This window comes from Cricetulus griseus, chromosome 3, assembly GCF_003668045.3.
Source record: "Cricetulus griseus strain 17A/GY chromosome 3, alternate assembly CriGri-PICRH-1.0, whole genome shotgun sequence".
NCBI classification, from domain to species: domain Eukaryota; kingdom Metazoa; phylum Chordata; class Mammalia; order Rodentia; family Cricetidae; genus Cricetulus; species Cricetulus griseus.
In genome coordinates this window covers 262,892,319-263,036,497 of record NC_048596.1, presented here as the reverse complement: position 1 = coordinate 263,036,497, position 144,179 = coordinate 262,892,319, and the positions used below count along the sequence as shown (strand labels likewise).

General features: G+C 46.0%; 1 protein-coding gene, 1 long non-coding RNA gene and 1 pseudogene across 8 annotated transcripts; all 3 read left to right on the top strand.

Moving 5' to 3' along the window:
• Nucleotides 1–39,234: 39,234 nt before the first annotated feature.
• On the top strand, nt 39,235–139,573 carry Gfod1 (glucose-fructose oxidoreductase domain containing 1). 7 transcript variants are annotated; one of them, XM_027410437.2, is made up of 3 exons: nt 62,346–64,012; nt 76,903–77,078; nt 133,525–139,573. In XM_027410437.2, exon 3 carries the CDS (start codon nt 133,581–133,583, stop codon nt 134,442–134,444), a length of 864 nt encoding a protein of 287 aa, XP_027266238.1. In that variant the 5' UTR covers nt 62,346–64,012; nt 76,903–77,078; nt 133,525–133,580; the 3' UTR covers nt 134,445–139,573. The 7 variants fall into 7 exon arrangements, with proteins under 7 accessions (XP_027266237.1, XP_027266239.1, XP_027266240.1 ...); XM_035442935.1 differs by lacking the exon at nt 62,346–64,012 and adding an exon at nt 64,064–64,301; XM_027410436.2 differs by lacking the exons at nt 62,346–64,012; nt 76,903–77,078 and adding an exon at nt 39,235–39,520.
• LOC118238614 lies at nt 77,085–86,986 on the top strand (annotated as a pseudogene).
• Nucleotides 92,447–96,544, top strand: LOC118238615. Its single transcript, XR_004769392.1, has 2 exons — nt 92,447–93,441; nt 95,407–96,544. It is a non-coding gene; the product is annotated as an uncharacterized LOC118238615 (long non-coding RNA).
• Nucleotides 139,574–144,179: the final 4,606 nt, after the last annotated feature.

Here is a 144,179-nt window from a genome sequence, read left to right as displayed (position 1 = left end):
TCTGTGTCTGATTTATTTCCCTTTATATAATGCTTACCAGGCTCCTCCATGTTGTTCCACTTGGCAAGGTTTCCTTCTTTTTATGGCTGAGTAACATTATGCTGGACATGTGAGCACACACACACATTCATCTGTCCACAGATATCTAAGCTGTCTCTCCATCTTAGCTACTGTCTAAAATTGCAGTGAACTTAGGAGTGAAGGCATGTCTTGGAGACCCCGATTTCATGTCTTTGGACTTAGATTCCTATGATTTATGATGGCTTAATATTCTTTACAGGGCCCACTACAAGGATTCACTTAAAATGTGTCTTCATTGAGCCGGGCGTTGGTGGCGCATGCCTTTAATCCTAGCACTCGGGAGGCAGAGGCAGGCGGATCTCTGTGAGTTCGAGGCCAGCCTGGTCTCCAGAGCGAGTGCCAGGATAGGCTCCAAAGCTACACAGAGAAACCCTGTCTCGAAAAACCAAAAAAAAAAAAAATATTCTTTATAGCAGTGCAAAGATGATAAACATTTGTAGAAACTGTACTTGTACTTTAGGGTTGGGCTCTTTTCCTGGGCTGATAATACAGGCAGTTCAGATCCCAGCCATCTCTCATCCTCAGAGCTACCTGATACTGTATACTTTATTGTGCCATGCTTCTACAAGTTAGGATGTCTAGAAGGTTCGATGGATTAAGTGCATTTCACCCTAGGACCCTGTCATCTTGCCTTGAGTTTTTAGGGCCGTATGTACAGTGTAAATCAAAGTGCAACTACGTACCCCAGAGTAGCATTGCTGAGTGATCTGATGGGGGAGGTGATGAATGAACTCTCCTTTGTCTTTGGAGGCTTGGCCAGAAGCCCTGAAGGCACTTGCCCCAAGAAGAGGAACACTGTGAATTCTCTGGGAAAAGAAATACAGGAAATATTGACAGTCTCTTTAGTATGCAATATATGGAAATCAGTTGCATTTAAAGCAGGCGCTGAAGCATAGACACTGTACTGAAGAAACAGTCAGTACTTAATGGTGGCTTTAGTCACACCACTGCCAGGGAGGGGTCAGGCCCAGAACCCTCTTGGTTATTTCTCCACTCTTCCGGTTTCCTGACACTTTGCTTGCAATGATGTGGTCCCAAAGATGTCTGTGGTGGCTTTCCTGGGTTACTCACTGCCTGTTGGCTTCCTGCAGCTTCCTACTGATGGATGCTTCTGTAGGGGACCAACGGGTCAAAGAGCAGTCCCCTGTCCTAGGAAGCTGTCCCACTGCAGTTCCAGCAATCGCTGGTCTCGAGTAGTAACCTTTTGTCCTTTGCCCTGCTGTGGTCTGGTCTGGAATGTACCCTAGAGGCCCATGTGTAGAAGAGGTGGTCTTCAGCGTGGTGCTACCGGGAGGCAATGGGGCCTTCAGAAGGTGGGGCCCAGTGCGAGGTTTTAGTCTACAGCTTTCCCCAGTTGCCATGTGGTGAGCACTTAGGCTCCACCACTTACTTCCCGGTGTGGCATCCTGGTTCACTGCAAGCCCTGAAGCAAAGGCTACCAACCACTGCCTGAAGTCACTGGAACCATGGACTAGACAGCCTTCCCTCCTCATAATGTGATTGTCACAGTGCTGAAGAACTGGCTACCACATCCCTTCAGACGCAGAGGTGGTAGCCATACCCAGTCCCTGCCCACGCTTCTGTATGTAACTGTGCCCTTATCTTTTCTGCAGTGAAATACTTTGAAATATTCCATCTGTTTCCTGTCAGGCTCTGGCCACCATTGTCGCTACCATCCTTTTCATTTAGGCTTACAGTAACCTGGGAGGTCTGTCTACAGATTTAATTGCTAAAACCTTCAGTTTCGGGCTTAGGTCTACATTTTTGAATAAAGAGCCTCTGACAAGGTCCGTGTGTATGTGTGTGTGTGTGTGTGTGTGTGTGTGTGTGTGCGCGCGCGCGCGTGCGTGCGTGCGTGTGTATGTGTGTGTGTGTGTGATCGCGTGCTCGGGCAAACCAGAGGATAATCTTAGGATTCATTCCGTTAGGCTGTCGGGCCAGAAGGCTCCAGAGAGCTTTCTATTTCTGCTCCCTGCTACTGAGGTCACAAGGGTGCAGCCCCATACTTGGCTTTTTTATATGGGTTCTGGGGACTGAGCTCAGACTCTCAGCTTGCCCAGAAGGTACTTCTCTAACTGAGCCATCTCCCTGACCGTCCCTCCCCGCTTTGCTCCTTTTGCATGGTTTATTTTGAACATCCTCTTACTACTTCACGCTGTAGAGCAGGCAGGCCTTGATCTTCGGATCCTCCTGCCTCAGCCTCCTGAGTAGCAGGGATTACAGACCTGTGCTCCTGGGCCCAGTTGCTAACTGTTGAGTTAGCACTTTCCACTTTTTCTCTCGGCATTCACATCTATTTATTTATTACTTTCTTTCCTGGCTGAGCTCATGATTGTAATACAATTTGAAGAGGAAATTTTTTTTTAAGATTTTATTTATTTATTATGTATACAACATGCTGCTTCCATGTATATCTGCACACCAGAAGAGGGCACCAGATCTCATAATGGATGGTTGTGAGCCACCATGTGGTTGCTGGGAACTGAACTCAGGACCTCTGGAAGAGCAGTTAGTGCTCTTAACCTCTGAGCCACAAAATTTAAGTAGCAGTCATGTAGTGTCACTGTGTGACCTCAGGCAACTGTTTAATCTCTTCAAGCCTCAGTTTTTCTCATCCCAAAAATGGACACAATAGTTACCTCATCTGATAGGGTTTACATGAAGGCTAACTAAATTTAACATGTGAGGCAGGGGCACGGTCATGATAGAAAGTGTTCAATTATGACAGCTATTATTTTACCAGAGACAGGATTATACTTGGTATTAAATGACAGGGTTTGCATTCCAGCTTTGGCACTGAGTAGTTGGTTGACCTTAGGGCTATTGCATAAGCTCTTTCAAGTTTAAGTTTCTACATTCATAGGGTGGGGTTAACACCACTTGGCTCAATTATCAGTTGTCAGATATGTGATAACCTGTGGGATGTTTGTAGGCACGAAAGCGCTGTACGAATGTAAGGTAGCCTGCCCACACACTGGCCACAGATCCCTTCTTGCCATAAGTGGGTGTTTTCTCAGGTTCCTCCTTGGCCAACCCAAAGAGGAGAAGACTAAAACGGGGTGGTGGTTATGGGTTATGAAGGAATGGAGGGGATGGCAGGTAGGGTATGCTCTGGCAGCTCTCTGAAGGTCCCTTGTTCCTTAGAAGCCTGAAGCTGGCACTCCCTGGCTTTGTCTGCGACAAGGACCAGGAATGGCAGGCCCAGAGCAGACCTTGAATGTTTGGTGGTGAGGAGGAAAATAGCACAGCCCAGCAGGGTTGGATAGAGAGTTAGAGAGTTTGCAGCAGCTGTTCTGGTTAACCGACACTACCAGATTAGCAGTTCATGGGTAGCTTAGCCTAATTGGAACCCGGGATCCTGGGGGAGTCTAATGCCCTGCCCCATGTGAAAGGTATTTACATTTCCTCCTAAATGGGACTCTTTTTTACAAGATGCTGGGTGGAGAGGACAGGCTCCATGTCCCCAGGTGACCCTTTGCCCATAGGCATTGCTGGTACAGAGGGACTAGGTCATCCTCAGGAAGTTTTCTGGAAGATTCTGCTGCCTCAGCTCCTCTGCTATCTTGCTGACTTCCTAGTATGTGGCCTGAGATCGTGGGACTCCTGTCTGTCCTCCTGAGGTCCCAGTGGCCTGACACAATACTGTGTCTGGCAAGGGACCAAAGGCACTTATGAGGCTCTGCCAGCTCTGTCTCCTCAGGACCATTATGCCAGTATTTCAGTGACCTAAATACATATTTGCTTCCTCTTGGGTCCTTCCTCCCCTATTGGATTTTTCTGTGTGTGTGCATCTCCTCTTGCCGTGGGGTGACAGGAGGAGTCTATGGCCCTGTTTAGGTATTTTTAGAAGGTAGCTGACTGATGTGTTCCCCATTTCCCACAATCTTCTTCTCTTCTCTTTTCTCTTTCTGTCTCTCTTAAAATTTTCTTTTTGAGATAGAGCCATTCTCTGTAGCCCATTTTTTTTTCCTTTCCAAATGTATTTTTTCTTTGTTCTGTCTTCCTTTTTAAGATTTTTATATTTATTTGTTTGTTTTTGGTTTTTCAAGACAGAATTTCTCTGTGTGGCTCTGGCTGTCCCAGAACTCGATTTGTACACCAGACTGGTCTTGAACTCAGAGATCTACCTGCCTCTGCTTCCTGAGTGCTGGGATTAGAAGTGTGCACCACTACACTAGGTTTATTTTTATTTCTAATTGTGTGTATATGTGTGTGCCTATTTATTGTATATGAGTGCAGCGTTCTTGGGAGTCAGAAGAGAGCATTGGATTCTCCTGGAGCTGAAATTACAGATGTTTGTGAGCTGCCTGACATGGATGCTGGGAACCAGACCCAGATCCTCTGCAAAAATGGTACTTTTGTGCTCTTAACCACAGAGTGAATTCTCCAGCTCCTCTCTCCCTTTCTTTTCCTTCCTTCCTTCCTTCCTTCCTTCCTTCCTTCCTTCCTTCCTTCCTTCCTTCACTCCTTCCTTCCTTCCTTCCTTCTTTTTGAGACAGGATCTTACTCTGACTCACTCCTAGGTGTGTTCTCTCTCTCTCTCTCTCTCTCTCTCTCTCTCTCTCTCTCTCTCTCTCTCATACACACACACACACACACACTTTTAGTCCAGACTAATGTGTAACTCAAAACAATCTCTTCGCTTCAATCTCCCAAGGTCTGATATTACCGGCATGGATTTCATTTTTCATTTGATGAAGATGTCACGAGTACTGTGTGTGTGTGACTTGGCTTTTCATGCAGACCCAGTTAGGAAATCACACCAGTTGTCAGGAAGCACACCAGTGGTTGGGTGGGACATAGCTCTTGGCTTATGGCACATATTCCAGAAAAGAGTGGTCAGGTATGGATAAGAAGACTGAAATGTTAAAACTAGGTGAGTGTCCCCCAAACTGCCCACCCACCCCTATTTCCCCTTTCACTTAGAAACCATATGTCCCATCCCATCTTTGAAGCCCACTTGTGACTACACCTCACCAAGGACTTCTTAACCAGCTGGAAGGTGATGAAGAACAAAGTAACACATTTTTGACAGTGGAAAACAAAGAATCTGAGTTTTGTGTAAAGAGGTTGGCAGCTGGGGCTCCAGCATACCTGTGTGCCAGACTGTGGGTGCCTTCCTCTGTGTGACCTTGGAAATCTGAGCTCACCCCTACAGTGGCAAGCAGGGAAGGATGGATGCCCACAGGGGAATTTTGCAGGACATAGACTTTAAGAAGGACCTTGGCTTTAGCACAGACACTTAGTGTTTGCAGGGCTCAGGGCAAATGGCTAGACAACTTAGAACTCAGCTAGACAACCTAGTTTGGATTTTTCTGTCCAAACTAGGACAGTGTTGCCTGTTTTGAATGTCTGCTTTAAAGGCTGGATCTGGGGTCTGGAAAGATGATGTCTCAGCAGTTAAGAGTACTGACGGCTCTTGCAGAGGGCCTGGAGTCAATTCCCAGCATCCACATGGTGGCTCACAGAAATCCATAACTCCCAGGCCCTCATGTGGTGCACATCCATAAACATAAAAATAAATCTAAAGACTGGATATATTGGATGGACGGGATCTAAGATTTAAGATAATATCAAATACTAACATTCTTTTTCTTCAGATGGAGTCTCACTGTGTATCTCAGACTGGCCTGGAACTTGTTATATAGCACAGGCTAGCCCCAAACTTTGGACCCCTTCCTGCCTCTGCCTCCCAAATGCTGGTATTATAGGCTTGTGTCCCTACAACTGGCTCTTAACTTTCCAATTCTACAAAATAGTCATTATTACCACCAAAAATCCAGGGCAGCTTAGTGCTCTCGAGCAAGCATTGGATACATCAGGCTACCCTGAGCACAAAACTAAACTGAAAACCCACTATTAAAGACAACTCAGGGCTAAGGATGTAGCTCACCACTAAGTCTATGCCGGGTCCTGACTCCAACATAGTACCTCGAAAATTAAATAAAACAAAAACAAACTAACGAAAAACAAAGTAGAGGCTCAAAAGCTGCCTCACTACTTTCACTTACTAGGTTTATAATTTGTCCATATCATTCCCTATAGTAGTAGTTCATTTATTCTCATTGCTACTTACTATTTTCACAGTGTGTAAATACACTGTGACTTATTTTGCAAGTATTTGCATTTGTGAATAAATGCTTTTTACTGCAAACTCCTAAAAGTTACTTACTTTTGTATGTGTGTGGGAGAGACAAAGTCTCACTGTGTAGGCCGAGATGGCCTGGAACTCATAGACAAGGTTGGCCTCGAGCTCACAGAGATCTGCCTGTCTCTGCCTCCCAAGTGCTTGTATTAAAAGCTTGTGCCATCAGGACTGGCAGTTATTCGCCTTGGAAACTGGGATATCTTGACAATTTTCTCATCTCTCTTCATACCATCTTCCATTAAAAAAAATTAATTGGTTATATGGAGCTTTTACCAATCTGTCGAAGAGCCTAGGGGGGTGATGGTGAGCTCATTCTTGCTTAGTCCTGCAAAAAGTCTGCCTTCAAAGTTTCATTGGAATAAAGCTAATGCCCAATTCTTCCAGGGCCACCGTAAAGGGTATGTTCGTGTTCTGTGGGAGACTCTTCACTTTCTGTTCCCAACAGTTATTTGGGAACAGCGACTGAAGCTTCCAGTCTAGTATCTGTCTTAGCTTTGGTGGTGGGGATGGAAGTCTGGTGCCAGGAGAAGCTCTAGCTCTGAGCTTCACTCATGGTGGGTTTCTCTCTCTCTCAAACCTGTTGCTGCACTTCTTGGCCCAGCTGTGGTTCTGGTGGAGGGCTGCTTATTTGTTTAGGGGTCTGTGAGTGACATTGCTTTGATATTGGTGATTAGGACCTTTGTTTTGTCTATTGAAAACCGCAGAAGGAGATTGGGCCAAGCTGGCCAGTTCAGCTGTCTACTTTCCGAGATGACCATCTGGAATTACTTTTCAGATATTTTGGCAACAAGGCAATCCCCAGTGTATTTTGCCTGGAGCACTTTTACACTTCTGGCTTTTTTTTTTTTTTTCTTCTTCAAGTCTGTCCTTTGGAAAGAAATTTCATCCTAGGCCTCTGGTTAACTTTAATCTTCACTCATTCAAATGCTGTTTGTGGAAAAGAAACTTCCAAGAAATGTGTAAGACATTGAAAAATCACTCTGTTTACCTTTGCCAGAAACACAGAAAGTGGCTGCCAAGAATAAATGAAGCTTTACAACCACTTTGTAAAAACCATTTGGCATTATTTTTCAAAATCGAACATCTGTGTAGCCCATGACCCTGCCTTTTTATTCCATAGTGTACCCAGCCTCAGCAGAAGAAGGTGCAGAGCTGGGTACCAGACGGCATGTGCTAGATTCTCCCTGCAAGCATGAACTGTAGCAATCTTGAATTGCAAACAAACCAGATCTCCATGAGTGACAGAGTGAATGAATAAACCGTAGGATGGGATACTACATAGCAAGCACATGGATGAACCTGACCTGCCGCCCCCCCCCTTGAGTGCTGGGATTTTAGGCCTGTGCCTACCACACTTGGTTTCATATGGTTCTGGGGGACTGAACCATTGGATGATGCGGGGCACATATACTTTCTGCCAACAGTTATATCTTCAGAATACTTAGTGCAGTTTAAAAGCATTTTATAGTAAAAAAAAATAAGTGTATTAAACATTGTAAGTATTCATATTTTTAGAGATAAACCTAAGTTTGAGAAAATATATTCCTTTCTTCACATCCCATCCCCTTAATCTAATAAGAAAACAATCTTCACTGTAAAATACATAACTGTGCACTGTAAACATTTTGAAAACTCAGAAGTGAACACAGGTATATTTAGTATGTTCTTTGTTTCCAACATAAATAATTTAGTGTGTTCAATTTAGGCTAGAACAAAATAGTTCATTAACTGGTTATCGTTGTAGCTAAGGACCATTGCAGCTCTTGACACAGATTTCTTTTTTTTTTTTTTTTTTTTTTGAGCCAGGCAAGACACTTGAATTTTATTCAGCACTTCTAGAAGCAGGCGTTAGGCCTCTTGGTCGTGTGTGCTGGCGCCATCACACGGCGAGGAAGCAGGAACTTTATCTTCTTGACCTGGACCTGCTTCCCTGCCGGCCGTCGGCACTTGCCCTCTGAATCTCTTCCACCTTCATCACGTTAATGGAGTGTGCACGGGCACCCATGTCTTGGCTGTGCCTGAGGCCTACATGGCAGATCTGTCCAAGTTCACCACCAGCCACAAAAGGAAGTGTTGCTTTCTCCAGATTTCATTTTTAATATGTTCTTTGTTTCCATTTCTATTTCTCATGTGTGTGTTTTGTGTGCATGTATGCCTGCACCATGTGCATGTCTGGTATCTGCAGAGACTCAAAAAGAGCAGCAGGTCCCCTGGAACTAGAGTTAATAGAGATTGTGAGCTGCTATGTGGGTGCTGGGACTTGAACCTGGTTCCTCTGGAGGAGTGGTCAGTGTTGTTATCCATTGAACCATCTCTCCAGCCCCAGTGATGGTTTTCTTCATTAAAGCACTCCTTTCTCTGTTAGTTAAAAAACAAAACAAAACAACAACAACAAAAAACAGCTCATCTTTAGAAAGTTCATATCTTGTCTTGTGTACTACAGTTTTATGAATCTTGGCATAAATTCTTGGCATGATATATATATATATATATATATATATATATATATGGGGAGAGAGAGAGGGGGGGGGAGATAAGGCCTACATCTTCAAACAATGATATAGGTACAATCAGCTTGCCAATTCCCCCAGAATCCAAACCACAGATTTGACTAACCTTGGACCAAAAACAGTTGAAAGAAGAATTCCAGAAAGTAAAGCTTGAATCTGCTGTTCTCTGAGCACAGCTGTGGAGGTTTGAAAGAAAAGGGCACCAATGGGAGGGGCACTATTAGGAGGTGTGGCCTTATTGGAGGAAGCGTGTCACTGTGGGGGCAGGCTTTGAGGTCTCTTTTGCTCAAGCTTCCCTCAGTGTGACAGTCAGTCAACTTCCTGTTGCCTGCAAGTTGTAGGACTCTCAGCTGTTTCTCCAGCACCAAGTCTCCCTGCTCATGGCCATGCTCCCCATCATGATGACAGTGGACTGCTCTGAAACTGAAAACTGCCACCTCAATTAAATGTTTTACTTTATAAGAATTGCCGTGGTCATGGTGTCTCTTCACAGCAATAGAAAACTCTAAGACAACATCTCTGAACACACAAATGTGAGGTGGTGTTCAGGAACACTTCTCACACATTTCCCCAAATCCACACTCCCCCCCCTTTTTTGTTTTTTTTTTTTTTTCAAGACAGGGTTTTTCTGTGTAGCTTTGGAGCCTGGCATGGAACTCGCTCTGTAGACCAGGCTGGCCTTGAACTCACAAAGATCCACCACCTCTGCCTCCCGAGTGCTGGGATTAATGGCGTGCCCCACCACCACCTGACCCACACTCTCCTTCTACATGTCTTTGAATATATTCTCAACTACCAGCTATATACTGTATGGTTAGACCTACAATAGTTGGTGTTTGTATTTTTATTGAACAAATGTCTTCCTTGTCATTATTTCTTAAGCAATGTAGTAGAATAGCGATTTGCATAACATTTCCATTGTATAAAGTGTTATAAGTAACCTAGAGATGACTTAAGTGGGAAGGTGTAGGGGCTCAATACAAACACCATGCCATTAAATTTTTATTTTTATTTTTATGTCATGTTTCCCACATGTGTATATGTATGTGCACTGCATACATGGCTGGTGCCCAAAGAGAACAAATGCCCAAGAACTGGGATTGCAGACAATAGATAGTTGTGAACCACCATGTAGGTGCAGGAAACTGAACCCAGGTCCTCTGCAAGAGCATCAAATGTTCTTAACCATTGGGCCACCTCTCTAGTCCACATCATGGCATTTTATGTAAAGGACTTGAAGGGCTGGAGAGCTGGCTCAGTGATTAAGAACATGTACCACTCTTTCAGGGAACCTGAGCTCAATTCCAAGTACCCAAACTGCACAGTTCATAATTTCTTGTAACTCCAGCTTCAGGGGATCGGATGCCCTGGCTTCCATGAACACTTGCACTTGTAATTAAAAATGACATTAATTAATTACATACAAGTGATTAAAAGATCTATGTAAAGGACTTGAGCATCCACCGATTTTGCTCTGTATGTGTGTGTGTGTGTGTGTGTGTGTGTGTGTATGTGTGTGTGTATGTGTGTGTATGTGTGTGTGTTGGGGGGCGGGGTGGGCTCTGAAGCCAGTCTCCCATGGATAGGGAGGATTGCTTTTGAATCCTGTCCACGACAGTTGCCTACTGATGGGCCACACTCCTGCTAAGAGTGACTGTGTGTGGAGTTCTTGAGGGTTAAAAACCAATGAATCGAGTCTTTCTTCAAAGTTCCAGAATCTTTGGAGAGCTTACCTTGATGGGGTTGGCATTGTGTCTGGTCCTGGTGTCTTTGTGTGATTAGCTCTCTACTTGGAGGACATGGTAATAAGTGCTTCCATTGTTCTCAGAGGGAAAAATGTGGTTGCAGTGCTTGGGAGCCAGCTTTGAAGGTGTGTTCCACCACACCACAAATCTATGTACACACAGCTGTTATAAAGGCCTGATGGCCAGATGGAACCACAGGGAACAAATTAAATGACAGCCTTGTGCCTACTCCACTGAGGGCAGGATCCATCTGGATATCAACCACAGACTGTATTTTCATGCGTATCTTTTTTTTTTTTTTTTTTTTTTAATTCCAGGTCTGGCGAGATGACTCAGCATGTGAGGGTGCTTGCCACTAAGCCTGATGACCTGTGTTTCATCCTCAGAACTCACCTGGTGGAAGGAGAGAACCAATTCCTGCGAATTGTCTTCTGACCGCCACACATATGCTCAAATGCACAAATGTGCTCACACACACATGCGCACCCCCCCCACATGTGTGTGTGACACACACACACTATGTAATGACACACACACTATGTAAATGTTTTTTTTTTCTAAATGGATTGGTTCAGTGACTTTCACTGCTTCTCTCTTCTAAGACACTTGAAGTTGCAGAATGGTCCATTGCAATGCAGAAAAGTGTTTGCTGTTTGCAGCATAATAGCTACTAGTTTATGAAATTTCTGCATGGACACCCTAGAGCATAATTCTGTCCTCTCGTAGCTAAGGGGTCTGCAGGCCAGGCTGGTCCACAGTAACTGGCCACAGAGATGGAGAGAGGATGCTGTACCTTTCTTTGGCTTCCACCTTTCTGGCAGGGCAGGGCTGATGCACTGGGCAGGGAAGCTGGTCCCAGGGTCAGGGTTTCTCTTCTTTGGCAATGCCTATAGTGCCCGGCACAGGTCTTAGTAGATATTTGAGTAATTAGTACGTGTGGGCTTAGGAAGTGAGTTTTATCTGGCCGAGGCCACACTGCTCAGTTATGCATAAAGAAAATGCCCCGAGAAACTTCTCTTCCATTCTCAAGCTTGCCTTGTAAGCCACGATATACAATGTTGTCAATAAAAGTCCTGTACTGTTGCTGGTGGTGGCACACACCTTTGATCCCACTTGGGAGGCAGAGGCAGGCAGATCTCTGTGAGTTTGAGGCTAGCCTGGTCTACAGAACAACTTCCAGGACAGCTAGGGCTACACAGAGAAACCTTGTGGTGAAAAGCCCCCCACCCCCAAAAAAGTTCTGTATTAGTATTGGTGTGTGTGCACCTCTGTGGGCAGATGCAAGTGCCTGTGGAGACTGGAAGGCAATCTTGGGTGTCATTCCTCAAGAGTGCAGGTCTGTTCGTGCATGCGTGTGAATGAATGTGTGTGTGTGTGTGTGTGTGTGTGTGTGTGTGTGTGTGTGTGTGTGTGTGCGCGCACATACTTGTGTGTATGTATACCAATGGAGGCCAGCTGACACCAGTGTCTTCCTTGATTGCTGTCCGTCTTATATTTCAGAGATAGGGTTTCTCGCTGAACCTGTAGCTCACCAGTGCCAGACTGGGAGATGGTCATGGAGTCCTAGGTCACCCTGTCTCCGTCCTCTTGGTGCTGTGCATTGCCATTGCCACGCCTGACTTTCCATTCGGACTCTGCAGCTCCCATCTCATATCCTCCTGTTTGTGATGCACTTTACGGACCTGGTCATCTCCCCAGCCCTCCACCTCATTTGTGAGACAAGGTCTAGGCTGTGTGGTGGTCAATGACCCCTGGAGTCCTCCTGTCTTCTCCAGTGTGCTGGGATGAACACATGGAACAAAAACACAGCGCTGCGTATATTTCTGTGAACTGGGCAAAATGAGCCAGGCCACTTGCTCAGGACTCAGATGCGGGAGAGCCTTTCAAAGGTGGAAAGTGACCAAAGCCAGAGCTTGTCAGGGAAAAGTTAGGAATCCTGGGCCACTGAAGGACTAATTAATGATAAAATGGGCACTTCTGTTTCTGCACCCCATAGGGTAGCAATTGTATCCTGGGCAAACCCCTGCCTGTAGTAGAAAGTGCTCAGAGACCCCGGTCCACAGACCTGGCAGCCGTGCCTAGGTAAGCGCGAGCACTGGATGTGCTGTATCCTCCATGAATGCCAGTCTTGTTTCAGAAAGAAGCTTGAATATGCTGAGCAATGCTGGGTACCCTCAAAGCAGATGCAAAATAAAAATACACAACTCCTGAGTAGGAGGACAGTGCATTCATCAAAAGGAAATGGACTCAGAACACCTATAAACAAACAGACTAACTCGATACACATTCATCCATTATTGAAATATAATGCAATGCATATTTGTGTGATTTTAAAAAATGGTGTTGGTATAAATAAAAAGTCTATGTTGGAGTTAGAATGCTTGCTTGTCACAATCTCCAGTTTTGCATATAAAATTGGATGAATAAAGTAAATAAATGAAAGTCTATGTTATTGGTTAAAGCCTTGGGGGTTTATTAGTTGCCCAGAAGCAGGACCCTTCCTGGAGGTGATGAATAAGCCACAGAGAAGATGCTGGTCAAGGGTCTGGTTGTGTTGCTGATGGACTGAAAGTGTAAACCAGTACAACTTTCCAGAGGGCACTGTGTTTCAAAAGTTATTAAAATGGAGCTATTCCTGGATCAAGCAATTTTACCTCAGAGAGCAATAAAAACAAGTATGTATGTATATGATTTTTCAGTATGAGAATATTTGTGGGTTTTATGTTTAATATTTCAGACAGAGTCTCATTATATCTCTCACTATGTAAGCCAAACTGGCCTTGAACCCACAGAGGTCCATTTGCCTCTGCCGGGCAACAATATCTGTTTATTCCAAGCCAAACTAAAAAAGCAGCAAAGAACTTACAGTCAGATGAATAAGGGATTTGCTGGGGCTGGAGAGATGGCTCAGTGTTAAGAGCACTGGCTGCTCTTGCAAAGGACCAGGTTTGGTTCTCAGAGCCCACACTGGGCAGCCCACAACAGCCTGCAACTCTAGCTCCAGAAGCTATAACCCCCTTTTCTGGCTTCCATGGGTACCCACATTCACACACTCTCTCTCTCTCTCTCTCTCTCTCTCTCTCTCTCTCTCTCTCTCTCTCTCTCTCTCTCTTTCTACTAAAATAGATACTTTTCACTTAAAAATAAGAGATTTGTTAAATATATCTAACTCAAACACTCTGAAACATGACTCAGTCTGGGGCAGATACTGCTGTGGATAGATGCCTACTGAACCATTGTGAGGATGAAACTGAGGACAGCTCAGCTGATAAAGGGCTTATCTAGCATGCATGAAGTCCTGAGTTTGGTTGTCAGCGGTGCATAAATTATGGTGACACACAGCTGCAATTCCAGCATCTGGAAGTCGGAGACAGGAGGATCAGAATTCAAGGTCATCCTCAGCCAAAAGTAAGTTCAAGGCTAGCCTGAGCTACACAAGACTCCATCTCAATAATAACAACAAAATATCCCGAGAAAAACAAGACAGCGGTGGGTGTGGTGGTGTATGCCTATAATCTCAGCACTTGGACGGCTGAGGCAGGAGGACTATGAGTTTGAGATCAGCCTGGCCTACCTAGACAGCAAGATCCAGACCAACCTGATCTATGAAGTGAGGCCCTACCTTCACGTCATGATCTCTCAACAAGACAGGATGGATTTATTGTTATTAAGTGTAAAGAGTAGTTGGATGTGGTGGCACATAACCGTAATCCCAGGAGCAGAGGATCATAAGTTTGAGGACAACCTGGGGCACATGGTGAAATCCTGTCTCCAAAACAGTGTGTGTGCAGTATGCTTCTGTGTATATTGAAGAAGAGCTTAGGATCAGGTAAACCAAAATATCAATCATTATGGAACCATCCAGGCATATTTATTTTCTTCTTTGTACCTTACTCCCTGTGTTTTGTATAATGAACACAGTCTGAGGAGACATTTTCCAAAAAATAAAGAAAAATATGAATAATAACACAGCGATCAGATACCCACAAGCCAGGAATGACAAGGGCCAGTGCTTCATTAAACCTGCTTCAGACTAGGTTTAATAAAAAAAAAAAAAGAAAAAAAAAAAAAACATCGAAGTTCAAGTTGCTGCTCTCATCCCCCTCTCTGTCTGAAGATCCCTTCACTATCATGCCTGTGATGTATGTTCCCTGTATTTCCTGAGAAACAGGACCAATAAGGGATAATATATATATATATATATATATATATATATATATGTGTGTGTGTGTGTGTGTGTGTGTGTGTGTGTGTGTGTGTGTGTGTTCAGTTGTCTATGTCTATGGAATCCACCAACGGTGAACCAAAGCCCTGCATTTCGGACTCTGGGGAAATGGCTTACTTGGTAAAGTGCTTGCCAAACAAACATAGGACCTGAGATGGATCCCCAGATCCCTCATAAGAAAAGCTGCATGTGGAGGCTGATGAGGTGGCTCAGTTAGGGACACTTGCTTAATTTGGTTGCAGCACCCATGTGACAGCTCACAACTGTCTGTAATTCCAGTTCCAGAGGATCAGATGCCATCTTCTGTCTTCTTCAGGCACACAAGCAGTACACACAGGCAAAATACCCATATATACAAATAAGCAAGTAAGTTTTAAAGAGCAGGAAGCTGTGGCATATGCTTGTAATCCCGGTGCTGGCCATGTGAGACAACCCCTGTCTCAAAAACCAAGGTGGATAGTTTCTAAGAACAGCAGTCAAAGATTACCTCTGTTCTCCACGGGCAAATGCCTATGAAAACTCTCTCTCTCTCTCTCTCTCTCTCTCTCTCTCTCTCTCTCTCTCTCTTTCTCTCTCTGTATGTGTGTGTGTGTACTTGTGTATTTGTAAAAAATATATCTGTACTGCATATATACAGGCTTTTTGGTCATTATTCCCTAAGACATGCAGTCAAAGAGTTTTATACATAGCGTTTGTATTGTATTAGGGATCATAAATAATCTAGAGATGGTTTACCATGCAGGAGGGTATGTTCTGTAAAAACACTATGCCATTTTATGAGGGGCATGTGTGTTGATATATTATTTATGATTTATTAAAGCTTGCCAGAAGATTCAGAAAGCAAAGTCAGCCACAAGCTGTTACGATAAATCTTTCCACCAAAAGCCGCCGAGCCCCACAGCCACATGTGTGCTTTATGCCAGCCACCCCCCCCCCCCGAGTTAGGGCCCAAATTAATACACAGAAACTTGTATTAGGGGTTCAAAGCTGCTTGTCCAATGACTAGGATCTCTCATCTCTTAGCTCAGTCTTAATTATCATAAACCTATATATTTTATAAGACTTATCTTATCGGACACCTTCCATTGGTGTCCCTCCTTGCCAGTGGGTCACATTGTGCCACTGGAGGAAGAGCGGAGGGGAAAGGGGGACACTTGCTGTTTCTCTTTGCTTAAATATGAGTCTCCTTGCTATGTCACTTCCTGCTTGGATCACCACTTCCCTACTACATTTCCCAGAATCCCCTTTGACTCCTAGTCCTGTCTAACTTGCTGTCTCATTGTCCAAACAGAACTTTATTCAACAATCAATAAGATAAACATACACAGAAGTACTTTCCCCATCATCTCCTCTTTTCTGTCTAAATAAATGAAGGTTAACTTATCTTTTATAATAACTGAAGAAAATTATAACCATAACTATCTGTTTTCAACTCTATCAAAGACCACAGAAGGAAAATATATAAACCCTAGAATTGACATAAAGCATGTTACTGGTATATCACACAATCCTACAGGACAAGCAGTGGTTGAGAAATCTAATAGAACACTTAAGGAAATGCTCCATAGACAGGCTGGTAAGTCAAAAGCCCCCAAACATAGGTTGCATAATGCTTTATTAACACTAAACTTTCTTAATGCCAATGAAAAAGGACAAACATCTGTGGAAAGACACTGGACTATGGAAAAAACTGCTGAAATGAATCAGCCAGTATACTTCAAAATGTACTAACCTCTGTATGGAAACCAGGACATGTGTTATGAAGGGGAAGGGGTTTTACATTGGTTTCGACAGGAGAAGAAAAACTTTGGATACCATCAAAGTTGATCAAGATTGGAGTTGAAAAGGAAAAACCTCTCGACAAGAAGTGACTGGTATTCTACTAAGGTATGTCTCATAAACTAAATAGAAACCTCCCAAAGGAAAGGGAAGTGTTTTGCTTTTATCTTCACAGGAAAACTCATCTCCAGAAGGCAAAGGACACTGCATGGGTAGATACTTAAGAAGAGAAGGTAGCTATAACCATCAAACAAAAGGAATGTGCTATGTGGTAAACTTTACAACTGTCTCTCAGAGAACTCTATTTCTCTTTTTCTAGTCCCTATTCAATTAAACCAATGCTGGATTTAGAGGTGGATTTGGCTTTCCTCCTCTAAAATCCAAGCATGTTGTTTAACTAAACTTTAGAGTTTCTGTATTGTATCAAGATGCCAATTGATGAATACAGAATAAGAGAAGAATTTGGGGACTGTCTTTGTCTTTTCTTGGCTCTTTCTTTCAAGGTGAGCACCCTCTCATAATTGTTATGCTCCCATGGTTGCCTTTCCCAGTATGTGTACATACACAAGCAAACATTTCTCTGCTAACTGTTTATGTTTGAGTCCCACACAGCCAATGAAGACCTACCTGACAGCAATCCCTGGACACCCCAGAAAGAAAATGGGCCATACCTCCTTGACTGAACTGGATCCAACTTGCTCCATTTCAACTGACACTCCGGCCAGAGCTTCGGGTACTGACTTCAATCAAGTTGAGGATTTCAAGCAAGATCTTCAATCAAGCAAATCCCATTTACATGGACTGGATACAATACATTCAAGACTTTCACTATACTAACATTTTCTTCCTACAGGACTCCACAAGGATGTCGCCGTCCCATTTCAGCAGGAAGTAACTTGGAGAATGCTTTCCCCCATTGTTGTCACTTAGGATAGTGTGTATACCTAGTTAGGGATAGCTTCCTATTGTTTATGGTTGGGACTGGAAGGAGGTGTTCAGTCTTGGACACCTCTTTCAGATGACTTTAAGGTTTAGTTAAAATAGATAGTTAGGATGTGACATAAGCAGATTGTTGTATCTTCTTATATTTCACCTTTATAATTGTTAATTTTGGATACTTTACACTGTTAAGTTTTAATCCTCTTTTAGACTAAAAAAGGGGAATTGTAGGGGAAGCTGTAGCCACACCTGCTTAGGGGTGTGCCTGAACACACCTTCGAGGGCGTGGTCAGGGTCATGTAGAGTGAGAGGCATTCAGGTGGCAGATTTTGGTTTTGGTTTCGCTTTCGGCTTGCAGTACAGACTGCTGCCGCCAGCTGGCTAGGTCACTCTGTAAGTAAGGCCTTTTCCCTATTAAAATCCCTTGTATTTCTACCTGGCTCTGTATTGGTAATTTCCCACATTAACAAGCTATAGAAGCTAGGTGATGGTGATACACACCTTTAATCCCACCACTTGGGAGGTAGAGACAGACAAATCTCTGTTAGTTTAAGGCCACGCTGAGCTACAAGAAATATATCCAGTTCTAAAGAGAAACAGCTCACACAAAGATGATCTCAGCACTTGGGAACACGTGCTTTTAATCCCAGAACTCGAGAGGTATTAAAAACAGGAACAGGGTCTCAGAGCTGGCATTCATTCTCCAGTCACATTGAGGGTAGGAAGACATTGACGTCTCTAGCCACACTGAGGAGAGAGAGAGCATAGCAGTCTGAGTGAATCTGAGGAGCAGTGAAGTTGAGAGCAGTTTGAGGACCGCCCCTTTGGTCTGAGCTGAGGTAGAGGTGACTCCCTGTGTGTGTGTACATCTATGTAGATGAGAACAGCTTTATCAGAGAGAAGCAACTGATGTGATTTTGGAGGTGGGCAGGTCCCAGGCTCCAAGAGCCTCAGACTGATGAGCAAGCTGGAGCCTCAGGAGCCTTGATGGAGTGAGCTCCCTCTGAAGGCCTGGGGGACAAGGGAGCCAGAGGGTGGCACAGTTGAGACCCAGGAAGAGTGATGGCGTCGATTTGGTTTGGGGTGGGGGAAGGGTTGGCAGGAGAAATCCCCTCTTACTCTGGGGAGGGTAGCCCTTACTTTCTAGCCAGGTCTTCAGCTGCTAGGACAAGGCCTGCCCTCATCCCTAGGAAGAACAATATGAATACAGCTTGTAAACTTCAAAGAAACATCCAGAATGCTAGACCAAATACCCGGTCACCCTGTGGCCCAGGCAAGTGCACATAAGAGACTGACTGCCAGGGTCATCTGGGTCTTGTTTAAACATTCAGTATTAAGGTTGATGATTTGTCCCCCTGCTACCAGGGACTGAAATGCAGTCCCTAGTGCATGGTGGCCAAAGTCTCTGCCACTGAACTACAATTTCCAGCATTATAAATACTAAGGTTTAATTTATGTTTCCTTTTCCTTTCTCTCCTCCCTTTCTTTTTTTTCCTGTTTTTTAAGGCTAGGTCTCTTTGTGTTGAGCAGGCTGGTCTCTAACTCCTAGATTCACTGGAAACTCCTACAACAGCCCACAGAGCACCTGAGACCACAGACCCTCTGTGGAACTGCACTCAGGAATTTACACATAGTTTTAAATACACAGGCCTGGGATTCTTCCACATTTTCCAAACACACATAAATCATAGAACATAGAATTGTTTGCATATGGTGGTGTTTTTGTGGTGGTTTTTTGTTGTTGTTGTTTTTGGGTTTTGGAGACAATGGTTTCTCTGTGTAGACCTAGCTGTCCTAGAACTGGTTCTGTAGACCAGGCTGGCCTCAAACTCAGAGATCCACCTGCCTCTGCCTCCTGAGCGCTGGGATTAAAGTCGTGTGCCACTATGCCTAGCAGCATATTGTTTTTCAGTTAACATAAAAGCAATCATATTTTTACTTTTAGTCAATACCATACACAATTTTTACTGATCAATTATAAACCTCAATAAGTGTCCAGGAAAAGTTATTTTCCGGAGACCAACCCACCTTAATGTGCAACATTTGTCTGTATTCCTTTGCTCTAGTGTATTATTGGCTTAGCCATAACATCTTTGTTCCTCCGTTCTGCTAATGGTCCTTTGGCATTTCTCGGCTACGGTCAGTTCAGTGACAGCTATCCTGAGGTGGGCCTTTTCATAGGGAATCTCAGTATTCCCAGAGGAACAGCCAGGACTATCCAAAGCAGGATTGTCGAATTACAGAGTCTGTACGTAGTCAGCTTTGCTACATGCTACCCAAGTGCTTTCACACTGCACATCAGTTTGTACTTCCAGCAGCAATGTTTGAGAGCTCCTTTTTGCCCCCATCCCGCTCAACCCTTGATAGTTTTAGATCTGTTAATTTTTTAAAAATGATTTTGTTTTTAATTATGTGTCTCTGTGTGACCCCCACACACAGGTATGCAGATGCCCATGGAGGCCGAAGTGAGCATCAGCTTGGAGCCTGAGTTACAAGTGGTTGTGATATAGGAGCTGGGACTCAAACTCAGGTCGTCTGAAGGAAGGGCAAGTGCTCCCAACTGCAGAGCCCTCTTTTCAGCCCCCTCAACTTGTTTAACTTTACTTTATGGCATGTCTGTGTATTGTGGGTTGGGGAATGAAATACCCTGCACCCAAAACTCATGTGTTAGATTTATGATCATCCAGTAACAAACTTCGGAGATGGGGCTGCTAATGTGATAGTCTAGCCACATGAAACTATCTGTTGAGCCGTCATGATCCAACTACCACTGTACTGACCCTCTGATAAGTTCATACCCCGATCGATGTGCCCTTTAGCAGTGGGTGGGAATTAGAGGAAGGTCACTGGGAGTGTGTCTTTGAAGAGTCTAGTTGGTCCCTAGGGCCTTTCCTCTCTCTGTCTCTATTTCCTGTCCACTAGGAGATAAACATCTTTGTGCGGACTTCTCACGAATAAGAAAATATCCAGCTTCTCTCTTGCAAGGGTCAAGATGATGTGAAGACAGTGGGACTTTGTGGAGAGGAAGGCGATGAGGCCTAAGCTAATAACTTTGGGTCTGAGTGTCCTGAGATTCAACCAATTGCAACTCCAAAATGGAGGAGGCATCACTGGTCCTATGAGCACAGTGAGACACGCCCCCAGTGCATGTCCAAAGCAATGAGACCAAAGGACCATGAACCGAAACCTCTGAAACCTTAAACCAAAATACATCATTCTTCTTTTAAGTTGGTTTTCTCAGGTATTTTGTCATAGCAACAAACATCTAATAAAATATGCATGCTTTGAGTCTTCTATGGTCTATGTTTTATGACTATATATGTATCAGCATTTTTATGGCTATAGCAATTTGTCCATTTCGTCTTTTTTAAAAAGGTCTAAAGTTTCTGGGCAGTGGTGTATGCCACCACCACGCCTTTAATTCCAGCACTTGGGAGGGAGAAGCAGGTAGATCTCTGTGAGTTCGAGACCTGCCTGGTCTACAGATTGAGTTCCAGGACAGCCAGGGCTACATAGAAACCCCCGTCTCAAAAAACAAAACAAAACAAAACAAAACAAACAGCAGCAGCAACAACAACAAAAAAGCAAATAAGAAAGATCTAAAGTTCTGCATGTGAAGAGAAAGTCCACTCTTTTTATCTTTATTGGGATATGAGGTAAAAATATCAGTTACCTACTGCAACATAAAAATTGTCCCAAACTTAGCAGTTTAGAGCACATTTATTATTCTGTAGCTTCTGCGGGGCAGAAATCTGGAGGCAGCTTAGATCCTATCCAAGGCCATAAGTTGCTTATGATATGATATGATATGATATGTCAATCATCTTTTATAGACTGAATACCCCCACACACATATTTATTGAAGAACTCATCTGAAGCATGGTATCTGGAAGTAGGATCTTTGGGAAGGATTTAGGTGTAGATGAGGCCACCTGATGGGTCAACACCCTCCGAAGGACAGGGAGAGATTCTTTCCCTACACACCATACCAGAAAACAGGCTCTCATCAGACACTTGATCTTCAGACATCACAATCCCAGACCCTCGGCCTCAGAGTTCCCAGGAGTGTGTGTTGTTTAACCATCTGGGCTGTGGCATTTATTCAGCAGATCAAGTGGACTGAGACTCATCTGAAGTCCACAGGAGATTGCTTCAAAGAAGGTGCACTCACAGGCTGTTGGCTAGAGGTCTCTCATTCCCAGGGCCCCCCCTCCACCGGGCTGCCTGGTAGCTGGCTTCCCAGTCAAGATGAGTATAGCATAAGTGAACAGGATGACAAAGCTTCCAAAGTCACACACTGGCACGTCTCCTCGCTTAGTGAGTCCATTGTCTAGCCACACTCAGTGGGTGGGGGGAAAAGCATGGCACTTGCAATGCACCCATGGTAGACAGCCATGTAATCCACCCCTGCTCACTTTGCTTTCAAAGCCCACTCTTTTCTCACTGACACAGACTGACATTTCCTTTTAAAAACACATTAATTTTAATTTATTTCACATGTATGGCGTTTTTGCTTGCATGTATATCTGTGAACAATGTGTGTGTGTGCAGTACTCAGGGAAGCCAGAAGAGGGCAGTGGATCCCCAGGGGCTGCAGTTACAGGTGGCTGTGAGCCACCACAAGGGTGCTGGAAACCCAACCTGGGTCCTCTGCCTGGCAGAACAACAGCTGTTAAGCACTGAGATCCCCAAATATTCTATTTTTTAAATGGGACATGTTGAATTTCATCTCCTACCTTTTAAAAAAATATTTGCTAAGGTAATCACATGGTTTTCCTTCTGCTAATGTCTCACATTTTAGAACAAATTGATACATTTTTCTAACATTAAGCCATAAATGTTTTTATAGAGCCGGGCAGTGGTGGTGCACTCCTTTAATCTTAGTAATCAGGAGGCAGAGGCAGGTGGATCTTGGTTAGTTTGATCTTGGTCTACAGAGTAAGTTCCAGGACAACCAAGGTTGACCAGAGAAACCCTTTCTTATAACACAAAACAAAGCAAAATTTTATAGAACAAACCCTACTGGTTTATGCATATTTTATATGCTGCTAAGGTAGATGTGTTAATTTCATTATTTGTGTATGTATGATGTGTTGTGGGGAGCTTGCTATAGTGTGTGCCTACGGAAAACAGAGGATAGCTCTGTGGAGCTGATTTTCTCCTTTCATTTCCGCATGGATTCCTGGGACTCAACACTGGTTCCCAGGCTTTCAAGATAAGCACTTTTATCTGCTGTGCCTCCTTGCTGGCCCTTTAATTTAGAATTCTTACATTTATATATCTATAAATATCAGTGGGTTATAATTTTCTTTGGAGACAGTGTCATTTCCTGCTTACATTAGCATAGCAAGTAAGTAGCATTTCCCCACTCTCTTTTTTTCTATTCTCTGGAACTATTTGCCTAAGATAGGGTTTAACTTTCTTAAATAATTGGTTACTGTTTTGTGTAACTGGGTGAGGTGCTATATAGCTGTAATCCCAGAACTGGAAAGATTGGGGCAGGAAGATCACTGTGAGTTCAAGGCCAACCCAGGATAGTTTTAGGCCAGCCTAAGCTACAGAGTGACCCTGCCTCAAAATAATTTTTAAGAAAGTTCGTGTTAGCTGGGCAATGGTGGAGCACACCTTTGATCCCAGCATGTCAGAGGCAGAGGCAGGAGGATCTCTCTTCAAGGCCAGCCTGATCTACAGAGCAAATTTCAGGATGGCCAGGACTGTTACACAGAGAAACCCTGTCTCATGGTGGTGGGGTGGGGGGAGGATGAGGATGGTGGATTGCAAAGCCTGTTTTCCTTTCTTGGAGATGTTTGATTGGCCATTCTATTATTTTAATAATCACTGTCACATACAGACTTTCTGTTTCTTCTTGGGGTGAATATAATTTATATAGTCTTATAAAGTCTATTTAATTAAAGTTCAAAACTATAGGCTGGACTTTATTTACAGTTTTTCATTACTGATGTCGTTTATTTTGTCTTTTCTCCAGAGATTTTTCTACTTTAATTAATAGCAATTTTATTTTAAATTTATTTTTCTGTATTATTATTGTGCATGTGTGTATGTGTGTGTGATGGGGTACATGTCACAGTGTATGTGTATGTGTGTGTGTGTGTGTGTGTATTGGGAGGTGCATGTCACTGTGTGTGTGTGTGTGTGTTTGTATGTGTGTGTATTGGGAGGTGCATGTCACTGTGTGTGTGTGTGTGTGTGTGTGTGTGTGTTTGTGTGTGTTGGGAGGTGCATGTCACAGTGTGTGTGTGGAGGTCAGAGGACAACTTTGTAAGACTCCTTCCTCTTTTCCTATTAATTCAGAGGATAATTCAGGTGGCTGGGTTTGAACATCAAGCACTTCTGCTCACTGAGACACCTCACTAGCCTTTTAATTAGTACTTTTTAGCATCATTGATAATTTTTATATTCTTGGCTTTTAGTCTATTATTTTTGTGCTTATAATTATTTCATTGGTCTCCTAGGGTTTTTTTTTTTTGTCATTTTCTCCTTCTGAATTGCATGAACATTTAACTTATTAAATTTAAAGTGTATTTTGTATCCAAATTATGTATTTAAGATCTAAATTTCTCATTGGGTAGTTTTCAGCTGACACATCTATATTTTTGTATACATGATTTCATTGCATTCCATTCTAAATATTCCTTTGCATCACAGTTTTCTTTTGAGTGTAGAGACTATTTAGGGGGTAATTTTAGTTGTTGGAGTTATGGGATGGAAGAATGCATTTCTATTCTTGGTTTCTATTTCCAGTGTACTGTGGTAAAAGAACATGAATCAATGACATCATTCCTTTGGAATGTCTTGTGATTTCCTTTATGGTCCGATAAATGACCGAGTGTATGAATGTTCTGGTTGGGGATTCTCCAAGGCTGGGATTGTAGCACATGGTTGAGCATGTCCTGAGCAGGTACAAGACCCTGGCTTCAATGGTCAGCAACAATTTAGAAAAAAACTGTTGCTGTCTAGGGGTCTTGATTGGGTTCATAAAAGAAATAGTAGGAAAAGTCTTGATCTTGACAGGTAGTAGCCGAAAAATCTCAAACACAGCAAACAGGAACCGACAGAATCAACATTTAAAAGAAAGGTTTTCATTGGAGATGAGAACACACACACACACACACACACACACACACACACACACACACACACACACACCAGATACAAAGAGATAAAGACCCTCTGCAAAGCAAAGAAGACACCTGGAAAGCCAAAACTCCAATCTCAACTTCAGGTTCAGCGTTTTTTACCTTCCCCTAATTGAGGGTTGGTCCCTTTGAAGAAAGAAGCTGGCTGATTGGCCCACAACTGTTGTGTGTTCTGATCTGGCCTTGCACTTGTTTAGCCAGTCCATCCGCAGGGGGTCTGCTGACAGGAGGAAGCACCTTCAAGCCTGTTTTAAGCTGCCAAGGTTTTGTCTCTGGTCAGGGGGGTGGAAGAAGCCGGCCATCTTGGAAGTTCAGTATCTTTAATACAGGTTGTGACCCCTCTTTCCAGCTGTCTGCTTACTGAGGAATCTAATTCCTAGTCCCTCAAAGTCTCTTTGCTTACTTGCTTTGGGAATAGCCTTTCTGAAATTCATGGTTTCAGAATAAAAAGTATTGTTATTTGAAAAAAAGGAGAAAACACAAGGGTCGCCTTTAGGATCTTGGCTTTATCAGGAGCAGAAAACGGTTTGCAGACTTAGAGCCTGAAGGATACTCTACCCAGGAAGCCGAGAGGACACAGACAGTCTATATGAGGGACATCTAAGGCTATGAAAATGAGAGACAGACTCCCAGAGAACTGTAACCTCCTTCCACGATTGTGCTGCACACGCCATCCTCACACTGAATCGACAGGAGTCATTGTGTGGACTAAGCTTCTGCCCTGGCCCAGCGGAGCAAACCAATATCCTGAAGCCTAAGCTGGGGTGCTTAAGTGTCCTTCTGAGAAGTGACAGCCAGAAGAGGAGCACACCTCTCTGCTTTAGCCTTACAAGGAAACCAGCTTTCAAGTGTCCTTCTGTCTCTTTCTACCTGTCTGCAAAACCAGCCTCCTCTGCCTGGCTTAATGGAGCAAATTCTAGTTTATGGGATGAGGTGTTGCCAAATACAAATCAGTTAAGATCTTTGAGGCCAACCTGGTCTATGGAGTGAATTCTAGGACAGCCAAGGCTACACAGAGAAACCCTGTTTTAAAAAAACGTGTGTGTGTGTGTGTGTGTGTGTGTGTGTGTGTGTGTGTGTGTAATTAGAGATATTTATGTATTATAATTTTAAAAGTTATGTATGTGACCTGAACATCGGGGAACTCTTGCTCCCCAGACTGATAGATGGGATACCAGCATGGGACTGATCCAGACCCCAGGAACATGGTTTCAGTGAGGAAACCTCAGAAATCTACAGGACCTCCTGTAGAAGTTCAGCACATATCCCTAGCATAGGTGTGGACTTTGGGAGCCCATTCCACATAGAGGAATACTCCCTGAGACAAGACATATGGGGGTGGGCCTAGGCCCTATCCCAAAGGATATGATAGACTCTGATGACACCCTATGGAAGGCCTCACCATCCAGGGTGAGCAGAAAGGATATGTGATAGGTAGGGTTTTAGTTGGGTGGGGGTGGTAGGGGAGGACCGGAGGGAGAGGGAACTGGGATTGTCATGTAAAACAATCTTGTTTCTAATTCAAATAAAAAAATGGAGAAAATGACAACAATGAAAAAAAAGCTATGCATGTATGTGTGTGTGTGCGTGTGTTGTGTGTGTATGTGTGTGCACCTGTGTTTGTGTACATGAGTACAGGTGCCTTGCAAGGTCAGAGGAGGGCTTCCCTTGGAGGAATTACAGGCCCTTAATGAGCCTGTCACTGGGTGTTGGGAACTGAACTCTGGTCCTCAGCAAGAGCAGGACGCACTCATAACTGTTGAGCCATCTTGCCAGCATCCTCAATTTAGATCTTGGGTAAAGTTGTTGTATTTTCTTTGTCATTCTTTCTGTTCTCAGTCAGGGTTTCAGTTTTTGTTTTGTCAGGTTGGTCTTGAACTCGTGGCCTTCCTGTCTCTGCTTCCTGAGCACTGGGATTGTAGGAATGGATCATCATGCCCAGTTTACTTTGGCCTTTTGGTACTGTATTACAATGATCTGTTTGGTGGATGGAAGGGTCTGTGAGCTCCATAAGCAACAGCATGGAATCTGTTCTCTCGGTACTCCCAGTGAGAAACTTAGCACGTCGATAGCCCCTTAATTTATTTTTATGATTTATATTTAAAATTTTTTTCATAGCTGCTGGTGGTGGCACATGCCTTTAATCCCAGCACTTGGGGTACAGGGCAGGCAGATCTCTGAGTTGGAGGCTAGCCTACAGATGGAGTTTCAGGACAGCCCGAGATACACGGAGAACCCCTTTCTCAAAAGAACCAAAACCAATCAAGCAACCAAACAAAAAAAACTAAACAGCTGGACCTGGTGGTATGTGCCTTGGTTCCAGCACTGGGAGATAAAGACAAGTGGATCTCTGAAGCCAGCCTGGTCAGCATAGCAAATTCCAGGCCAGTTGAGGTGAAAACCTTGGCCTGCCTGCCTGCCTGTGTGTGTATGCATATGATGTGTGTGTATGTGTATATATGTGTTATTTCTGCTCTCTCTCTCCTCTTCCCTACCTCCCCTTCCCTTGAATATTTAACGATGCTTACTGATTTGTACAGACAGCACACCACCCTTGCTTCCTGTTTACTTACACAGCCATGGTGCTATCCCCCTCTGCAGCAGACTGAGGCAGGAAAAAGTTAACAGAACAGCATTAATGCAGAGAAATTGTGCCCTGGGCAGGGCCCAGCATGCTGAGGACTTTCACACCTTAGCATGAAAAGTTCACTATATGGAAAATTCCAGAAACAAAGCAGTTGGTAAGTCTTCAGAAACTTATATCACAGTGTACTATGATCACAATTGTTATTAGTTACTGCTGTGTGCCTGTGTAATGTTATTTTTCTGGTAAGTACGATATAGGGCTCAGCATCATCCCAGCTTTGGGGTCTCCAAAGAACACCTTGGATGTATCTGGATCCCAAAATGGGATCCTTTAAACTCATTCTCATTCTCCCAGAGCCCAAAGTGACTCCCTTCTCGGGCTGAAGAGTGACATCCATAAGCTTCCCATGACCCCAGGACAGAGCAGGCCACAGGCCACAGAGACTCCTCCCCATGATGCATTCACATACAGGGCCCTGAGGTGGGACTGGAGGCAAAAGGCTCCCAGCCACAGGACCAGGCCCTGGGAAGCCACTTACACATCCAAATGATCTTTTTCTTTCTTGTGACTGCAAGACAAAAAGGGAAACAGACATGCAGACAGAGGGATGCTACTTTTTTATTCTATTTCTTCTTAAACATACAGGTGCATAGTTGTGTGGCCCACACAACAGAGAGCATGTGTAAACAATGTCAATTAGTACTTTTAAAAACAAAGAAAACAAGGAGCTAAATTATACAATGGAATGCTTTTGTTTTTTTTTTACCTAGTTAATTTATTTGTTAATGTGTGTGTGCACACCTGTACTGTGTGTGTGTGTGTGTGTGTGTGTGTGTGTGTGTGTGTGCACACGCCTGTGCCATGTGTGTGGAGGTCACAAGACAGATTTCAGGAGCCAGTTCTCTTTCTCCCATGGGCTCCTGAGATCTGACTCAGGCCATCACGCTTGGGTAGCGCTTTTACTTACTAAACCATCTTGCTGGGTATTTATTTACTTACTTATTTCTTTATTCTTTGAATTTTATTCAGCCATGAAGAATAAAATTTGCAGAAAAATGAATGGGACTGGCAGTCATCACATTTGGTAAAAGAAGCCAGGCCCAGAAATATCATGTTCTCTCTCATATACATGATTAAGAGTTAAAATATATTATATATATGAATAGATGTGTGCGATATAACTGTATACAGGTGACATGAAAGTAAAGTGGAAATTGTCTGGAGAGAACAAGGGAACCGGTGAGTAAAGGAGGGGATCGTGAGAGACGTGAACACCAGAGAGATACAATTATGTATATGCAGGAAAATGTCATAATGAAGCCCTTATTTTGATTACTAACAAAAAACATTAATTGAAAAACAAGAAAGAGGGCCAGCAAGATGGCTCAATGTGTAAAAGAGCTTGCTGCTAAGCTTGATGTCCTGAGTTCAATACTCAAGATCCACGTGGTGGAAGGAGAGAACTAATTCCCATAACTTGTTCTTTCACGCCTCAATGACTAGTTTATTTATTCAACAGCTTTTGTTGTCCGATAGTGAGGCAGGAAGGATAGGTTGAGGCTCTGAGATATAGCTGCCAGTGAACCAGTTTGAGTTCTTTTTGGGGGTGGCAGTATTTTGAGATGGGGTTTCTCTGTGGAACAGTCCTGGCTGTTCTGGAACTTGCTTTGTAGATCAGGCTGGCCTCGATCTCATGGATATCCGCCTACCTCTGCCTCCCAAGTGCTGGGACTAAAGGTATGCCCTACCACCCACCCAGCTTATTTATTATTATTACAGTTTAGGTTTGACCAAAGAATGCAGAAGCATGAGAAGGTTGGTCACATTGCATTCCCAGTCAGAAAACAGACAGCAGGTTGCAGGGTCTGCAGGGTGAAAGGCCACAGAGTGGATGGGAAGGGAGGGTCCACCAATCAGAGGTGATTTAAGCCCAGCCAGCTCCTGTGACAGAATCCTCAAATCCCAGAACACAGTGTGGCAAGATATAGAAGCCTGATGATTTCCCAGGCTTTCCAATCAGGAAGCTCCCCCAGTGTTTCCAAATACACATTTGCTCTCTGGACCTCCAATGCCCCCAGGTCTCCAAATGCCTCCAAACCCCCTATTGTTGCATTGTCTCAAAATGTCCCAAAGCCCCCATTACCTAAGGGTCTCCCAATGCCTCCAGGATCCCCAGTGAACCCAGGCTTCCAGGTTTACCCATGTCCCTCAGATGTGCCATGTCTCCAAGTCCCTCCAAGGTCACAAATGCCCTCAAGGCTCCAATAAAGGAATGGAGAGAGTATACCATGTACACCAAGGAACAAAGATGTGAGCTGGAAGCGACTTTCAGAGTTTGCAAGTATCTGACCTTCAAGCAACACATGGAGCTGGCAAAAGGATTGACCTGAAGGAGTACCAAATCCAGGCTGGTTTAAGTACAGGTGGGCTTAGATACTCCCGGGAGCCTCCCCAAGAAGACCTGGGAAGTGAGGTGGCGGGGCCTGCACTCACTCAGTGCACCAGCGATCGTGTCCCTGGCAATGCCCCTGCCGCCGGCGATCCTGTGTGCCCAGGCCTATCAGATGTTGGCTCCCTTCCTCCAGCCAGCTCCTCTAGTGTCTTCCCAGACCTGCTTCAGTCTTGATCAACCCTGGGAAAGTTCTGGGTGTGGTGCTGCCTGACCAAGCCAGGACTGTAGCAGCCACTGGCCCATTTCCCTCAACAGAAGCCACAGGCCCAGTTCAGTCAGTAGCCACTTGAAGACACAGCAGACACAGCTCCAGTGATAAGACCTAGGACCCATCCCACTATGCAGATCCAGCTGCTGCTCCAGCACCAGAGCTGCAGCCTCCATCCACAGCTGTAGCCCCCCACAGAGATGATGCTCACAGCACACCTGTATCCCCAGACCAGTTCTGGGTTCACAGCCTCTACAGATTCAACATCTACCTAGATACTGTGCTGTTTCCTGACTTTGCCCAGCCCTACTCACATCAAGATTATTTCTAGGAGCCCTTGGTCCTCGTAAGACATTGGCGTACTGATAAGAGGTGGCATTGCAAAGAACTGATGGGCCTAGGACATTTCTCTGTCTATAATCAGGGGTGTGTCCTGCTTAGTCCTAAAGATCCCCAGGTGAGGTCCTGGTATAGGTTCTTGTTTTTGAGTGTACCAGCTTCCAACCTGAAAAAAATAAAAATAAAAGCAAGCAAGCAAGAGAACAGACAGGAAGTAGAACCGTTCTAAGAAATCTGAAGGCCCACCCCCAGTGATCAGCTTCCTCCAGGAAGTCTCCACCTCCTAAGTGTTCTACAACCTTCCCAGACTGGGTCACCTGCTGGCCCCCTGGTGTACAAACATAGGAGCCTATGGGGGACACTGCACATTCAAACCGCAGCAGCCTGCTACTGTCAGTAGGTGGGGAGACACTGAGCTAAGTCCTATGGCTAAAAGTGAACCAGCTCTGAAGATGAAGGAGGGAAGGATGGGTATTCCTAGAGCAGGGAGCAGAAAGTGCAAATGCCCTCAGTAGACTCAGGTAAGCCCGAGGGACCAGAGCGTGCAAGTATGATGACAGAGCAGAGGAGACATTGGGGCAAAAGTACTTTGTATTGATTGGAGTGGTGGAGCGGCGTATGGAATCTGCTCCCTCTGTTGGATTTAGATGGATTGCAACTGGGAAAGTGGGGCTTTAAACTTGTCATTGAGTACCTAATGATCTATAAAGCTCTCAAATTATCTATGAATTGGTGGAGCAAAAGCATGAAGGGCTGTCCTAGGAGGAGTCCAAGGAAGGCAAGATTGTCGCTACCCAGGCTCCTTTCCCCAGGAACAGCAGCAGCAGAGTTCTCCTTTTCCTGACCTAGATGGCCACTCTTGAGACATTCTCTGGCTGCTCTTGTGTCCTTCCTCAGGAGAATTTAGTGTGTTTCCCTTCTCCCAGAGAATGCCTAGTGTGGGGGTGGGATGAGGAGGTGGACAATAGGGGCTTAGTGTCTGGTGTAGTCATGGGCAGCATGCTTCCTGAATATGGAATCAAGAGATGAGTGTGTGTGTGTGTGTGTGTGTGTGTGTGTGTTCTCTTGTACTCCAAGTTTGCCTTCAACTTGCTGCATAGCCACGAATGAGGATGATCTTGAACTCCTGGTCCTTCTCTTTCCATCTGCTGAAAAATAGGATTACAAGTGTGTGTCACTATCCTTCCTGGCTTTGTTCAGTGCTGGGAACTGAATTCAAGGCTTCGTGTATGCCAGGCAAGCAAAGCAACTGAGCTACATTGCCAGCCCCAAGTTACTAAAATCTCAAAATCAGTTTCTTAGGTGTAATGATGGAGATAGCTGTGCCTGCCTGAAGGAGCTAGGAGGGATAACTCATTCCCCCAGCTGGTCAGCCCTTACCTAGTGGCAGCTGCTTTAAACATAGGGGAAAAGGAGCTGAAAGTTAAAGATGAGTGGACACTTTAAAAGACCCGACTACTACAAACCAGCTTTGCCCTCAGCTTCAGGACCGAGTTTGCAAACTGCTTGGTAGGCCTGCTGTATGGCTTCCAGCATCACAGCTTAGTCCCACTTTTCCGTTTGATACAGCTTGAGTTCTGCAAAGGCCAAAAACATGTCACGCGGTAGATATTATTTATAAAGTTATTGCCTATTTGTGGCCACTCGGTTAAAAATAACCAAAGTCTGTTTCCATTCTGAGTCAAAAAGGACCAAAAACCATATCTAATAACAAGGCATTATTCCTTTGTGTTTTATTAAAATACTAATGTATTTCCTAAAATCATTGAACATAGAAACCCAATTGTTTATCGTGGCTATGTCAGTGTGAAGTGCCATATCCCATGTTCCCTCTTTTCTGGAGGTGGAACAGGTTTTGCTTTTGCTTTTGAGACAAGATCTCACTGTGTGGCCTGTGCTTAGTTTGAGCTGTGACCTTCTTACCTTCACTCAGAGCACGCTAGGATTACAGGTCACCCCATCTGACATAACATCTCCCTTTTCAGAAATTGCCATAATATTTACAAATGGTTTTCTACACTGAGAAGTATGTTAAATTATTACTGAAATACATTAATATGAGAAGAAATTCCAAGACACATCCCTCTAGAAGCATGAAAATGACTCCTTTTTAAATTTTCTTTTGGATTCACTTTTTTTATTTGCATGGGTGTGTGTATGTGTCTGCTCAGTCCAGGAGGAGGCAATGGATCCCCTGGAACTGGTGTGACAAGTGGTTGTAAGCTGTTGGCCGTGTGTGCTAAGAACTGGGCTCAGGTCCTCTAGAAAAGCAGCAAGTGCTCTTAGCCACTGAGCCATCATCTCTCCTGCTTCTCCATCTTGTTTCTAAAACGATAAAAGGTCCTAAAATTTAGTCATGTGACAATTATTTTTATGTGATGTGTGTACAGGTTTTGTGTGTATGTGTGTGTGGGTGTATGTAGAATATGTATATGTGTGTGCACATGTGTGTGAAGGCTAGAACCCAACGTTGAGTATCTTTGTCAGTCCTCCTCTACTTTTTCTTTAAAAAATTCATTTATGTATTTTTGTATATAAATAGGTGCTTTGTCTGCATGCACATTTGCATACCAGAAGAGGTCACTGGATCTCATTACAACGATTGTGATCTTCCATGTGGTGGCTGAAGATTGAACTCAGAACCCCTGGAAGAGCAGCTAGTGCTCTTATTCACCAAGCTGTCTCTGCAGGCTCTCTACCTTACTTTCTCAGACAAGGTTTCTCCCTGGGCCAGTAGCTCACTAGTTTGGCTAGACTGGTTGGTCAGTTAGTCCCAGGGATCCTCTCTCTAGCCCTCCATAGCCCTGGGGCTAGAGACAAGCTGAGGCAGTTACAGCCTGGTTACAGCCAGTTTTTATCTGAACTCTAGTCCTCATGTTTGTGTGGGAAGCACAGCTGTCTCTCCAGCCCCATATTATTTTAAATTACACTCAAATGGGGCTGAACTCTTCATCCAGATGAAAGTAGCAGAGGTGGATAGCTAAATCCTGGGCAAAGGGGTGTATTAGCCAGTTATTTTGCACTGTATTAAGATACCTGAGGTAATGAGTCAAGAAAAAAGATTGATCTGGGCTCTTGGTTTTGGAGACACCAGACCATAGTCAAGTAGATAGATCCATTGCTTCAGCCACTGGTAGATGCCAGGTGAAATTGGCATGGAGCAAAAATGGTCATCTCAGCCAGGCGGTGGTTGTACATGCCTTTAATCCCAGCACTCGGGAGGCAAGACAGGTGGATCTCTGCAAGTTTTAGACCAGCCTGGTCTACAAGAGCTAGTTCCAGGACAGAGAAACCCTGTCTCGAAAAGCAAAAAATAATGGGAGAGCGAGGTCAGGGTTCTAAAGTTCCCTATAAGAGCATGTCCCCAGTGACATAAGGACCTCCCACCAGGCCTCACTCAGCACCTAAAGATTTCAGTGCTTCCCTGCTATGCCACTCTGGGGAACAAGCCTTAAGCACATGGGAGTTTGGGAGGATATTCAATACACACATGCACAAGCATGTCTGTATGCGTGCATGCATGTGCCCAAGCATGTACAAAGAGTCACTGAATCCACAAGAGGGCATTGGATTCTCTGGAGCTGGAGTGAAAGTGATTTTGAGCCACCTGATAGCATCACTGGGAACCAAACTTAGGTCCTCTGTGAGTACGTGCTCTTTATCCTGGAGACACCTCTCCAGCCCCTGTCAGCACTGTTTTAGAATGTCTAAGTGTCAGGCTGTATTAGGTGGAATCCAGGGCAAGGCTTTCACATAAGAATACCACACAGATAATTTTAAAAACTGCATGTGTGCTCACACTGTCAATTCAAATGGCCCATTCACAGCGTGGGGTGGAGGCATACTCAGAATCATACCGTGTGTGGAACAGATGAAGCAAGACCTCCCAAACCAGTAGGACACAAGTGCACATCCAGATGACATCCACTGAGAAGCCGTCTAACCTCTGTTCACACTCTGAGCATGACCATCCCCTGCCAGGCCTTTCTCCCCTTCCATCCTGGGTGACTCCAGGAGTCTCTGTCAGGGCTGTGTCTCAGTCCCCTCTCAAGCTATCCATACTGGAGGCTAAAAGACATGGTTTAAATCTTCCAGCAACTCCAGGTCATACCCAGGCTCCACAGACTCCTCCACCTTGAGAATAGCCTCCACCAGTCTGGAAATTCTCCCTTCTGACTCCAGCATGCCTCTTGGAACCCAGGTCCAGCTCCCCTTTCTCTCTGCTCATGTCCTCGGGCTTTTGTTTCAACTTCAAAGGCCTTATCTACTCCCATCCTCCATGAGCCCCTGCAGCCCGGTGTTGTCTCAATTCATGTCCTAAACCAAAAGTCTCCCAATGTTAGCAACCAAGGGAGAGGAGGTCTGGCATTTCCAGTGCCCTAATCATTCTTGTACACATGCTTTGCTTAGTTCTAAAGACTATCCACATTCTCAGAAATAGTATTCTCTTGCTAATAACACAATGACACATAACAGGTGACTATAAAGGGCTTGGTCTAAGGGCGAGGCCCATATCTGGAGATGCTGATCTTCTACAGTGTCCTAGAGTGGCACCAGGCATCACTGGAAAGAGACAAAACAATTCTGTCTCACTGGCCTTTTTCCTTCTGTGAATTCAATCATGGGACTCTATCCTGATGACTTTATCGAACCCTGGTCACCTCTCAAAGGCCACACTTTATATATTGAATGTCTGCAGGTGCTGAGCACTCAGAAGCAAAGGGGACATGTGTACTCATGATCTCCATGAGTCTGTAATCTGTTAGGCACGGGATGATAAATAGATGACATGGCCGGAAACAGTGATAAAGGATAAATGTGACAAGAATGTCATTTCAGATGAGGTGGTCAGGCAAGGCCTGATCTAAAGAGGGGACATCTGAGCACAAACCTGAACAAAGTGATCAGTAAGCTTGTGTGTGTGTGTGTGTGTGTGTGTGTCAGGGAGAGCAGCTAGTGCAAAGGCCCTGAGACAAGAGCAAGATGAGCCTTCAGGGTGCACGTCTAGGAGGTCAACATGCTGGAATACAGAGTCTGTAGCTGGAAGTGGTAACTACTGAACTGTGCAAGATCAGAGTGAGGTCAAGACAGGTTAGGTAGGGCTGTTCTGGTGTCCTAAGGACTTTGGAATTTTAATATCACTGGAATCCATTGTAGCTGTGGAGTTTGGTGGACATGGTATGTTTCACCTTTGAAAAGATCACCATGGCTGCTGAGCGGAGAATATGGAGTGAAAGCAGATGGACCAGCAAGGACAGTGTCTAGCTACTGGTAACCCTAACTTGAATGCTCCACCATTGTAGGGTGAAATGGTCTTCTTTGTTGCTAAAGTGTCTTCCCTGGGGGAGATTAAAACAATGCTTACCCTTCCTCCTAAGGTCCCAGGGACAAACCAAGGTGGAAACCAATGAGTTTATTAGGCTTTCTTACAGAGGAATGGGCGAGGGGTTACCAGAAGGAGCGTGAGTGACCTTAAAACAGTCACATTGGACAGCCTGCACTCAGCTTGGATGATGACTCTAGACAGCTGGGTAGACAGAGGTCCCTCTTTTATTCGGTTACCACCTATATATTCTCTAACCCTTCACAAAGACCCCAGGCTACATTTAACTAGGGTAGAATTATATTCAATAAGGCAGGGATGGCTGTATGATTTTATGATACCCCCAATACCCATTTTTTCTAGGAGGAAACATCAGCAGTCCACAAGCCCAGCTAAGCTGATCTTTCTAGCAAGCCCAGAAAATTCCTGAAGGCAATTAAAGTTCAGGAGATAGTTAGGTACAAAACTTTTTAATTATGTACGTACACACACACACACACACACACACACACACACACACACACACACACACACGCACACACTACTATTATTATTGGTTTTTTGACACAATGTTTCTCTGTATAGCCCTGGCTGCTCTGGAACATGTCTGTAGACTAGACTGGCCTTGAACTCACAGACATCTGCCTGCTTGCCTCTGCCTCCTGAGTGCTGGGTTTAAAGGTGTGTGCTACCATAGTCTGGCTATACTTCTTTTTTAATTAATAAATTATATTATTGTATGTATATGCATACACACATGTCATAGTAGACAGGGACTGAAGTTAAGTCATCAGACTTAGTGGCATGTACCCTTGGCCACTGAGCTATCTTGCCAGCCCTAGCCTTCTTTGGGAAGACATCCACAAAAGACCCTCTTACGTCATTTGTGGATAACAGGGACTGCTGACTTAACAGGGGACTGAGAAGGTATATATGAACATTCCTGTGATATGGGCTTGGGAGATGAGACAGGAGGACCAGGAGTTCAGTAAGGTCAGCCTCCCCCAGAGAGTGAGTTGGATGCCAGCCTGGACTACACGAGACCCTATCTCACAACACCAAACCAGGCTGGAAAGATGGCTCAGCAAATAAAAGTGCCTGCTGTCCTTCCAGAGGACTTGTGTTCTGTTCCTGACTCTCATATAGGATGGCTCCCAACCACCTGTCACCTCCAGGGGCTCCAATGCCATCTTCTGGCCTCTGAAGGCACATACACTCAAGTGGCATATACCCACACCCATACATATAAAAAATTAACGAAAACCAAACCAACCAACCAGCATCCCTCCCCTAACAACAAAACTACAACAGAATCCACACAGATTATACACACAGGCTAATACTTACTTTAAAATAGAACATAAGTAATAAATAGAAATAAATATCAAAATAGGGGGCATATAGATCACATAGAGCATTTCTAGGGAGTATCTGTCTTAGGACTTTATGAATGTCAGGTTACATGGCCCTTCATAGTGTTAACTGTTATCCCCCTTTGCAGACAGGCATGGAGAAGGTTTTTGTTCCCGGTCCCACAGCTAGCAAATGGCAGAGCCAAGAGTCAGCTCCCACCTCTGGCTTTCAAGCCAAGATGCACACCCCAGAAACTGAGTGAGCTTCCCCACCCCACAGGACAGTGAACACACCTGTCTGCTGCTGATGCCAGCGCCTGCCCATTGGTGCTTCTGCCAGGGTTCTTGCCCCGGCAGGGCTGGTGGCACACCCACTCTAACACTTCTCGGCCAGCTGTCAGCAGTTCTGTCTGCTCTTTGTCTCGACCCTGCTCAGGCTGTTGCCGGTCCCAGAGCACTTTGTCCTTTCTACTAATGTACTGAGGTCAACTTTGCCTCCTCTCATTGCCATACACACAAGACATTTTTTTTTTGTACAGCTCTCTCCACGAGCTCCGCCTCACTGCCATTTGTTACAAGTTGCTTTGAACGCTCCTGAGTGTCAAGTTTTCCACGCTTTTGTTGAAGCAGGCCACGTGCCTCTTCAGCTGAGAGCTGAAGGCCAGGGGTGAACATGACAGCAGTAGCCTGATCTTTCCAGAAACACTGAGCCATAGGGCAGGTGCCCCTGCCCTTGGTATTGACTCCTTCCTCCCAGCACTAAGTGGGCACGAAGTGACAGGTGGTGAATAGCCACTCATTCGTTTAATTGAGTGCCTACTACTCACTAGTAACAGTGTGACAAATGCTGAGGATATAGTGAAAAACCAGAGGCTCACTAGGTCACCACCACCATTAGGGCTTTCCATGCATCTCGGTCTGAGGGTCCCCAGCATCTTCCGGGCCCCAGATTCAATAAGGACCTCGAGAAGCTCAGTGGCCAGGAACTGAAGCAGAGGGCAGGAGGCAAGAGTGGCAGCCAGCCAGAAGTACACACGCCTCTGGAAAACCAGCTTCCACAGCCAGTGCGAGGACCCGGTTCTGGGACACAAGCATGGAGTGGTGCTTGCACAGCCAGAGTTGGCTTGGGATTGGACTGGGCACACTTAAGAGTCAGAACCCTAGGGATTCAGGGCTGAGACGCTGGTGTCTGCATTCCAATCCCAGGGCTGTTGATTATGTGTGTTATGTCGAGCAAGTCCCTTAACCTTCCCGGAGCTCATTTTCTTCATCAGTGAAATGGGTTTCCAACAACCCCAGGGTTAAGTGCCTGGAAAGCTTCCCCGGCGCAGTGTCGGCATAGATAGAAAAATACTCGGGAGAGGAGGAAGTGATCCACGTTGCTCACATCTCGTGGGGTCCTTCAGCCTCCCCGGGGTCCCGGCGTCCGCCAATCTTTTCCAAGGGACCCCGGTCCTAGTCCATTAAGGGCGCGCCCCGCTTTGATATATTTATTTGCTTGCTTGGGCGGGGCTTAGAGCGCACCAAGGAGGCGGCGGCGGCGGCGGAGGCGGAGAGCGCAGAGAAAGGGAAGCCACTCGGGGGCAGCAGGCTAGCCAGGCGGGGCCGGGGAGGAGTCAAACCGGGTTTCAGGGGCCGGGCGCTGCACGCAACGAGAGCCTCGGGCGGCGGAGACAGGGGCGGGGGCGACGCTTGTCGGCCAATGGCGCGCGGCGCTACCGCAAGGGCGGTGCAGGAACCCCGGCCGCTGACAGTCAAAGTCGCCAACTCCGCCCTAGTACCCGCGGGATCCCGGAGCCCGAGCCCGAGCGGGGCCGAGGCCGCCCCAGGCGCGCTGCGAGCGAGCGAATATGGCAGCAGAATGAGGAGCCTGGCGCCGGGTGGTGGTCGCTGCCGCGGGGTTGCAGCTCGCTATCGGCGCCTGGTCCACCACGAACCGCATCCTTAGTCGGCCTCCGGGTTATTTCACTCGGCACCAAGGACCGCGGGAAGAGAAGATCCAGCAGCCCAGAGAGGGTGGCGAAGCGGAGCGCGCCCCGGGAGAGAGATTCTGCGGGGATGAACCGGCCATGGGGCGGCCTCGGCGGGGCGCACGGAGCCGGCCGGCGCTGCGGCGGGAGCGCTGCCTGAGCCCCGGCTCCACGGGACTTCGGGGCCTCGTGCGTCCTGGAGGAGTCCCTGCCTCTGTCTCCGGGAAGGACACGATACCCGCGTGGCGGGCACTGCAGCGGTCACGGCGCTGAGACTCCCGGAGCTTACAGGGTCTGCGGTTCGGTGCGCTGTCACGCCGCCGCAGGCGGGCGCCTTGCCCGGGGCTCGGCTGTAGGAGCCGGGGACTGCGGGACTGGCTGGGGAGAGGCGTGCGCGCGGGTGTTCGACTGGGGATCCCGGCAGAAGCAGAACCGGGCGGACCTGAGCAGCCATGCTTCCCGGGGTGGGCGTGTTCGGCACCAGCCTCACGGCCCGTGTCATCATCCCGCTGCTGAAAGATGAGGGCTTCGCGGTGAAGGCGCTGTGGGGCCGCACGCAGGAAGAAGCCGAGGAGCTGGCCAAGGAGATGAGTGTCCCTTTCTATACTAGCCGCATCGACGAGGTGCTACTGCACCAGGATGTAGACTTGGTGTGCATCAACCTGCCGCCGCCGCTCACCAGGCAGATCGCTGTCAAAACCCTGGGTGAGCGACCCCTCCCCCAGCCCTCTCTTCTTTAGCCTGGGTCTTCTCTTCGCGCCCTCTCCAATTGCAGAAGCGTACACCCTAGGGATTCCCAAACCATGCATGTTACTCCCAGCTTTCCAATTCCCAGTTCGTGGCCTTCCCCACCTCCACGTTTCGCCCCTGGCACCACCTGGAAGTGCATCCACACGTGTGTGGTGAGGAGGCTGGAATAGGCTTGGGGTCCGGGTATAGGGACCAGGTGGATGAGATGTAGAGATCTGAAGATGGGCTGCTGTTCCGGGACAGGAAACTCGGTCCCCAGCTGTATGTGCTAGTGCTCCGGGTGTGTTGGTGCGTGCGCGTCTAGGAGAGGCGAGCGCGCGGCCAGGAACCTTGGAATAAAGGGCGGCACACGTGGCAGGGGGTTCCCCCAGTATACCTGTTGTCTGCAGCTGTGGCACCCTGTTTGGGTCGTTTGTTTCCACTGTCAGTGAGGTTAGTGTGAGATTAGAGACATGACAGCTGGCTGGAATGACCTCTTCTCTGGAAGCAAGCAAGGAATGAGGAATGACGGTGGAAGTGAGAGTGGGCGGGTCTATTAGAACATTCTCAGATGTGTCAGAGGTTAGTAGAAATTGTAATTTAACCTTTGGGCACAGTCTCTCAAGGAGTAGTCTTCTACTCCAGTTGGGAATAATATGCCTTATATTATTAGGAGATGGGCATTGTGGTTTCAGAGGCAAGGATGCTTTGTGTGGGAAAAGGCCAGACGCTGCAATTTCCTTTGGAAACGTGCGATGGCACCTCTGTATTTTGCCTCTGGAATATTCCCAGACGCTGTGTTTACAAGCAGGCTGGGACTCTGCTGTGCTCAGAGTATTGTCTTGAGCAAGTCTGCCCATCAGCAGCTCTCTTCCATACCTAAAACAACTCTACTCTGCTATTCCCAGATGTTAACTGACACCCTTGGATGTCAGAGTCTCAATGGGTGAAGAAACAGCTCCTGATCTGGGGGTGTTGCTCCATGGTGGGACACCTGCCTGGCGTGGACAAGGCATTAGGTTTCAGCAATCAGTACTGGAGAAAAGAATGCATACAAGTTTTTGTTTAGTATTGACAAGACCGATATTCATTACCTCTTCAGAATGAAGCATTAGAGGTGCTACTGATTTACTGTGTGACAGGGAAATAGCCAGGACTTCATGCTTTCATGAAAGGCTGCAAGCTTTCTTCTTTTCTAAGTTCATTTGCAAGTGGTTCAAGGTAGTCTATGCTTATGGAAAATGCAAACATGGCCTCACAGGTGTTAGACGTCTTCTCTGGAAGCCCGATGAGGGTCCTCTTGCTTGTACCTTCGAAGCCACTCTTGACTGGCTTCTCAGTCATGGTTAGGAGGTTGTACACACACAACACAGGAAGTGGAAAACCCCAAACAGTGATCAGTCTGACCTTGACCATGCCTTTGGAGGGAGGGTTTGCACATATTCACGTTTACCAGGACTTGAAATGAGCCACCCTCCAATGAGTCCTGGTGAATTGTCCTTTTTCCACAGCCATCAAGAGTGATAGACCTGTGGCTCAGTCCATGGCGTGGCCTGATAAGGAGAGGGCACCAGACAAGTGAGATTAGTGGGATCACACACATCCTCCTCTGAGTTCTAGAAACTTCCATAAAAGCCCTACTGTTACCAGACTTTGGGTCACATGCTGTGCCTCAGCAAGCCAGGTTCAACCATCTGTCCTGCATAAGTCGATTAAAACACCCAAATTAGTAATAGGAGATCTATTCAGCCTTGGGAAGAGGGACAAGAGAGACCCAGTGACCCCTCCAAGTCAGTTTTCAAGGTCTTGAAGTGAGTCTGAGATTTAGATAAAGGGCCAGAATTATGCATGGCTGAGCAGTTCCTGTCCAGCTGCAATCTACCCATCATTGTTTTGGCTCCACCCTCCTACCAGGTGGACCGACAAATTGCAAATCTCTTTTCTTGAGAAAAGTTTTACCTCTGGCTAACCCAGGCTTTATGCTTTCTGTTCTCCCAGCCTGAGATTCCTAGGGGAATTCCAGTTTCTTAGGGTCCATTGTTTTAACAGTCTGATAGCCAAAGTGAGGGCTGTCTCTTTAGAGTATCTTAATTCTTTTCAGGCCGGTTACACTGCCTCAGTGGCATAGCTGCTGTAGAGATATTTCTGCCACATACCATTTATACAACACTTAGGGCTGCCTATAACTGAGAATGTCTTGTGGCCAGCCTGTGTGGTAGATTGTTGTGTATAAAGCAACTCTCTTAAGGTAGACATCTGGCTGATTTTTGCAAATGAAGCTACCCAGATTCAGAGGGCTGACTTAACTACCCATGGCCATATAGCTAGGGAGCCAGCCTATCTAGTTTTTTCTTAAGCCTGCTCCATTACCACAGTTCCTTCTGTCAGAGATTTCTGGGGAGGTCCTGTGTTGCTTTCTATCCCACTGCTGGAATGAGTTCCCCACGTGGTGTCAATGCCATCTCCTGAACCTTTGTCTTTGGTACTCTTTTTGCCAAGTTGCTTCCCACTATAGACATCAAGGTCCTCATTCAGTTTCTGAATTTTTCAGACAGTCCTGGCTCACCCCTACTGGTTCATCCTTCACAGTGCTTCAAGTTATTGTGCAGAACCATAGATACTGCTCCATTGTCTTTAAGGAAAAGCCTTAACTTGATGGCATGACAAACAAGAACTGGCCTCTGATGAGCCTGGCCAACCTTATGCCCTCCCTGCATGGCATTCAAGAATCCTGTGAGCTTGGGCCATGGAGATGGTTCATTGGGTAGAGATGCTTGTTTTGCAAACCTGGAGAGCTGATTGCCCTCTAATTATCATATATGCACCATAGCATTCTTGGGTTAAGAATTGTGCAGCCTTCAAAACTGGTCATCTGTCGGCACCTTCTGAATCTCGGGCTTCTGCTTCTCAGCCCCTTTCCCTGTGTACCCATCTAGACTACCAGTACTACAAACCTTTGTACTTTCGAGAACCAATTTGAATGTGTTTGTTGAAAATTCAAATTGTATTCAGTTAGTTTGATTAGGCTATATATTTACATGGTACAAATTTTGAACACTATAAATGTACACAATATAGAGTAAGTGTACCCCATTCTGAGGCAACCAACCTCACTACTTTTTAAATGTCTTCTATTCAAGATTTTTCTGACTGTAGTGGTAAATATACATGTAAGAATTTTCATGTCCCCTTTTGGGTGATTGGCAAAGTCCCAGTCATACTACTGGAAATGTGCTTTTTATCGTAACAGTGTTAGCTTATATGCATTTAATATCATGTGAAGTTTTAGTGTATCATATTCCGTTGGCCCTCCACGTTTGTGAATTCTGCATTTGTGAATTCACCAACCATGAATCAAAAACCCTTGAAAACTAAAAGAAATTGTACCTGTCCTGAATAAATACAAATGTTTTTCTTGTCATCACTCCCTAAACAATACAGCAAGACCACTACCTGTTGTCTTTCTATCCTATTGGCTACTCTAGGCAGTCTAGAGATGGTGAAAAGCAGGGAGGACTCATGTAGGTTCCACACAAATGCTACGCTCTTCTAAGTAAGGGACTTGAGCACCCGTGAGCCTTTGTGTACCCGTGGGGACTCTGAACCCACTCACCTGCAGATAAGGGTAACTGAATGCAGATGTACGTACATGTAATATATTTACATTATACACAAACATATACACTCCATGCATATACACATACATAGTTTAGAATGTGAGTGTGTCCTTAGTCATGCCTTGGGCTACATGGGATTTCACTGTATGGGTGAAATTAAAGTGTGCTTGACCTCTCTTATTCAACATTTAGGTTGTTTCCCATCTTACACAAGCATGGAATGAGTCATCTTGAGGCATTGCCATTTTGTACACACCAATATATTTGTAGCATGAAAGCACACACTGAGAGCTGGTCAGGGAGCATATTCTCATTGACATGGAGACTGCCAGATGAGCCGGCACCTGACACACTGCATTGTGTCAGTTTCCTTCTGAGCTGCTCCCAGCAAGGCCCTGGACTACAGGCGCCTGCAGGTTGCTTGCTGCTATAGTTTGGTTTCACACTGTTTAGTCCAGACAGGCTAGCAGGTCAGGCCAGTACGACTTCCTAGCTAGCCCTGGGTCAGTCAGAACCTGCCAAAACATTGTCCTCTTGTAGAAGCCCTCCCTCCTTAGGAAGTACAGCAAGCTGTATGGCTGCCTTCATAGGCCCAGTGGGTTCTCTGTACCATGGGAAAGGTGAAATGTATAGGGGTTTGTATATACATAACACCTGCAAGTGGCATTTCTCGTGGACGTTGGACTAGCACTCATGCTTAGGAGGTACTTGGATTCAAGATGTCCCGCCTCCACTCTGCCTCTTACTTCTTGAGCAATTGGGATCAGTCTTGGATGCACCACCTGTCAGTATGAAGGCCTCTGTTATGTTCCTGGAATTCCCCAGCCAACTATCTGACTGTTTGGGTCTTTGCACTGGCTCTAGATGGCTTCTCCTCAGCCTTTGAATGGATGAACTACTTTCCCCCCCTCCCTTTGAATGGCTAACTTTCTTTACAGATCTATATTTTGAAGGAGTGACTTTTCTGGTCTCCCCTTTCATCAAAAGTTTCTCTTCCACCTCTGGGTCCATCTCTGTCTCCGTTGTCTCCTTTCTGTTCTTGGTGACAAGTCTCATAGCTGGTAAGCCTCATGGGTGTCATCTTATCTGTCCTTTGTCCCTCTGCTGGAAAGCAGCTCTTTGAGTGCTGAGCTTTTGTCTGTCTTGTTCCCTGCATAACTCTATCTCCCCCCTCCCGCCATACAGTGCCAGATACACAGTCATCTAGCAGACAGGCTGTGAACACCTGTTGAATGACCAGTGAAGGCAGAGCACCTTTTTGTTGTATGAGCATGCCATCTCAGGAATCACAGATTAGGAATGGGATGCATCCATCAACATAGCAGTTTTTATAGCCTGTATGGTATTCTGCCCCCTTATAACTTCACTGTTCAGTAGTATTATCTGGGAGCCCTTCAGAATACAAATTCCTGGGTGGTAACCGAGATGAGCAATTTCCATCCGAGCTCACAGTTGCAATACTGGACCAGCTAGACTCTGGAGTTATTAAAGCACTCCGCCTTTGGAAACACAGGGGCCTCCCTCCATGAGTAATTACCATGCAGGACTGTGCCAAAAATACCTGCTGCCTGGTGTGGAATGCGATAGATGACACTTGCTCCCTGTCCTCTTGGTTGGAGGTGGCTGTGAAGACCCAGGGGAATGGAAGGCTTCCCTGGGGTGGTCAGTAAAGCTGGAGGCTTTCCCTGAGCTCTGATGTCCCTTGGGCTCTGGTCTCCCTGTGCCTGACTCTTGCCTCAACTTGTTTGGCATTTGGCATCATTAGCTAAGGACCTGGAACAGTCAGTCGTTTCCTGGCAGTGGTGGTTGCTTTAGCACTGAGGAGGGCTGCTGGGATAGAGGGGAAAACTGACAGTCTCAGGCCATTGCTGCCACACCATGATCATATAGGCTGCAGATAATGACAAGGGCAGACTTGGACTTGAGGGGAGCCATTCTGATATTCTCACAGCCCCTGAATTTCCAGTTCTTCCCCAGAGTTTCTTTTGGCTCTCTTCCTATCTTAACACTGCAAAAAAGAAGTGATTGTATTCTCTGGGTTCCTGCTCCTGTGCACAGCAGGAAATGATTTTTAGTCTAGCAGTTTGGTGAAGAATTGAGGAAGCCCATGGGCATTATGTAAAGGAGAGAAATTACTCTGTTGATGGTTAGAAAAGTCCAAGTGTGACCAGACTCATCGTATCTAACTGATACTAGATGCACTTGAAAGAGCATTTGCTGGGTGTGTCGGGCTTTGGGGATGGACAATTCTGTAGTTTATCTTGGAGGGAGAAAGTAAATGAAGAAGTTGGGCATTTTGATACCTGAACCGAGAGAATGATATGAAAGAGGAAATAAGAAAGCAAGCTTAATACACAGGCATATTGTGACATATTTGCCAGCTGTGACCCAGGAAGGAGCCTTGTCATGTAAAATGTTGTGTGTGGTTAAAGTAACTAGTTACAGGCCACTACTGTGTGACTTTGGGGGAGGTATCCATTTTAAAAATTACTACTAAAAATTCAAAAAGATATTGTTATTATAGTGTGTATGTGCAGATCTGAGGACAACTTTGAGTTGGTCTCCTTTCTATTTGTTAAGTGGGTTCTGGGGATTGAACTCAGGTCTCTAGGCTTGTACAGTAAGCACTTTCATTCCCTGAGCCATCTCACCAGCCCTTTTGAAATTATCATTGTGTGTGGTATGCATGTGTCACGGCAATCATGTGGCAGTCAGAGGACAACTGTTGGGGGTCCATTCTCTACTTCCCACCTTGAATTCTAAGGATCCAACTCAGTAATTTTACCTGTTGAGCCTTCTCACCAGCCCCGCCCAGTACCCATTGTTCTTGAGCCAGTTAGTCTCACCAGTGAAATGGAGCAAATGATACTACCATGTGGGGCATTTAAAATGAGAAGGATTGTGTCAAGATCTGTCTTGTTGGTCCCCACTCGGTTATATGTATCGACTTAATAAACATTTCTTCCTTTTTGTCTCTTATATGATAAATTCTCTAGCTGGCTTATGTATATGATGCTTTTGCATGGGGAGGGGTAGGCGTTGAGACAGTGTCTTACCTTATAGTCCAGGCTGGACTTGAACTTGGGGCAATGCCCCTGCTTCAGCCTCCGGGTACTGGGATTACAGGTATTAGTCACCATCCATGCCTAGATTGAATGGTTCTTATTTTCAATTAAAAACATTTCTTTTTGAGATCTCATCTTGTGCATCCCAGGTTGGATTTGAACTCACTATGTAGCTGTGGATGACTTTGAACTTCTGATCTCTTGTCTCTACCTCCTGTACTAGGATTGCAGTACCATGCCTGGTTGTATGCAGTGCAGGGGATAGAACACAGGTCTTTGTGCATGCCAGGCAAGTATTCTACCAAGCCTTTTGAAATGTTTTTCATATTTTCTGCCAGATTCAGAAAATAACATTTACAAGTTTTCTCCCCTCCCTTCTTTCCTCCCTCCCTCCCTCCCTCCCTTTTTTCCTTCGTTCCCCAAAGGGAAGGAATCTAAGCCAAACTTTTCATTTTGTGTTTGCTACAAACTCAGTAAAGTCAGCATTCAAAGTCTATGGATTCTCCATTCTCAGATCAATAAATTACAGGTGGAAGTTATCCATAAAAAGAAACTGCATCTGTACTGAACACACACAAACCTTTTCTTGTCACTATCCCCCAGCCAATGCAGCGTATACAGTGCTTACATCTACATGGGATTTAAAGTGCACACGTAATACATGTAGGTTCTGTTCAAACAATGTTCCTTTTTACAAAAGGGGTCTGAGCACCCAGAGATTTTGTTATTCTCCAGGACAGTTAACCTGTGCTAAAGATACTGAGGGACCACCATAGTAGCTTTACAGGTGTGTGATGAGCAGAAGGCATAGAAGTTATCAAGTCCTCATACTGAGCATCACTTGTGACAGGGATGTGGGCATCTCATGGAACCCAAAAGCTGATCCTGGGTACCTGGATTGCATATACCTAGAGTTAATGTTGCTTCTCTGTGCTGTCAACATTGCTATCTGTCTCTCCTCACACCAGCCTCCTCTGCTTCCCATGTGGTAGACAAAAGCTGTCTGCAGCTTCCTGCTACACACATTACAGATTCAGCCACCTGGAAAGTGCAGCCCCTCCCCACTTCCCAGTTCTCTCTGCTTATGTCTGGTGCTGTCTCCTGGCTGTCATTTCTACGGGTACCTGTAGTGTTTGGCTAGAGCAGCGGTTCTCAACCTTTATTTGCTTTATGAGCTACATCGTTGCATTGTTTTTCTAATTGGTTATAGCAAAACAGTCAAAAGAAATAATGTATGTGAGATCCAGCGAGACCGATTACTATTACTATAAGTTCATATATATGGTTTCATATATGCATACATATAACATAGACACACACAAAGATCCCATGCTGAGGATAAAACCTAGGGCTTTAAGCATGCAAAGCAAGTCCTCTACTGTCATTGTCCTGGGGGATAATCTAAAGGGAGACATTTATGCCTTCAGCTATCCGTGTACTCAAACAATGGCCCTGAAAGAATTAGAATTTCTCCAGGAATTCATGTTGGAAGAAGGAAAAGGCTGCTGGCTAGTGCCAGCCAGAGTGGGAATGTGGCTCCCAGAGAGAGATTTCACAGTTGTGAAAACCTGTCCGACCACCTTACAAGAGAAACTGGAGCCAGACAATGTCATGTTAGTGATGGGCATGACCACACCTGGCCTGGACTGCTTAGTTATGCATGCCTCTTGCTTTGTATGTAAACCTAAGCCTCACATCCGAACCTCAAAGATGGACTTGCAGGGGGAGGTGGCTGTCACTAGACTTTCTTTTGTTCCTCTTCCTTGTTCCTCCCTCCCTCCCTCCCTCCTCCCTCCTCCCTCCCTCCCTCCCTCCCTCCCTCCTCCCTCCCTCCCTCCCTCCCTCCTCCCCCAAGGGTTTACTTATTTTTATTTTAGGTGTGTGAGGGTGTGCCTACATGTGTGTATGTATGTATGCTAAGTGTGTACCTGGTGCTCACAGAAGTCAAAGAGGATGTGTTAGAGCCCCTAGAACTGGAGTTATCAGGTGATTGTAAACCCCCATGTGAGTGCTGAGAACCGAATGAACCCTTTGTAAGGGCCGCCAGTACTCTTACCCACTGATCTCTCTCCAGCCCCTGAACCCTCTTTCTCTGCTTTTCACTACTGCCTATCTCTTTCATTGGAGTATAGAGTGTGGATGGCTGAGCCTAGCTTGTTAGGGCTTAGGATGAATTTGGGCTTCCACTGGACTAGGAAGAGAGGGCAGAACTTAAATAATTTAAAAGAAAGGTGTAACTTGGTCCCAGTAGTGCCTGTAATTCTAGGATTTGGGAGGCTGAGGCCTGAGGGTCAAAGCCATCTTGGTCTACACCAGTTGTTCTCAACACCCCTGATGCTGTGACCCTTTAATACAGCTCCTTACGTTGTGGTGACCCCAGCCATAAAATATTTCATTGTTACTTCATATCTGTAATTTTGCTAGTTATGAATTGTAATGTAAATATGTTTTTCAATGGTCTTAGATGACCACTGTGAAAGGGCCATTTGTCCCTCCCCCAAAGGGGTCACAACCCACAAGCTGAGAACTGTTTGTCTACATGCTGAGACCCTGGCTCTAAATAAATGAGTAAATGTACACATGAGAGGCTGTATAGATGGCTCCGCAGTTAAGAGCACGAACTGCTCTTTTAGAAGATCTAGTTCCTAGCACCCGTGTAGCAGCTCCCATCCACCTGTACCTCCTCTTCCATGGTATTTGATGCCTTCCGGCCTTGCAGGCTCTGTATACACATGCTACAATACATACATATAGACAAATGCTCATACACATTAAAAAGATCCTGAATGAATAAATGATGAGAACACGCAAATTACATTTAAGGGGAAAAAAAAAAAAAGCCCCATGCGTTGAGTTTCCTGAGGAACTGTCCAGCTCTGCTGAGCTCTGTCTGCAGGGTTCCCACCCTCCGCCCAGGACACAGTGGATTGAAAATGTCCAGCTTGGTCAAGATAATCAAAAGTGTGAAGAGTTTGAAGGTTCGCCACATGTAGAATGGATAAGAGTTGAAGCAATGGAAATGCTAATTGCTCTGGTTTGAGCATCACATATGTAGACCTGTGTCAAAGTACCACTGTGTCTCTTAAGCATGCATGTCATTTGCTAATCACAAAATTTTATGGACTGTCCGAAATTAAAAAGTATTTTTTGAGCTACTGTTGATGCTACTTGCATCATTCTCTCTCCTCAGGATCCGCTTAGTGATGGTAGCAAGTGACCGTTCTCTGGGGTCAGCGAGGGAGACAGCTCGCAGGGGTGTTGGAAGGACCCGGGTTGAGAGGAGCCCGAATGGCTGCCTTACTGAGTGTGAAAAGCCCTGAAGAAATGAATTCATCCTGAAGCACTTCACAAGAATGCTCCATGTGGACAGGGTAGGGGTGGAGAATGGGGATGAGAGGATGCTGTGGAGAGCTCAGTCTGGCCTGTGCTGCTGAGCCAAGCTTTGCTGCTAGGGTTTAGCATCTTCTTGGGACCTCATATTGAAATTTAATCTTCATGGTAAGTGTAAGTGGGACCACGTGGCACCTTTGAGAGACAACCGGGGCCCTGCCTTCATGCAAGATTAATCCATTCATGAGTGTTTCACTTCCTCCAAGGAATAGGGTGATAGGGAGTGTACACATCGGGGTGTTGCTGTCTCAGAACTAATTAGTGGAGGCTTCACAAGGTCTAGGTGCAGCTCTCTCAGTTTATTAGCAAGGACTGTATTATTAATCAGGAGGAAATGTGTTATGGAGAGTTTCCTAAATTCATGCTGAGATATTGGGAATGAATACAAAAATAGATTCCTCCACCCTCCCTGAGCTCCACAGGACTTTAGGCAGTGATGGCACCCAAGGAAGGCTGCCATGTTGGTACCTTTAGTAAGCCTATGAGTACTGGGCTTTCTAGTCATGGTAGAGAGAGAAGCAGAGAAACAAAGGTACCAGCCCCACCCCGCCCCCAGGGTGCATGTGGAGGTCAGAGCTCAACTTTCCCGCTGCTGTTCACTTTGTGTTTTTGAGGCAGGGTCTCTCACTTGACCTGGTACTCTAAGCAGACTGGGCTGGCTAAGTGGCCAGAGGGCCCCAGTGATGGGATTACAAATGCACCGAGGTATGTGGCTGTGTACGTGGGTTCTGAGGATTATACTTGGGCCCTCATGCTTGTACAGCAAGTGCCTCCCTTAGCTATCCCCCCACCCCAGCTCATTGCCAGGCCTCTTTTTGTTGGTGGAGGTTTTTTTTTTTTTTTGTGATGGGGTTTGTCTGTGTAGCCCTGGCTGCCCTGGACCTCACTCTATAGACCAGAGATCAGCCTGCCTCCGCCTCCAGAGTGCTGGGAATACAGGTGTGTGCTACCACCACCCAGCTAGTGCCAGGCCTTTTGATCCCGGAAGAACCCGTGAGCATATTTGGCAGCCAGGTCCTGTGACCTGGGCTGAGGGAAATTGGACTTCATAGTAATTTCATTCCTACCTCCTGACAGCATACTGGAAGACTCCAGGAAAAGCATAGCTTCTATCTTCATTATTTCTCTCTCCATCCCCCCTTCCTTTCATCTGAGGGGAGAGGTTTAACAATCGAGAGGCACAGAGCCTCAACTCAAGGGTGGTCGCTATTTTGCTGATTATTATGGCTTTTCCCTCCTTGTTTGAGTCCGGTCAATGCTATGGCAGAACTATCCGTTGGTGCGAACATTTCTTGGGGAACCTAGGCTGTTGTATTCCAGCTTGGCAGAGCTTGGAGGGGGTAGGAGAGAAGAGCTGAGAGCATGCATGTGGGGTGAGGGATTACTGGGGGTAGTGTAGGAGAGAAGTGTGTATTTGAGAGTGTGAACACACATGTGACAGAGTTGAGTGTTTGCAGAGTGGCCGTCCACTGAAGCCAAGTACACAGCCCTCAGTTTGGATTGCTGGTTATTTGGAGGTATCCCAGGGAACTCTGCTCATCTCCTACACGAATACAAGAAATGGTGGAAAATGAGCTGTGCTTCTCTGCTCTGTCTCCTCTTTTTCCCTAGAGCTAGGGCATCAGAGGAGAAAAGAACAGTAGCCATAAAAATAGAGAAGGGGGATGCTGCACGGTTTGTTTGCAAATGCTTTTGTTTCCTGCAGCTCCACTGAGAGGGACAATTGTTTACACCCTATGATGCTGCTGCTCTCAGAGAGTCCCGGGAGACAAGTTTGGAGCCTGTGGGGATGTGCTTGTCTGATTTAATATGCAGGGCTATTCACGTCCAGAGTACAGAGAGCCTGGCTTTCCCCCTAAGGCTCCTGGGTACCACAATGCTATGTTTGTCTGTGGAAGTGAGATTTAGCCACTCCTTCCTGACCAAACACAGCTGCCTCCATCCACAGCTCACAGCATAGGGGATTCCAGAGTCATGTGTGTCCCGAGCCCTCACTGATCTCTAGTGGGATTATACTGGCTCCTTCAGGTCCTGAGAAGACCTGCATTACACTTCCTGGTTCCTGGCTTGGGTGCTTTCTAGTTTTTAGATTTCTTGATTTGTTTATTTTTAATTGTGTGTGTTTATATAGGTATGTGCAGGTGCCCATAGAGACCAGAAGAGGGCATTGGATCTCCTGGAACTAAAGTTATAGGCAGTTGTGAGCTGAGGGTGTGGATGCTGGGAATGGAACCCAGTCCCCCTTTTAAAAAGGACCACAGTGGAACAAAGAGCTACAGAATGCACAGTCATGAGAAGAGACACAGACAACTCTCTTCCTTGCATGTTGAGTTCTGGGAAGTTCCCAAGTGAAGGCCTGGATATGTTTCTTAATGCCACAGTGCCCTGTCGTTATCTCTTACAGACATATGGCAGTTTGTGGAAATCCAGAGCTGACCTGGATTAAGGAAGCAGCTGCAAGGATGCTGTAGGAGGAGCAACAGCCAATTCCACCACTGGGTTTTATACATCATTGACTTGATTTGCAGGTCCATGCTTATGTTGGCATAGTCCTTCATAGAGCTTTGACTGAGTCATTTACCCGTCAGCTGATATGAAAACCCAAGAAGAAGGGAGGCTGGATATGAGATCTGGTGCCTCAGACAGAAGACCCTGAGGAATAGTGGAAAGAGAATCCTACTAGCAGTCAGATACCTCAGGCAGGTCCTGGGGGTTTGGGGAGGGGTGCTGTCACACCCATCTCCTAACTAATGCCTCAGGAAACCAAGTCTCAGAGGAGTTGAGTGGCTTGTCAGTGTTCTTAGACCTAATCATTAACAGCCACATCAGGACCAAACCCAGGTCTCCTGAGAGGAGTCTCATGTGCTATGGGATTAGTTTGTCAGTTGGCATGTGCGTTTCTCTAACAAGGAGGAAAATGAGGAGCTGACTTCTAGGAAGCTCTTCTGAGGAAATGAAATAACAGCAACAAAAGACATCTCCCCACTCAGCACTTCAGTGAAGTCTTCTTTATAGTCAGTAAATCTCTAGAAACTTACTGTTCCATGGTGGAGACACTTAAACACAGGAAATGCACTTTATATATATATATATATATATATATATATAATATATAAATTACATGTAGCCATTGGAATTCTATATTGGGGAGGTAGCAAAAATGAAAAACTTTATAATTATAGAAAAAGAAAAAGGATACAGATATTTATATATATATTGATGATTATATAAACAGACTTGTTCACATGGTATTGTTAAGGAGAAGGTTTTTATTGTAGATATGAAAGAGGAGAGCCAGAGGCATCTGAAAGAGACCAGCAGAGAGAAAGTAGTGGGCCAAACATGGCCATCTGACTGGACCTGGCCAGGGGAGAAGCAGGAGCAGATCAGTAAGGAGAGATGGGGCGCAGAGAGGGATATTGAGAAATATAGGGTTATAAAAGTATCTGGGGGCGGGGAAGCTCCTGAGCTGGGGCCTCCGGTGTTGAGACGAGTGATGTGTATCTGACCCTTACTTTGGGGAGAAGCCTATGCTCCGGGCTGGAGGACGACTATTTATAACCCTAACTTTGTGTGGCCCAAACCCAAGCACAGCTGGAGGGAGTCGCTCTGTTTTCATCCTTTCCTTTGCTGCTTGAACTTGAACTTGTATGAAAAATGAAGGTTTGGTTGACTTCTACCTTCAAAGGACATAGGAATGAGGGGCGGAGCATGGTGTACCCCTGTAATCTCATCCCTGAGACAAGAGCATCAGGAGATGAAGGCCACCTTCAGCTACATAGCAAATTCAGTGCCAGCCTGGGCAATATGAGACACTGACAAGAAACAGCAGGTAGTTAATTGCCAGGACTGGGCCATCACATTTTCATCATTGGTGGGGGATGGGCTCACGCGGCCCTGTTTCTCCTAGAGGTTGTGTGGGGAGGGGTGCCATTTTCTTCAATGATGTAGCCGTAGCCAAACTGCTCTTGATTCACTAAAACACCTCCTGCGCACACTTGGGTAAGTCCTCTTAAAAACTCTGTGAACCACACACAAAAAGAAGACACGAGAGTAGGAGCTGAGAAGAAAAATTCCAGTGTGAGAGAAGAGACTGTGGTGAAAATGACTAGAATTTATTATATAGAAGCATGAGACCATCAAACAATTAAAAAGATTAAAACAAAACAACAATAAAACAAAGAACCTCATGAGAAGACAATCCTGTGTAGCAAGGGTGTTGTCGTGAGAGGCAGGGCGGGTGGTGGTGGTCTCAGTCTCACAACTGACTAACTGTAAACCTTGGGCTGGGGGCCTTCCTACAACTAAGCATTTTTCCTGTAGCAGGCAGGTGCTAGAGGGGATTTTTAAAACCATCTCTCTAGTTCCCACTTTGAATATCAATTCGAATAACTTGCACCAGTGGACCAAATTATTTGGTTTTGTAGCTATTTTTAGGGTCAGTTTCATTGCCATTTCTGACATGTAGTTGATTAGTTTGGCTTCTTCTTCTTCTTTTTTAATCCTTTATATAAACACAACAGTTCTGCTCCGTACAAGGAAGCGACCTTCCCTCTCTCCGTGAGGGAGGAGATGAGTTCCTAGGGCAAAGTCACAGGGCTGGGGAGGCTTAGTGGAAAGGATGCTTGCTAATAGTGTGTGTGTGTGTGTGTGTGTGTGTGTGTGTGTGTGTGTGTGTCTGTCTGTCTGTCTGTCTGTCTGTCTGTCTGTTCATGCACGTGTGTGTGCACATGTGCCTGTGTATGTACATTCATGCATGTGTATACACACGTGCATTAGCCCATGTGTGTTGTGCCCATATATATATATAAAATTTCTTTAAGTACACTGCTGAGAACACATCAGTGTGGGTAGCTGCTCCTACCAACTGTCAAGCCAGCAGTTCAGTGGGGGTTCTGTATAGTTTCTGGGCACAGATTTCCCAGCCCAGTGGGTGTTGGGGATGAGTTAGTATCATCTTCTGTTAGATCCTTACAAAGCATAGGCTCCACTAGACTAAGGAACAATGTGATCTTGACAAGTCCTGGGCAGGTCAGGGTTATTTGCTACAGCAAAGCCCAGGTCAGATAGTTGATGATAAACTGTAGTCAGAGAGGAGTTGGAGAGCACCACCCTGTCATGCTTGCAGCCAGCAGGTGCTGTCACTGCATCGGCTGCTGCAACTGGCTCTCGGGAATGCCCTCGCTGTTCTAAAAGACAGAGGACATTCTCTTACTCACCTCTAGGAACAAGAAACCAGTGCTCTTGATTCAGACCCCTCTAGGAGAATCACTCAGTTAACTTGAAGGGGAAGAAATTGGGTTTATTTCTCTTATTTTTTCCTTCTGCCTTCTTCTGAGATGAAAACCCAGGCCATATGGCCACCCACAGAAGGCGCAGTATTGCCTTGTAGCTTCCAAAAAAGTTATATAACAGTGAATCATGAGGCTCCGAAGAGAGCCAAGGAGCCAATGGAGGCTCATGTGCTGCCACACAGGTCACATTTGGGTCACCCGACACCAGGGGTGGCACACATCTTTCCCAGGACTCGTTTTACACATTTGTTTAGATGTTTGATGGTTTTTATATATGACTAGGCTTCCTACAATCCAACCAAAATGAGTCATTCTTTTTATGGTAGTGAACCCTGATGGTTCTTCTTGACCTATGAGATACTTGGTGTGTCGAAAGTATCCTATCCCACCTAGGTATTGGATGACCCTGGGGGTTCCATGTTTTTTTCTTTCCTTTCCTTTCCTTTCCTTTCCTTTCCTTTCCTTTCCTTTCTTTCTTTCTTTCTTTCTTTCTTTCTTTCTTTCTTTCTTTCTTTCTTCCTTTCTTTGTGTGTGTGTGTGTTACCTCCTGGGATTTGAACTCAGGGCCATTTACATGTTAGGCAGGCTTTCTAACCCTATCACTGAGCTGTAGCCTAAGACCTTCCCCTCCCCCACCCCTTTTATTTTGAGATAGCCTCTTACTAAGTTTCTCAGGCTGGCCTTGGACTTATGATTCCAGGTGTCCTTTTAACTGGTCTTTCTCTCATCCCTTAAAGCATTTAGGAAATGCTTCAGGTAAGCTTGGTAGGAATGAGTTTTCTTCTTGTGATCTCCTAGAGGTCCTCTAACCTCTGTGGCCTCCATTCCTCTTATAAAACAAGGGGTTCTTTTATGGTGGTTCTCAAGCTGGCTGCCTAGTAGGAACATCTGGGAAGGAAGGTTTCAGACGTGCTGCCCCCCCCTCCACAACCCCCAGCTATTTCAGTTTTTCAGGGCTGAAAGTATGGATTTTTTTTTTTTAATTTCTCAGAGCCAAGAACCACCCACTTGCAAGTGGCATGGGTCATACTTCACAAAGTTTATAAAGTGTGACATAAAAAGGCACCCCCTGTAGATTCTAGCTCTGTAGGTCTGGGGTGGCCTGAGAATCTGCATCTCTAGCCTACATCATAGAGATGGGTATTGCTGATTCATGGACCAAGCTTTGAAGTTGACATAGAAAACCAGTTAATGGCAATATGAGACACAGTAATGTTTTTTAAAATGTGACATAGGGTCTGGAGTGTAGTTGGTATTTAATTGCTTGCTTAGCACACCTGGGGGGCCTGGGTTCAAACACCAGCCTCATACATGCACACATGCACACATGCACACATGCACACCCACTAGCATGCACGTACAAATTCACACAATACAAGCAATATACTACTGGAATGACCCCAGGGGAAAGAACACTTATTTCTGGTAAAGGAAATCAGAGGTAGTCACCCAAGAGGAGGAAGCATTTGAGAGAGCACTGAATTATGAAGAAGGAAGTCAAGGAAACCTGGGCTCTCCAGGGAAGCAGGGTCAAAGTGGGGAAGGGAGAGGAGAGAGAGAGAGAGAACTGGGGGAAAGAACACCAGTCAGTGGGCTCTGGAGTGGAATGGGCCACTCTTGCCCCAGGGAAGAATTGCTCTGCTGGTCCACAGACTGTCTGCTGTCTCCTTCACAGGGCAGCCTTTTACATGTTTTAAGGTAAGGATTGGACGAGGCCCACCCACAGGATTCAGAGAATCTGTTTTACTCAGTCTATGGATTTAAACAAGAATTTCACATAAAAAAAAAACAGCAAAAACACTTAGAATTAGATATGACCATATGCTTAAATATGGTGGCCCGTCCACATAGACACAGAATCAGCTATCATGGTGGGGGGACAAGCCCTCCATGGTGTTGTACGTGTGTGTGTGTGTGTGTGTGTGTGTGTGTGTGTGTGTGTGTGTGTGTGTGTACTGTAGTACTACATAACCATAGCTGGCAAGGGAAGACCTTGTGGCCCAGGCAAGCAAGGCTGATTTCTGGACACCTCTTGGTCTTTGCTATCGATGCTATCTATGGTCAGCCTTTGTTCTGCTTTTACATACTAAAGAGCCTGTCTTCACACACCCCAGAATAGGCCTGGGCTCAGCTGAGTGTATGTATCCACATCCCATCTGTGGACACAGGAGTCCCGATGGGTATATGAAACTGTCCAGTTGCCCAGGTCTATGACCAGAAGAAATGGATTCTAGGAGAAGCACTTATGGAGAACTCATCTGGTCCAGATCAGTCATATGGAAAGGGGAAAATTAGTAAGCATGAGATCACTTGGACACCAGGGCACAGGCAGCCTGCTGCTGTGGGGGTGAGTTTATGTTTTACACACATGCATATGATCTATAGGATACATATATCTAATAGATGAATAAGGAGGAATCTGGATTTTGTGACATGACACCCTTCTTCCACTGGCATGTGATATCTTATGGAATGTTCTAGTTTTTCCATTTTGCTAAAAAAGACTAGTGACTGGCCATGGCCTGATCTGTTACACCATTTTCACAGTGCCAAGTGGATGGATACCTGCTGAGAAATAAGAGCCCCCAGTCCTGAGATAGGGCAGTGGTAACGGGAACAGCGATGTCCAGTGATGATGGTCAGCTCTTCTGTCCAGATAAGAAGCCCCTCCCTCCAGGTCCCCCAGTTGTAGTTAGTGCAAATGATGGACTGAATTTAAGTTTTAGCTCACTTGAATACAAATTTTAGCTCATTTAAATTATTTAATTTTAAATTTTGGTTCACTTTTACTAATCTGTGGCTCCTGTGATAGAGAGGCAAGTTCAGGGTACTGCCTAGCAAAATGGCAATAATGCCTAAGTCCATACAAAACTTCTAAGCAAAACACTCTGCAGGGTCTTCCTTTCTGCATTCTGGGGCCTAGAAAACCCTGCTGGAGATGTCTATGCTGGGATACAGTTAAGGAAGCATCCAGGGCTGTGTTGCAGGTAACCATGCTTTGCATCTTTAAATGCTCCTAAGCCTTTTCCTTCTTCCATTTGTGGTGCTTGATTGCTCGACTGTGATACTGTGCTTGAAAAGACGGGTGCTCTCTACACAATGACATCTTGGTGTGCTGGTTTGCTGAACTCAGGTAAAGAGTGGGAGATGTTTTGCTCCTGGTCTCATGTAGCCCAGTCTAACTTCATACTCACTGTGTAGCTGAGAATGACTTTGAATTTCTGATTCTGCTGCTTTTGCCTCCCAAGTTCTGGGACTACAGGGTGTGTGTGTATGTGTGTGTGTGTGTGTGTGTGTGTGTGTGTGTGTGTGTGTGTGTGTATGTGTGTGTGTGTGAGCCTGGTTTATGTGTTGCCCATCTCAGATGCAAGCCTTAGCTTCCCTTGCTAGTAGATAAGCACTCCATCCACAGAGCCACACCTCCAGCAGCCCAGCGGTTGCTTCCTGACCTAGAGGAGCAAACCCACTGGCCAGATCCATCCTAAAGGAGGATGAGGGTGGGAACTGGGGGCCTGTGTCAAGCCACCTGTTTGTTGGTGTCCTGTGATGTTTGTAAGCCGGTGGCTCAGTTCCAATTTGAGTTTAAGTCCCACCCTTTAGACATGGAATAGGCCAGGTTTCCCATTGATTCCGGATGGAAGGACTCCTGCTGGGGAAATGAAGTGACCCAGGAAAGGCTCAGGGGTGGGAGGATCATCCCCATTCTAAGGAATGTTCTCCCTACAAAGGCTTGGGCTTGGCAAAGCTCGCAGAGGTTTGGTTACTTGACTTTTCAGAGCTTGGGTTCTGCTGCCAGCTCTCATATTTGACCTGACTAGAGGTGAATTGACAAGTGTGTGAAGCCACAATGTTCATCAAGGCCACAAGTGATGGGAGATGCTACATTTGGGCTCTTATGGAGGGTGCCACATCTCTCCCTCTGCTTATGAGGAAGGGTGGTGTGTTTCTGAATCTCACTGCTTCTTGGGCAATCACCTGAGCCATGTCCCCACACGTGTTAATGAAGCTGTCTGTGCTTCTGTCCTTTCTCAAGCTAGCTGATCTACCTATTTTGTCACCTTGTTAAGCAGACTGGAACGTTCATTCAGGGGTGAGAAGTTGATCGGGGTGTGGGGGGTTGCTGGGGAAACACCAGGCCTCTAGAGGTTTGCTTTCAGTGCTGTTTGGGGTTTTATTACACCCCCCCCTTTTTTTTGTTACCCATTCACAAACTAGAGTCACCTGGGAGGATAGAACCTCATTTGAAAAAAAATGTCTCTATCAGATTGGCCCATAGGCATATCCGTAGGCATTCTTTTTTGTTTGTTTTGTCCCCAGACAGGTTTCTCTGTGTAGCTCTGGTTGTCCTGGAACTCACTCTGTAGACCAGGCTGGCCTCAAACTCACAGAGATATGCCTGTCTCTGCCTCCCAAGTGCTGGATTAAAGGTGTGAATCATGCCCACCCAGCTCTGTAGATACTCTTAATGGGAGCACCCAGAGCACTTGGGTGGTACCACTCCTAGGCAGGTGGTCATGGGAGAGTTAAAAACAGCCAAAAAGTGTGGTGGTTACTGCTTGAGTTTCTTCCCTGACTTCCCTTAGAGGTGGACTGTGATGTGGCAACATAACTCTTTCCTCCCCAAGTTACTTTTGGTTAGTGTTTTACTTGTATACCTGGTGTTCCAGACACCAGGGCAGCTGGAATTCAAACCTGTTTGTTGAGGATTTTGAAATGTTGTCTTGACTCACTGAGGCCTAGCCTAGAGTGCTATTGAATATTCACTGATTCACAGTCCCTGTTACACCCATGTGACATGTAGCAGTCCCAGGAGCCATCATTCTGAGAGGTGGAATGCTGGTCTTGTGAACTGTGGCTTGTTTGGCAAAGTCTGAGCCCGGCTTGCGTGTTTTCTGGGAAGAGCTGAGCCTGGAGTGAGGCTGAGGGTGGGAAGACTGTCAGCCCCACAGTGGAGAGTTCTTGTGTGAGCCACTGCTCAAATGGAGCCAGTATTCTTGACTTTGCTGAAGAAAAGAATTTCAGGATGAGCCCTAGGAAGCTGAGTTGGAGTTTAAGGAGACACTGTGGGAGTTAAGAGAAAGAAAAGCGCTCAGGAAAAGGGTGAGGAGCACCCAGGGCTGAGCTTCACCATCCTCCCAATAGCCAAGTAAATGATTGAGGACACCCAGAACCAAGCCAGTGGAAGCCTCCAGGTCCAGCTCTCCCTGACTAGAGAGAGCGTTAGTCATGGGGTGGTTTATGCATGGAGGATCAGCTGCTTGTGCTGAGTCTGTTGCTTCCAGATGGCTGTGAAGCCCAGGCTCCATTGATAATCAGTCTTGTTTATGGCTGCAAGAAAAGACACCAAGCGTTATCCAGGCCAGGCTCCCTCACAATCAGGTGTGTCTCAAAGTGTACCCAGAGCCACCTCACGAGACCTCAGACTGAGAAGGTGCAGTGGTGATTCCCATCCCTCCACCAGAATGTCAGGGAGCCCTGGCCATTGAGCAGTCAAGCCTTCTCATTGGCTTGTTGCTCATGAAAAGGCCAATTTATCCTCGCCCACAAATAGTTCCTAAGCACCTGCTATCTTCAGAATACAGTTCTGGGTGTTATGGGTCTTTCTAGCCATTGTTCTTCCATTTTAGGCCATGGAAAATTCCAGGTCATGGCTCAGATCCCTGGCAAGTGCCCATTTGCTTCTGGCAAAGTCTGAGTCAGGATGTACAGGGGGGAATGTGACTGGGAAGGTTGTGCTGTCCTTGCCATCTTCCCTATGTCCTCAGCCAGTCATGAGCCTGGGCTCTGCAGAGCTGTGGGCAGAGCAGCCCTGGCCATGTAGTTCTTATTTCTGACAGAAAAGCTCCATCTTTGATTTCCCATGCCCGCTAACCTACCTGTTAGTTATCAGGAAGGAGCTAAAGTATCCCACATATTTCATCAGAGTGAGTTGTCTGGATGGGCTCCCCACTTCCGGGCTCTTGCATCTCTGAGTGGGACAGGACACAGCTCAGCTTTCTGCAGGGTTAGCCTATGTCTTCTTCTAAGTCTCCTGATTTTTATCTGCAAACATTTCTTTCTTCTCAATAGTACCTGGAGAACTGAATGGGACAGCTTTTACCCTGGGAGTCCTGCCTGAGGCTTCTGAGGTCTCCTCATGAGTCTGTGAGAGGGTATCCAAGTCCACAAAAGCCCAAATCTTGAGGTCATAGGTCAAGAGTCAACACCTGCTGAGCATTAACCATCTGTAACAAAAGAGGGATCAAGTTCTACCTACCTATATATGATGGGTTTCCAGTCTTGCTTCAATGGTAGTTTAAAAGTTAACCTGTATCCAGTGAGCAAAAAACAAGTGGAACAAGCCTACATCTGTATCCATGGCAATACCGATCAACAAAAATTTGATGGAGGAGTGGGTGGGATGCAGGACAGAGTCCCTCCCTTCCTCCCTCTCTCTCTCTTCCCCGCCCTCTCTCGATTTCAGTGTGTTTTATGTGTATATGTGTGTGTATATATGTGTACATATACATTTTTCAAGATTAGAACATTGTCTAAAAACTCCATTTTCTGCCCCCAACACACACCTTTTTTATAGACCAGGTTGGCCTCGAACTCAGAGACCCACCTGCCTTTGCCTCCTGAGTGCTGATATTAAGGATGCGTACCACCACTCCAGCTAAACACTCCACTTTCTCTTGCAGTACTAGGGATGGAGCCCTGTGCATGCCACTCAAGTGAACAGCCATTGAGATACACTCAAGCAGAGAAACCTCACATTGCTTTTACCCTATGGGCTCTCACTGCAAGGGGGGCTTACTGCTATTTGTGTTATCCTGTACCCCACATTCATATTGGGACAGTCGGTGTTGAGCTGAGGACTGTCTTGAGTTGGAGCTGGGCTGAGTATGTAGAGAGTTTCCAGCCTTGGGAGGTTGTGCCCAGATCGTGTCCAGCAATATACGCTCAAGAATCCAAACAGTAGTCAAGCTAGAGGAGTCATTGAGCCAAGTACTGTCTTGTCTGGAAGTACTGCTGAAGGAGGCCTCGGGAGTGTAGATCATAGATATCTGATATCCCTTCCTTTTTCCTGGCAGGCATCCTAAAATCCGTAGAATCTCACAGTGCTGAGTGGCTTTTGAAGGCTGGTGAATGGACAGAAGGCTGGCATCCCCTGCACAGCTTCAGACTGAGGACCGAACGGCATAGGAAAGACTGGCAGGGTTAAAGAGGCGAGGCTCTCAGCCGAGCCGCTGCCCCAAGGAAGAGAGAAAGGGTGCAGGTCAAGTGGATTGTCTATGGCTTTTACCACCAAGTCTTTGTAATGAAGTATCTGTAGACCCCCCATTGTTCTAGGGAGAACACATTGAGGGAATGGCACTTCCAGACAGGGACGGAAGAGCTCCAAGTGCCCCCTGACCTTGAAGGTTAGTGCCCTTTGTAATTTTTGTTGTGCGTGTTGGGAATTGAATTTAGGGCCTCATTCCCATGAAGCAAGTGCCTGTCACCCAGCTTTGCAATCCTTTCTGATAAACCAGTAGATGTATTTCCCAGGGTTCTGTGAACTGTACAAGCAAATTAATTGAACCAGAGGAAGAGGTGACAGGAACCTTGGTTTAATTAATTAACTAATCCTGGTCTAAATAATTAATTTAATTTGGAGCCACACTTTCCCTATACAGCTCAGACTGGCCTTAAACATGCAATCCTGCTGTCTGTACCTCACCCCCAAATGCTGGGATTTATACATGTGTACTATCACACTTGGATATAGAATCATTCATTCATTCATTCATTCATTCATTTGGTTTTGTTTGTTTGCTTTTTAAATGGCGCTGAGGATTGAGCCCAGAGCTGTTTGTGGGCTCTACCATTAAGCTACTTCATAGCCTATTTATTTTATGATGACTATTTTTAATAGAGCCCCAGTTTAAAGCAGGCAAGTCAGAGGCAGGCAGATTAGCCTGGGCTTGCAGTGAAAATCTAAAGCTTGTGTGTTTGGATGTACACGCAGTCCTGGGGGCTCAGCCCCCAACCTATGGGACCTGCCACCAATTCCAGGCTCATCCTGCCAAAATTAAATTATGGTAGAGGACACCCACCCAGCTGGCATTTGCTGCTGCAGCTATGACTTGCTTATGGGTGCCCCCCCCACCCCCGCCCACAAGCCTGACATGAGAAGTCTGTAGTCTGTAGAGAGTGAGAAATTGAATCTTTTCCTGTGGCCTCCAAAGGGCTGACCATGCATGCGGTGGTGATTGGCTGGGAATGCAGGAGGTGATGGTTGGTTGGGGTAGGTTCTAGTGTGTGGGTGTGGGGACAGGTAGTGTAGGCAGGTGACGTCAGGATCTGACCTTTGAGCAACTCGTGTCTCGCCCTGTGTGTAGGTGTCTATGCTTAATTTGGCAGAGCTGTTTGTTTCTTCTCTGAATGGGCTTCCTGCATTCAGATAGGACGTCAGGTGCTGGGATGACAGTTGACAGGCAGCGGCAGGGGACTTGGGGTTTGCAATGGTTATGTGACTTAATGATACCCTTCCTGTATCTCTGTCATGACTGTCAAACTGTCACAGCAATGGTGAGTTAGGGTGGGGTTTCCTCTTTAAAATAACACGTACTCTGGTCCCCGGTGCCTGCAAAGCAGTGACAAGGTGGCCCTCCTACTCACAAGGAGTTTCTCTGAGCCTGGGGTTGGCTTTCCCTTTCAGGAAACCAAACCCGAGAAGGGCAAAGGGCGGCGTCTGGAATTACTGAGGTGACTCAGTGATAGGGACTTCTGAGAGAAGCAATTGTGGGTGTGCCCTCAGTTCAACTGGGTCAGAAACCTGACCATGCCCCCTCCCCCACATGCCCTACGTTCATCCACCCGCTGCCAAGCTTCCAGAATTGTTCAGGAGGCACACGCTTCTGCTAGATGCTTGCCAGGACAAGAACGGGAGGCCATGAGTGCGCATGTGTATAGAGCATGTGTAGAGGGATCTAGGTCCGGGGGCCTCGGGTGACTAAATCCCAAACTTGAGGGAGAGCCACAGAGTCAGACAGCAGGAAGTCTTACCTAAAGCCACTTATCGTGTATTTGAGGTTTTCACATCCGCACAACCAGTTTTCCTGTCAGCAGCCGCTAGAGGTGAGGCCAAGGCCCTGGGGTCTGAGGCGCTTCCTCGGTTTCTTCCCTAGAGTCCCTTGTAGAGCAACTGTCCCTGTCCTCTGCCCCTTTGCAGCCTACAAAGGACTGGGCAGTGTTGGTGTCCAATCCTGGCTGCCAGCTGTCCCCCTGGGTGGCATGTGGGAGGGTGGAGAACACGATTAGCGGACTTGTGGAGAGTAGGAAGTGTCTGCTCTGTAAGGTGACATTCGAGTGTGGGGACCATGTGATCACAGATGGGGAAGGCTGTGCTCCTCATTCAGAGGAACCGGTGGGTAGTGTTAGCTACTTATTTTAAAATGTTTTTTTCTCCTCTTGTTTTTTTTCTTCTCTTGTTTTCATTTATGAGGTACTGGGGATTGACTAAACCTAAGGCCCCATACACTAAGCGTGTGCTCTCCCACTGAGCGTTCTCTGTTTTCATTTTAAGACAGGGTCTCTCACTCCGTAGTTCAAGGCTGGCCTTGAATGTGTAATCCTCCTGTCTCAGCTTCCTAAACTGGCTAAGATCACAAGTCTGTAGGGGCCTGCTCAGCAGTGGTGGGATTTTTTTGTTTGTTTTTTGTTTTGTTTTGTTTAAGAGAAGTGTCACAGAAAGGCTGTGGAGTAGAATGGGCACTGGTGGGGGCAGGGGAGGGCCTGTTGGCATCCCATCTCTTCTCTCTTTAGGATGATAGGGCAAATATTACCCTCTGCATGTGTTGTCTGTGGGATTATGCATTGCTCTTGGAGGTTTTAGCCACTGGATGGGCTGATGTAACAAACCATAGAAGAACAGGTTTAACCGTGACCAGTGGGGGTTTATTCTAAGTCCAGGTGCTTTGGGGGTGTGGTTCTTTCCAGGACTGAGAGGGTCTATGAGGGATCTTGGCTCATAGAAGCATCCCCTCATGTCTTTTTAATTTAATTTATCTATTTTAATTTTAAATGGTGTTTGCTCTTGTGTGTATGTCTGTTTCTAAATTTTCCCCTTTTATGAGAATAGCAGTCATATTGGCTGGGACCGACGTTAATTAGAGCTAATTAGACCTGTGATAATCCTTTGTTTTTCTTTTGGTTAGGTTCTTCTTAAACAAGCATACCAAGTAGCAGGTTTTATTATGGAATTTTTATATATACTTCATTCTTATTTGTCTTTTTTGTCAGCATTCCTGTTCCCCCGCTCAACTCCTGCTTGTCCCCTACCCTCTCTCCTCTGTAACCCTATTTCTACTTCCATGTCACATGTATTACAGTCCCTCCTTCCCCTAGACTCCTATTTCTAGGAGCACTCCCTCCTACGTCATGGTCTCCTTTCTAGTTTCATGACCTTTCCCATATGTACGCATGGGCACACACGCTCACACATTACAAATAAAATCTAGGATCTGCGTGTGTGAGAAAACATGCAGTATTTGTCCAAGTCTGGCTTAATCTGCTTAACATATGGTTTTTAGTGCCATACCATCCATTTTTCCTGCAAATGTCATGATTTCATTTTTCATTATAGATGCCTAAAATTAATTAGGGTGTGTGTGTGTGTGTGTGTGTGTGTGTGTGTGTGTGTGTGTGTTACATTTCTTTATGCATTTATCTGTTTGATCAGGCTGGTTTTATTACTAAACAAGATTGATTGATCCATGTCCTGTTTATTGTGACTAGAACAACGATAAACATGTATACCCAAGTATCCTTCTGGTGGATTGACTTAGAGTCCTCTGGATATACCCAGGAGTGGTGTGTCTGGGCTATGCAGTAGTTCTATTTTGAGTTTTTGAGGAACCTTACTGTTTTCCATAATGACTATACCAGTTAACCCTCCAAACCACATTGAATATGGTTTTCTCTTTCCCCATAGCCTCACCATCATTTGTTATCCTGATGGCAACCATTCTGGTTGAGACAACTTCATTTACAAATAAGGTAGCTTTCACAGATGTCAGGGGCTAGGATGCCAGTAGCTTTGGGAGAGGGACATTCCAGCCTATAGTGAGGACAGATGGCGTTTGATGCTCTCCTTATGCGAGAAGGCCATGGGAATGTATGTTGTAAGGTCTGACGGCCAGGGATGGATGGCCGCCATTGACAGACTGCATGTCTCTGTGCAGTGTGTCTGCCATGCGTCCCTATCAGCAAACTGGCAGATTAAAAAGAGAGTGATTGACAGCTTCAGATAATTGTGCGTGTGTGCGCGCGCTTGCGTGCGTGAGTGCGTGCGTGCGTGTGTGTGTGTGTGTGTGTGTGTGTGTGTGTGTGTCTGTATTTGAGTGTGATTATTCTTTAACATTTGGCTTAGTATAGCTCTTACCTAATCTAGGTTGCTCCTCCTGCTACCTTATTTTTACTCTTTGGTGTAGGGCAGTGTGGTTCTCAAGCTTCCTAACGCTGCAACTCTAACGCAGTTCCTCATGCTGTGGTGACTCCCAACCATAACATTATTTTTGTTGCTACTTCATAACTGCAATTTTGCTACTGCTAGGAACGGCATTGTAAACATCTGTGTTTTCATATGGTCTTAGGCAACCCTGTGGAGAGGTTGCTTGCCCCCCCAAGGGGGCAGACCCACAGGTTGAGAAAGAACCACTGTTAGAGGTTCTCTCTGTGACTCTCAGGCTGGCCTTCAGTTCATGATCCTCCGGCTTGAGACAGTATGCCCCACAATGCCTCGCTTCCTGTTGTGATTTCCATCTCTGCTAGTCTGCTTGTTTGTCTGAAGTTATAAAAACATACTACTATTGAGGAAACCTTAAGAAATGGTGATTTGAAAGAAGTTGGGATGCTTGCTGCCTGTGCGTCTAGATCTATATATCTTCAAATGATTCAATAATTGTCCCTGCAGGGAATCTGCAAGGGCCCATTGTATTTTGGATATTGAACAAAATTACCTTTTGTTGCGTGTTCCATTCATCTAATAAGCATTTATTCAAGCATTACTATGCACAGAACACTTTGGTCGATGCTGAGGTGACTACAAAACAGAAAGGATAATGTCTGGGTTTGAGATGCCTGTAGCCGAGTGAGAGCAGACATAATGTAAGGAAGTGACACAAGGGGAGAAGCTGTCTGCACCCTGTGGCTCTGGATAAAAACCCAGGCAGTCTTTGAAGCAACCTCATGGAGGGCAGTTCAGTTCCTTCTCCTCAACCTGCATTTTAAAAACGTAACAGAAAGTCACCCGGAAATGGAATTCTTTTCTTTGATAGTATGCTCACAGGACTGGAGGTGGACTCCAATGGGAGGCAGTGTAATGTTTTGCTGTTTCCCACATGGTATGGGATGTTCAGGAAGTTCTCTTAGTGAAACTGCAGTGACACATGCCTGTTTCATTTAAGAGGATGAAAATGGAGGGAGGTTCTGGGTGTGGCCTAGTGGACGGAACACACAACATGGACCCCCATGTCAGCATAGGAAGTACCCTTGGCCCCAAGGGTGAATGTAACCTGCTGACTTAGCCTGTGTCCGGTATCTTTGGAGTGAACATTCCTGCCCTTGGTTCTCACTGCTCAGTCTGATGACTTTGGTTCCATTGTTGGTCTTGTACCATCGTCCCCTGAAATGGCAGTTGTCTTCGTTAGGGTTTTTATTGCTGTGAAGAGATATCATTACCATGGCAACTCTTATAAAGAAAATATTTAATTGGGGTGGCTGGCTTACAGTTTCAGAGGTCCAGTCCATTATCATCATGGTGGGGAGCATGGCTGTATGCCGGCAGATATGGTGCTGGAGAGGTAGCTGAGAGTCCTATATCTTGCAGGCAACAGGAAGTCAACTGAAACACTGGGTGGTATTCTGAGCATAGGAAACCTCAAAGCCTGCCCCCATAATGACGCACTTCCTCCAACAAGGCCATACCCACTCCAACAAGGCCACACCTCCTAATAGTGTCACTCCCTGTGAGATTATGGGGGCCAGTTACATTCAAACTATCACAGCAGGGAAGACAGTGCACTGACAGTGTACAGACCTCCAGACCGCTATGGTTAGCTAGTGGCAAGCTCCATCCTTTGATCTCCAGATAGGTTTTATTTGTACAAGCAAGATATCACCACACCTAGGTCCAAGGCAGGCAAGTTGGCCTTTGGTTGTCTTCACCCCTTAAGCATCTGGGAGGTCTTCTCACATCAAGTCCCAAGCCATCTCCAGGGGCTCCAAGTTTTTCAGGATGGACCGACCTTGACAGAGCCTCTGTTCTTTCTGGCCTCTTGTTCCTTATGGCTGAACTCCCAGCTCTCTCTGATTTTACCAGGCCCAGTTGGTTGTACAGCCAGGCTACCACCTCAACCAGGCCTTTATACTACATGTCCATTCCCTTCATCCTAGATCTTTGGGTTATGCTAATGGCCATGGATTAGGGCCCAGACAGCATCAAATTCACTTCCAAGGTTGGGGTGGGGGGGATGAGTAAATTGCTTGCTACTCCAGCACAAAAGCCTGAGTTCAGATCCCCTATACCCATGTCAAGTTGGGCTTGGCAACATTCATCTGAGATTCCAGCACTAGGGTAGAGGTAGAGATGGAGGTAGAGATGTACTGGCTAGCCCTTCTGGTCAAAACAGTGAGCTTTAGGGTTAGTAAGTGATTCCATCTCAACAAAGAAGGTGGAGAGTGATAGAAGATGACACTCAAAAGTCAACTTCTGGCCTCCACATGCACATATGTGTGCTTACACATGGATACAGAGCATCCATGCTAATATGCTCACACAAAGCCCTTCCCATGTCAAGAACTGGAAGCATCTGGCAAAGGAGAAAGATTTCCAGTGCTAGACTCCCCTGGGTTTGTTCCTCCTTTGTATTCCCAGGAGAGTGACCCGGAACTTTCAGGGTCCTCTGGTTCTGAGAAACTTTAATGTCTACTAACAGCCTGGCCAGGATTGCCAGAGGTGGTCCCTAGATGAGCATCGAAGCATTGAATCAGATTGGCCCAGCCACAGGTGAGAGCCTCCCTAATGTTAAGGTGTGGCAAGATGATCTCGAGGCCTGGGGGTTTGTGCTTCCCCACCTGGCTTATCATCTAGGCCTAAGACACTGTGCTTGGAAGGGCCTGCTTGTAGGCATGAGGCCTGGATACCAGTGCACAGTTCCCTTTGCTAAACAATAGGCAGAAATCCCTGTACCTACACCCCATAAACCATCTGCTGGACACTCACTTTCCATTTGGGAGTCTGGAATCCAGGGATGGTACAAGCAGGACACACACACACAATAACAACCCTAGGAACTGAGTCTGTGATAAGAGAGTTGGATTTGTGACAAGCCGGCCAGGTCGACAGCCCTTCATTCACACTCCTGGTCATGTCCAGGTGCCGGGAGAATCCTCTGAGTGTTGGGAGTGGATTCGTGGTCACTGCCTGATCTAATAGGAACTTCAGCGTGGTTAAAGAGTGTGTGTGATGATGTGGCTGGAGATGCAGCTCAATTGGTAGAGTCCTTGCTGAGACTGCATGAAGCTCCGGGTTCGATCCCCAGCACTCCCCAAAACTGGGTGGGAAAACTCGGCAAGGAATCATGGCTCAGCTGGACATTCTATACCATGGAGGGATGTGTCGGAACAGAATTGGGTAGGGGTAGTGGTGGTAGGTGGTGTGTGTGTGTGTGTGTGTGTGTGTGTGTGTGTGTGTGTATGCATGTATATGTGTGTGTGTATGCATGTGTATGTATTTGTGTGTGTGTGTCTGTGTGTGTGTGTGTATGCATGTGTATGTATTTGTGTGTGTGTATGCATGTGTATTTGTGTGTGTGTGTGTAGGTGGTGTGTGTGTAGGTGGTGTGTGTGTCTGTGTGTGTCTGTGTGTGTGTGTGTGTATGCATGTGTATGTATTTGTGTGTGTGTGTATGCATGTGTATGTATTTGTGTGTGTGTGTGTGTGTGTGTAGGTGGTGTGTGTGTAGGTGGTATGTGTGTCTGTGTGTGTGTGTGTGTGTGTATGTATGCATGTATATTTGTGTGTGTATGTATGTGTGTGTGTGTGTGTGTGTGTGTGTATGATTGCATGCATGTGTGCCCTCTCACCTGCCTTTTTTCCTACTTCACTCTGGGGACTGTTTAGCAGCTCAGTGACTGTACACACTCCAGAGCCAGCCTTGTGTAAACCGGGAAGTATTATTCCTGGAAGACCATGTGGGAGCAAGTGTGGTGTCTCTGTTAAACATACCTAAGGCAGTGGCCATGACTTTTGGCTGAATCACATACCTGCTCCTCGATGCTCTAGGTACCCGTGAGAGTGCTGTGGGGGAAGGGTAAGATTTGTGCCTAGAGTGACAAGAACTGTTGAGACTCATTCAAGCTCTCATATTTGGCTGTTGAGACTCATTCAAGCTCTCATATTTGGCTGCTTTATCTTTTGTGGACCACAAGAAACCAAGTCTCAGTGCAGGCAGATGGCCTGATTTAATGGCTCTGCCTAATGATTGTTTTTAACTTTAATATGGTGGGAAAGCAGTACTCATTTAGTAAGAAACATAGTTAGAATTTTGGTTTGGGGTCTTTCCCAGGCAGTGATAAGCACTTTAGGTCTCTGCTGTGATGCTGAGAGGTGGTAGCCAACAAAGCTCTTGGGCAACCCCACAGTCACGCTGCTGCCAGATCATCTTCTGAGGGTCTAAGCTAGAATGTTCCATAGGCTAGGCACATTAAGTGGTGCACTTTTCTCCTTAGGATATTTTCAGTTTGCAATGATGTTATGGGGCAGGACATAAGCAAGCTGGAAGCTGAGGAATGTCTCCTTGGTTCTTCAGGCAATCCCTTTTTTGCTTACAGTTGGTCCAAGTTGTCCCAGGTTGCCCTGATGTCTGACTCCAAGGTCAAGGTCAGAAGCAGTCATTCCAGCCGGCTTTGTATTCCAGCATTTAAAATTAGCCCTGCTGTAGAGAGCATCTGGCTCAGTCTCCACAGGCGGGTGGGGCCGGCTGTCAGCTTTAGCCACAGAGCCAATCAGAGGCACAGCCAGTCTCTCACCCCAACTCCAGGTAGAAGTGCCGCCCTCCAAGGTTGCACTGGGAGTTTGTAGAGGGTTTAGTAGCAGAAGTGTCTGGCTTTTCCTCTAAGTGTTCCGAGGAAGTGTTGATGTCACAGAGCGATTATGAGCAACATACAGGAAGGCAGCAGAGACTGACCCCCTTGCATTTGTGAGGAAGGCTGCATGTTGCTATGGCATTTGGAAACTTCCATTTCCTTTTAAGAATTGTTCTCAATATCCTTATTTGGTGGAAGACCAGTAAGAGCAAAAACAGCGAGGGGGTGGGGACTTGAGGCACCTCTTTCCTACAAGTGACTAACAGGTGCAGGTGGCAAAGACGGAGTGGATATGCTGGACAGAGGTGTGACTCACATCCTGGGTGGGATGGAGTGGGGTGGTGTGAGATTTCATCGCAGCACACAGTTTAAAACTCACACAAATTGTTTATTTCTGGAATTTTCCATGTAATATCTTTGACTGTGGTTAGCCATGAATACTGAAACTGCAGAAACCAAGTTCAGATAAGGTCTACAGATATATGTCTCTGTATCTCCTTTCTCAAGATGCCACTCACATATCCCCTGGTCTCAGGTCCTCTGTGCTTTGTCAGCTAGCCAGCCCCTCCTCCCCCACCGATCTTGTCTGCTGCCATCATGGGATGGTACTTAGCTTGTAACATTGCCTCAAATGTATGCTGTTGCATGCTTCTGTTCCCCTCACCTATTTTATTTCTTCCTAGTGACTTTGCCTGGAAAACTCATAAATACTGGTTAGAATGCATCCAGCCATAAAGAAGAATAAAATTTTTGTCCTGTGTGGTTACATGGACAGCAGGCATGACAGTAGGTCTAACGAAATAAGCCAGGCACAGAAAGTCATGTACCACATGACCTAATGTGTGAAAACTAAGAAAGCTAATTTGGGCTGGGGGTGTGGCTTAGTGGTAAAGGGCTTGCCCAGCATGCACAAAGTCCTGGATTCCATTCCACAAGAAAAAAGAAAAATAAAAAGTGAAAAACCTTCCAGAAGCTGGGGAGAGGCATGGTACAGATTTCCTTTCAGATCTCTTAGGAGGAACCTCAGGAGGCTCACATGATGGGCCTACACTTCTAGGATCTCCAGGCTCTAGCACTGTGAGACTGTGGTACTTTGTCCCAGCAGCCCTTGCCAGCTAACATGTCTTCCACCTTGAATCTTCTGTGATCTTTTGTAATGGTAGAAAATCAGCCAAGTGCTTTTCTTTAGCATCTAGGCTTAAAGTTTTAGTACACAGGTTCCAAAAAAAAAAAAAAAATCTCCCTTTCAGATGAACAAATGTTTGCCACCTAAAACTGGATGGCCCCAGAATTCTGGAAGTCACTTCAGCTTTGGGTAGCTAGAATGTGGGCAGAGAAGTCTGGTGAGGATATGGGGTGTGGCAATGGCCAGTGGTGAAATGCAAGGCCTGGCACATACATGGTGGCTTCTGAAATCCTTTACGCCACCTGGAGAGACTCACAAGCGACAGCGTGCCAGAATTCTCCTTTTTCTTGGGATCCCGTTTCCTTGTTATGGCTTGAGTCTGAAAAGCCCCCAACAGGCTCATGGTTTGAGTGCTTGTTTCCCCAGCTGGTGGCGCTATTTTAGGAGGCTGTGATAGTAGGGGGTGAGTGGGATCTGGATGGCAGAAGCAGGCCACTAGGGGTATGCCTTTGAAGATCGTACCCTTGCACTTGGTTCTGTCATGGTCCCTGCCTTCTGGCTAGTTACTATCTGAGTTTCCACGACACATTCTGCCACGTTACCTGATGCCACAGACCCAGTCTTTTTTGCCCTGTTCTCCCTACCATGATGGATGGAAATCCCCTGAAGCCACGAGTCCAGATAAATCCTCTGGAGAGTTAATGCTGTAAGGTGTTTGGGTTAGACCAAAAGGGACTTAACACACAGGGTTTCCCTCTTCTCAAATCCGTGTGTATTTGCAGAGTAGATGTGATTCGATGGCCCATGGCAGGGGTGTGTCTGACAGATAGCACTGTTTAAGTCAGTCACCATGACAGGCTGGGGAGATGCCTCAGTTGTGAAGTGCTTGTCAAAGAAGCACGATGACCCGTGGTTGATCCCCAGGACCCATGTAAAGCTAGGCATGGTGCCACACACACTTGTGTTGCCCGATGCCAGGGAAGCAGAAACAGGAGGATCTCTGGGGCTGGCTGGCTGGCTGGCCTAGCCCACTGAGTGAGGTCCAGGGCAGTGAGAGTCCTGGTCTCAAAGGCAAAGATGAACACTGACTGAAGAATGTCACCAAAGCTTGTCCTCTGGCCTCCAGTCACACACACCTTTATACATACACACATGTGCCCACATGCATGCGTGCTCACATGAAAGTCACTGTGAGACTCAGATGGCCACCGCCAGCCTGGTGTGACCCTTGGCTACTGTTCTCCCCACCTCCTGGCCCAGTTTGGCTGTATCCGCACCCCAGGTTCTTCCTGGGCTGGATGGCTTTCTCAGAAGGTCTGTCCTTCCCTGCACTGCATCTGCTTCCGGCTTAAAGCCCAGGACCACTGTGTGATCCAGTCAACTTCCCACCTGACCTCGAGCTAACACTTCACTTCTATGTTTGCATTGCTCTGGTCCTGCAGGGGCAGCCAGCATGTTAGTTCTAGGGCACAGTTTTGGAAGCCATAGCAAACAGACACATGTTTGAGCTATTTGTTTATTTTAGGGACAGTGTATTGCTATGTTGTTCTGGCTGGTCTTCACTTTCTATGTGCTTTAGACTGATGTGGAACTCACAGAGATCCACTTGGCTTTGCCTCCTGAGTGCTGGAATTAAAGGTGTGTGCCGTCACTTGGCCTGTGTTTGAGCATTTTGAATATAATTTGAAGTAGATACCATCTAATAATTCAGGTCTTTGAAAGACCTGTCGTTGTTAGACTGGAGTCAGGCTGTGGCATCATTAATGTCTGGTTCTTGGCTGGGTTGGGCCTGTCAGCAAAGAGGACAATATTATAGGTGCCAACTCCAGCATGGTGGCTTTGAGTCACCCTTCCTTTGTCCCATGTTCTCGCCCCCACAATTTTCTGCTTTATGCAGTTGAACAGATAGATACCCAGTCTTCCTTCTGCCACTTAGCACTCCTCCTCTTCAGAAAAGGTCTCATGCAACACACACTGGCCTTGAACTCATTATATAGCTGAGGATGACTTTGAACTCCTGTTCTTCCTGCTTCTACCTCCTGACCGGCACACATCTTCTCACCATGGCTTCTATGCTCTGCCACTCTCAAGGGATGCTGTCTTGAGAGATCTGATTCACACAGTAGTGTCATGCTCCAGAGGTTCAGATGGTCTGCTGTTGGACATATGGACAAAGCTGTGCCCCATGTGGCCTGACATTGCTGGTCCCTTTAAGCTTAGACATGTGTCTGGGGTGTTGTCCAGAGGCATGAGGATTCTCTGTTGTAGACTAAATCTCTTGATTCTTCAAAAATAAGGATGACGCTGTTTATTTTAAAGCAGGCTCATTAGCAGGAATCTAGACCCTGCTGTAAGAGTCTTTTCTTTATTTCAGAGCCATGGCTTTGAGAAGACAGGAGCCAATGTATTGCCAAAGGACAGGAGATACATGCTCTTGGCTCTGGGAAGTCTGCAGCATCAGCAACCTAAGATTGTTTTAATTTTTGGCTATTTGGTATGCGTTGGGCGGGATCTTGGTCTCTTCAGATGATGGGCACAGTGCAAGGGCAGAACATTACTGCTACAATTGGGGGAAGATCACAGCCAGGGTGGCCTGGAGATTGCATTTAGATTTATATTTCATTTCCTCTTTGCCCAACTATAAGTAGAAGTACCCAAGAGCATCAGGGAGTCTGGCCTCCTAGGAAGACAGAATCTGCTGAGTGTCTCTGTAAGACGGGAATGTTGCCAGCTAGGGACACTGGAATGCTAACTGCTCCCCTGTTTTCCTCACCCATGCCACCTGTGGCAACTACTAAGCCTATTGCTTTAATTGTGTTTGGTCTCAGCTTATGGATACAGGTGTACCCATGTCACCCTGTTACTGACATCAGTGCTATCATAGCAGGATTGATATTTGTGTTATAACCAAGTTTTAAATATATATATATGTTACATTATAACACCTCTTCCTCCTGACAAAGTTATTTCTAAGATTATATTCTTTTGTTGTTGTGGGCTACAATGCTATGGTTTTTTTTTTGTTGTTGTTGTTTTGTGTTTTTTTTTCCCTGCTGCCATGCTCCCCACCATGACAATAATGAACTAAACTCTGAAACTATAGTCACGCTGCTAATTAGATGCTTTTACTTTTGTCATGATGCCTCTTCACAGCAATAGAACAATGACTAAGGTAAAAGCGGGCACCAGGGACTGGAATATTGCTGTGACAGACCTAACCATACTATTGAAGAAATACAGCCTTTGAGACTTTGAACTAGAAAAATGGTTACACACTTTAAGTGGTGTTCCATGGGCCATAGTAAGAGAAGCATGGAAGACAGGTGCTGAGAGCAATGTAGATAATGAGAGCTGATTCAAGAAGTTTCAGAAGGGAAGAATATAATAATACATGGCATAGACAGTGTTCTTGTGATATTTTAACAAAGAATGTGGCTCCTTTCTGCCCTTGTCCTAAAACTCTGCCTGGACAATGCTATGTTTTGATCTTTGTATACATATAGAAAAAGTCCATCAAGCTAATTAGTGTTTCCATCACTTGATCAACACCTTTGTGGTGAGAATGTCAAAGACAGTCTCTTCTTAAGCAATATCTTCCTCCTCCAGCCTAGAGGGAGCTTTGCTTTCTTTGAGCAGTCTCTCCCCTTTGTTCCACCCCTCTTCTTGTATGCCCCCCCCCACCGCTGGAAACAGTCTTTCTGCATGTCTGACTTGTTGAAACCCCACCTGTAAGTATTGCACCTGTCTTTGGGGCTTTGACTTGTACAATTTAGCTTCATGAACCTCAGTTTGTCTACTCATATTGTCTTGAGTATTGAAAGGTCCTTTAAAAAAAGATTTATTTTTTAAAATTACATGTATATGTGTCTTGTAGGGAGGGTGTGTGTGTGTGTGTGTGTCTGTCTGTCTGTCTGTCTGTCTGTCTGTTGAGAACTCTTAGCAGTTTTCGTAAAATAACATACTTTTCTGTATAAAGCATAAAATCGGAAAGAACTCTAAACTCAGGTATTTCCTTCGTTTCTACAAGATGGATGTTTATCTGCAGGACAGGTCAGTAATGTGTGCTTCATGTCATTTGGATGAGGTCTGCCATTTGCAAGAATATCAGATTTCTTGCTCCCACAGGACATTTTCACCCCAAATCTCACCTCAGAAACAAGGAAGGGCCAGACCTCTAAGTTGGTAGAGGTAGCATGGCTGCAGAGGATGATGAGCTGACGTCATAGTGGGTCTTGTAGAGCTTTGGAGCTTAAGGCAAGAATGTATCTGAGTCCATATGGAAATGAGGCTCCTACTGTGGAGTAGCCACTGGGCCAGCCTCTGAAAGGAGATCTTCAGAAGGACTTAGCAGTGGATGCTAGTGATATCATGAAATCAGCCCAAGCAGATATGGACTGCAGATGGTTCCTATGATTGGGTTATGTTCAGCAACTGAGCTGTCTCAGGCCCAGCTTTTCCTTTTCTTGCCTGTCCATCAATAATTGCCCGGGTTCCTGCCTGTCTGTGGGGTGGATCAGGAGGCTGGAGAATGTGTCAAATACAGGATAGACATATACCAGGGTGATCTCGGTAAAAGATAACAGCAGAACCATCTATTCTGAAGTATTTCCCAGACTCTGCATGTCTTGAAATGAACCAGTAATGCTTGGACAGAAACCTCAGCACTGTTTACATGCAAAACTCTTCTCTGATTTAATAGGAAACATGTCTGATTTTGACTTCTGAAAACATGTGTTAACAAAATTACTTCCAGCAGACCAAGCCAGCCCCAGAGAGAGAGAGTCTGAACTCATGGTCTTCTGAAGATGAGAAGAGCTGGTCAGAGAGCTCTGTGGGCAGCCAAGAAGCATGGCTGTGATGATCCAGGGTCATTCAGGATCTGTGAGGTGATGGTCAGGAGAAGAGTGCTCTAAAAGTAAAGGACTTAAGGTAATTGTGGTATGGGCTTCAACTACACAGGAGTATCTGGTAACCTGGGGTGTTGGAGTTGGTCTTACCTTCCCTGGAACAATTTTTATTGATTTCTGGATCCTAGAGTTTTCATTTCAGGAAGGAGGGCAATTTCTGGCAAGCAGTGATGGTCTTGGATTGAGACTAGAGAGACCTGGGTGCAAACAGTAACAGGCTTGGTCCCGTGGAGTGGCTATCTTAGTCTTAGTTTGCATTGAGATGTTGGGGATGGAACCCAGGGCCTTGCAAATGCTAGGCGAGCTGGGGTTTATCCAGACTGAGGGATTCTAGTGAGTTGGTGGAAAGAATTCACCTTTAAGACAACAGAAGAAAAAAAGATAAGCTTATTTGGTAATACACTTCTGGAAAGCCTCAGGCATATGGCACTGGGCAGGGCAGGGAGTGTCCAGTTTGGAAGAGTCCATGTTGATTTGGTTAGAAGAGCCACTTTGCATTAATTTTCCAGCAGTAATTCCCATCATGTAAGTGAAGGCAGTCCTTATTGGTTGGTGTTCGGTCCTTGGCAGTTGTTAGGGTAAGCACTGTGCATGTATTTTAGGGTTAGCCACTGCGCATATATTTTCTTGGTGTGTGATTCTTGCCATGCAGATGAGGGCAGCTGTGTGGTGTATGGAGTTGTGGCTTTACCCCTTTGTTGCTCCACTGTTTGGGTGAAACCCAGCCATGTTTGGTGGGGTTTTTTGGTTTGTTTTCTGTTTTGGGGATACTTTCTGAGCAAGTTTGGCACTGGAAACTTTTCTGGTTGCTTAGTCATAGCCCCTCTCCCCAAACATTGATTAACCTAAGAGTCACCCTGGGAACTTCTGCACCCATGGCTGCCCAGTTTGTATCCTGCAGCCAGGACTGTAGGAAGCTCTGGGTGTGAGGCTGATGCCTGGAGAAGCCCTGGTCACGTTAGACAATGCCACTTCACAGCTCAGTGCTCACTGGAAAGAGGGAATCTGTTGTCTGATGAAGACTGGGGGAGAGTACATGCATGGTGCTCCATCACCGCCCAGCTCGTGGGAAATGCTGGACAATGCCCAGTCTACGTCACTAACTCAGAATCTACATTCAAATAAAATTCTTGAAATGCAATCAGGGTGTCTCTCATATCTACTGAAAGGAAGGCAGGCAGGTTTATTTGAAACAGACAGACTAAGCCTGCAGTGATGTTGCAGAGAAGTTGAGTGAGAAAGCTGAATTTCTGAGTATCCCTGGACTTGGCCTCCTGAGGACAGCCACCGCGGCTGCCAGGCTTCCTCAGACCTGCAGGCGCAAGCCATCCATTTGAAATGGCAGGTGCTTTTCATTCACTTTCGTTCATTCCTTTCTTCCTTTCTCTTTAATCTCTCTGTGCATGATATGGGTGCTTTTGTGATTTGTGGTGTGTGTATGTGTGTGTGTGCGCGCACATTCACATTTCGTGAAACACACACAGAGGTCAGAGGACAGCTTCAGGTGTCCCTCCTTGCTTTCCATCATGTTTAAGGTGGTGGTGGCAGTGGTGGGGGTGAGAGTGTGTGTGTCTCTTTGTAGTTCCCACTTAGTATTCCAGGCTTGCTGGGCCCCGAGCTTCCAGTCCGGCTTTTATGTCGGTTCTGGGATTTGAACTCAGGTTCTTATGCTTGCACAGCAAGTCTTTTACCCACTTAGCCATTTTTTTTTCAGTCCTTCTTTCACTTTCAATTGTTTATTCTCTGATTCTCCGTCTTTGCTGCCAGGCTATTGAGATAAGTATTAAAATGTGATCCTATCAGGGCTGGGGATGTGGCTTCCTTAGCGTGAGGGAAGGCACTGGGTTTAATGCCTATCATCAATCAGCAAATACAAACCTGAAAAGTAAAATAGATAACTGGCTGGGGAGCTAGCTCAGTTGATAATTGAGTCCCACTTTTGGGTACCTTGACCTTGGTATGGACTGAAAGGTCACCTACACTCTAGGAACCAGTAAAATTGCTCTGCCCGACAGGAACTGCTAGCCAAAATCACAATGTAAATTCCAAGTAGAATTGACTCTCTGCCTCATTCCAAGAAGTGGCCTTCCTAGGACTCAGTGCCATGTGGGCTGGAGGCTCCCATGTGGGGCTTAAGGATAGACTGGTGTGTCCTGCATGCCAGTCTCCTGCATAGGAGCAAGGGTGTGTCAAGATATAATCTAGTACAGGGGAAAGGAGAGAGCGGCAGAAATCTGGGACAAGCTTGGGACCTGGAGGTAGACCTAACCTCACTACATGACCTTCACCTGCCCTTTGGGGTGGCCTTGTCCCTCTTCTCATCATCATCTCATGACAAGCCAGGTTTTCACTGAAAACGGCTGGAAGGAGTGAGCACGGGGTCCTCCAGGGTGCTGGATGTACAGGCCCTACATGCCCCGAGCTCCTGAGATTGAGGGACCAGCAGTCTTCCCTTTGGCCATCAGTGTGAGCTGACCCAGGCTCTTGAGTCGGGGTTTTGAACTAAGACAATGTCTTTGACACAGTGTCCCATGGGAATAGAATACCTTCCTCCTATTTCTTAGGCTCACCAGACATTTATAGGGGTAACTGGAGAGCCGGTCAATACTTTCCCTCATTTACAAATGGAGAAAATAAAGCCACAGAATAAAGAAGTAGGTGCCTGACAAAGTGGGCACTAGCTGTCAGAGCTGAAAATCACACCGCCCTTGACCACTGTGAATCAGCTTCTGGGGATTTACTCAGCTGCGTGAGCCCAGTTGTTTATTGCAACATTGGTTATGATATTGAATAATTGGAGCAGTTATCCCTCTGTGTATGTGTAGGAGAGTGGGTTTAGTGAATTGTGTCACAGTTGTATAATATTACAAAGGCCAGAAAACCATAATTTGAGATTTGCATATCCTGGCATGGAAAGGTGTCTGTGGTGGTCTGAATAAGAATGGCCCCCACAGGCTCATATGTTTGAGTGTTTGGTCCCCAGTTGGTGGAACTGTTTGGGAAGGATTAGGCAGTATGGCCTTGTTGGAGGAGGTGTATCACTGGGGGTGGGCTCTGCCTTGTGCTTTGTGGATCAAGACATGAGCTCTTAGCTCCTGTTTCAGCACCATTCCTGTCTGCTGCCATGGTCCCCACGATGATGGTCATGGACTCTAGCCCCCTGGAACCATGAGTCCCAAATTAAACTCTTTCTGTTATAAGTTGCCTTGGCCATGCTGTTTAGGTCATGGCAATAGAAAAGTAAGACAACATCTAAGGCATATTAAGTGAAAACTTAAGATCTGAAGTTTCAAATAGGTAGATGACGCTTACCTTCAGTTCCCGGAACTGACCCTCATATGCGCCAGATGACACTTTACTACTGTCTCCCGAGCTATATGCCTAGTCCTATTTTTCTTTTCTTTTTTTAGACAGGGTTTCTAGGACAGCGCTGGCTCTGAATTAGCTCTGTAGACCAGGCTGGCCTTGAACTCACAGAGATCTGCCTGCTTCTGCCTCCCAAGTGCTGGAATTAAAGGCGTGCGCCACCACTACCTTGCCCCCTATTTCCTTTTGGAGACAAGACCTCACTAAATTGTATGGGATGGCCTTGTAATCAGGCTGTAGCCCAGGCAGGCCTTGAGGTTGTAATCCTGGGACCACAGAGCTGTGCCACCAGGCTTGGCCATTTGAGTCATTTACTCATTGATGTGTTTGTGGTGTATGTGTGTTCACAGGTCTGCAGCACATATCCCTGTGTGTACCTATAAGGCCAGAGATCCACATTGGGGTGTCTTCCCCTATATTCTGCATTTTATTATTATTATTTGTTTGTTTATTTTAGATAGTCTCTTCACTGGACTCGGAGCTTGCCATATTGGCTAGGCTTTGTGGGGATCTGCCTGTCTACCTTTCTGGCTAGGATTACTCCCCCACCAGATGGTTCTCTACTGTGTGGCTCTTGAAATCAGGCAGTCAGGCTTAGCCATGAGTGAGAATTACTGGCTGTCCTCTGACCTCCATGAGTGCCACGGCACACGTGACCACAAGTTTATGTCTGCGCACAATATAAAAAAATAAATAAAAAACCTGTTAGGATAAAAGAGAAAAAGCAGCCGTCGGAAGCTGTACACTCAAAGCGCCTTTTTATGAGGAGCTAAAGGGTGGGTTAGTCTTGAATGGAGCATAGAACGTGTTTAGAGGTGCACAGACAAGGCTCTAGAAGAGGCAGCTCTGGCCCAGCAGTGGTGACACACTTAACTCCAGCACTCAGGAGGCAGAGGTGTGTGGGTCTCTGAGTTGGAAGTCAGCCTGGTTTATAGAGTGAATTCCAGGACAGTCAGAGCTACATAGAGAAACCCTGGGGGGTGGGAGGCAGCTCTGAAGATACCCTGGGGGTGTTTGTGTTGAGCCTGGGCCCTATGGCTACGTGAGCCTGTGATAACTGGTGACGTGCTGCAACCAGTGCTCTGTTGAGGTGAGCTAGATACCAGCTAAGTGTGTGACAATTCCACGAGATAGGATTGTATCCTAGGGCTCCAAACTCACCATGTAGCTGAGGATAATCTTGAATGTCTGATTCTCCTGCCTCTGCCTCCCAAGTGCTGGAATGACAGGCGTGAACTCCACAGCAAGTTTATGTGGTGCTGGGGATTGAACCTCTGGCTTCACATAGCCAGGCACGCACTCTACCAACTGGGCCGCCTCCCAGTCTTTCCCACCATGTCTCATCTTGATGTTTGTTTGGCTGGTCTGCTGCCTCCTGGATGCTTGTCCTACTGTTTGGAGAGCACACTGTGCTTTTTTTAACCTATTTCATGGAGTGCCTACTCTACTTCATCTCCTCCCTGCTTCCTGATGGTCTTTTAAGATCTAGTCTGTACACCTGCTTTTCTTCCTCCTCTTCCTTTGTACCAAGAATCCGTCAGTGTTCCCATGATGCCTTGCGCTCAGCTTCTGCAGTCCTATGCTGCCCAGCACTCTGCACCAAGCCGTGACACTGTCTGTAACTATTGTTCTCCTCAGCTCTGGAGCTTTTCACGGATGCACTTACTTCATCTTGGTATTCATGCAAGAAGAATAGGGTTCGATTCTGCTGCTGTTTGATAAAGTCAGTGACACAGGAGACATGGTAACAGGAAGCGAAAGCTTAATCTTTCTCCAAAGAGTGGCCAAAGAGTAGCCTCAGCTTGTCAACCAGCCTCTGTGCTCCATAGTCAGGCTGTGCCAGATGTTGGGAAAGTGGGAGAGGGGCTTCCTAATAAAGAGGGGAAGGGCATTCTCCCACCCTGCAAACAGGAAAAGTTCTCCCCAAACTCAGGTACTACCACTTTTTTCTCTGTTTATGGTCTGCTGTTCCTGCCTTGGCGGTTGGTACGGTATTATTAGCTCAAAGTCTGCAAAGGAGACAGGCACAATACAAAGACAGATTCTGGGCCTTTTCATCCTGTTCCCCTCACCCTATTGGACATCCACTGGTCTGTGGCTTCCAATCCCTGAAAAGCAACCCAGGCAAGGGTCATCCTCCTGGCCACCCAGTAGGGCTGCCATCTGCACCTAACGGAAGATCAGCGATGTCGAATCCACATGGACAGGGCTTTGTGTGGAATGTTTCTAGCCAACACATACCGTGTGTGACGACGACACTCTACATGGAGCATTTTATAACCAGATACAAGGAGAGGAAGTGGGTGGGGACAGAGGTGCTGTTTCGTTTGTGCTGTCTGCCTTCTCACCCCAGTGGTCTCACTTTGCTGGAAGGTATGGTCAGAGTGTGTAGAAGATGCTACGATGGCAAGGGGGGTGGCTGGCAGGCTGTGACCTCCTGTTGCTGTATCTCCAGCAACAACCGTGGTGGTGTGGTTGGATGCGATGGGCTGGAGCCTTAAGGAAGACCTCAGGATGGAAGGGGTGATGATGAGAAGGTGGGGGATTACTTTTATTTTCTCTCTCTCCCTTCTCTGAAATGTTACATTAGCAGACGTGTCACCATTGGCTGATGTAGAAAATGGGTCTCTTGACTTGTCCCCTCTTCTATTTTATTCCAAAGTCACTCACCTCTTTAGCATACCATGTGACCAGGCAGGTCTCTGGGACTTGCTGTCCCAGGCCACTACAGGACCCTGCCTCTAGAAATAAAGTGGGCATCTGGGTGTGGTGGTGTATACCTTTAACTCCAGCATTTCAGTGGCAGAGGCAGGAGATCTTTTTTAGTCCAAGGTTATCCTGGTCTACATAGCAAGTTCCAGACCAGCCAGGGCTACACAGTAGGGCTCTTATATGTATTTTAGGTAAGCTTCTAAAATACTTTGTTTCCCTATGGATTTTTAAACATCGTTAGTGTTATTTATCTCTCCTTCCTCTCTCCCTCTCCATTCTCCATTTTCCCACTTAAAACCCCATCCCCAGGTTTCCCCTTCCCCTTCATAGCACCAGTGTTATTCTAGCCCCATTTCTAGAGTTCCTATCTCCACCTCAGCCCCCACAGTCCATCCTTTCTTCTTTCCTGGCTTTTGAAGTCACTTTTTTTTTTGAGACAGGGTTTCTCTGTCTTGTTTTGGAGCCTGTATTATTTTGGAGCCTGTCCTGGAACTAGCTCTGTAGACCAGGCTGGCCTCGAATTCACAGAGATCTGCCTGTCTCTGCCTCCCCAGTGCTGGGATTAAAGGTGTGCACCATTAACGCCTGGCTTGAAGTCACTTTGATTATCTATACAAACCCAACAGTTTGGAGCTGGAACCCACAAACAAGAGAAAACCCACAGCTTTGTTTTTCTGACCCTGTGGTCACCTCTCTCAATTCATCCTCCAGCTCCATCCGTTTATTTGCAAGTCTTATGATTTCATTTTTGTTTAGGTAATTATTCCTGGCAGTATTGGTGTATAAGGTGTACCCTAGCACTTTGGGCAGTGGTTCTCAATCTGTGGGTCACAACCCCTTCACCAAACCTCTATCTCCACTGCAATTCATAACAGTAGCAAAATTACAGTTATTAAGTAGCAATGAAATAGTTTTATGGTTGGACCATAAAATACATGAGGACCTGTATTAAAGGGTCACAGCATTAGAAAGGTTGAGAACCATTGCCCTAGAGTGTGAGGAAGGGTCAGGTGGGCAGGGACATGGGTCATTCACCAGTCTGGGTTGGTGCACAGACTCTGACATCTCACTTGAGATAGGTCTTCTAGGAGTGTGCACACAGACAGTTGGGAATCTGGGTCACTCACTTGTCTGGGACAGTTAGTGTACAAGCTGCATGAGCCCAGCTGGGCCTGAGAGCATGGGGACAAGGACAACGCTGCTGGCAGGGATTTGGGGCATCACCTAGATGGACTGGTGCTTGAGTTTGGTGACCTCAGCTAGGCCTGGGGGTGTGGGGACATCGTAGTAGGTGAAGTCCTGGGGAACAGGCTGTGAGAGTTGAGCCAGGCCTTTTTGGGGGTGGGGGTGTGAGGACTCTGCAGACATGCATGCATCTGGGGCATGTGTATGGCTGGGCTGTTTTACAAGCTGCTTAACCCTAGCTAGGCTCGGGGAAGGAAGGTACAGGTGGGAGAGCATCACTTACCAGGCTGGGATGGTATATAAGCTCTGCGACCCAAGAGATGGCTTCTTGATGTGATGACATCCTGTACTGTGGTTGTTGTTTATTTTTAGGAGAGAATTATTTGGGTCTGCAAAGTTCATCACAGATGGTGTGGGGGAAGAAGGGACAGCATGGGAGTTGGTGCACTGGATTTTGGGTCCACACTGGCTTACATGTTAGCTTTGCACACACAGGTGGGCCACTCAGCTTTCTGCTCTCTGATGTTCCATCTTAGAAGGTGCACTAGGGTTAGGTGATTTTTAAGACCTGTTAAGAAGTCTGGGGTTGTGTGAGTTATTGAAAGCTTGTCTTGATGGAAAAAGACACTGGGAAGCAGCCATTACTTGTCACATTTCCACCTTTCCCTTTCCCCTGGCTTTGATATTGCAGAGAGAGAGAGAGAGAGAGAGAGAGAGAGAGAGAGAGAGAGAGAGAGAGAGAGAAAGAGAGAGAGAGAGAGACAGAGACACAGAGACAGAGACACAGAGAGCCCTAATTTTTGTCTTCCACAAACATATCTCTGTCTCTGAATTTTTGTTGGAGTCTTTCCTTAATGTTTTGTTTGGGTGCCCCTTACCTGAACACTACTTAATAAACATGGCTTGAGAGACTCGGAGATGTAGCTCAGTGGAAGGGTGCTTGCTAGCATGGGTGAGGCCCTGGGGTCCATCCTCAGAAAAATGAAAACTTAAAAAAGAGAGAGATGACTCAGGCTCACATTCTTTAGGGCTTTGTCTGAGTTTCCAGCAAGTTGGTGTGTGTTCAGGGACCCTGGTGTCAATTAAAATATCTGGTACCATTTTTTCATGTGCCTAAGAGGATGAATGCTTAACATAGTGCTTTTTAACCAGTGCAGAGCAAAAGCAGACTGGCAGCCATCTATTTTAAGATACTTCCTGGGCCTTATTACAAGGATGTCTGAATGATCAGCAAGTCCCCTGCTCTGCAGGGAGGACCAACAGGAACTCTTGCTGATGACAATCAGAGAATGGTGAATTGTGCTGCAGAAGTGAGGGTCATAAAAACACATTATTTGAAGTTTAAGTGCTTAATGAACCCAAGATGTAATGAATACGGGCTGGGTGATGGTTCAGTTGGGAAAGTGTGTGCTCTACATGCAGGAGGACCCGGGTTCAATCCCCCAGAACTCTCACAGCTATGCCAGGCACAGTGGCATGGGCTTGTAACTCAGTACTGGGAGGTGGACCCAGGTGGATCAGCCTAGGCTACTTGGTGAGTTCCAGGCCAATGAAAGACTGTCTCCAAAAACAAGGTGGCAGTCATCTGACAGCTGAGATTGTCCACAAATGCACGTGTGCATTAATGGACAGTCACACAAGAGTGACAGGATATATAAGATAAGAGTAAAGATGACAGCTTTGCCTTTCCTCCACCATCTCGCATCATATGCCTGAGTCGGCTTCTCATCATGTCTTCTCACAAGACTTTCGGAATCAAGCGATTCCTGGCCAAGAAACAAAAGCAAAACCGTCCTATTCCTCAGTGGATTTGGATGAAAACTGGTAACAAAATCAGGTAGAACTCCAAGAGAAGACACTGGAGGAGAACCAAGCTTGGCCTGTAAGGATTCAGACAATCAATGGCAAGACTTGAGAGTTTGTACTGAATCGTGGTCAAAGCAATCTATGCTACCAGATGGAGTTCAACATTTTTAACCTGGAGACTTGGTCATGTTTATGTTGGGAATGGTTTTTCCAGTAATAAAAATATAGAGCCTTTCAAAAAAAAAAGAGTAGAGATGATAAATGAGATAATGCGTATAAGTAGAAAAGAATTTTTAAAAATGAGAACTCAGTACTCTACCACCACCACCTGCAGGCCCAGTGACCTCTGGGGATTCCTGAGAGAGGAGCTGTGTGCTGGCTTCATGGTTTAAGACTTTAGCTCAAAGCCCTCATTAGGAGTCTAGGTGTGAAGGGTGCTGGAAATGAACAGCTAGCATGCACTCACACTGATGCCTGAGATCAGCTGTTAGGAAAATATAAATGTCAACTTTGTGTTTCCACTGCTGGCCACAAGGGCCTCAGGCAGAACCCCACCCCCCACCCCCTTGGTTACAAATCTCCTCACTTCCTCCCCAGCCCCTCCTACCCCGGTCCTCACAGGGCATTGGGCCTAGGACCAGAGCAGAGGACATTCAGTGTGAGCCCAAGAGGTACAGAAAGGACTTTGGCCACCTAATGACCACTTGAGACTAGAATGGAGCCATCATCCTTTTCCTTTCTGATTCTAAGAAGCTGTTTTCAGAACTCAAACATAGCAGGTAGGAAAAGGCTGCTTTGGGGGCTGGGGATGCAGCTCTGAGGTAGCATGTCTGCCCAACATGTACAAGGCATTAAAAAAAAAAGGAGGAGGAGGAGGAGGAGGAGGAGGAGGAGGAGGAGGAGGAGGAGGAGGAGGAGAAGAAGAAGAAGAAGAAGAAGAAGAAGAAGAAGAAGAAGAAGCAACAGCATAAGCAGCAAAGGGCCACTTGTTTGAATCAGCATTTTGTATCTCCAAGGTATGCAGTCTGTCTGAGGCTTCTGTTGCTGTGGTAAAATACCATGATCAAAAGCCCCTTGGGGAGGAAAGAGTTTATTTTGCTTACACTTCCAGATAAGTCCATCATTCAGAGAAGTCAGGGCAGAAACTCAAGGCAGGAACCCAAGTAGGGCCACGGAGGCATGTTGCTTACTGGATTGCTGAGGCTGCTTTCTTACACAATCCAGGACTGCCCACAGTGAGCTGAGCCCTCTCACGTCAACCACTAACTAAGACAACAACCCCACAGTCTTGCCTATAGGTCAGTACTCAGAGGCTCTTTTTCCATCAGGATCCCCTCTTCCAGCTATGTCTAGGTTTGTGTCAAGTTGACAAATCCAACCAGTACACAGATCTACCAGTCTTTAGATGTTACTTGTGTGCAAATAGCTCAGGTAGCTTTCAGGCCTCGGTTTTTAGCCAAGGTGTAGCAGCCTTTGGACAGGGTGTGATGAATAGCTTCCTGTCAGGACTGGTTGTTCTTCTGTTTTGGTCGAGTTGATCTCAAAGCAGAGTCCTCTCTCCCACACTGGGTGGACACCAGTCATGAGGCTCATCCTGGTATCTTTGGGCCTGTTAAAGAGTCCTTGGAGTCAAGAAAGGTACCATCCAGGGACACCTGGAGTCTGGATGTACAAGTCCAAGGCAGCACCAGGCCTGGCAGAGAGTGGGATCAGGCTGTTATTAGCCCACAGGCTGTGACATTCATGAATATAGCTCTTACAATGCAAATGGAGTTCAGAAAGACAGAAGAGAAGCTTGCTACAGTGCTAGGTTTAGTTTATTATTTTATTATCATCTTTTAAACTCTTCTGGTTCCTTCCCATCTTCTCACTTGCCTCTCCCACTTGCCAAATGTTTACAGAGGTGTTAGGTTTTCTGAAAGCCAAGCCCTTCTGCTGGAATGTCCTTTCTCAGAGGCTTGGGGTAAACATGTTGTGGCTTCTAGGGGAGTGTGTGGCCTTGAAAGTGTGACTTTGAGCTAATTAAGCCAACTTCAAAGACCAGCTTATTATAGTCCTCTGTCACCTCTGTTGTGTCCAGTGGACTGTCAGAACACATCATGGTGTTACTGACCTCCTCATGGTTTACAAAAAGATGCCATGCTTTTGCTTATCACAACTATGAAATAGAAAATGCTTTGCACAGGCAAAAATGGGAGAGCAGAGAAGTGAAGGGACATTTCCGAAGACACAGATAATGAATAAGACCTTGTCTCCTGCCACTCGGGCAGCATGCTCTTCCCAATGGACACAACCAGCCTTTGCCAGAGCAGAAGAAATCTGAGGAAAATTTGAAGCATTTGGCTAATGGCTCGGTCCTCAGGATTCTCTCTGTTTCTGTTCTGCCTGTAAGTTCTGTGCCTAGGTCAAAGGGTTGCCTCCTCCAGTGACCCAAAGCTGTGCTTCTGAGTTCTCAGAGGGATTTTTCTTTCTGCTGTAACCCTGTCCATCTTTGGGGTCACCAGAGGTACCACCCTACTAAGTTCCAACTTTTGACATAAAGCTGTGATCTACAGAGTTTACCCTTGAGAACCTTGCATCCATCCATCCATCCATCCATCCATCCATCCATCCATCCATCCATCCATCCATCCCCCAAGTCATACAGATGGGTAGAAACCGGGATCCTGCCAGGCTGCCCAAGGATGAAGGAGTTTCCACCATCACTGGCAGGAACAGGCCAGTCCTGAATCCTATTCGTGCGTTCCTGTGGTAGTCTACATGACATAGGAAGAGCTGCAGTAAGATCAATCAGGTGTTGTGTTAGGGACACCAATCCCCACCAATGGATGTTTCTATGGCTTCCTGGCAATTGCTTCCCTGCACTGTAAGTCAAGCCTGTGGCCTACCTGGCTGTGTATGTAGCCTTGGGCAAGTGGCTTTCTTTATTCAGAATGTTCTCCTAGAGACCCCACTCAGACAACAAGAAGGGAAAAGAGCAGGAGAGACAGCATCAACCTGCCTCATTGGCTTCAGGAAGCTGTTTCCTGTGTCCTGCAGATTTGAGGTGGGGCCACATAATAGGGGCCCAAGCCTCAGCAGCAGCCTTGGCTTGTGCCTGCTGTATGTGAGTCAGATGGTCCAAGGCCTTTTCCTCCTTCAGGGAACAACTGGCGAACACACTGTCACCTTAATTCTAATTTCTATGAGCGTTACACGGACATCACTTGCACTTGGTTTTCTGGCGAGATCTGCCAGGTCTGGGGCAGAGGGAGTTAGGTAATCTTGGACCATCAGGAAGTGATGTGGAATGGAGATCTTGAACCTTTCAGGTCTGAATGAGGGCTGCTGGCTCTGCTTGCTCTCTCAAGCAGCTCCAGAAAGAACTGTAACAAGCACACAACTTCCAGATGGGGTCTGGAGCCATTTCCTGCCCTCTGATTCCCATCCGTTTTAGCTCAGCCCAGGAGAAAATAATCCCTAATCGGTAGCTGCAAAAATGGCCTTGTAGACTGCCCAGGTCTGAGTCTTACCTCTGGTCAGTTCTAGGGCCTTGAGAAAGTGACCTTTTCTGGCTTCTATGTTCTCCATCTCAGCTCAATAATGGAGTGTTTGACTCTCTGAGCCCATTGCCACTCAGGATAGCTTGAATGGCCTTCTGCTGGAGATGGTTTTACTTTGGATAGCAGGTAGGTCTCAAAGGAAGGGCCCATCTCTGAGATACTTCATGAAGTTCCTTCATGGGAGGTGGTGCAAGGTTCAGGGAAGAATATACATTCCAGACCACAGTGGAGCTGGCCTCAGCTCTGTTCTTACTTTCTGGGTATCCGTGCCTTGGTACCTGGGTACTCTTGATGTGCTCCCCTGTGTGGTGGAATGGCTCTGAGCACATCCTCAGGGTGACATGTGATACTGATGGAAAGTGCCTAGCCACCTACATGTCTTGCATCTACTGCCTCAGTGTTCAATACAAATACACAAATCAACTATTCTGTTCCCCAGGCATGCCCATGTCTGTGTAATTGTGAGTTTCAGCAGTCAATAGGACTCCAGTCTCAATGCTGGAGTGAAAGTTTCTAGGGTTTTGCTTGCTTGTTGAAGTGCTAGGGACCCTGGGACTACTTGTGCATGCTAAGCAAGTTCTCCATTGTAGAGCCATGCACCCAGCTCCTCCATGGTGGGTTCTAGGCAAGCTCTCTACCATTGAGCCACACCTCCCAGCCTTTGTCTGGATCCCAGGCAGGTGTTCTACCATTGAATCATACCCCAGTCCTAGTATTTATTTGCATGTTATTTTCTCCAATAGCAGGTTCTATGTCAAAACCTTATTTAATCACATGGGGTTTCTTTCCATCATGTATCTTGGTTAAGTGTCCAGCAAACCAACTGCAGGGTATTTCTGATACCCTTGGGCATGTGGCACTCTCTGTACACCATGTTCATTGCTGACTGTACTCTTCCACCTTGAGGATCCGTACCTAAAATGACATGGGCTATAGAAGAAATGCCAGTTAAAGTGTATGGGGTTGAAAGTATTGCCGCCAACATACCTTCTTACCACACACATTCACACAAAGCTTCCCCAAAGCCCCTAACTTCCAGCATTGCCAAACCAGGCTAAGGCATCCCATCAGGCTCCTCCTTCTCACTAAGAGAAACTTTGTGCCCAGAAGTCCCACGCCCTTGTTCCTGGAGCCTTGGAAAGGGGGGTCTATTATTTAACAAAGAAACCAGTTCTTGGTTTCTAGGTTCTCTCAGGCTTCCCACCCAGATGGAAATGATCTGAGTCCAAAAGAACATAAACCTCTTTTCTTCTTCATCTTACTTCTCCTCATCCTCCTCAAAGTGCTCTATAGTGATGGCTTGCAAAGGGTTGTGGCGTAGAAACACACATCTCTACTATTGGGGAATGTCTGTGCCTGTGCTCTCAAGGCATTGTTTAAAATAATTTATGAGGAATGGGGAAATGGAATATACAGGGGAGGGATGGGTGGGGCTGTGGATGTTCAGGGAATGGAGGTACCCATGTAGCAGCTTGGGGACCCTAAACATTGCTTAATGAACCTCAGTTTGCTCCTTGTCAGGGTGAGTGGTCTCTTGTCCCTTCCAGCCATGTCATTCTGCATCTTCAGGGCTAGCTTCTTGATCATTTTTGCTTTCTCTCTTTTTGTATGTTTTGAAACAGTGTCTCATTATGTAGCCCTGGCTAGCCTTGAGCATGATGTATAGGGCAGGCTGGACTCACACTTACAGAGATCTACCCATCTTGGTCTACCCAGTGCTTATACTAAGGGTGCCTGGCTCATTTATCTCTTCAAAGCCCAGCCTGGCAACTTAGGCACCATGGACCTCTTGATCATTTGGGGATACTTGTCTTACCTTCAGAGGGAACTTCTTGTTCATTTTATTGTCACCATGTTCTAAAGACCAAATGGCAGCCTAAATTAAAGAAAGGCATGATGAAAGGGGATGGAAACCATATGTGCATGTGTTTATGTATGTACATCTGTGTATCAATGCATGGCATGTTAGAGGGTGCAGTGTGTGTGTGTGTGTGTGTGTGTGTGTGTGTGTGTGTGTGTGTGTGTGTGTAAGTGAAATGGGATGAATCCTAATCAACACTAGTTTCCTATTGATTTCTTCACTGGATATATTTCTCCTTAGAGGAACTATGGTTCCTGATTTCATGTCTGAGCTTACTATGCCTCCTACGGGAGAAACTGTCCCTTGTCTTTTCCATTACAGATTGAGATGTGCTTGATTGACAGCTCTGGAAGAAGGCCATGCTTTCCCAGAAAACCCCTTCGCACCCCCTCCTCCATTGGGGAACCTCTGTAGACGGATCTGGCTTCCAGCCCAATAGCCTGAGCAGTTGCTTCTGTTAATGTTTATCTTTGCAGAATACTGTAGATGAGCTAGAATGAGCTCAGCCATATGCTTAGAAGCCCTGGTTTGATCCCAGGGTTGAGCCGTAGTATGCAGAAGCCTTGGGCTTGATCTCCAGCACTTTGTAACCTGGGCATAGGGCACAGTACCACATACACACTAAGGAGTAGAGGCAGGAGGATCAGAGGTTTTTTTGTTTTGTTTTTCAAGATAGGATTTCTCTGTGTAACAGTCCTGCCTGTCCTGGAACTGGCTTTGTAGACCAGGCTGACCTCAGAACTTACTGAGATCCTGCTGCCTCTGCCTCCCAAATGCTGGGATTAAAGGCATGTGCCACCACTGCCCAGCAAGGATCAGAAGTTTAAGGCCATATATACATACATACATACATACATACATACATACATACATACAGGGATACATAAATACATACATACATATATACATACATACATACATGCATACATACATACATACATACATACATACATGCATACCCCACGGATGTTAAATGATAATAACAACAAAACAAATGCCAGTTAAATTAGGGATTTTTTTTTTCTCCATGAGAATGACTCACAAAGATTGTAGTTGGATGGGTGGAGAGAAAGATCTGATAGTGGTCCATGGCTCTTATGCAATTGTCAAACACCGAGGCTGGATTAGTGGGGGAAAATTGATGAGGAAACTGATGGGGGACCTTCAGAAAATGCAAGTAGCATTGGTGGTAAAAATGTCCTTTAGTGATTTAAAATGCAAATGTGATATTTGGCCAGGCATTGGGCTAAGATTTTTACATATGTCATCATCCCTATTTTTAGATATGTAGGTTGTTTTCAAGGCTTTTTTTTTTTCTAGTTTAAGTAGTACATAGATGAATATCTTTTCATATAATTGTGTGATTTACAGCATCCTGTTTAGAGTCCATTCTTGCAAGCACAATTATTGGGCATGGGATTTTAAAAAAAATCACAAAACTTGAAATACATTGCAGGCTTGCTTCAGTGTGACATTACAGTCCCACTCAAAAAAGCACACCCATGCCTACTTCCTCTCAAAGACTTAGAAAAACCAACCCTTTGTTGACGCTGAGCCATCAGCCAGCTGTATGACTCAACGTCTTAATAATTTAAGCTGAAAACCCAGCTGCATTTATTCTAGAGCCATCATTCTCAAGCTTCCTAATGCTGCGACTCTTTAATACAGTTCCCCATGTCATGGTGACCCCAACCATAAAATTATTTTTGTTGCTACTTCATAACTGTAATTTTTCTACTGTTATGAATTGTCATGTTAATATTTGTGTTTTCCAGTGGTCTTAGGCAACTCCTGTAACAGGGTCAAATCAACTCAAAGGGGTCTCAACCCCGAGGTTGAGAATCACTGCTCTAGAGCCTTAAGAAAAGATGGAGTTGCTCTTTGATTGGCTCCTTTTCAGCTGCAAGTTCAAGGTATTGTAGGGGGGAGAGGAAACGTGTTCCTGCAAGTTCTTTCGTGCCTCTCTTCTGTTCTTCTCTCTACTTCCAACCCCTGGAATGTTGCTCTTTAAGGTGGCTGTATCTGGAAGGCCCAGGATATGGGTTCTTCTCTAAGGCGATACCCTTGACAATTCTCAAGGTTTGATGGTAGGATTTCCCTAACCTTGCAATACTCCTGGTCCCCCAAAGGAAATGGCTGTTTCCATGTTCTCAGGCCCCTGGCAGCCTCCTTTGCAATGCACCTCAGGCTTGGTTGTCACCTTTGAAAGGTGGGAGGGTGTACCTTCAGACCCAAAGCTGTATATACAAAGGGGCCTGTTGGCCTTGGGTTTCCCCTGGAAGTGACTTTGTACTCCAGTTTAAAAGCATGAAAGGGGCTCCACACATGCCAGTAAGTATTCTCTGAGCCAGACTCTGTACCCTGAAACAAACAGGCCATGATGCTTACATACCTTCTGGAAGGATGAAGAGAGGCTAAAGTGAGGCTTGTCTCCCTCTGCTGAAGCTAAGCTTGTGATCAAAAGCTATTCGGTTAAGGGAAGACATAGGGAACAATGGGATTGAGGTGATAGAGGCAAACTAGGAGTGGAAATGAGAAGGGGGTTGGGGAATGAGACATGTGAGTGCTTGGGGACAGCAGGTTCCAGGTGGAAGCGACAGTAAACTCAAAGGCCATCAGAGTACAGCTGGATTTCCCATCCTAGCAAGGAGGCTAGAAGGAGAAGGAAGAAGGACATGGAACTGTGGGTAAAAGCCTGAAAAGCCATTATGAGAACTTGGAGTTCTACATTACACTGACTCAGAAGGTTGTCAGCAAGGGAGGGGCAGGATATATACCCTGTTTGAAGAGGTTGGGTCTGGCTCTGGTTTAATGGTAAGCAGAGGTGGCAGCAAGGGGCCACTGGTTCCTGCTACCTTGTAGATGAGAGAGGCAGTGTGAAGTGGCCCACTCAGGACATGCTGCAGGCCTCTCAGTACTCTGTGAGAGAGCTCTAGCTAGGAGTGGGTAGGCATGGCAGCCTTCTCTGGCATCCTTCCTGCCCCCAGAGAGGAGTAATGGCTTGTGTAATAGTCTACTCTCTCCTTGAAATCTTGACTCCAGGTTTCAATCAGTTTTCAACAACTCTTAGCCATTCTGGAGAGAAGCTCACTGATTCAAATGGACTCATGCCTTTCTTATCAAGTTCTTTCTTCACGAACAAATGCAGTGGGCCTCCAATGTGGTAGTCAGGACTTGCTTGTCCTCCATGGCCAAGCCTTTTGTTGGATGGGAACTTAGAAAAGTCACCCCTAGCTGTAATAGTTTTCCTTAGTTGGTAGGATTATGGTATAAATTGTGCTTTTAGTAATCTTTGAGCCTTGGAAGAGATAAAAAGTTTTCAGAAGCAGAGTATGTTGGTTTCTAAGTCTATCCCCCACATGCCTGCAACTTCCCTGTGCTGTTCTTTTCAATTAGTCATGTTTTTATGTAATTACTCTGCTAAAGCAGTGATTTCCAGCTCTTAATGGCATGAGAATTGCTGGGGAACTTTTTTCTCTTTTAAAGGCCAGGTGATGGTGGTGCACACCTTTAATCTCATGCTAGGGGGACAGAGGCAGGAGGATCTCTGTGAATTCAAAGCCACCCTGGTCTACAGAGCTAGATCTACACAGGGACACCCTGTCTCAAAAGGGGGGGGAGCAAATCTCCAATGTTGAGAAAGTTTAGGGAGTTGAGAAATACACATACTAAGTGATGATGTCACTGATTTTTCGTAGTTTGATAATCTTTTATTTGCTTTTCTTTTGATTTGCATAAAAATGAGATTTAATGCCACAGTTACTGTGTTGTAATCTTTTGGATACTGAAGCTGCCTTATAGGGGTTTAGAACTGTGGTTGTGAGTCTTTAAGAATTTTGAGGAAACTACTGACATTATGTATTTGATTGACTTTAAAGGGTTGTGTTGTAGCATGAAGAACACATTTAAATAAAACAAGGTTCTGAATCAAGCATTAGAAGAAGAAGAAGAAGAAGAAGAAGAAGAAGAAGAAGAAGAAGAAGAAGAAGAAGAAGAAGAAGAAGAAGAAGAAGAAGAGAAAAGTCGCAAAGCCAGGAACCACCTGCAGGGGCATCCACACTGATGAGTCTGGCCAGGACCACAGAACTCTTTCATAAATTGCCTTGGGCATGATGTTTTGTCATGGGCAACAGAAAAGTAACTGAGATGGGGATGTTTCCCAAGGTGACAGGAGCCCTTACTAGAACCCTGCTCAGGAGACTGGATTCCCATTGCTGTCTTGCTAGTTGGCCAAGTGTGCGGTTGGGAACATGGGTCCCTTCTGAGACTTTGTCTGCAACTTGACCATGAGTCCCAGCCAGCTATATTTCTAAGATGCTGTCAGCCTTAACATCTTATAATTCTAAGTGACAAGTATGAATAAGAAATAAGGAACAGAGGTGGCAGATGAAACCAACGCACCCCCTTGTACAGCGGTGGCCCAGGTCTGGATTCTGAGCAGCTCCTGCATACCTTTTTTGATATCAATTCTGTCCAACTGAGTACATTCTGTTAAGAAGATGAGCAAACCCACAGCTAGGGAAAGGAAGTGAGCCTCCATGAAAGGGACTCTGTCCTGGTGGCTATACTCTCTGCAAAAGTTTCTAGTCTTGCCAGTCCCGGTGTCTGGGTTGCTGTTTCACATTTGAGGGGAATGATTGATTAACAAAAATGGAACAATTAGCTCCACTCACCTTTCCCCCACCCTAACAGGTCTGCTCCCTCCAGCTCCAGCCTTCAGGATTGAACTTTTGATCCACTCCTCATGCTGTCTGTTGGTCTTATTTGTCCCCTGCAGGCGCTTTGCTGTATAAGGTTTAAGTAAGAAAATGGCTAGCTTCCAAAATGACAACCGCAGTCCAGTCTGGGGCTGAATCCAGGTCAGATAAGCCAGATACCTTTCATCTTACCTGGAAGCTAACACCTTCCTCTCAGGTCTAACAGGAGGAGAGATCAGGGAATTCAGCTCTAGGTCTCTTTCTCCTCTCACTTTACTTTGGCTTCCTACTATGACTGATAAATATTGCTGTGAAATCCTCCCATGTGTTAAAGGGACAATGTTTTCCAGACATTTACTCTTACTGAAGTGTGTGAGTGTGTGTGTGTGTGTGTGTGTGTGTGTGTGTCCACATGTGTGGTCTACACCAAGGCCTGTTATTCTTTTTTAGCCTAATCTTTTCCTAGCAGGCTCTGAACCTAGATGTCTATTGTTGTCTGAACAATGATGTGACAACTAACATTGCCATTCATGCTGTGGCTGAAAGAACTGTGTTCCGGCAATTCTTTTCCTGCTGTGTAATTATGAGAAGTGTCCCTGGCTCGGTTCCTGTTTGGAACCTAACATTGTCCTGGGTCTTTGTGTGACAGGTGTGTGGAGCAGTGAGCACCCCGCCACCCTCAGTTCTGCTGTCTGTACCAATGGCACTATTGCAGTTGGTGAACTATGCTGGTGCTCATGTCTTGAGGTGCTCCATGGGTTTTGTCCTCAGAGCCAAGTTCAATCAATTGAACCACTGAGCAGCTGTCACGTTCTTTAAGAAAAGTTTTGCTTGGCTCAGCCACTAAAAGTGGGTAACAAATCTCCAAGCATGGAGTACTGGAGAACTCTCCAGTACTGTAGTCCTTCACTTGCAGCCCCCGAAATCTAGACTTTTAATTGTTTGCAGTCAGCGGCAGTCCAAAAATATTGCATGGAAAATTCCAGGAATAAACAGATTGTATCTGAAATTGTGTGCCCTTCTGAGTGATGTGATGAAATCTCACACTATGTCTGTACCACTCTGGGTGTGACATGTCCTTTGTCCCATCTACCCATCCCATATGACACTTAATTTATGAATATATATATATATATATATATATATATATATATATATATATAGAGAGAGAGAGAGAGAGAGAGAGAGAGGAGGGTACATGTAGGGTTTAGTGCTATCTTAAGTCTCAGGCATCTACTGGGGGTGTTGGGATGGGTCCCCTGCCTCAGGAAAGGGGTTTAGTGGATGAAAGGCAGTACAAACAGGATGGCCGAGGAAGGTCAAGCTTCCCATGGTGAAGCATGCTCTAGAGCCAGGTGTGTGCTCAAGTCATGGAAAAGATGGAAGAGGGAAAGGACTTGGCTGTAAGAGGACATGAGAACATTTTGGTTTTTAAGACAGGGTTTCTCTCTGTAGCCCTGGCTCTGCTGGAACTCACTCTGTCCTTGTTGGCCTGGATCTGACTGCCTCTGTTTGCCAAGTGCTGGGATTAAAGGTGTGTGTGTGTGTGTGTGTGTGTGTGTGTGTGTGTGTGTGTATGCATTCGTGGGGGGGGTGCTTTTGCCCATGTGCTACACATGCACAAACACACATGTACTAGTCCCTAGAAGTACGTTCTTGCCACTTAGCCAGACTTGGAAATGGGCTGGACTGCTCTGAAGTGCCAGCCTTGTCCTGGTAGATAAAAGCCTGCCTGGAGAGTGTCTGGTAGAGCAAGCTCTTATCTCTTTTGAGAACAGATGAGGTTGCTTTGGCAACTGTACAGCAGATGGAAAACATCAACCTGGTTTCTGCGAATTGCAGGGGCCTGGCCATCATGTGTAGTTTATGTTGCCCTCTTTCTAGCAGACATCTTTGTGCTGCTACATAATATCTGAGGGTGCTGCTGCCCCTGTTCCTCCGTGCAAAGGACAGCACAGACAGAGCTCCACAAATGAACATGGTTTGCTTGCTACCCACTCCCCCCTGCCCCCAGGGGGTTGTGTCACACCTTCCAGGTTGTTGCTTTGTACACAGGCTTGTCTGACACAGCAGCTCAGGCTGTCCGATGGCCCCAGAGCTAGCAGTGGGTGCAGCCTTGGAGGGAAGAGTCGGTGCTTCTGTGGGGGTCTCTTTCCCTGTTTTGAAAAGGAATACCCTGTCTTTTCTGCCTGCATCACCCTTGGCCTACCTTACTGGAGGAGAGTAAAGGACTGAGCCACACCCAGTGGGGGAGCCCTCTTTGTCCTGCTGGAGCCAAATAACCCTATGGGCCCGATCCCTTAGCAAGGATTTTTATTGGCTTTTCCTAGATCAGACCTTGTCTTTTGATTACCCTTTGGGGCACATATGCTTATTGCTTGTCTTCATGGGTGCCAGCTCCAGCTGTGCTCAAGTGCTGTGTGGTGAGAGAGAAAACTGTGGGCCAGGGCAGGCATTTGGTACCTAGTCCATGGTATCTGTCTCCAGGAAAATGTTTAAGACAAATAGGTTACCTCTACTCTTTTTTTCCTGCTCCCTCAAGACCCATGAAGGTTTGGAACATGGTGGGTAGACGCTCCACCAAATACTGTGGCTAAGTAATTTACAAAATGAGGGGGGATATCAGGCTTGAAGGGCTTGGCCTAAGCCCCTTGGTGAGAAGGGCATCTTAAGTTGCTGTTCCACGCTGGTACCTGATTCCTGTTGTAGACTCAGGAACACCTCTGTGAGGTCAGTAGTCCTGAACGGAGTCTTTCTGATGACATTACAGCTGGGTGAGAATGACCACCATGTGTCCATTGATCATCACACGGAGGAGGCAGGCCCAGCCACCACAGGTGGATCCTGTCAGGGTTAGAATTGGTTCCTTTGCCTGGGACCTCCTCCTTTTCCCAAGCTTCTGTTGGTGCAAGTTGTTCCAGGAAGCAGTGACAGTGAACACATGGGCTAAAAAAAAATGAATAAATAAAAATGCTAGGCTGTTGGTAGCATCATGGATTCTTGACCATGAAATCATGTCAGGGTTCCTCATGATGCTGAGAGATTTCCCAATACGTCCTTGAGTCTCGCTTTGCTGTCACAGCCAATGGACATGAGAAAGTTGGGGGGAGTGGGTCTCTGGCTTGCCTTCCCCTCCTTCCTCTTTTGCTTCTCTTCTCCTTCCATACTCTGGTCTATGCCCGGAGACTGATGAAGCTGACCCGAGCTTGTAAAGCATTCTCCATTTCTTTCCTGCCTATGGGGTGACTGATGTCCTTTTCTTTCCAACTGTTGTTGTCATGAGGATTTCCTAAATATGAGAGATAAACTCTTTCCTGAGAAAGTCAGATAAGCCAGTCAAATGCAGAGGGTGAGCCCATTGCATTGTTGGAGCAGAGCACTGCATTGTTGTAGCATAGATTCCAACATGGCCTGTGACGTTTATGTGAAGTTCAGGCAGCTCTTGAGAATGCCAAGGAAAATATTTTCAAACCACTGAGGCTTGGGGATTTCATTTCTCCTGTTACCTTTCTGATGATCTCAGTTGGCTGTGACCTTTACCCTGCCGCCTTCAGAGTCTTGTCAGTTCAGAGAAAGCTACAAGTCTCAGGGTGGGGTTGGGGATGGTTGTTCAACCTCTTGACATTGTGATACAGGGTTGTAATCCACTGTGTTTGGGCCCCATTCACAGCTATCCTGGGATCCACTGATTGGATATCTGTATCTCTACATGGTTACAGAAATCCCTCAGGTTCTTCTGTCAGTTCCTTACTTAGCTAAGTTCCAAAAACAGACTCCTTTGTTAGAGGGGGAAAAAAGTAGTATACTCCCTTTAAAATTGCTTCTTCCTATAAACCTCTCCATCTTCCTAGGTGTCCGTGGAGGAAGAAGTAACTGAAATTACAGTTTAAAGAAACTAATGCTATGTTGGAGAGATGAACCAGTTAAGAAACCCAATGCTAGGTTCTTGATTAGTGCTAGGATCTGGGACTATTTTAATTTTCTTCTTCAAATTTGCTTGCATTGCTTAATGAAGAAGAAAAAAAAAGAATGTGTCATTTCTCTAAAAACAATCAAGTCATTCAAGATAAATAAATTTAGAAGCAAACAACTAGAAAGGCCCACGAGCAAGTCAGCTGTAAAGTCCCTGAGGATAGAGACCTGAAGGCTCTGCTGGGCATCAGATTAGCACCTGTGTGTATTAGATCTTTTGTTGCTTCTGCTTGGATTTTATTTCGACCCACTGGCCTACTTTCCTTTGGGGCCTGAGTGGTTCCCCTCAGCTCCTTTACAGGGCTGTTCTTCTCTCTGTCAGGTCACCTGGGAGGTCCTTAGAGGCCAACACAAATGTTTAGTGTCTAGCAGCACCAATGGGGAAAAAAACAAAAATAAAAACAAAAAAACATTTTCTGCTTGAAATGAATGTTGGTTTAGAGGTCAAATGTGCCCATCATCTCAATTGCGCTTGACGTCACAGGGAAGAACAGGGAGTAAGGGGGAGAGCCTTTGGCCTCCTCACCCAAGCCAAAGCACTTGCTATGTTGTGCAGCAAATTTAATTAGCCAAAACAAAACAATTGGAACTGGGTCCTGCCCTCAGATGGAAGGGACATTAACCTCTGCCCGGCACAGCCTGGCCCAAGGTTGCATTCAGTTGTGTCCTGATCAGGCAGCTATTTCCGGAGCTGGGAGAGAGAACTTGTCATTTCATACAGCCCTCTCCACGTGGAGGACAAATGCCACTTGACAGGGCTGCAGGCCACTCTCTTCTGCCGTGTTCAGTGGGGAAGGGACCATTTCTCACACACCTTTGGCAGCCTCAGCACTTTTTTTCTGGGAGCCGAGCCAAGCATTCCTACCCTTTGGGAGCTGGCCCAAGAGGAGATTCTATGAACTTCTGCTCATTGGTTGAGCAATCTCCAAAAGTCAGTTGGGTGAGCTTGGCAAAAGGAGTGGTGGGACTGGAGTCACTCCGCTTACTTCATCACCAGCTACATTAAACAAAGGGCTTGTGTTTGTGGTTCTCTGCTGACGAAATCCAGTGACTCGGACAAAGGCATCGCATGAGTCCTGTTGTAATAGCTGATCCTCTGCGCCCATTTGATCTCAATTTCCTTCCATGCTTGCTCTAACTTCAGAGATGCGAAGAAAGTGGTGTTTGTACAAGAAACCCAGGCTAGGTTCTGAGGGTTTGGATTCCATAAGCTCTTATGGTCTGGGACATTTTAACTGGGTGCCTCAAAGGCAGGTCAGAGAGACGTTGACAAAGGGCTTTATTTTCTAAATGCCAGAGCTGGTCTGGTCAAAGAATGGTATTCTTGTGCCCTGGAGTAGCAGTGAGTAGAGGGAGGTGGTGAAGGAAGAAGGCCATGAGGATGGTAAGAGTCTCTGCAGCTCAGGAGTTAGGAAAGGTAAGACTTTTCATTACAGATGGAAGGAACAAGAACTAGATGCTGTTTGGAGTGAGAAGGCCAAGTAGTGGCATCATGTATTTCAAGAGTGTCCTCCCTTTTTCTCTTCAGCAGATACAATCCAAGGATACAATTTCAGCTCCCATAATCCAGACCCAAACAGGCTTTCTCTCGCACATTGCTGTCCCTCTGTAAGCAGTATGGCAGGCAGCTCCATAGCATCGGTGATCAGGATTCTGTCTTGTTGCCTGACCACTCTACTGTGTTGGCCTGCCTTCTGGGGTTCAATATGGCCTTACTCCTGGTGGAATTTATAATAGGAAAAGGGGAACTGGAGATTTGCCCCATGGGACAATTACATGGCATCCTTGCCACATCCTATTGGCCAGAACTTAGTCACATGGTCATTCTTCATTGTAAGGGAAACTGGGAAATGTAGTTCATATTTTTGGCAGCTTAAAAAAAAAATGAATGGTTTGTTACTGGAAAAGGAAGTGCCTTATTGGGAATGGGGTTGTGTCTTTCTTGGCCACCACTTTTTGTGGTGAGATCTAAAACGGGGCAATCAACTGTAATAGAGCTGTCCATGAGTCTTTCCTGTAGGTTTTGAGCTTTGTGTTTGTTTGTTTGTTTGGTTGGTTGGTTGGTTTGTTGGTTGCTTTTTCGAGATAAGGTTTCTCTGTGTAACAGTCCTGGCTGTCCTGGAACGCAGGTTTGTAGACCAGGCTGGCCTTGAACTCACTGAGATCCACGTGCCTCTGCCTCCCGAGTGCTGGGATTAAAGTCGTGCGCCGCCACCACCTGGCTCTGTGGCCCTACTATGAAGTCCAGCATGAATACATTTTCTTGAACCTCAGTTCCAGCTATTTCCGTTATTTACCCTTTTACAGGGCAGCCGAACTTGGAGGAGGACAGTCAGTAAACCTCTTTTTGTCTTTGTATTCCAACATCAGATGAGAATAGACAAAATATTCCTGAAGCATGAATTTAAAACAAAGAGGGGTTTTTGCCTCCCCTCCCCTTCCTCATGGGTTAGGGTGGAATTCGACAGTCCTTGGAGGCTGGAGGGTGCCCTTCTGGAGCCCTGTTCTCCTTAAGGGCTTTGGATATGACAGGGGCGGGGGCGGTTGGGGTGGGGAGAACAGATGCCGAGAGCCCTTATGTAAGGAGGTAAATCAGCGCATGGGCGGTTCATTTTCCTTTAGCTGGAGAGGCATTTTATTTCCACTAGAGATGGAGGCAGACAGGAAAGCAATTAGTGTTAGTGGGTTTATAGTGCTGTCCCTGGAGCCAGCAAAATCCAAGCACCAGATGTCTGTGCGAGAACATTCGGGGTTCTTTCCACCCCTGCCCATCCCCACCTCCTGCCAAAAGGACCCAAAATATCACAGTTGGGAGAACAGAGTATGCCGTGAATAGCAGAACAGGAGGCCTGTTCTTTGGAGATTGAGGATGCTTCCTCAGAAGTGTGGTGGGGGGAGTGACAGGAAGCAGCCTTCCCAGGCCTCTCAGACTCCTTCTGGCCTAGGATCCTTCAGGCCTCTGATGATGGGGCTGAAAGTGAAGGGAGACTGAGAACAGTGAGCTTAAACCCAACCATCTACCTTCCTTTGTCTTCATCCCTGCCCTCTACACCATGGTTGCTTGGAGAAAGGGGGTGACGGGAGGAGGAATTTCAGCAAGAAAAACAAAAAACAAAACTGGACACAACCTCCCCTGCCCTGTGGCAATATATTGTTTATGATTTATTAAAGCCATTAGAGATCAAAACAGCAAAGCAGCCACACTAGTTAGCTATAGAAGCTAGGTGGTGGTGGTGGTGGTGGTGGTGGTGGTACACACCTTTAATCCCAGGACTCAGGATTAAGAGGTAGATGGATCTCTGCTAGTTCAATGCCACACTGGCTCCACAAAATTGATCCAGTCCTAAAAGAAACAGCTCACACAAAGGTGATCTCAGCACCTGGGATCACACGCCTTTAATCCCAGGACTGGAGAGGTATAAAAGATAGGAGCAGGGTCTTCAGTAGTCAGCATCAGGCTTTGATTGTCCAACCACACTGAGGAGAGGCATCAGTCTGAGGCTTGGTGAGAGCTGGTAGAGACAGGATCAGCCCTTTCAGCCTGAGGTAGAGGTAAGAGGTGGTGGCTTAGGCTGCTTTGCTTTTCTGATCTTCAGCTTGAAGCTTGAATCCCAATATCAGTCTCTGATTCTTTTATCACTACACTTCTCCCAACCCTCTTCTGGGATAGTGAGATACAGTACCCTTGGTTGCCATAGAGATGACATGTGAACATCTTCTGGTGTGGTGCTCTTTTTCCTGTACCACCCCATCTCCTCCTTCAAGGCCACATAGCATAGGCCAGTGTCCTCATCTGTGGTGTGCTATTTGGGAGCCACTAGCCACTTGTGGCTACAGAGCACTTGAGTGGTCCACCTTTATACACACAATAAACAATAAGTGTAAAACAGGCACCAGATTTCCAAGAGATAGTTTGAATTGCACACATACATCTCAAATGTTTATGTGGTTACATGTTCATAAAAATTGGGGATACACTGGATATACAGTGTGTTATCAAAAGAAATCCAACTGGCTACGGTATGGGGCTCAGGAAATTAAACCTTGTATTTGGTCATTGCAAGAAAGTTGAACAGGACTAAGGCTACATATTTTAGATGCCACTGCCCTAACCACAAGGATTTAAAAAGCTTTATCATACACTGTCTCACGGGATCCTTACAAATACCCTTGTGAAAGGCAGGAGGCTCTGGCAAGTCCCTCTGTCTCACTGTCTATCTGTCTGTGCTTTCCCTCCATTCCAAGAAGGGGACAGACTTACATGTTTGCTAAACTAGTGGCTTTGTGACTTCCTAGGTAGAATAAAGGGATATCCTGGTGTGGTGCTGCACACCGGTTGCCCCAGCATTTGGGAGGCTGTGTTAGGAGCATGGCAACTTCGAAGTCAACCTGGGCTTCATAGCCCTGTGTCTACATCCTCCATCCCTAAAAAGAAATTTGCACCTGGAAGAAATTCTTGCCCTGGGAGCCCCTTAAACTTGTTCATTTAGTACTTCACTCACAAAGCCCTTCCCAGTGCATTAAATGGTAGCCAGCATTTCTGACTCTGTAGGAATTTATTTGAGCTTTCATTTAGAAATAGATTTTGATTTCCAACTATTTTGTTTCGAATCCTGCAATTTAAAAAGTTGTGAAAACGTGGGGTCCTGGAGAGATGGCTCAGCAGTTAAGAGAACTGGGTGCCCTTCCAGAGGACCAGGGTTCAGTTCCCACCACCCACATGGCCACTTAGAAGTATTCATAACTCCAGTTCCAGAGTATCTGTCCTCTGTGGGCACTGAACACACATGGTACACAGACAGACACACAAGCAAAATGCTCCATAAAATAAAAATAAATCTTAAAAATGTGAAAATTTCAAACATTTTACTACATGTGTTTTATCTTTATCTTTTAGCTTTCCACTTTTCCAGTTTGTACCCCCTCAGTCAATTTTCAGTTTGCAACCATCACTATAATTAACTTTAGAATATTTTATACTCCCCAAATACAACCTTATATTTATTATCAATTACTTTCTCAGCTTCCCTCTATTGAACTCCTAGGAAACCCTTAGTTTTTTCTGTTTCTGCAGGTTTGCTGACTCTGGAAAATTCACATAAATGAAATCATACCACACGTGAGCTTTTGAGTGCATGTGGCTTTGTACATATCATAAATTTCCCAAAATCTATCCATGGTGTAGCACACATCAGAACTTCATTCCTTTCTATGGCTGACTGAATTCCACCATGTAGATAAACTGTGCTTTGTTTATACATTCCTTGGCTGATAGACGCTGAGGTCATTTCAAAAGCTGGCCACGATAAATAGTGTGGCTATGAACACTTATGTACAAGTATGTGTTAGGGTGCAGCCTTTGGTTCTTTTTGATATATACCCAGGAATGCAATTAATGAGTCATAGTACGATTAACCTTTGGAGAGACTGTTAGAATGTTTTCTAAAGTAGGTACACCATCATCTGTTCCTGCCAGCAGTGTTTGGACGCCCTAGTTATAGCTAGGCTAACACTTGTTATTTTGGTCATTGTTGATGTTGTTTTGGTCATCTTAGTCAATATGAGTTGACACCTCATTATGTTTTGATTTGCATTCTTCTAATGACTAGTAGGGTTGAGTATCTTTTCACATTGCATTCTTCTAATGACTAGTAGGGTTGAGTATCTTTTCACAAGTGGATCCGTTATTTTTAGGTGTTTCTTGGAGCTGTCTATTTGGGTCCTTTATTTATTTAGTTTATCTTACTATTATTAAATTATAAAAGGAGCTATATATTATGGACAGTATTTCCTTTTCAGATATATGACTTGTGACTATTTTCTCCCATTGCTCTATGTTTTCTTGATGATGGCCTTCAAAGGACTAACTTTTTATTTTGGAAAAAGTCCAGCTTTCCCTCTCTCTCCATTTCCTTTCCCTCTTCCCTCTCTCTCTATTTTTGCTTCTTTGTATTTGGTGTCATGTCTAAAAAGGGTTTCCCTTACCCATGGCTTACTACTACATTTTCCTCGGTGAGTTTGGAGCATCAACTCTCATGGTAGAGGCTGTAGATCCATCTGAAAAGTTTTTCTGTGTGTGGTGTGAGGAAGGAGCCAGGGTCATGCCTCTGCACATGGATATCCAGGTTGTCTGGCACTATAGAAAAGACTAGTCTTTTTCCATTGTATTTTCTTGGCATCCTTATTAAAAATCAGTTGCTGGGTGCTGGAGAGATGGCTCAATTGGGAAAGGCCTGATGACCTGAGTTGTAGCCCCAGGCCCCACCTACATGGTGGGAAGAGAGAATTGACTCCCACTGGTTGCCCTCTGGCCTTTATACCCCCCCCACACACACACGATGGCTTGTGCTTACCCAGATGCACACAAAATGTTAAAGGGGGGGGGGTATAAAAGCTAGAATTCATTGATAGACTTAGTTCTCTTCCATGGATCTATTATTCATCTTTGGGGCTGCAGCTCAGTAGTAAGTTATGAAATCACAAAACACAGAGCTTCTTAATTTATTCTCTGTCAAGATTATTTTTGCTATTCTACATCTTTTGTATTTTCATATTAATTTTAGAGTCATTTTAATCAGTTTCTGCATGAAGCAAGTTAGTAGGAACCACAGCGAATGTGTAGATCAGTTCGGGGAGAGCTACCACCTTAATGACATTAAGTCTTCTGGTTCACTGAACACCGATCATTATAGTTATTCATTATGCATCTCAATTATCACTATTAATTTCTTTCAACAATGACTTTAGTTTTCAAGAGTATAGACTTTGTTCCCTTTCTTGATCTTTCCTCACCACTACACAGTTCAGTTCTCATTTCTCTGATTTGCACTGAAGATGTAACATATGTATGGCTGTTTTTCCTCAGTCAGGATCTAAACTAGCCCATGTTTTATACTCCAGAACAACATTGTTCAACTCACCTCCATTTTCTAGTAGTCTTTTCTTATTCCTTTGTTGTGCTTTGAGTATTTAAATTCCTATTATTTGAGCATAGTGGGCCTGTGTGTTCACCTAGTCTACCCACTATAGTCGGATGATCTTGACTCTTTCCCCTTTTATTTCACAGGGAGAAACTCAACACATGGAATTATTTTCTCTCCCAGTACTTGGCTACTTAAGTGGATGGTGTGTGATCGACACTCCCACCACCTCAACGCCTGCTGGGGAAACATAATCCTTACTGAAGGTGTTGGATAGGATTCTTTTGTCTCTCCTTCCCCAACCCCCAGCACTTGAGAGTCAATGGGAATTGTTACACAGAATGATGGAGCGACCTCAGTCATCTCATGTTCTTTAATAGGGTGCTAATGAGAGTGTGTTGAGAACCATACTCCCCACCCACCCTGCCCCATGGAAAGAGTTGTTCATTCAGGGCCTCGGTGTCCATGCTTTCTGCTTCCTCTAACTCCAGATAATTGCCCTTCCCTGGTCCTCCAAGAACTCTTTTCTTCATTGAAAACTTTAAACTGAAAGAGAGACACTAGTCTGCAGTCAAGACCAAAGCAGGGCTCAGAAATAAGTAAACTGCTTCCTACTTTTATCATTACTTTTGCTCATTAACATCATGACATTTTGAAAAAAAATGTATATTCTTTTGATCACTGTCTGCTGGTGGGTTAATCCTTAACTATTTGTTCTGTGGGCAAAGGGGCATCCAAATGTTTCCTCATCTGGTATAGCCAAGCCCTAGCCCACTAGAGCTGCAGAAGGAGTTGAAATCAACTTTACAAAGGAAGAACTGTTGGGAGTGGGGAGGCCTCCACTCTGGATGTGGGGGATATTGAACTGTTTCAGGGCAGTGGCAATTTGCCAACTGGTAAACACATGTTTTAATTTGTTTTCCCATCTCCGGTGACTACCATTATGCTGGCTGAACTTGTCCAGTGTGCATGTCTTTTTTAGTTTGTTTGTTTTTGTTTTTGTTTTTTGAGACAGGGTTTCTCTGAGACTGTCCTGGAACTAGCTCTTGTAGACCAGGCTGGTCTTGAACTCACAGAGATCCACCTGCCTCTGCCTCCCAAGTGCTGGGATTAAAGGTGTGAGCCAGCCAAGTGTGCATGTCTTAATGTGAGCTTGTCTCTATTTCCTAAAGTCTCCATTCTTCCAGTGGATCAGGAGGTCATGGTGGTTCTTTATTCTTCTGTTCTGTAAGCAAAAATGGGTGTGACTGTCTGTGTGGGGGGTTATAAGCATATGAGTGTAATGCCTGCAAAGGCCAGAAGAGGGCATTGGATGTCCCAGAACTGGAGTTACATCTGTTGGGAGCTGATGTGGGTGCTAGGAACTGAACTTGTGTTCTCTCCAATAGCAGCATGCACTCTTAACTGCTTAGCCATCTCTCCAGCCTCAGGGGCTGCTCCTTTAAAAACAATTAATAGCCCTGTGATTTCATAGATGGAAGCTCAGTTCTTCAGTGAACAAGTAGTCATTTGGAAGATAGGAGAAAGAGAAAATCCTTATTGGCTTTTCTGAAAGAGCAACTGTCAAAGATATCAGCCAGCCCCTTCATGCTTTCTTCTTCTTTTGCCATTTACTTTATTCTATTGAGTCAGGGTCTCCCACTGAAACTGGAGTTCACCCATGCTGGTTGCTCTGCCTAGCCTGCTTGCCCTGGGACCTCCCGCAGGTGGCTATGATGCCCATCCAGTTTTTATGTGAATTCTGGGGATCTGAACTCTGGTCCCAGGCTTGTGTGACAGCACTTTATCCACTGAACCATCTGCCCAGCCCTACTTTATTTTTAAATGTTTCTGTTAAGACAGGTTCTCATAGTGTATCCTGCCTGAGGTGGTACTCACGAAGTAGCTCAGGCTAGCCTTCAATCCTCATGGCAATTCTCCTACCTCAGGTTCTTGAATGCTGGGATCACAGGTGTGTAACCACCACACCTGGCTAGCACATGTCTTCCAAATGTGCAGGGTTCCTGGGACTACCTCTCGCATCTTATATGCTAGTAATAGAGTGGAGTGGATTCAATTACATTCATGGTGGTTTAAACAGAAACAGCCCTGGATCTCTGAATGTTGCTTCTGGGTCTTATCTGGGTGTTAATCTTCATGATGACCAGTGAAGAGGAGAGGAGAGTTGCCTGTGCTTGCACGCATGTATGCATGCATGTGTGCGTATGTGTGTGTAAATGCATATGTATGTGTGTATGTGTGTGTACATATGTGTGTATGTATGTATGTGCATTGTATATGCATGTGTGTGTATGTGTGTACATGTGTGTACGTCTGTGGTGTGTGTGTGTGTGTGTGTGTGTGTGTGTGTGTGTGTGTGTGTGTGTGTGTGACCTTATCTGGGCTGATTGCTCTAGTGAGCCTTGCTCTGCCTCCAGGCACTGAGAGTCTAAATGACTTCCTTTATGAGTTCAGGGAAGCCCATTAATCAAAAGTTGACACCTGATGTGAACTCCTTGGATGCTGACAGTGACAGGGAACATTCTGTGCTAAACATGCAAAGTGCATGTTTGAGAACAAAGGAACATTAAAATAATTTTATTGAGGCAAATTTACATGTAGGGAAATATAAGGTAGCAAGTGTTCAGCTTAAGGATTTTTATAAATATACATTCAAATAACAACTCCAGTCAAGATTTGAACAAATCTGTAGCTTGACATGGTGACTGGTATTTGTAATCTCAGCATTTGGGAGACCGAGGTAGCAAGATTTGCTGCTGTGAGTTCCAAGCCAGCCTAGGCTATAGTGTGAGCCCTTGTCTCAAAAACAAACAAACAAATTGGATATTAATATGTCAAAGGAATAAACTTGAAAAGGAGGCCACACATAGACTTCCAGGGCCAGGCATTTTCCTGACTCCTACCTAACCAGTCCAGGATTGAAAGGGGAAATGAGCCTTGTGACAGGTCTGACTCAGGTGTCAGTTAATGCCAGCAACATGGTGACAACTGCCTCGTGTAGGCATATCTCAGGGATACTTAGGCTCTGCTCTAAGGAAGCGAGGTAAAGTGGATGTGTATGACCATAAAGCAAGGTACATAGAGGGGTGGTTTTTGTTGTTGTTGTTGGTTGCTTGTTTTTTTCTTCTTAGAACTTATAAACGTTACATTTATATCTTATTGCAGTCTGTTAGGCAGGCTGCAAAAAGCCTGATGTCATTACCGAATGAACATGCTGGGGAGATGGCTCTGTCCATAAAGCACTGGCTGTGCTGTACAAGAACAAGGACCTGAGTTCAATCCCTGGCACCTACTTAAAAATCCAGATGTGGTGACATACGCTTGTAATCTCATTGATAGAGAGACAAGGGGATCCCTGGAGCTTGTTAGCCAGTCAGCCAAGCCTGACCAGGGAGCCTCAGGTCCTAGTGAGAGAGACTGTTTTAGGAGAGAGAGGCAGGAGAGGCACAGGGAGGAGACAGCTTCTGAGGAATGTCACCTGAGGTGAGTTAGCCTCTGGCCTGTGAGCACACATGCTGATGTGGACACGAACTGACACTGATGGGTGTGCATACGTGCATACATACACAAAGAAAAAGACATCATTATTAGCAGAATTTAAAAAACCCTTCATATCTTAACTTAAAGGAATTTTATTGCTTAAAAAGAAAGGGAGAGAGAAAGAATGCTACTGAGGGCTGGAGAGATGGCTCAGAAGGTTGCAGGCACTTGCCACCCAGGGTGCTGATTTGTATTTGATTCCTAGTACGCGCATGTAATGGCAGGAGATAAACCACTCCTTTCAGGTGTCCTCTGACCTCCATTCATGCCATGGCATGTATGCTCAGACACAGGACACACACACACACAGACACACATAGTAAATAAAATTTTAAAAATGTAATTGCTGCTGGCCATATGAGGTATTGGGAAAATGCCAGGCGTAGGTTCAGTCAACTTAGAGTTGCCACAAACCTCCAACTTGACGGAAACCAAAGTGCCTGTGAGCAGCATGAGGCACACTTGTGCTCGATCCCACTTAGTGCTCAGACAAACCCTATGAGGTCAGAGTTCCGTTTCTCCTCTGTAGACATGGAAACAGAGCAGAGCAAACTGGACAGGTGAACAGTACATGCACAGGGCAATAACCAGCGAGACGCGGCTTGTCTCCAGTGGAACCTGAAGATGAGCCTGGCCAGCACTCCAGCTTCTGTGCTTTGTCCCATCAGTCCAGCTCTTCTGCAATGTTGTTAAAAAGGACAAAGAAAGGGGAACGTGTCCTTTGGAGGACTAAGAGTATCTGAGGGTGTGACTTAGATTTTGATCTCTCTCTTCCTCTCTCTCTTCTCTCTCTTCCTCTCTCTCTCTCTCTCTCTCTCTCTCTCTCTCTCTCTCTCTCTCTGTGTGTGTGTGTGTGTGTGTGTGTGTGTCTACAAACAAACAACTTGTGGGGCTTTTAAAAATTATTTATTTTTATTTTATGTGCATTGATAGTTTGCCTGCATGTATGTCTGTGTAAAGGTGTCAGGTCCCCTGGAACTGGAGTTACAGACAGTTGTGAACTGCCATGTGGGTGCTGGGAATTGAACCTGGGTCCTCTGGAAGGACAGTCACTGCTCTTAACTGCTGAGCCATTCTGCAGGCCCCAAACATTCCTTGTTTTAAAAATGTAATGCAGGGTTTGAGGAGATGGCTCAGTCACTGAAGGGCTTATTGTGCAAGCATAAAACCCGAGTTCAATCCCAGCACCCACATAAAGAGCCAGGTGTCATGCTGTGGGCCTTCAATTCTAGGATCAGGCAGAGGTGGTGGCTGCTGTCCAGACAGTCTAGCCTAACTTGTGAGCTCCAGGTCCAGTTGAGAGACCTGCCTCAAAGCATAAGATGGTGAGACGAAGAGGTGATTCAGCAGGTAAGAGCACTTACTGCTCAATCATGAAGATTGGAGGGAAGATTCTGGCACCTAAGTAGCAGGCTGACATCCCACAAGGGTCCGTGTGTGCTCCAGTTCTGAGGGATCCAGTTGTCCTCTTCTGACCTCCACGTGTGAATATGTGTCCACACACACAAATAAACAAATCATCAAAAGTAAAAGTAAGGGCCTGTGAGATGGCTCAGAGGGTAAGGGTGCCTGGGGCTGATTCTAACAGCCAGAGTTTGATCCCCAGCACCCACATAATGGATGGAGAGAACCAGGTCCTACAGGCTGTCCTCTAACCTCTACATATGTGCTGTGGTGTGCACTCACCCGCCCACTCTAAATAAATAAGTGTAGTTAAAGGACAAGATAGAGAGTGATGGAGGAAGACACTGGACATCAGTCATTAATATACACACACATACACACATACACCCCTACACACACACACACACACACACACACACACACATACACACACACACACCCCTCTGCACACACATAATAAGAATAAGATTAATGTAAATTACAGTATTTAGGAGGCTGAGGCAGGAAGATTACTGTGAGTTTGAAATCAGTTTAAGCTGTACACTAGGGCCTGTCTCACCCCCACCACTGCACTGCTGAAAATATAATTAATGCAACACTGGGGTGGTATCACGCAGGTCTGTAATCCTAACACTTAAAAGGCTGAGGCAGGGGGATTAGACTTGCAGGCCAGTCTGGGCTGCATAGCAGGTACCAGGGTGACCTGAGGAACATAATGGGATCCTATCTCAAAAACCCAATAGCAATAATTAATGCAGAGTTTGGATTTAGTTTCAAATGCATTTGGTTTCTTTTTGTATAAAATAAATTGTATTAAAAAAAACAAAAACAAAAACTCCACTGTCTTGAAACTTATCAAACTCATCAAAAGGCACTCTAGAGGGATGCCATTGGCCATGTGTCCTTCCTGCCACCTCTGATGTAGGTCACCACTGCCATTTTATGATTCCTGAGCCTTTGCTGGGCCTTGGCCAAATGTGTTTCCTACTTCCACCCCACCCTCTTATTTTGGTTTAGTTTCTAGCCAAGAACCAGATGAGGCAGATGTTTGCCCACCAGTTGGTACCAAGGCCTCAGGCCTTCCCCACAGCTGTCTCTTTGATTTATGATTTGATATGCTTCCAGCCTTTCAGGGTATGGCCAAGGGCTAGAAGTAAAAGAAGAAACAAAAAGTCACCTGGGAAGTTCAGGGCAGTGTCTTACAGCAGGTCACTGTCCTGGGATGCACAGACCATGGTCCCGAAACCTGCTCCCTGGCCTATTTCTAGGCCACTGATCTAAGCCCCCCTAAGTGCCTGTCTTAGGTGGCAAGAAGTCTAGGTTTAGCATGGTGGCAGACTAGGCTTGCTCTGGGAGCTTCTAGCAGCTGCCTGTACATCTTGGCTTGTGACCTCTGTGTGAGCTCATCCAAGCCTCCTGTTCTACAACCTGTAATTACTCATGCTGGTCTCTCACCTCCTTCTTGGGGGAGGTGACCATGATTACAATGGGGTACCTGGGTAATCTGGGCTCATCTCTTTCTCATGACCCTTGACCTAATCACACCAGCAAAGTCCCCCTTTTCCCTCACACAAGGGAGCACTCACAGGTTCTGGGGATTTAATTATTGACACTCTGAAACCTGCACTACCTCAAGACTGTAGGAACAAAAAGGAATTGTCCCCTCCAGTCTGAAGAATTGTTAGAATAAACTGTCAGAGAGAGAAAAGGGAGACGTAGAAGACACATAAATATTTTACATGTACAGGCAGGGTAGAAGGTTTTTAGTCCAACATCACTTGGAAAACTATACACCCTTTTCTGTAGGGGAGGGAGAGCATGGGGAATGTCAACAACTTTTAGGATAGCAGTAAGTTCTTCAGGGAACTCAGTGGACTTGGAGAACATCCAGTGTCCTGAGACAATGTGTTGGTCCTGCAGAAGAGGAAATGAGGACAATAGTGTGTGACAGAAGTCTGTCCAGGTGTGTGGGTGAGCCTACTTTCTGCTGATGGGTCTTCTGTGGTCTCTAGCCTTCCAGTAAGAAGCCCACAGTCATTGTTTCCTCTCTTGGTGGATCTGGTCTCTAGGCAGATAAAGGGAACCTTGAAGAAAGCTGATTCCTGTCCCAGAAGCAGTGTGTGTGTGTGTGTGTGTGTGTGTGTGTGTGTGTGTGTGTGTGTGTGGTGGAGAAACCAAGGGAAGATGGGAGATGAGGCCTTGGATTCTGAGGTAGCTATAGTGCCAGCCCCCCTGTCTGAGAGGTATCTTTTTCTCACCCTCAATAGTACTTACAATGTTTGGCACCAGCTCCTGGGAACAGGTCTCTATCCCTGCAGGTGATGGTGCTGCTATGTTATTACCACCCCCAGGTCTTGACCCCATTGCTCAGGCCCAAGTTCAAATTCTGACCCAGCAGCTGTATTGGTTCTGGGATGTGACACAGACTAAATATATGACCTCTGATCCTCGGTGTCCTCATCTATAAAATGGAGGCAGTAATCTAACTGTAGGGGCCATCAAAGATGAAGCAGAGACTGGTGGACAGCGCAGGCATGATTGCTTGTTCTCCCCTCGGTTTGCACGTGGGACAGGACATTTACACCAAGGAAGTTTCTTTGATGGGAAGGAAGGTGAGGGGGGAGGTCATGAGCTCTCCAAACCATGCACTTCTGGATTCTTGACTTCAAGTGGGCGGGGGCTTACATCTGTGCATCAGTGTTGGGTAAATCATCTTTGCTAATCAGGGTGTCACTATCTACACTTATCGAGGAGGAAGCTAGAAGCTGAAGAAGGGACTGACTTCCTCCCCTGCCTTCCCAGGGGCAAGTGTGGCTTCTCTGATATCTGAGTGCCAGGATAATCCACAAACCTCTTGTTACATTACAAGAAAGGAAAAAACGAGATACCCCCCACCCCCGCTGTAGGAGGCAAATGTCACTGGGGATGGAGGAGGGGTCTTACCAGGCAGGAACAAGCATAGAAAAGATTAATTGGAGAAAATTTATTAAAGGGAATATATACCACTTAGAGAGGCAGAGCAATAAATAGCAGGTGGGCAGAGAGCGCCAGGGTGGTGCTGATTGACTCTGGGAAGGCACAGGACTTCTTTTGTCACAGCTGGGAGAAAGTACTTGATCTTGTCTCATGAGCCGATTCTATGGGGTCCATATACAGATAAATAAGAGCGAACTCTGCTACCTTGTCAAGTAGTTGGGTTTGCAGCTCCCATTGTCTACTAAGATCGACTGATTGGGGTAAAGGCTGTGGGTCTTTAGGATCCAGACTCTCAAGAGCTGTATAAGCATCACAAGTCATTGAGGCTCCAAGAAGTCAGGGTCTGGTTGTTGAGGCGTAGGAACTTCTGCCTTTAGTTTTGCTCCCCCCCCCCTTTGTCTCTGCCACAAGGCAGTAATGACTTATCATTGCAGAGCCAGTGCTTCCTGTTTGAGGATGCTGAAGGCCATGCTTGTCATCCTGATGGATATGTCCTTTTCCTGTTTAATCCATTCTGACAATTCCTTCTAAAACCACGGGCCCTATCTTGGTCCATTTTGTGTTGCTATAGCACAATACCTGGGGCTGGACAATGTATATATTTTGGCTCATGGGATGGAGCCCAGTCACTGGGACATAAGCTCTTGGGGTGGGGGAGGATAACGGGATTGACCCCAAGTCCTTCCTCTCCCTGATTCTTTTGCTTCCCAGCCATGAGATTAGCAGCCTTACATCTCCATGTGTCCCTGGCCCCACAGACTTAGAGAATGGGACCAGTTGATCGTGAGCCGAAACCTTCAAGATGGAGCCAAAGCAAACATTTCTCTTTGTAAGTCATTCATCTCGGCTCTTTGTTATGGAAACAGAACGCTGCCAACAACGAGGTGCCATTCTTACAGACTGCTTGCTTTTATTCTTCTCTGAAACAGTGACTTGATTTTCAGCGAGTGTTCTTTAGGGTTTTGTTTTGTTTATTTCATTTTGGTGGGAGAGGCTGGAGACAGAGTCTCACATAGCCCAGGCTAGCCCTGAACCCCCCTTGTAGCTGAGGATGACTTTCAGCTTCTCATCTGCCTCCCAACTGCTATGATTACTGTGTATCCCATCATACCCAGAATTGTCCTTTAGGATTTAAGCCCTAGAAATGGGCATGGGGGTAGGGTGGGAGGGGTGTTATGTTGCCTTTGTTTCAGCTACTTTGTTTTGCCTGCACCATACCTCACCTACAGCACTCTGTTTAAAATTTGTGGGGTTTATGCCTGCACATAGCAAGCTCACAGCTATTCAGTGAAGTGGTCGGATGATCAGGACAGTTCTCAGGAAACCACTGATAAAAGCAGAACAATCCTTCTCTCTCTAAGCTCGAGTGCAGGGCAAGAGTCCTCTGTGGACTCCATGTTCTCAATTTCGTAGTCCCAGCTGCAGGAGGATACAAACCATTCCATCGTGAAGGTAGGGTAGTCTTTAAGGGTGTTTCCTGTCACTGCCACTCTCCGGTTGTGAAGGGCAGTACCAAGGAGTACGGTTTCTAGTGGCATTCTCAGCTTGCTGATCTCTTCTACAGTTAGCTAAGGAGAGAGTGCATGGGAGCAGATGCCTGTATGGAATTTCTCTTGGCTGTCCTATCTTGAGATAACACATGCCTGACATTAGACCATCAACCGTGCATCCAACACTTACCTTCTCTGCTGTCCTGTGGCATTGGGTTGCAGCAGTTGCTAAGCAACAGCTTATCTGTAGCAGTGCCTGGTTGGTTAGTGCATTAAGAAGCCAGACCAACCAGACAATTCCTATTGGAGACTTCCAGCTGTGAGATACCCAGGGGATGGAACTTGAACTCTGCTGCCTCTAAGCACATCTGACTGAGTTCCACATCCTAGGAGCTTCTCCTACTTGGACCTTGGGTCTGCCTTTTGACACTGGGAGAAATAATCTTGAGTTATGAAATGATAGATTCAAACTTCAGCTACAAGGGCCAAGAAGTTTACTAATTCTAAAGGAATTCAGGATGATTTATAACAAAATTCTCTATCTTCCTTTATATTTAAAACCCACCTAAGAGGTAGCTGATTATTTTACTTGGCACCAAAGAGCTCAGGAAACTGTTTGTTTTGGAGGCCAAGAAGGCACTAACCCCATCAGACTCCCACCTCAGGGGTCTGATGCATTAGACAGTCCTTGTTTTCCTTCTCCCTCACACCTCACTGGAGCTCTGCTCATCACTAAGGCCCTCTCATAGCCAAGTTCTGTGTTACAAATTATCAGTAAGAATTACACAGCCCCTGCAAAACTCAAGTATTATGGTAGGGGCAAACTGAAATACTGATTGCTATATAATGACCTCCCTTGTAAAAATTTTATTGTTGTGGCTAGGGGTGATAGTGATGTATACACAGAATGTTCTAGAACCCAGGTTCCTAGTCTCTATTTACTGTGCCTTTTAATATGCCAATGATTTTCTATTTAAACGGTGATTCTAGGCCAAAAGAAAGATTCACCAACTCCATTTAAGAAGTAATTAAGTCCAAATAACAAAGTATTGTTTCCTAACCACTTGGCACATGCTTAAAAGATAATGCATATACATCAAAAGAGTAAAAATGTCTTACATTTTATTCTTCAATCACTGGGATGATGTCTAAACAGGATGTATGCCTACTAGACCCTGCTCAAGTTCTCAGGCTTGGAATCACACAGGACACTACCATCCTCATTTTTTTCCTCATTTTGTTTTTTGTTGTGCACATGTATGTACATGCCCGTGTGTGTGTGTGTGTGTGTGTGTGTGTGTGTGTGTGCGCGCGCGTGCGCGCGCGCGCGCGCGCGCACTCAAGTACCTTTTGTTACTAATCATAGCAACTGCTAAAAACTCAGCTTTGTAGACAAAGGCAGGCAACGAAAGGTCTCCCAGTGTAGGAACAGTGTTCTTTGTATCAGTCATTCTCATTGACTCCTGTATGTGTTGAATATTCCATTTCCCTCCAAATGTTAAAATACAGTCCTGTGACCCTTAGGTGGGGATAAGTTCCTATGTTTGTGTTGTTTGATGATTTGGTCCTTAAAGACCAAAGAACCCACTGTGAACCCACAGCAACCAGGAAGTCTAGGTCAGTCCCTCAATTACATAATCAAGGGATCTGGTGCAGGGGGTGTGAATGACAGGAAGGTGAGTGGGGGCACCCTCCCCACCTTCCCAACTGGGGGACAGAGCAAACCGAGCCAGCGCTTCCTCATCGTAACTGTCTATATCTGGCACTGCCTTAGGGACATCTGTTGGTCTAAGACAGTAGACATGTTCCCATGGGCTCTGCCCAAGCGCTTGGCAAGTCTGATGAGGGACTCATTTTCCAGCATCCCCAGGCAGCCTTCTCCAGGGCTGTGTGCCTACAGAGCCTCTGAATCATGAGTCCTTCCTGTGGCGGCGAGGCGGGGTTAAATATTCAGGAGAGTGTTACAGCCCTCTTGGGGCTGTTTCCAGGGACAGAGCCTTTCTTTTTCTCATCCTGGCCTCTTTTGAAGGGCCTCACGGCATCGTAGGGCTGAAAAAGTATTAAGATGCCATTCCAGGCCATATGGCCAGGTGGTAACATAAGCCTTTACTCCCAGCACTTCAGTGGCAGAGGCAGGAGGATCTCTGTGAATTCCAGGCCAGCCTGGTCTACAAAGTGAGTTCCAAGACAGCCAGGCCTAAGTAAAGAGAGCCGGTTACAAACAAACAAACAATAAAACAAAATGAATAAACAAACAACAGATCATTTCAGAGTCCGAAAGATGGCTGCCACCTAGTCTGAGGATTTGAGTTCTATATCAGAACCCAGGAGGTGGCAGGATAGAACTGACCCTACACAGTGTCCTCTGACTTTCATGTGTGTGCCATGCATGCATTCATGTACACACAGGTGTGTACACACACACACACACACACACACACACACACACTCACAAACACACACACACAGAGAGAGAGAGAGAGAGAGAGAGAGAGAGAGAGAGAGAGAGAGAGAGAGAGAGTTTTAAAAAGTATTCCTACCCCACTTCCTCAACTGCCAGTAGAGTCCTCCCCACCTGACACCATCATGAGGGCACTGGCTGCTCTAGCTTTGAAGGAGAGTTGCTGGGGCCATGTAAGCCCAGGCACATAGTCTTTAGGGACTACTTACACCACACACACACACACACACACACACACACACACACACACACACACACACACACACAACAGCCTGCTGTGCTTGCAAATTATTGCTAAAGGAAACAACCAATCAGGCCTCTTTCTAGCCAATGCCATGGGCAGTGAGACCAGTCTCCATTTTCCCAGAGGGCTGTGCCTTCACTTTGGATGATTAGGCTTGCCCAAACTCTCACCTCAGGCAGAAAATTAAGTGCTGTCCCTTTAAGAGATAAAGGCTACAGGAGAGAAGAAATCATCTGGCTTCAGGGAACCTTGGATTTTGGATCAGGAGTCAAGGGTTTTGTGAAAACTCTCTCTTCAATTCTCTCCTCACCTGCAGTGTTTAAGGTCCCAAGCTCTTTTGGCAGGATGTAATTATTGCCCATAGAGGATAGTAGCATGTGCCTACCAAAATCTCAGCCAGGCTGGAGATGCGGCTCTGTCTGTAGAGTGGCCAGCCTAGCATGCAGCAAGCCCTGAGTTTGAACCCCAATTCCAGCACAGTATAAACACAGTTTGTGGGTATGTGCCTATAATCCCAGCCCTTGGGAGGTGGAGACAGGAGGATTGGAAGGTCATCGTCAGTTAATGGCTCCCTGTACAGGGAGTTCAAGGCCAGCCCCAGTTCAAGGCCAGACCCAGTTTCAAAACAGATGAACTCCGTGAGCAGCAAGCAAAGCTGAGTTTTGTGATTTAGCCAGATAATTTTAATCGATAGTCTCTCATAGCTAGCCAAGCCTTCTTTATTTACTAGAAGCAGCTAATGGGCAACCTTTGCCCTACATTTGTCCAGCCTGGTCTCCCCATAGCCACTCCAGACAGATGGTAATGCTTTCACAGTCTCTGCCTGGGCTATGCATGGCATAAAGTGAACTTGGCATTGGTTACTGTGTGCAATTCTTGCACATGGCTCACTTCACCCTCTTAGGCCTCTTGGGATCTTGCAGGCCGCCTGTTATTGCCTTTGCACTAAGGCAGGCCTAGGACCTCTTTGGATTTACAGGCCTACCTCTCCTACCCGCTGCATTGCCACACACTTAACACCCAGCCAATGACTTGAATTCCAGCAGTAAGTGCTGACTTGTGTAGTTTTTATTTACCTCTGTTATTGACCTCAGCAGGCCATTTTGAGCATTTTTTGTGCCTCATGTTGGTTGCTCTCACTTTATACTCATAGAGGCCCTTAGAAAAGGGTGTATTGACTTTAGCTTTATACCAAGCAGGCCTCCTCTGTGTCCAGTGGCTACGCTTACAGCATTTGCAAACCAGATCCATATCACTTGGTCCCCACTCTTTTCTACTCTGTCTGCTGCATGTTGGGGTTTTTGTTTTGTTTTTGTTTTTGTTTTTGTTTATTTGCTTTTTTCGAGACAGGGTTTCTCTGTGTAGCCCTGGGTGTTCTGAAACTCACTTTGTTGACCAGGCTGCCCTCAAACTCAGAGATCCACCTGCCTCTGCCTCCTGAGTGCTGGGATTAAAGATGTGTGATGCCACCACCCAGAATGCATGCTGGGTTCCTGGGTTCTTAATAAATGTGCAGTGCTTTCTCCATGCAATCCCAGTAGGGGTCTGAAAAGCTAGGGAACATGTGGTATTTGAGGAACATTTCACTTGCCCACACAGAGGCTAGAGGGCTGATCTTAGATGATTGGAGTTTTTTTTTTTTTATTTTAGGTGTTCTTTTATTGACATCTACAGGAGGCAGGGGAAGTAGACAGCTAGAATGATAGTCCCCAATCCACCAACAACCCCAACCAGTATGGACAGACGTTGTGTCATGGAGTAGTGCTGGCACAAATATCAAAGCTCTTGTTATCATCTCTGTTACCACAACCTGCAAATGAGGTGCTATGACTGCCCCCTGTCAGTCATCTCCATCTTCCTCCCTCCCTCCTCATGTATTAGGCTCTGGTGAGTTCCATGACTGGGCAAAACCATGTGTGTGTCCACACTTTCACTGCAAAGGCTACTGGGAATGCAAACCACAGGCTTGGCTTTGCAGGATACAGTGGTGTGAGGGGGTACAGTAAAGAAACTGATGACATGACCACTCCATTATTAGGGAGAAGGTTTTTTTATTGTGACTGAGAGGAATTGTTCAGGGGCATCTGTCTGGGGGAGTCTAGAGCAGAGAGAGAGAAGAGAGAGAGAGAGAGAGAGAGAGAGAGAGAGAGAGAGAGAGAGAGAAACAGAAACAGTGGGGAGAGCAAGAGGATAGCAAGAGATAGAGCAAAAAGATATAGAGTGTGGGGTGGAGAAATCATGTGGATCATGAGAAGAATGAGTAGCCATGAGAGGCTGAAGGGCCAGGATGGTATTGTGGACTTGGAAATGTATGACAGGCATTTGTGAGGGAGCTGAGGGAGCCTGATGGCCAGCATGGGCTTTGATATACTGTTAAGTGCCACAGATAAATGCCAGTGGAGAGCCATATGTCTCATTTGCCAGAGGTAAGGAACTGACTGACTCCTTTTGGGGAACAGAAGACCCATTTCACAAGTTCCTGAGGAATGCTGGCTTCTATCCAAGACAGAAGTCCTTCCACAGCTTGAGCTCATTTCTGGATATTTGGACCACCTGTGAGACTCAACGGACTGAAACTGTCTCCTACCAAGACTCTTAGGTGGGGTACATTCCAACACAGTAAGATGATAGAGGGGCTGGGCAGACTCCCCAAAAGATTCTTCCTGGGTCTCCAAACATGCACACCCACCCTTTGGGTTACTCATAAGTTTCCAGGTAGAGTGACCATCACTAGGCCTGGCCCAGATTGGACAGCAGTGTGGTGACAATGTAGGTGAAGGTGCTCTAGGAAATGGCTTGTGGATAATTATCCCCACCTGTTATGGGTGGAGCAGGATCTGGTTTGCCTGGGGCTGTGGGAGGAGACTGTGGCTGTTTCCTAGGTATAGGTTCTCTTTGGGTTAGAGGCTAAAAGACCACCAGCAGGGTCCTCAGTGTATGTCACCTGTCTCCCATGACTGAGGAATAAGGACTGTGGTTCTTTGCTTCCTTGGGTAGGGTTCGGTCACCTGAGGTTCTTTGGTTCTTTCAAGGACCTGCAATACTATGAGTCTCAGTGCCCTAGGTGTCATGAGTGTGGCCCAACCGTGTTTTTCCCATGGTACCCTGCCTTAAGGTAGAGCCTTGGGCAAGTACACAGTCACACAGCTCCTTTGGCCAAGATGGCCAGTGCTGGCTTGGAGAGGGCAGAGCCTTTGTTTCTGTTTGGTTGTAGAACCCTGTCACCACTGTGGCCAGTTTCCTCAGCCACCTTCCTCCCTGATAGTAATCTTTCAGTTGATCTGGTGGGTTTATTGCCTCAGATATGGAGTAATCAGACAGTTGACCTCAAGAAGAGAGAGCAACGGTGCTCTTGTCCTGTGGGCAACCTCTGTCCCTTCTTACTCCCCCCCTCTGCTCTTTAAATACTAGGCTTGGCCACCTTCATGGCCCTTCACCCACATCTCATAAGTTCCCAGGCCTGGGAACTTCTTCCTGAATGCTTCTGGTGGTGCTGAGGCTCGGGCATTCACTACAGATCCTTCCCCCATGCAACCGTTGTCTAGCGGGAAAATGGGAGGCATTGGGGGTGGTGAGATGGCTCAGTAGGTAAGCATGCCTGCCACCATGCCTAACAACCTGAGTTGACTCACAAAGCAGTAGGAGAGAACCAACTCCCTTTAGTTACCCTCTGGCCTCCATAAGTGTGCCATGGTACATGTGCACACCCCCCTCCATAAGTGATAAATGTAAATAAAATCTTTTTTTTTAAATGAGAAGCATGGGGCCCAGAGATCACAGCCCTGGAATGCAGTATGGACACTGTACATATCACTGATCTTAGTCAATCGTAATTGCTAAGCCTCAACCCTCTCCTTCCCCCCAGCTGCCATAAATGGGCCACACAGCACTAGTGTGGTGCTTTGTGGGCACAGAATGGTTTGAGTTCTCCTTTCCTTCCTACTGCCGCCCCACCCAGCACCTGCTTGTGCTGTATGGAGAGAGCCCGAGTGGGGGGGGGGGGACACAGTCACCTTGGTAACAAGGAGACTATTAATAGGTTAATAATAGGTGCTTTTTAAAGCCCCAGAGTTCTTCACTGAGTCTCTCTGATGGAGTAACAACTGTTGAAGGAGCTGGCATCATCGGGAAAGGCATGCAGACAGACACGAGGAGGGGCACTTTGCTGGCAGATGCTGAAGGCTCCTTGCCGCCTCTGACTGCTGCCTCAGAGCTACTTTCTAGATCTCCTGGAAGGTGGTGCTAATGACAGGCTTCTGGGAATCACTGGCAGGCAGTGCCCTAGGATGAACTATGCCCCTTGGTAGCATTCCCTTGAGCTCAGTGGCAGAAAGGAAAGCATGGGTGGGAATATCTGATCTAACTGGAGGTCATCTAAACCAGAATGTTCTAAATAGCCAGTGCTCCAGGAGGAAGTCAGATGGCCATCGATAGGTAGAGTTAGCCTCCAGAATCTGTGTTTGGCAGGTGGATGTGGGCAGGTGGCAGGGATGTTAGATTCAGATGAAGCTGTGCCATGGGCAAGAAAACGGGAAGTCCCACCACTGCAAGGAACTGAGTTTAGCCAACAGCTGAATGTGCTTGGAGGCAGATTCTCCCCCAGGTGGCCTTGTGAACTCCTATGAGGGACCCTGTTAGCCCACTTGAACTTCTGATCTAGAGAAATGAGAATTAGCAAAGGAGCATCGTGTTGAGCATACAGCAATAAGAGAAGCCAGTGTGGTCATGCAGGGGCACTGGTGGGGAGTGTGTATGCTGGAGGCTCTGGGGGAGCAGAACATTGTCCCCAGATCTTCCCACTTTTCAAGACAGGCCAGAAACTTGGGCTGTATAACATGTCTTGGTTTTAAAACAACAACAAAACTGCATCTTTGGGTAAATTTGCTCAGATCCTCCATCTAAAGCACAATCCTTTGTAGAGGGTTGCCTCCTTTTTCTTCCTCCTCTTCAACAGTCATTTTGTGAGACAGTCTCAACTCTGTAGCCCAGGCTGACCTCAGATGTGTGATGTCCTGTGTTGGGGTAACAGGTATGAGCTGCCTGCCACTCCTGGGCTTATTTTCTCCTATCGTTTTTGTTTCAGTCCTGGGAATAGAGTGAAGGCGAAGTCTATGCTAAGCAACTATACTACCTGAGTCCAACCCCCCCTCCACCCCCCACCCTCCCTCCACCCCCGCTTCCCTTTTTGGAGAGTCTGTGGTCTTCCTACAGGGAGGATAGTGTTCTCTTGACAACACTGGCTTCCCACAGCAGGTTGTAAAGTTATGTTAAAGACTGTGAGGGAGACACTGGAGCTGTGATGAGAATTCACACTCCACACTTCTGCTGCCTCTACAACTGGGCTAATGGCTGTTCCATTTTCCTTTCTACTACTCTGATGGGCTAATGGTCCAGCATTCTGCCTTTTGCCCCACCTTCCACCACTGCCCCAAGTGACTACTTTGATGGAGGAAATTATGGCTGCTATCGCTTTTCTTCTCTCTACTCCAGGATCCAGTTGGCACCTTGGACTCTGTCCTGTCTGGGTGGAGAATGGTGATCAAGATTCAAGAGAGGCTGCTCCCCCCCCCCCCCCCAGAGTCATGACCACTCAAGCTTCACAGGACTCAACTGCTTCGTGTTCACAGTCCTGGCTGCTTCCCTCCTCCATCTTCCTGCCCTTCCATTCTAATCCTCATATGTAACCTGATGGCATGGAAAGGTTTCCCCAGATCTGCCACCTGGGGAGCTGGCCATTAGCTCTGAGCTGTGACTCCACACTGGCCTGCTGTCTCCATGCCTCTTCCCCCCTTCCCTTTCTCTTCTGTGTATAGTTACTGCTCTTAGCTCTCACCAAATCCCTGATAGGAGTTACTTAAGAGAGGAGATGTTTATCTTCACTAGCAGTTTGAGGGGTTCTGTCCATTAAGGAAAGGCAGGCATAGCAGCAGGAAGCATGCAGGTGGGACTCCAAGAAACAGGAAACAGAGATGGGTCAGGAAGTTGAAGTGCAATATAAAACCTCAAGGCCTTCCGTGACCCACTTCCCAAAAGTTCCACAACCTTCCAAGCAAACACTGCGAGTCCATGGAGGAGAGGAAACATTTCACATCTAAAACAAAACATCTGGGGACGTCCAGGCTGGGAGGAGCTGGCCGGCGACTTCCCAACAGCACATCTTCGGGGTTGCCGTGGGCGTCTGGAGATGCCTGGTATTTGGGGTGTGATCCTTGCTTTTCATTCTGTTAGAGTAATGCTCATGAAACAGCACAGGAAGTTTCTGTTTCTCATGGGGCACCTGTGCAAAAGGGAACTGGGGAAACAGACGGGAGTCATGGAGACACAACTCCATGCTGCTGCCAGCAGAACCTGAGGAGTCTCCATTTAGAGACCTCAGCTTTGGCGAAAAAATTTCAGGATGAGCTAGCAAGAATCCCAGCTGGAGTTTATTAAAAGGCATTTTTATCAAATACAAGAAGCAAAGCCAATGGGAAAGGGTTACAGAATGAAGGTGACTTACTGAGGTGTGGGCTTCTGGAAGAAGTCACACTTTACTGTCTTTATAACAGTTATATATGGGACTTAGGTCATTTCTGGTTAGGATCTTCAAGGGGTTGCTAACAAGTTTAAATAAGATCACAGAGCGGTTCCTGAGGGGCATCTGACCCGGCTAAAATAAGGTGAACTCTGAATCATAGGGACACAGGAAGCTAGGACACCTCCATTGTAAACACATTAACGTTTGTAAGGCATGAGGCCCTTCCTCAGGTTACAGCCATTCAGGCCTTGAGCTGGGATTTATTGCTGTTTTAACATTGTTATTTATCAATATTTCTATATAAGAAATGTTCTTTGTGTGCAGGCAACCTTTGTGAATTGTGCTGGTGAGGGGCTCCAAGCAGACTCTGGAGTAGAGGGCCCCTTGCCCTTCCTGTGTCCCCATAATTTTCCATCACCTTTCTGTTCTGCCTCCATGGGGAAGATCTGTAAAGGAGATGGTGAGGTACAAGCTGGACTTGGGGTCAGTCCAGGGTAGAAAAGTCTACATGGCTCTTTCAGTTCAATTTCAGGCCTCATCACTGTCAGCCATGCTCATTTCCTTTCCTTAGTGGTGACCCTCTTTCCGAGCCCAGAGACGGCACCCTGGGCTGTGACAAAGGAGCTGAATATGGGTCACCCTGACCCATTTCCATCTCAAGTTCAGAATTAGGGTGGAAACTTAATCAAGTTGCTCTGAGATTTGCAATGCCACCCAGCTATGCATGAGGCTCCCCAGCCCCCTCTGCCCTGATTTCTGGCGCTCACTCACTACAGTCACACACTCTCTTCCCAGCCTCCTTTGGGGCTGCCTGCTGCAGACATGGTCTGTGTGCACAGGCCCCTGTAAACCAGCAATAACGGGGATCATGTAGCAGGATGCACACATGTGCAAAGAACCAACACGCCAACCTTAAGCTAGGGTGCCTAGAGACAGGAACAGTGTACAAGACCAGATGGACTCCAGTTCAAGTCCCAGATGGGACTGGTTCCACATCTGTAAAGAGGGGACAGTATTTGTGTCTGTCTCCTAAGATTAACAGCACAACAGTGCATGTAAAGCATTTAGCCTCCTCTGGCAGAAAGTAAGTGCCTAACTCAAGGCTAGAGTTGCTGTTTTTAAAAACATTTGAAATTATGTGTGTGTCACGGGGAGGGGTATGTGCACATGAATGCAGGTGCCTGCAGAGGCATCAGAGTCCCTGCAGCTAGTTACAGGCAGTTGTGAGTTGCACCACATAGGTGCTAGGGACAGAACTCACTCCGTCCTTTGCAAGAATGGTATGGTATGTGCTCTTAACCGCTGAGCCATCTCTCCAGTCACTTGTACTTACTATTTGAAGTGGTATTTTTTCTTTTTCCATGATCAGATGAGTCTTGTGAATTGGGAACTTGCCTCTGTCAGATGCTCCCGCAGATGAAGAGTGGGGGTTGTCTCTTCAGTGGTGTTTGTATGGGGCAGTGACCAGGTGGAGGGGGGATTGGATAGGCCATCCATGCTGTAAGTGGAGCTGACTGCAGGTTCAGTATTTGGGTGCCAGGACAGTGGGATGACAGCATCTGTTGTATCCGGGACTTGGACTCGCATTCCTGTTTGTTTCCTTCACTTGGTTCTGCTTAACCTTTAAACAACAACAACAAAAGACTTTATATTAAAATTAGTGCTGGGCATGGTGACAAACACCTTCAGTCCCAGTACTCAGGAGGCAGGTGGATCTCTGAGTTTGAGACCAGCCTGCTCTACAGATAAGTTCCAGACCGGCCAGAACTACATAGTAAGACCCTGTCTCAAAAAAAAAAAAATAAAACAAAAATTTTATGTGTATGAGTATGTATGGAAACCAGAGGTATCAGTTCCCCTGGGGATGGCGTTATAGGCTGCTATGAGCCACCTGTTGTGGGTGCTGGGAACCGAACTCAGGTCCTCTGGAAGACATGTTCTTAACCACGGAACTATTTCTCTAGACCCCCAGCTTATTTTTTTGAATGATAGGTTCTTTTAGGAATCTAATAAGCCTAATCTTCAGAAAATTGTACTTTACAATAAGCACAGTATTTTTGTAAACAGTCCTAGATGGTTCTGGCTGCTAAGATCTCAAGTAAGTACCTTTGTTTTAGATCATTTTCTAAAACGGACATCATCTGATGGTTGAATAGGCAAACTCCTACACATGCTTCAGAACTCAGCTAAAATGTTACCTCTTGAACAGAGCTTTCTTACTTGCCTAGAGCAGTCAGGCAGCCCATCTTTATGCTGTATTGCGTTGTTTGCCTCTCTCTGGGAATATCTGTATCCTGTAATCACTCCTTGCCTGATTGGATTGGGAGCTTCTATTCTTCTTCCTCACTTGTCAGTCCCAGGGTCTGGGAGTGTTGGAGGTTCAACTATAAATTAAGATGAGGAGTTACCTGCAGAAAAGGTCAAGGATCAGAGTGTAAGTTAGGGTAAGAAGTTATCTGCAGAAAAGACTTCTTTACCTTCCAACAAGGGAAGGAAACCCTATCTGATGGAATGGCTTTTGGGGATTTTGCCAGTCTGCTAGGATAGCTGCCCAGGGCTTCCAGAAGATAAGGGACTGTCAGCACAGTGGGATGATCAGGAGGAAGTGTGGGAACCTGGCATGGGTCTTGAAGATTGCACCTGATTAGATAAGGCAGTGTAATTGGAAATGTGTGTGTGCGTGGGAGGGGGCTAATGCTTTGAAGATCCTGGCTGCTTCTTCCTGGATGGTTCTGGTTCCTGGGTAGCCACCACCCTCTGCCTGCTCCATGGGAGATCAGAGAGTGGGTGTCTTTCCCCAGAGTGTCCATGGAAAACTCGTCACCTATGTTCCCAGGACGTAGACACAATATTTGCACGGAGGGTCAGCCCACAGACATTCTGATCTCTTGGAGGTCAAGACCTGACTCAGGACTCAGTCACCACTTGGAGATCTGAGTTTGGATGAGATGAGGGAAACAGCTGCTTATAGATGATTTTTAGAATCTCACAGTTGGAAACGTCTTCCCTCTGTAGCTTCGATTCCTTGTGAAGGCCATGGGCATTTAGCCCAGTGACAGAAAACATACTCGGCAGGCTCGAAGAAGACATGACCTCAGGAGGGCATCAGCTTCTGATGAATAGCCCTCTGCCCCTGCCCCTGCCCAGGAGTATCTTTACCCTCCATTTAGGCTCCTGTGTCTCCCAGCTTCAGCTCCATGCCTACCTACAAGGGGGAGGTTCCTATCTTTCTCCTCAATAACCAAGTAGCTCTCACTTTATTTGTTGATGGAGGTTCTGGTCCTAAAAAATGAAGTAAGTTTAGATATAGAGGCCTCCAAAGACCTAGTTTAGGGTCTACATTATTCTACAAAACACAGAGGTCCATGGGAAGGACAGTTAAAAAATCTTCCCAAGATGTGTTCTTGGTCACACAGGACCACATGGACAGATGTGGCAGTATCCTAAGAGATTTGTTTCTGGGCACAGGGACAGGTCCCTCAATGAGCCAGCTGAGTTTGGAACTGTGGGTGACAGTTCCCAGTCACTGGGGTGAAGTCATAGGGTGGCTAGTACCGGTCACAGCTGCAGTGTGTGCATAGAATGCCTGCCTGATCCCATGGCTGAGAACACCAGAGGGCTTTGATGGAACTCTCCCAGTGTTTGGGAAATGTTTGGGCCTTGCAAAAACACAAATGCTTTTTCTCAGCCACTTCATTTGCCTTTCATCTGCTTTGCCCTTCCTGTGTGTGCAGATAGATGGAGCCCATGTGTTCCAAAGGCCTTCGCTGAGTTTACTGCAGTATGAATATTCTGGGAGACTGTTGGATGTTCCCATGGTCAAGGTCCTCTGCCTTTGAAGGATGATACATCTGCTAGGAGGTGTGCTCTAGCACACCTGATGTGGTATACTGCCATAAGGATATGGGGTGGTGGCAATGGCCCTCCCATCCTATCCTTAGAGAAGACCCAGGCTGTCTCCTGGGACTGAACATGGTGAGTCCAAAGCAGCTTTTTCTCTGGTAATGTAGCTCTCATATCCCAGCTACTTGGGAAGTCAAGGCAGGAGGATCACAGTTTTGAGGGCTACTGGAGGCTTTAAAGTTCTGCCTGGATAACTTAGAAGGAGGGTAGGGCAGTGGGTCGTTGGGAGAGGTCTTGTCCACTGTGCAAAAAGAACTTGTCTTTCACCACCCAGCACCATCTGCAAAGAGATTCTAACAGCTGGAGCAGGGGCCATGCACATGGCCTGAGCCTCCAGAGCTCTAGGAGTCCAAGAGATAAGGGTCCTTTCCCATCACTGAGTCTCCCATCTCCTGCAAGTCTAGAGAACAGACCACTAGAACCACCTGGGATTTTTTTCTGATCATAGTAGGCTATGGAGAACATACACAGATCTTGGGAGGGCTTTGGCTCAGGGACAGAGTACTCACTCGTTTGTGTCAGACCCTCATTCAGTCTGTGGACTGCAAAAGGGAAAAATGATGGTTCCCTTCCAGCATGAGTTTCTGTCCCCTTAAAGAGTGATGGAGTCCTAAGAGGTCGATGAATGCAGCCTGTTCATACACGGCTGCATCATAGTCATCTTGCTTGTCATTGAACAGTCTTTGTGGGTGCCATCTCCTGTGACCGCTTGCTATTCTGTTGGAAGGCTGTACTGCGGTTCCCTTACCCAGTCTTGGTCATTTACACAGTTCCCAGTTTTTTGCTTTATAAATAATATGTATGAAGCACCTTTGGGGCAGAAACTGTTTGTGTTTTGGGTTTTTTACTTTGATTTCTAGAAGTTGCTTATGATGCTCAGGGATAGAGTATACAAAAGTTACCAAAACCCATCTGCAAAGCATGGCTGTCACAGACTGCAGGATGAGGGCTGGGGCTGGTGATGATGTGTGCAGGACACTCTGGCTATGGCCATAACACTGACAACATCTAGTTTATATCCTTGAAGCACTTATTGGATGTGGGGATCTACAGCGTGTATCAATTGCCCAAAGGAAGAGAGGCTGTACCCACAAGGGTCTATCCATGGGATATTCTGTATATATTCATCCTCCATTTTCCAGAGTACTCCCCAGAATCCTTTTGTCTACATAGCTACCCTTTCATGGCTCATTTGGGGTGTATGTGGTTAAGTGGATTGTTTTTCTTTCATGGTTTTTATAATAGAAAAATTTCAAGACACGTCATCCACGTGTCCAATAGAGATGGTTTGGTTTGGGGGAATTTGAGGTAGGGTATAGCATCTGCCAGAGCCCATACTCCACAGGTGTAATACAGATGTTGGCAGTATTTGTCACCCATCCTTGTAGGCATAATCTGTTTACATGAGCATCTGTCCTTGGCAGCATGAGCCCGTTGTCAGAGCACTGTGTGATATAGAGACATGGCATCTGGTGATACAAACCATCATTACCTCATCGCCCTGCCAGAACCTCCATCCTCACCTGGGTTCTAGGAGTTCAAAAGGCTTCTCTTACTGTGTATGTGTGTCAGAAGGGACAGCCAAACTGCTGTATGGAACTGGCAAGCAGATTCAGGCACTCTGTATGCTTAATGCTCTCCCTGAGGGCTGCAACTAACTATGTATGTGTGCCTATGGAAGATCATGGGTATCTCTTGTGTGTCTTTTCTCCACTTCCTGCCAGTCGCTTCTGTTTGGCTGGCTTGTCCAGCGGGAAAATGAAGGGCCCCTGCGCCACGCTGTTACCTTGTCCTGGCAACCCCCTATTCAGACATCTATAATTACAGGGCTTCCGCAAACTCAGCTTGTTTAAAGACTTCAAAGATTTTGTCAAACCCGTCGTCTGGACAAGTGAGTTTTGGGCTTGTGATTCGTCATCTCCCTTCCCATGAGCTTTCTTCCTCTTCTGCAGCTTGAGTGACCACGTCCCCATCCCAAGGGCCTATGTTCCTCAGGCCATGCTTTGACTCTGTGGCTCCCCTACTATATCTTACCTGAGTAGTTAACAACTTGTGTGCTTAAACTCCAATTGTTTCTCCAGGTCTAGCAGAGTTACTTTCCCCCCTCTCAGACTCCTGGCCTCTGCAGAATAGATCCCTTTCTCTGTCTCTGTGGTTCTCTCTTCCTTTGATCTGTTGTTTGCTCCAGACCCAGAAGCATTTAGTCTATAAAGGGCTCAGAGAGGCATCTTGCAGTGCCCTGTAATTTATACAGCCATTACTGACATAGTAGGATACCCATTCTTATTTGGCCTAGCTCCATTGGCCAAAAGCAATAGCCAATCCAGGGACAAATGGGGATGGAAGCAAGTTCTACCCACCCCTAAAATGCAAAGAATACAGGCCTCTTTATGGCATGAGAAAAATATTCAACTAAGCATTGCCAGTGACCACTTCCAACAGAATGCAAATTAAACTCCGAATATAATCCTGGGGTGGGGAAAGAACAGCCATGAAGATTTCAGAGTGTCATTAAAATCAGTTTGGTTGAGCATAGAGGCTCGTGCCTGTAATCTCAGGATCAGGGGTTGAAGCAGGAAGATTGCTATAGGTTCCAGGCTTTGGCAACAGTGTGGACTTTTTTATCAGCCTGCTCTCCTCCAAAGGGATGCACTTCCTCATGGTGGGACTTACCTTAGCTCACTAGGACCTGAACTAACATACCCTGGTTCTATACAGTTATTCTTTTTTCTTTCTAGAAAGAATATTTTGAATAATACAGCTTTATTAAAACTTCATGTAACATATAAACGTAATTTTATGTATTTGATAATTTTAGTGAAATATATTTTACACATAAAAAGATACTGTATAATATGTAAATATTTCAAAGGCTTTTTATAAGTAAATATAACCCAGAGACAGATTGGGGTTCAAGCTGAAGAACAGAGAAGCAAAGCAGTAAAGACAGTAGCTCTTACCTTTACCAAGCTGAAATGGCGATCCTGTCTCCACGAATCCTCAGAGGCAAATGCTCCGAGTTCTGTCTGCTTTATATTCCTTTCTCTGCCCAGCCATATCACTCCTGTCTTCACCTCTGCTAGGATTAAAGGTGTGTAATCCTAAGTACTGAGATCTGCTTTGTGTACTGAGAGCTGTTTCTTTTTAGACTGATTCATCTTGTGTAGCCCTGGGTGGTCTTGAACTCACAGAGATCTATCTGCCTCCGTCTCCTGAGTCTTGGGATTAAAGGTGTGTACCACCACTGCCTGACCTCTATGGCTTGTGGCTAGCTTTGCATTCGGAACCCCCAGGCAAGTTTTATTAAATCATAAATAATGTATTACCACGAGAAAATAATTTTTCAAGGCAGAGTGTGACCCTGGCTATCCCAGTACTCGCTCTGTAGATGGGGCTGGCCTCAAACTTGGGAGGCAGATCTCCAAGTGCTGGGATTGAAGGCCTGCGCTACCACTGCCCAGCTGCAAATAAACGTTTCTTAGTCTTGCTTTACACATTTTTAAAGCCATCAAATAAAGCATTTTATGTATTTAGAAATTAAGTATATTTTTAATGCAGGCAGACTATAAAGTATTACTCTTTAGATCGATAGCTCTAATAGTTCTGTTTAGATCAATATAAAGTATACTAAACATTATTACTCTTTAGATTTCAATAACAATGTTAAAAACAATTCAAGGAATATTGAAATATGTATACTTGTGTGTGTGGTGCTGGTGATCGAACCCAGGGCCTTGCACACACTAGGCCGTAGGATGAAGTACTTTTATATGTTAGGCAGGAGGGTGAAACCAGACACAGGGCTCTGCTCCTCGGGGGTTGCGCCCTTCCTTACAGCATACTGATCTACTTACTGTTCTTGCTCTCCTCAGGTATAGGCAAGAACGTCATCTGTGACCGTACCGCCACGCCACTAGACGCCTTCCGCATGATGTCCGCAGCCCACTACTACCCCAAGCTCATGAGCATCATGGGCAACGTGCTGCGCTTCCTGCCAGCCTTCGTGCGCATGAAGCAGCTGATCGAGGAGGGCTATGTGGGCGAGCTGCTGGTGTGCGAGGTGCAGGTGCACAGCGGCAGTCTGCTGGGCAAGAAGTACAACTGGAGCTGCGACGACCTGATGGGCGGTGGCGGCCTGCACTCCGTGGGCACCTACATCATCGACCTGCTCACCTTCCTCACAGGCCAGAAGGCCGTGAAGGTCCACGGGCTGCTCAAGACCTTTGTAAAGCAGACGGACCACATTAAGGGTATCCGTCAGATCACCAGCGATGACTTCTGCACCTTCCAGATGGTGCTGGAGGGGGGAGTGTGCTGCACCGTTACCCTGAACTTCAACGTTCCTGGAGAGTTCAAGCAGGACGTGACTGTGGTGGGCTCTGCTGGCCGTCTCCTGGCAGTGGGCACTGACCTCTACGGGCAGCGCAATAGTGCCCCGGAGCAGGAGCTGTTGCTGCAGGACACTACGTCCGTGAGCAACTCCCTGCTGCCTGAGAAGGCGTTCAGCGACATCCCCTCGCCCTACCTGCGGGGCACCATGAAGATGATGCAGGCAGTGCGCCAGGCCTTCCAGGATCAGGATGACCGGCGCACGTGGGACGGTCGGCCTCTTACCATGGCTGCCACCTTCGACGACTGCCTGTATGCTCTCTGCGTGGTCGACACCATCAAGAGGTCCAGCCAGACTGGAGAGTGGCAGAACATTGCCATCATGACAGAGGAGCCAGAGCTGAGTCCCGCCTACCTAATCAGTGAGGCCATGCGCAGAAGCAGGATGTCCCTCTACTGTTAGCACTGGGACCTGTCTGACTCGATCGACCGACCTGCTGCGTGGGGCCATTTAGAGGGAACTGCACTGTGGAGAGGGTAGCCATGGGTGGGGATTGCGGGAGGGGAAGCTTGAATGCTCAGCACGTAAGAAGACGGTCCCCATCCTAGGCAGAGGGTTCCGATTAAAGGTGATGGTGGGCCGACTTCATATTCAGGAGGGCGTGTCCTAATTGGGTATCTGATGAAAGGAAGGTTTAACTAGCACCTTTGTAGTCCATTACTGTGAGAAGCAAGGAGGGCTCGCCCCCTGCCCTACCTCATCCATCTACATACCTTGGCTTTCTTTGCAAGCTAAGGATATGTGTATCTGATGACAATTTCAGTGGGAGCTAGGCTTTCTGTCAGCACCCCCCACTGGCAGGAGAAGGCACATCATCATCAAATGTCAGCAAAGTTTTTTTGTTTTTTTGTTTTTCGGTGTAGGGAAGTAGAGGGGGAGGTGGGTGGGGCTGGAGAGAGAGTTGTGATTCCTGGAAGCCAGCTGTGTTTTACTTAAAGGATCTGAAAGAAAAGCAGTTGGAGCAGAGTGCACAGCTTCCTTGGCTGCTTTATGTCCCAGGAAGCATGAGGGCCTGTCTAACTGGCTCATTGCTGTTCCCCTGGTACAGTGGGCATTGTAATGGAGAGTGAACAAGGTGGTAAACTGTACCTCGGAGGTGGCTAAGACGACAGACAGGCTGCAAGGAACCACTTCAGAGCCCTCCTTCGGTGGCCAGCGGAACCTGGTGTGAGTGGCAATCAAGTTGCCCTGCCTCAAGGCTCTCTGGGCAGCATGGGCTTGACGGTAGCTGCCTGTCTAGGTGAGGACAGCTGCAGTCCTGGGTGTCGCAGTATGAGCTCCCCCAAAGCAGAACATGAGCCCAGCCCCAGAATTGTTGTAAGCCCAACTGCCAAGCTGAAGAAAAAGACATTAGATGTTTGTGGAAGCCACTCGCTTCACTCCCATAGACTCTTTCCTTTACCTTTGGCCTTGCCTTTCAGGGTTCTGACTGCTGGAACCTTTTGAATAGGTATTCAGACAAAAATTCAACAGGGAACAGTGTTTCTAAAACTTAGATCCCCAAGAGGGGCATACATAGGTGGAGAAGGTTCATGTTGGGGGGGGCATCTTTTACTTCCTCTCCTGGTCCTCTTGTCTTTTTACTCTCCATGTGAAACTAGAGATGGCCAAGGACTGGCTTAGATGTAGGTGGAGACCAAGCCTATTGCCACATAGACACACCTTTGTAAATGTTTGCTATCCTCAAATATCACTAAAAGAGTCTTTAAAATTCAAATCTGGTCTTGAAAGAAAGGTCAAGTCACATATACTTGGGAAATGGGGAGTTCTCTTTTTCCGGGTTGGCTTTGCTAACCTTCACCTGGCATGTGGCAGTTTTGAGCCTGGGGATATATATACCAGTCCCTGTAAGCAGTCTGCCTAGAACAGTCACACTCATACTGGAGCCCACACACCAGTGGGATGATGGTCATTTTCTACCACCAAGGAGCGGGTGTTGCCTTTCTCGGGGCCCTCCTGAAGCATGGTAAAATCAGTCAGCTGAAACCTTCCCTGGCTCCAATTGGCTGGCAATCTGTGTACAGGGTCACATCAAAGACTTTCTGTTTGTTTGTTTCTGCTCTCACAAATTTCTCTCTAAGAAAGTAATCTTTCTCCTAGCTACCATTAAGGATGGAATTGGGGGCATGGTAGTTGGCTCAATGGAGTTCATTTTTCCAAGTCATTCACCTAATAAGATATTTTTGAGAGTTCCATTTTTTCTCTCTACTTTTCCCCCATGATATTTGATGTTTTCCCTCTCTGTGATAAACATGCCCGGTCTAAAGCAAAAACTCTGATTTGAGATTAGGGGCTATAGAAAGAATGTGTGTTCCTTGAACACAGCATGAGAAAGTAGGAAGTGTCCTGAAATTGTATCTACTGGAATGCATGTGGTAGAGATAGAAACAGGAGGGTGAGGCAGGGGGGCAGTTCTTTGAATGTAAAAATGGCAGCAGATGGTTTCAGGGGCTTCTGTAGTGCTCCTTCAGCCCTTGATGTCCCTCATGCAGATTCTTGATTGGCAGCAGTGACGTGAGGCTGGAATCTAAGTTTTCAACAACATTCTGCAACTGACTTTGATCTAAGTCCTGGCAACAACCAGCTGCTTTCTAATTTCTTTTACATGGTTTAAAGGCCTGGTAGAATGGAGGCTGTTTGGGGCCTTTTCATTCGTTTTCCCCTTGCTTTTCTTCTCCGCTCAGTAGTAAAATTGCATCATGGGATTCCTTCAAAGCATCTTCGTCTCCTTGGCAACACAGCCCATAGTGTCAGGTCCTGTCAGCACTCAAGGTCCGGTGTCACCTGGCTCCCCACCGAGTGCAGAGTATTGTAGGCACATCTAATTATCTATAAAAATAGTCATTCCCTCTATGTATACATGAAGATGTGGGCATGCCCAAAGCCACACAGAGCGAGCAGACTACAATTTGCACTTTTGTTGTTCTTGCCAGGACAAGCGTTCCTCATGAAGCCCTGTAGGGGGCATGCTCCCTCCCCAAGGAGCAACTGTAAGAAGAGTGGCTGAGATCCACAACACTCTCCTTGTTGAGCAGAATGCAAAATTTGATGTCCGGCCAGCAGGTTGGCAGTTGCAGCTGCAAACAGAAGTGGCTGGTTTTTCTTCCCCTTCCCAAATGGAAATGTCATTCAGCTTCTTTTAAAATGGATTTCCTATGTTGATTTTTCATTGTAAATGACTCAGCAACCCTCAGCACTGGAGGCTTTCTAAGCATTGTTGGCTGTAATAGGTGGCCTTGGATTTTGTTGCTGGGGCCTGAGTGTAACATAGAAAAACATCTTTCCCCAGGAAGGGGGGCTTTGGGGTTTGTTTGGGAACTTGGGTTTTAGCAGTGTGCATTGTTCTATCAGCCGCTTCCTTACTTCATCTTGTCCAGTGAGTGTAGCTATTGAACTTGACCCGTGATTGTGAATTAGGTTTCGGACCTAGTCTCTTTTTCCAGTGGGTACTGGAGGAAATAAGCTTTGTTAAGGATGCCCTGGGGAGAAGGTCAAGCCAATGCGACATGAGAGGACTTCAGAGTGGCATCTATCAGATTCTTCCTTTGACATCTCAGAGAGGAATGTAATGGCCAAGGTTGTCCATTTTGGTGGTAGATCCAGGTTGGGAAGCCAATTTTCCTGATTCTCAGTTTCTCCCTGACCTAATTGCCCCTCCAGGACTGCCACACAGGGAAGAAGGGAGGATCATCCAGGTGATCTGGCTAGGTGACAGAGAGGCCAGAATGTGTGTGCAGAGCCTCGATGGACAGTATTCACTGAGCTGTGGCACATAAACCCAAACTTTACAAACATGTTACAAGACTGCGTGTGTGTTAGGGACAGAACCCAAAGTTCTGGGTATGCTAGGCACTCAGTCACGCCTCCAGCCTCAACTGTGTCTTGGAAGTATTCAGAAAACATGTTTCTATAGCAGAAGGGTTCTCTCTAATTGGCTCCTTTCTGTAGACTAGGGGACATAGAGTCAGACGTTCATCTTGAGGACTTGAGGAGGTCCACTCTACTATTGCCTGTTGTCCCAGGACTGGATGCAAATCTTGACGACTCTCACTAGCCAATGGCTCTCATTCCATCCACTGGTGATTTCCTTTGCCCACCAAGCCCCCGAAGCTTGCAGGACAGGGTGATGACACTGGGGAACTTGTTGGGGGGAAATAGCACCTGCTAGACCATCCTGTTTGTTTCCTTTGGGCAAGGGAGGTGGTGAAGAAGGGACATTTCATGAGTCTGCAGTGTGGCTCCAGGGTCTTCTCCAGCACTTGTGTTGTGGTCAGTGTTGGCAGGTGGGCCATGCTCTGAGTTTAGCGGGGGCTTCCAGAACTTCTCTGCAGAGTTCTTATGCCCTCTTGTACTTCTCAAGAGTGAGAAGTTGGTGGTCTCCTTGGAGTTTGGCAATCTGAATAATTGTATCAGTAAAGAGAAGCTAGCCAACCCAACTGGCCTTTTCTCCCCTGCATCAGGGTTCTTATTTGCTGGAGCCCTTCAGAGGGCCAATGAAGCCTTGGCTCCCTTCCAGGCTACTGACATGTTGCACTACTGAATACTCTCAAATCTGCTGCAGCCTTTTGTTTACACCAGCAGAGAACGGAGTGATCAAAAGAACATTCTAGTTGAAATGCTTGTTGCTTAGTGCAGCGATCAAAGCTTGCCTGGGCCAGTAGAGCAGGGAAGTCATCATGGCCATGGAGTCACCGTGTCAGTGTTGTCTCCTGTGCCCTGTCCAGCTCTCTGCTGTCCCCTGCAGCCACCACAAGGGCTAGGCTGTTCAATGAGCCCCATAGCTTCTAAGAAATGCAATGGCTTATTTGTAGTGCTAAGTGATATCCCAGGTGAAGAAGCAAAAGCCTACGACCTGACCTGCCCCTATATTCTGCCCTGTCCCTTGTTTAGGGGAGGGAGAACTTTCTAACAACTATGGCTTTGCTTGCTGCCTGGTGCTTTTTTAGTATGTCATTTGTTTTCATTTCCTCTTTTAAAACCAAAATTGCATTGGTTTGGTTGTCATTGTCAGGTGTATATTTATTGTTTTACAAATGTGAGTATATATGTATGTGTATGTATAAAACCAAACTTATATATAAAAAGTCAAGGCATGTATACTAGATATTTTAAAGTTATTTATCAAAGGGAAAAGATGAGTGTTATAAAGTAAAACAGAGTCTATATTTTATATATAATGTAGATACCAAAAGATAGCTTATAAATTATAGGTTTTACTTTTTTTGTTTTCTATTATTAAACAAAAATACAGAATTTTAAAAGGTATTTAAAAGATAAAGGAGAACAAATGCAACAGTGCTTCGTGTTTTTGAGGCAAACTGATAGGGAGCTGGCCTGCCTTTCCTCTGCAGTTCCAGGCTGAGGGGATGGCAACCCCTGGGGCCTGTGTGATGCTCTGGGCCAGGGTAGGCATGCTCAGCCAGCTGTCTGGGCTGCTCCAACATTGCTTCCAGCTGTTCATGAATGGCTTTGATGGGATGAGCGTTGGTGGGAGAAAGGATGAAAATGGCAAATAAAGTCTTCAAAGAAGTGGTGAGTCTGGCCTCGTTTTGTTTTTCTAACCCGAGATGCTCTGGACTTGGGGGCTACTCAGTATGGGGCTTTGTAGCAGAAAAGTGGTACATTTGAGGGAGGGGGCTTTAGAGTGAGGCTGTCAGCATCCATGAAGCTGAAAAGGTGGGAATCATTGGATATGTACTGGAGCAGTCTGTTTCAAATCACTATTTTGAAAATGGTGAAACAGAGAGAGCCTACTTAAGGATTTGGGCATCTATGTGTAGCTACATGTGTGTGAGTATGGGGCAAAGGCTAGGCCAGAGAAGAAGATAAAGCACAGCTTTTACATTAGAGGAACAGAGTTTAGAATTTTCTCATTCAATATCATAAAGATGATTCAGTGGTACATACCTATAATCCCAGTATTCCAGAAGTAGAGACAAGAGAACCAAGAGTTTGAGTCCATCCTTGGCCACAGAGCAAGTTTGAGTCCAGCTTGGGCTACATGAGATCCTGTTTCAAAAACCCCCAAACCAATAAGAGCATCTTTGTCTGCCTTGTGTTTCGTCTTGAGAACAGCCATTTTGGACTGAGCTCAACTTAGCTGGAAATTTGCATGACATGGAGTCCCTCATGATAGGCTTGGCCTTCCCTCTGCTGTGCCTTAGCAGAAAGTGCACAATAATTTCTTCTGGACTGCACCTTCCCTTTACTTGAACAGCTCAAAAAGGTACCACAAAATCCAAAACCTCCTTATTCACAGATACATCATACATACAACCCACCCCCACATAGCATCTTTCCTCTTTACCAGCAGGTTTCTGCATCTACACACATGAGTACATTACCCAGGACAATAGCACACCTTTGGATTCTTCAGTGACCCTCATCAAGGCAGTGCAGTAAAGTGAAAGAACCCCCTGCCCAATGGTGGAGCTTGTTAAGATGGGACCACAGCCTCTCCACTTCTCCCAATGAGCTAACCTGGGAACCAACACTCAATGCAAACCACAATCCTAAGTACTTATACACACTTTCAGTCTAGGAACTAATTCTTCTTTCCCAGGTTCTGGGCTTTCTTTGTGATGCTGACTGCTCCCAAATCAGGATCATTTCTTCATAAACCAGAATCATATAGGTTGAATATTCCTAACCTGAAAAATCTGAAAGCCCAAATGTCTGAAATCTGAAGCCTTTTGAGCACCAACATGATGGACTTTGCAGCATTTTGGCTTTGGCTTTTCCCACGAGGGATGCTTAACCAGTATTCCCATATTCCCAAATCCTCAAACATCAACCCAAACTTCCCCAAAGCCAACAAGTGGAGCATACCCAGGGATCTCAACTACACTGGAACCAAGCATGGATTAGGAATATGCCATCTGCCCTGCTTCATGCGGAGTCACAGACTAGATTAAGACTGCTGCCAGGCTCTTGACTGCTACCCTATGGAATGGCCAGACTTTTCTAGCACACCATCCAGGTTCCTCAGAGATCAAACGGGAACTCCATGTGTCTGCCCATATCTGACTGTCAACCCCATCCCACCCCTACAAACAGCCCTACCTTCTAGTTTCCCTTCCTACCTTTTTTTTTTTTTTTTTTTGAAGTAGGGTTTCTCTACATAGCCCTAACTGTCCTGAAACTCACTATGTAGGCCAGGCTTGCTTTGAACTTACCTGCCTCTGCCTCTTAAGTTCTTGGATTAACCTACATCATCATCATCATTATATGATTTTTCTTGTTATTCTCATGTATTTAGTATTTATTATGACAAGTCTGGTTGGTTACATTAAAAATGCAGTACCTATCATATTTTATGGTGAATTGCATGTATACAAAGTATGTGGACATCTGTGTTAAAATGGGAAAATCACTAATTTAAGCAATAAGGTCCCACTTTCTGAGTCATGGCTGCCTTGTTCTTGCCTGAGCAGAAAAGGTCTCTTTGCCTAGATCTCCCCAGACTTTGTCCCACCCCCTGTTAAAAGGCTGTTCAAGACATCTAGATGAGATGAAAAGGCACATCCTCCCACAGAGTTGGCGCCAAGTCAAAAACACAGCTTTGTAGCTCTCTGAAACTAAGACCTGTTCTGAGAAAGCTGGTGCCGGTTAAACTCTTCCTTCAAATGCCTTTGCCTGCTCCTTCAAGTCTGGGCTTCCCTTGATTCTTATCTCTGAGTCTGCATCTGCTGGGTGAATTCCTGAGGGGTGACGAGCTATGACTGCCTTTGTGTTGAGACTGAGGCCTAACCACAGGTCTGCAAGATAAACTCCACAGAATCTAACCAAGTGCTTGGACTTCCTCTAAAATGTTGTACTAATTACAGAAATACCTTTATCTCCTAATTGCATACAGATTCAGATTGCCTTGAAGTAAACCACACTTTTCCCTTCAGCTATCTGTGAAAATAGAAGATTAAATAACTTAAAGGGGGGTTTTCTAGGTCAATTCCAGTTGTCCCTTAGTATCCTAGAGGGATTTGGTCCAGCATCCCTACATATGCCCAAGCCCATGGGTGCTCAGGTCCTTCCTGTAAAATGGCATGCTGTTTCATGGAACCTCCACCATCCTCCATATACCTTAAATCATCTCTGGATTACCTATACCAAACACAGGGGTGGGTGAGATGGCTCAGTGGGTAAAGGTGCTTATGGCTAAGCCTGGCAACCTGAGTTTGATCCCTGAGGGGTCATGTGGACTGTAGAAGGAGAGAACCGACTTTCAAGAGTTGTCCTCTGACCTCCACATGCATGGTATGGTGCACAATCTGTGTGCATGTTTACACACACACACCAGATGTTTTAAAGTATCAAATACAATGTCAACATTATGCAAATAGCTGTTAGACTTATTGCTTATGGAATAGCAACAAGATAGTCTGTAATGGTCAGTCCATGTTTCATAATGTTTTAGCGAAACTCCAGTCAGCAACTCAAACTGTGATTTTTACAATCAAGAGTTCTATTACAATCCAATCCAAATATATACTAATTTGATATTAACTTGCTGAAGAATGATGGCAGGAGACATTGAAAGTCACTTTCTCTGTAATTAAACCACTGTGTTTCTATAAGAGCAGAAATGTTTGCACAGTGAAAGTGCTGCAGTTCCCAACACTGGACAGCTTTGACTCCACACTGAGTTTTGAATAGCACTCCTTAGTTGCATGTAGCATGATGTGTAATGATAAGTCTTTACTCCAAGCTGCCCAAACCCTGCAGCCACGTGGGTGCTTTCTGCCAGGCTGCCCAAATTCCACCAGCCACCACGTTAAGGTCCCAAGTAACACACAGAGACTTATATTAGGAACAAATGATGCTTAGCCAAAGACTAGGATTTCTTATATGCTAGCTCAGTCTTAATTATCATAAATCTATATATTTTATAAGACTTATCTCATCGGATGCCAGCAAAAGTGTCCTGTCTTCCTGGGCTCACATGGTGACTCTCAAGCAGAGACCAGGAGGAAGAACAAGAGAAAAGGGACCACTTCCTTCTTGTTCTTGTTTATATATGAGTCTGCCTGCTATGTCACTTCCTGCCTGGATCACAAGACTTCCTTACTACATTTCCCAGAATCTTCCTTGACTCCTAGTCCCAACTATTTTGCTTCCTCATTGGCCAAGCAGTACTTTATCAACCAATAAGACAATCATATACACAGAAGGACCTCCCCCATCAATGATGACTGCATGTTCTGTGTAAAGTGCACATGTTGTATGCTCAGAACCAAGGCAGTAAAGTTACAAGATACTACATGGGCAAGTTCTGTAACAACACCTAGATTTGGTTTAATCAAGTTTTGGTGCTAGCACATTCATAAACCTTTATTGTTGTTAATGTTTTTGGTGACCACTATAATCAATTATGTGACCTCATAAAGTGTCAATTCACAGTTTAACAAGCTGGTATAGTTGAATTAATTTCTTGGTCATCAATGGGACTCAATCATAAAAACCACCATCTGTCTATACCATTGTCTTCATCCATTCCTTATTGGCCATCAGTGCCCTAAGAAGGAACCCCAAGATGACCCAGTGTGGATCAGCTGATGGGCAGAGCTTGTGTACAAAGTTAAGGCTCAGCCAAAACCACCCCAAAGCCACTAATTCTTAGAATGAAATAGTCTCAAACAAGTCTAGGGTTAGGGTAGGACTCTACCCTCTCAAGAAAGGGTTAATCAATGGCTTCAGATACCTCACGAGAAAGGACGAAGCACATCTATCATCTAGGTTACCCTGGGGAAGACAGTAAGCCTGGAGACCCACTGTGTTCTTGGGTTTCATCTGGGACAAATTTGCCAACAGATGAGGTGGCTCTTCTCTGTGCAAAGCTGAGGAATCTGGACTGGATATTCAGGTTTCTGGCACAAAGTAGGAGACAGAACTAGCCTCCAAACAGCAGCTGTGTAGGGATCCAGCTGTGAAGGAACAACACTACTCAGATCACGGATGAGGCTGGGGGGTGGGGGAGGGATGGCAATAACAGGATGGCAAGGGGAACAGGGCAGTAGCTGAATGATAGTAGCATGGCAAGGGTAAATATAGATGGGAAGGGAGAAGGCAGATGAAAGGCCAGAGAGCTAGGCATTCAAGATACGGAAGGCTATGGCGATAAGCAAATGCCACATGACAGAT

Coding starts and splice junctions, on each gene's coding strand:
- Gfod1 (XM_027410436.2), top strand. CDS start 39,268: ATGCTTCCCGGGGTGGGCGTGTTCGGCACCAGCCTCACGGCCCGTGTC. Junction 39,521..133,524: donor GATCGCTGTCAAAACCCTGG/GTGAGCGACCCC, acceptor TGCTCTCCTCAG/GTATAGGCAAGAACGTCATC.